This window comes from Musca vetustissima, unplaced genomic scaffold (assembly GCF_032173495.1).
Source record: "Musca vetustissima isolate MV318-11 ecotype Yass unplaced genomic scaffold, APGP_CSIRO_Mvet_v1 utg3081, whole genome shotgun sequence".
NCBI classification, from domain to species: Eukaryota; Metazoa; Arthropoda; class Insecta; order Diptera; family Muscidae; genus Musca; species Musca vetustissima.
The window spans coordinates 354,542-498,720 of record NW_026883736.1 but is presented as its reverse complement, the minus strand read 5'-3'; the positions used below and the strand labels follow the sequence as shown (position 1 = coordinate 498,720).

The 144,179-nt window shown below is 31.6% G+C and overlaps 1 protein-coding gene across 1 annotated transcript; it reads right to left on the bottom strand.

Annotated features, from left to right (window-relative positions):
- Positions 1 to 23,336: 23,336 nt before the first annotated feature.
- On the bottom strand, positions 23,337 to 137,072 carry LOC133330772 (potassium voltage-gated channel protein eag). Its single transcript, XM_061539181.1, has 16 exons — positions 136,954 to 137,072; positions 109,748 to 109,868; positions 91,487 to 91,599; positions 62,132 to 62,263; positions 56,037 to 56,149; positions 55,827 to 55,970; positions 53,371 to 53,467; positions 48,573 to 48,919; positions 48,357 to 48,509; positions 48,144 to 48,216; positions 41,658 to 41,857; positions 34,751 to 35,003; positions 33,825 to 34,208; positions 33,742 to 33,767; positions 27,424 to 27,717; positions 23,337 to 24,467 (listed from the first exon to the last, which is right to left on the bottom strand). Exons 1-16 carry the CDS (start codon positions 137,030 to 137,032, stop codon positions 23,337 to 23,339), a joined length of 3,660 nt encoding a protein of 1,219 aa, XP_061395165.1. The 5' UTR covers positions 137,033 to 137,072.
- Between the last annotated feature and the right edge of the window lie 7,107 nt (positions 137,073 to 144,179).

Below are 144,179 nucleotides of genomic sequence, written 5' to 3'. Positions count from 1 at the left end.
CCGAAATGAATTTATTTTTTTTCAATTCTTGTATTAAAATTTTATTTATTTCGCATGGTTTATTTAATAAATTATTTGCTTCTTCTTTCTCTTTTCAAATTTTACGTGAATTTTCTTTCTTTTTTAATTAAAAAAACTATTTTCTTTAATTTATTTCATTTCATCCGTCTCACACATAAACATCGCGTGTTTCCACTTAAGCGTCACGTTACAAACTAAACATAACAGGCCGCTAATTTCTACCGCTTGACGGCGTAATGTTGTTTATGCTTGCACGGGTTTGTTCTCACAGACAACATGAGATCACTCTCTCTCTCTACACAACAATACAGCACAGAACCCTCAGTTACGGTAGCGTATATGGGTAAGCATGCCTGCAATACAGCAAGCACTGCTGTGAGAGCAGTGCTAATGTTGTTTGTTGTTGGTGCCTAAGCAGGCAGGTCTTCCTTTTGAACACACAAACACACACTTGTGTATGCCAGTGCTGTGTGTGCGTTCTTGTTTTGGTATGCCCAACGGCGTCGGCATGTTGTGCGTTAATGGTATTTGCTCCACGAAAACAAGGGCACAGTGGTGCGATAACAGAATATTAACAAAAATTAATTAAAAAAACTCAAAAAAAAAATAAATTAAATAAATAAAAATCCATGCCCATGTTGAGTTGCTAAAAATATTTTTAAGAAATGGACACCCTAAAAATATATTTAAATCAGTAAAGAAAGTAGTCAAGTCGGACGGAGCCGACTACAAGATACCCTTCACCACTTTGGGTATATTCAACAGATGAATCCTAACAGACGTCGAATTTTTAAAGTAGCAGTAAAATGAAATTGGAACCATAAACATGACATTCTGCAACCGATACTAAGTTTTTCATTTGGTCAGATATAGAAGCTATATCTAAAACTGAACCGATTTTCAGGAAACTTAACACACATCATTCTAGACCTAATTCATTACGCTGTGCCAAATTTCGTGCAAATCGAAGAATATTAATGGACTTTGTTACACCATTTACCTTAAATCGGACGAAACTATATATGGGAGCTATATCTAAATCTGAACCGATTTTCTCGAAACTTGGCACACTTCATTCTGTACCTAATTTAGTACGCTGTGCCAAATTTCGTGTAAATCGAAAGATATATAGGGACTTTGGTGCACCATTTACATTAAATCGGATGAAAATATATATGGGAGATATATCTAAATCTGAACCGATTTCAACGATATTCAGGAAACTTAACACACATCATTCTAGGACTAATTCATTACGCTGTGCCAAATTTCGTGCAAATCGAGAGATATATAGGGACTTTGGTGCACCATTTACCTTAAGTCGGACGAAAATATATAAGGGGAGCTATATCTAAATCTGAATCGATTTTCAGGAAACTTAACACACATCATTCTAGGCCTAATTCATTACGCTGTGACAAATTTCGTGCAAATCGGAAGGTATATAGGGACATTGGTGCATCATTTATCTTAAATCGGATGAAAAAATATATGGGAGCTATATCTAAATCTGAACCGATTTTCAGGAAACTTAACACACCTCATTCTAGGCCTAATTCATTACGCTGTGCCAAATTTCTTGCAAATCGAAAGATATCTAGGGACTTTGGTGGACCATTTACCTTAAATCGGACGAAAATATATATGGGAGCTATATCCAAATCTGAACCGATTTTCCCCAATTTTAATAGGATTCGCCCTTGGGCCAAATAAGTGACTTATGCCAAATTTCATCCAAATTGGATCATAAATGCGACCTGTACTTTGTTTACATTTTATCATCAACAGACGGACGGACTGACGGACATGCATAAATCGACTCAGAAAGTGATTCTATGCATATTCTCAAAAGGAACCATGTGTCTATCTCGTTTCATTTTGTTGGGTAGCTAAAAAATATTTTTAAACCAGTGAGCGGAGCAGGATAATCGGAGGGCCGACCATACGATACCCTACACAACTACCACGGAACTCTAACTTTCTACCGATGTTTATTCTGAGCCTGGGTAATATTTCGTGATATTTGCAGCCTCTTTCCCGATTAGAGGTCAACAGCATTTTCTTACACTGATATATTTTCCAAATATTACTTATATTCAGTACAGCCCTTCTAATTACATATACAGATTCCCTTCACCGTGGGTTGTGTTGTCCGGCTTATAATTGTCGACTCGAAGAAACAAAAAAACATATTAAGTTTCCGGTCCACTTTATCCCAAAATTTTTATCTGATCATTACCGAAAATTATAGGCGTTGTCCTTGACCTTACCTGGAACATCATGGAAAATATCAATGCGATCGGTGCTATATATCCGCCCTCTAGTGTGGTAATGGGTTACTAAATAATATCTGAATACGTAAGCACCTGTAAATATTTATGTGTAACTCCCACATCTGAGTACATACGACCATATAATTGGTATCAATTTAAAGGTCAACCACTCCTCTTGGACATACTATTAACTTCTAGAGTCTATGTCCTTTAGGAGCGAATATATACGCCATAGAATACAAATTTTGTCATTTTTCGCACAAAAGTCAGGGTCAATTTGACCCGCTAAATATTGACCGGTCTTTATCAAAAGAGGCATGCTTATTCTTTGCTCCAATTCCCTTCTCCATGTAAAAATTCGCGATGATTGGATCATACTTGAGCCGCAAAATCAGACAAAGATAAAGTTTTTGGTCTATTTCATTTCCTAAATATTAACCGATAATTACCGAAAACAATAGGGGTCTTCATTGGCCAGAACCCATCCTACATGCAAAATATCGTGAAGATTGATCCATTACTGTGGCCTGTATTGTGTTTACAAATTATAATGGACAGACGTGCGGACACACATGTCTAGATCGACTCAGCTGGTCAAGATAAGACGATCGGTATACTTAAAGATGGGTCTAGGCTACAATAAAACCAAATTACAAAGAATTTGGTCGAAAAACGCGTTCAAGAACCCCAAAATACCGAAAATTTGGGGGTACCCTTATATGGAACCCATATTTATAATTTTTAGTGAAGAGATTTGCTACCCAAAAAGAACTCGAAGTACTAAATTACAGCCAATTCGGTGGAAAAAAACGATCAAAACCCCCAAAATACTGAAAAATTGGAAGAACCGTTATATGGGGACTACCAGAAAAGGTGGGCATATATTTATAATTTTTTGTGGAAACATTTTGTATCCAATAAGAACCCAATGCACCAAATTGCAGCGTATTCGGTTGAAAAATGCGATCATAACCTCCAAGGATACCGCAAAATTGGGTGCACCCTTATATGGAGGCTATACGAAAAAATTGACCTATATTTATAATTTTTAGTGAATAGATTTGCTACCCAATAAGAACTCAAAGTACCAAATTTCAGCGAAATCGGTCGAAAAATGCGACCAAAACCCCAAGAATACCGCAAAATTTTGGGTACACTTATATGGGGGCTATCCGAAAAAATGGACCCATATTTATAATTTTTAGTAGAGAGATTTGCTACCCAATAAGAACTCAAAATACCAAATTTCAGCGAATTCAGTCGAAAAATGCGATCATAACCCGCAAAATTGGTGGTACCCTTATATGGGGACTATCCCAAAAAATGGACCTATATTTATAATTTTTAGTGAATAGATTTGCTACCCAAAAAGAACCCAAAGTACCAAATTTCAGCGAATTCAGTCGAAAAATGCGATCATAACCCGCAATATTGGGGGTACCCTTATATGGGGGCTATCCGAAAAAATTGACCTATATTTATAATTTTTAGTAGAGAGATTTGCTACCCCATAAGAACTCAAAGTACCAAATTTCAGCGAATTCAGTTGAAAAGCGCGCTCAAGAACCTCAAAATACCGAAAATTAAGGGGGTACCCTTATATGGAAGCAATGCCTAAACGAGGACCAATGTAGACCATCTTCTAACTTGAACTGCCTGCAGACAAAAGACGACTCTATGCTAAATTTTGGTGATCTATCTCAATTCGTTTAGGCGCTAGAGTGATTACAATAGATATATATATATATATATATGGGCAATATTGCCAATTTTTTAATATTCCATTTTCAAAAAATCAGCTTTTTTGTTTTTGTGGCACATCAATGATTTTTGGTACACATATAGAGAAAAATGTTCTGACTCCGAAACCGTTCGCGATCAAATTTTTGGTTGATGCGCGCAAAAGTTATCGAGGTTTTAATTTTTTTAATAATAAAAATATAGGAGATTACGTCAATATTTTCATTATATTAAAGACATACACACACCTAAAAATTAATTTAAAAATATCTACATAATCCAAACACCATGGTGAATCAAATGATATCAAAATCACATAAGTCCGTGTAGCGGTTTGTAAATCACAGCGACAACAAAACAAGATATTGTTGAAAAATATTTGTTTTTGGTTGGAAAAAATAATGTCATCATATTTATTTTTTTAATTTTTTATACAAGAAAATTCAGAAAAAAAATTTGGGGTTATTCTGCCTTTTTACTCGAATTTCGCCGAAAAATTGGCATATATATTAATAATCACTTTTTGTGTGTAAGTATACGCCTTGCGGATTATATCAAGACCCTTCCGATAAATCTTAGAATTCTATAAATAGGAATAAATCTTAAAATAAAATAATATTATGAAATATACATTTTAAATTGCGTGTAAATCGCGTAATTCTCAAAATCATTTGATGCACATGCGGTTTCCAGGAAGTACTGAAGTTTATCTTCCAATCCATATATATTTTGCGAAATTTCATTTGACGGCTAAGATGTGCAACACGTTACATTGAAGTACCCAAAAAATCGTAAAACGCGAATAATTTCCGAAAACTCCATATGCCATTAATGCGCATCCGATTTCGGTGTGCACCCTAAAAAAATACATCGATCTATACCGATTTCAATGTAGTCCATTAAGAAACATGGATGTGCCAGCTCACACTATTTTTGAGATAAATTGCGTCTAAATCGCGTAATTCTCAAAATCATTTGATGCGCATGCGGTTTCCAGGAAGTACTGAAGTTTATCTTCCAATCCATATATATTTTGCGAAATTTCATTTGACGGCTAAGATGTGCCGCAAGTTACATTGAAGTACCCAAAAAACCGTAAAACGCGAATAATTTCCGAAAACTCCATATGCCATTAACGCGCATCCGATTTCGGTGTGCACCCTAAAAAAATACATCGATCTATACCGATTTCAATGTGGTCCATTAAGAACCATGGATGTGCCAGCACAATCTATTTTTGAGATAAATTGCGTACATCTCTCTTTCGGCTGAAGGTTTTAAAGTTCTCTTTTCGAAAAAGATCAAAATCCGTATGAGGTCATTTATTGAAGCGGAAATGATACACAGAAAACGCAAATAAATCCGCGATATTTTCAAAAACATTTTTTGCCAAATTTCGTGTTTTTGGAAGGTCAGTTCCCGCCGTTCTAGTAGATGGATTTTCACGAAAAAGATTTAATATCATCCGAAACGTAAAAAACCTTATTGATCGCGGGTACCCATATCATTCAGTTGACAGATCTAAAAATTTGGCCCGAAAAATAGGTTTTTTAGAAATTTGATCGCACAAAATTCGCACCTTCGGATGAATATTACTCTGAAGCTGTGCATACTACATACACAAAATACATATCAAATTACGCAGATTCGCGAGTACAATAATCTTATAATCGATTTTTAGAAAATCCTGTTTGCGTATTAAAGCTAGAAGTAAAATTAGAAAAACACTCAAAATCGAGCTTCAAAATGTCAGCATCATTTAAAGGTAGATGCAGTTAAAATTTTGAAAAATGATTCATAAGGGGCGTAGTCCCCATTTTGTTGGCTTCTAGTTTTATTTTGACACGAAGACCGTGCAATGAGTGGCTTAGTCACAAATCGATAGAGAACATAAAAAAACTGGTTCGCCTCAACCTGTTTTTACACATTTGTTTACATTAAAGTAGACACAGCTTCCACCAAAATAAAGTTTGTAGGTCAATATCATGAACAGTTTGCAACGACAGATCAATTAACCCAAAACTATTCACTTTTTTTCATATACTTAAGTAGTTCCCGAGTTATAAAGGGGTGAACCTCCGCTTCAGCTATGTTAAAAAATTGGCAATATTGCCCATATATATATACTTTATAGGGTCAGAAATGAATATTTCGATGAGTTACAAGCGGAATGACAAAATTAATATACCCTCCATACTATGGTGGAGGGTATTCCCTGCAGAGTGACCAATACCACGCCTAATATAGATCCTCAAAAAAATATTTTGTAAAAAATCCACACCTATCTTGAGACACTGTGCCTTAGCTGCTCCTCTCTTGTCAACATTCCCCATATAAAAAATCCTCTCTTTGCTTGGCGTCTTGAAACAATACTCACCGCATTCTTGCTCTCTTCCTTTGCCAAACATATTCCTTATGCAAAAGCAACAACAACAGTCATAACTGGTTTGTTGCAATTTTGTCGTTGTTGTTCTTCTTCTTGTTCTACATAGAGTTGCCAATGAAATTTTAAAAAGGGAATGAATTAGGGGAAACTTTTTCCTTTCTGTATTTTTTTTTTTGAGAAATTAAAAATTTCCCCAGCCCTTTTGTGATCCACCCTAATATATAAAATAATAAAACAATTTATTTTTTTATATTTAGAAAACAGTTTTCCTTGTTGTTTTTTTTATTTCATATTTTTTTCTCATTTCAGTTTTTTTTTCAAATTTTTGTTTTGTGTTTTTGTTGTTGTTATTTTTTCAATAATTATTTTTTTTTAATTAATATTATTCATAAAGTGTAGTGGTGTGTGTTTTGTTTTTAATATTAATAATTTACAATATGCTTGTTGTTGTATAACTAAATTTATTTTAATTTTTTATTTTCATTATAGCATAATTTTTTGTGATTATTTTTTTTTATTTTTATTTATTTTTTTTTTAATATTTTTTTTGCGGGAGAAAATTTTGAAGGTCTTAAAAATTATTTTTTTTTAATGTGATGAAGGATATTTTTTGTTGGGTGATTTCAAATAGGCGGGAGTATAGTAATAGAAGAGCAGTGATATATATATTTTTTTAATTTTTTTTTTTCGAATTTAACAAAGGCTTTTTTGAGTTTTTTTTCGGTTTTGCAAAAAGGCAGGCAAATAGGTTATGTTGAATATTAAACATTTTTTGTTGGTATACTAGGTTTAAGGTTTCTTTCTTAGAGGGAAAGAAATGAAAATTAAAACAAATCGATTTCTAAATTTTTGGAATTTTTTTGTGTGTGTTTTTTTTTAAATTTTTTAAATATTTTTTTAATTATTTTTTTAATTATTTTTAGTTATTTATGGTTGGTGTTCTGAAAAACTAGTGATGTTTTTTTTTGTTATTTATTTTTATTTTTTATTATTTATTTTATTTATTTTTATTGTTATTCTGTTATATTTTGAGTTTTTTTCTATTTCATGGCTTTTTTATAAAATATTTTTTTTAAGTTCGGATTTTGTTTTTTTTTAATTTTTTTTAAATGGTGTTTTAGATGCTTTGGTTCTTTTGTTGTTGTAGTAAGTTAGTTTGTAGTTATTGTTATTTGTATGTACTGTGAAGTAGAGATGTTGAATATTTGTATGTATATTTGTTTTTTTATAAATTAAAACTAAAATTATTAAAAAAAAATATTTAAAATTTTTTTTAAATTTTTAAATAAAAAAAAATAATTGAAAAAAAATCTAATAAGAAAATATAAGAGATTAATGAAAATAAAAATAGAAAAGATTTAAAAAAGTATCAAAAATTCCGCAAAGTTCGAAATATTGAGGGCTGACCTTATATGGGACCTAGCGTAAAAAGTGGTCCAATTTTAATAATTTTTGGTAGGGAGATTTATTACCTCATAAAAATCCAAAATGCCAAATTACAGGCAATTCGGTTGAAATTTTTCACCAAAATCCGTAAAATATCGAAAATCGGAAGGTACCGTTATATGGGGAGTACCCATATAAGTGGAGCAATATTGATAATTTTTGGTAGAGAGATTACATACTCCATGGGAATCCAAAATACCGAATTGCAGGCAATTCGGTTGAAAATCCTACCCAAGACCCCGAAAATATCGAAAATTAAGGGGTAACCTTATATGGGGACTATACGAAAACCTGGAGCGATATTGATAATTTTTGGTGGGGAGATTTGTGGCCCAATGAGAACCCAAAATACCAAATTACAGGCAATTCGGTTGAAAAACCTACCCAAGATCACCAAAATATCGAATAATAAGGAGTAACCTTATATGGGGACTATACGAAAACCAGGAGCGATATTGATAATTTTTGATGGGGAGAGTTGTTACCTAATGAGAACCCATAATATCTAATCACAGCCAATTCGGTTGAAAAATGTCCCCAAAATCCCTAAAATATCGAAAATCGGAAGGTTCCATTATTTGGGGGTACCCTTAAAAGTGGAGCAATATTGATCATTTTTGTTGGGGATATTTGTGACCCATTGAGAACCCAAAATACCAAATTACAGGTAATTCGGTTCAAAAATGTAAACAAACTCCCTAAAATATCGAAAATCGGAAGGCACGTTTTAGGGTAGCCCCCTAAAACGTGGACCAATCTTAATAATTTTTGATGAGAATATTTTGTAGCCAATGAGAACCCATAATACCAAATTACAGCCAATTCGGTTAGAAAATAATGCCCAAGACCCCTAAAATATCGAATATTGAGGAGTACCCTTGTATGGGAGCTACCCTGGAACTTGGACCAATATTGATAATTTTTGATACGGATATTTATGACCTAATGAGAACCCAGAATAACAAATTACAGCCAATTCGGTTAGAAAAATGTGCCCAAAATATGCAAAATACCGAATATTGGAGGGTAGCCTTGTATGGGTGCTTCCCTGACACTTGGACCAATATCGATAAGTTTTGATGGGGAGATTTGTGACCTAATGAGAACCCATAATACCGAATTACAGCCAATTCGGTTGAAAAAATTTAACCAAAAACCCTAAAATACCGAATATAGGAGGGTAGCCTTGTATGGGAGCTACCCTGGAGCTTGGACCAATATTGATAATTTTTGATACGGATATTTATGACCTAATGAGAACCCATAATGCCAAATTACAGCCATTTCGGTTTGAAAAGCGTGCCCAAAATATGCAAAATACCGAATATTGAAGGGTAGCCTTGTATGGGAGCTACCCTGAATCTTGGACCAATATTAATAAGTTTTGGTGGGGAGATTTTCTACCCCATGAGAACCCAAAATACCAAATTACAGCCAACTCGGTTGAAAAAATGTGCCTAAAATAACCACAATACCGAATATTGGAGGGTAGCCTTATATGGGAGATACCCTGAAACTTGGGTCAATATTGATAAATTTTGGTGTCGAGATTTTCTACCCCATGAGAACCCATAATAACAAATTACAGCCAATTCGGTTGAAAAAATGTAACCAAAATCCCTAAAATACCGAATATTGGAGGGTAGCCTTGTATGGGAGCTGCCCTGAAACTTGGACCAATACTGATAATTTTTGGTAGGGCGATTTTCTAACCCATATGAATGAAAATTATCCAATTGCAGTAAAATTCGATAGAAAAAATGTGGCCAAAACAATGCCAATACCCAATATTGAAGGGTGCCCTTTATACGGGGAGTACCCGGAACCTAGGTCAATAGTGATAATTATTGGTAGGGAGATTTGTGAGATAGCAAAATATCAAATTACAAACATTTCGGTTAAAATAAAAAAAAAATGAAAAATAAAATTTTTATTAAATAATATTATATTTTTTTTAAATTTTTTAAATTAAATTTTTTTTAAAGAATTTTGTTCAATTTTTTTAATACTTTTTCCAAAAAAAAAATAAATATTTATTTCCAAAAATTTTGTTTTCAAAAAAAAAAAAAAAAAAAATCAAAAAAAAAATATTAAAAAAATAAAAAAATTATTTTTTAATAATTTTTTTGAAATTTTTTTTTTCGAAAAAAAATTTTGGGAAATAAATATTTAATTTTTTTATAAAAAATATTAAAAAAAATATTTATTTTTTAATAATTTTTTTGATTTTTTTTTTTTGAAAACAAAATTTTTGGAAATAGATATTTAATTTTTTTTTGGAAAAAAGATTTTATAAAAATTGAAAAAAAAATTTTTTTTAAAAATATTTTTTAATTTTATTAAAATAAAATTATATATATAATTAACAAATAATTTTAGTTTTAATTGAAATGAGTTCGATACAGTGAATATTTGTGTGTCTAATTTTTTTCCTGTTATTTTTTTGTTTATTTTTATATTTATATTTATTTTTACTGTTGTTAATTTTTTATTGTTTCCATTTCTGTTATAGAATAAAATTTTTTCCATATTGATTTGTATTTGTATTACAGCATATAAAAGCTTTATTTCTTAATTTTTCTTGTTATTGTTGTTGTGTTTTTTTTTAAATATTTTTTGCATTTTAGTTAAAAAGACAGTTAACTTGTGGTAATTTTTTTGTTAATTATAATTATTTTTTATTTATAATTTTTTTTATATATAATTTTTTTTTATATATAATTTTTTTATATATAATTATTATTAGTATTAAGTATTACGCGCTTTTTAAGCATTTGTAGGCGTGTTGTTGTAGTGGTTTTTTGTTTTTTTTTTTTTTTTGGTTTTACATTTTTTGTTTTTAGTGACTTATATAACTAATAATAATAATAACTAATTTAATTTATATTTATAATTTATTTACAATGTTTTTATTTATTTTTATTTTAATTTTTTTAATTTTAATTTAGCTATTTTTTTTAATTATTTTAATATTAGTGTTAGTTGTATTTTTTCTATATTTAATTTTTGTTTTTTTTTTTAATTTAACAATTCCTATAGTTTTTTTTATTTATTTGTATTGGTTTGTGTTTGTGTTTGTTTTTTTATTTTTTTTTTTAATTTTCATAACAATTCGTTTTTATAATTGCACTAAATTTATTTATTTTTTTTATTTGTTGTTGTTGTTTTTGTTTTGTTGTTTTTTCTCTCATTTTTTTTAAGTTAATTTTTTTAAGGCTTTCTTGTGAAAATTTTTGTTGGATTTTTTAATATAGTTTTTTGTTTTCAATTATTTTAATTAATATTAATTTTGTTTTTTTTTTTTTTGTTAATTATAAATTAAATGCAAATTAATTGTTTATATGCAGTGTAGTGTTTTGTTGTTTTTACAATAAAAAAAAAATAAATAAAAACCAAAAATGATTGTGTGGAAAAAAAATCTAGAAAATCAATGGAAATCTAATTTCGAAATAATTAAAAAAAATATTTATAAAAATATATAAAAAAATTTAAAAAAAAATAATTAATATTTAAAAATTCTAAAAAATATATTTGTAGAAAAATATATATATAAAATATTAAAAAAAAAATAATTAATTAATAATTTTTGGTAGGAATATTTATTTGCTACCCAATGAGAGCCCAAAATATTAAATTACAGCATTAATTAAAAAATAATAAAAAAAATATTTATAAAAATATATAAAAAATATTAAAAAAAATAATTAATATTTAAAAATTCTAAAAAATATATTTGTAGAAAAAAATATATATAAAATATAAAAAAGAATAATTAATAATTTTTGGTAGGAATATTTATTTGCTGCCCAATGAGAACCCAAAATATTAAATTACAGCCAATTCGATTTGAAAACACGTGACCAAAATCGTCACAATATCGAATATTGAAGGGTATCCTTATGTGGAGGATATACTATTTTCATATGTGGAGGATATACTATTTTTATATTAAATAAAAAAATCATTTTGTAATTTTTTCCCACCTTTCGATTACCAATAAATTTAAAATATTCGAGCTTGAGGCTTATTTATTAAATATAATATATTAATTTTTTATTAAACATAAAAAAATTCATTATTTTAATGATTAATTCATTAAAAATCAATTTCCTTCTAGTGCTTCTTAATCACCTCATTGCGTTTAATCACGAAAACGCCTGAAAGTATGCTTTAAAACATAAACGGTTATCAACAATGGCCATTTCATTGGTGGAAGATGGCTACACCATTCTAATTGGGTTTTTACGGCTAGTAACGAAAGCCAATTGGGATAACTGTAGGAATGGCAATTGAATATACAGTAACGCCTGAAAGTATGCTTTATATTTTGAAGAGAGTAGAAATAAAAGTAATGCCAATTCAGCGTGTTTTTGGTGGTGGTAATTAATAAAAAGGTTCATTAGATGCATTAAAGAAATTAAATAAGAAAGAATTAAAAAAAGAACAAAATTATATAAACATTTAAAAAGAAAAAAAAAACAATTAAACTAATTTATAAAAATTATAAAATTTACGAAAAATTATTAAAAAAAAATATTATTTAATGTATTATTATTGTTTTCAGAAAAAAAAAGAAGCAAAGACCAAAGAAACCTGAGCGTGAGCAAATCGAGATGTACAGGAGTCCGGAATGAAGTCCGGAAATTTTACCAACGAAGTAAAACACCAAACCGATTGGTTTGGTGCAGGCACATCCTCCTGTATAGAAGAAGAAGAAGGAAACTTGGTGACAAACCGAAGGCTTTGGTGCAGGCACATCCTCCTGTAGAGATGAAGAAGGCAACCTGGTGACCATATACAGACAGCGTGTTGAGGATCTGGAAGGAGCATTTTGAATAGCTTCTGGTATCAAATAGTGGCGGTGAAGAGGATACCCCAGAACCAATTAAAGATGATGGTATAGTGTGTATACCACCTAGCCAAGATGAGGTCAGAATAGCAATTAAACGGCTCAAGAACAATAAAGCAGCAGTAGCCTATGGGCCAGGGACGTACGCAGGGGGGCGGCCCGGGGGCCCGGGCCCCCCCCGAAATGAAAATTTTTCACAGTAAATTTATGTTTGCAATAGCGAATTTTTTCATTTTGTACTACCGGGCCACCCCCGAAATGAAATCCTGTGTACGTTGCTGCTATGGGCTACCAGTCAAACTATTCAAGACTGGTGGTCAGGAGCATGCACCAGCTGATTAGTACAATTTGGCTAGAGGACTGCATGCCCAATGATGATTGGAACCTCAGCATCCTGTGTCACGTGCACACAAAAAAAGAGACAAGACGATATGTGCCAACTATAGAGGAAAAAGTCTTCTTCCCATCGCATATAAAGTGCTATCCAGTGTGCTGTGTAAACGATTGAAGCCAATGGTCAATGACATCAGTGGACCATACCAATGCGGCTTCAGACCTGACCAATACACCATTGACCAGATTTTCACTCTGCTCCAAATCTTGAAAAAAAAACCCCAAGAAAAACACATCGACACATACCAACTATTCGTCGACTATAAAGTCGCATTTGATAGCCCTCTCCGTTCAGAGGTGTTTAAAGCGGCTATGCAGGATAACTTTAAGTGGCCCGAGGTCAGCAGTTAAAGTCGGAAAGGACCTATCGGAGCCCTTCAATACCGGAAGACGATTCAGACAAGGTGACAAGACGATATGTGCCAACTATAGATGAATAAGTCTCCATCCCATTGTGCTGTGTAAACGATTGAAGCCAATGGTCAATGACATCAGTGGACCATACCAATGCGGCTTCAGACCTGACCAATACACCATTGACCAGATTTTCACTCTGCGCCAAATCCTGGAAAAACCCACAAAAACACATCGACACATACAATTTGTCGACGATAAAGCCGCAGTCGACAGCCCTATCCGTTCAGAGATGTTTAAAGCCATGTCTGCTATGCAGGATAACTTTAAGTGGCCCGAGGTCAGCAGTTAAAGTCAGAAAGGGACCGAACGAGGATTCAGACAAGGTGATAGTTGTGATCTTTTTAACATCCTGCTGGAAAAGGTCATTGGAGAGGCAAAAGTGAACAGAAATGACACTCTGTACACCAAACAACACATGTTACTCGCCTACGCCGATGACATCGATCGATAATGAATCGAATATTGCGAGAGGTAACAGCCACAAATTGAGAAGGAGTCTGCCAAAGTGGGTCTGGCAGTAAATGGCGAGAAGACCATGCTGATGGTATCAACGCGCAAGACGTCCAGTAGACTCGGACCAACTGTGGAACTTGAGAACTACAGCTTCGAGGTAGTTAAAGATTTTATATCAGGGCGCAAGGAATGATTAAAATACAATCTTTCTCACGAATACTCACGGCCATAAATTCATTCCTAAAATGAGCACAAAACGAAAAGAATGTATTTTAATTAATTCGCGAGCGAATTTTTGCGCGCCCTGGTAACAAATAAATATTTTTTCAAAAAATTAGAAAAAAAATTAAAATAATAATAACAAAATAAGATATAAATATATATTGCAATATTTTCAAAAATAAAAAAATATTTTAATAAAATTCTTTAGTTTTCCATTGATTTTCTAGTTTTTTAAATTGAGTGAGTTTCTTAATTATTTTTTTTTTAATTATTTCTTTTTTATAATTTACATATATTTACATATTTTATATATAATAGTTTTTTTTTTTAATTTAATTTTCTTTTAACTTAATAGTATAATTTTTTACATAATAGAGATTTTTTTAGAAATTATTTTCATATATTTTTTTAAATTAATTATAGCATTTGTTGTAGATTTATTTGTAATATCGTTTCTGTACCCTCGTCATATTTATTTGTATTTTTTGTTTTGTTTTTGGTTTAGTGTAATACCGCTAGTCATTGCTTTCTTTATATTTATTTCTTTTAATTAATTTTTAGTTTTTTTTTTATAGGAAAGTAATAGATGATTCCTTTAAAAATTATAATACAATTAAAACTATAATAAAAGGCAAATTATCTAAAGCTTTTTGAGTTATAGGGAAGTTTGAAAATATATTAGAGATATTTTTAAAGAAGAAATGTCCCCAGTTCTGTAGACAAAAAATGTTTCACTGAGGTCTTCGATTTTTTTTCTATTGAAAAAATTCCACAAAAAGGCCTAAACGTATTATTTCTACAGAAAAAATCACTAACTGAGGCCTGCGATTTTTTTCTATATTAAAAATGCTTCATTGAGGCCTCGATTTTTTTTCCTACAGAAAAAAATCACTCACTGAGGCCTGCTAATTTTTTTTCTACAGAGAAAAATGCTTAGAAGAGACTTGAATGCTCACTTAGGCCAGTGATGTATTCCCTATGAAAAAAAATTTTTTTTCTATTGAAAAAATGCCACACAAAGGCCTTCGATTTTTTCCTAAAGAAAAAACAAAAACACTCACTGAGTCCTGCGATTTTGTTTTTCTAAAAAAAAAAATTCCTTCACTGAGCCCTGCGAATTTTTTCTATATCAAAAATGATTCACTGAGGCCTGGTAATTTTTTTCTAAAGAGAGAAAAATGCTTATATGATGCTTGAATGCTCACTGAGGCCTCTGATTTATTTTCTATAAAAAATGTTTCTCTAAGGTCTTCGAATTTTTTTCTACTGAAAAAAGTTACTCGCTGTGCCCTGCGATTTTTTTTTTTGTACATCAAAAATGTTTCACTAAGGCCTGCTATTTTTTTTCTGCAGTGAAGAATGCTTAGAAGAGGGTTGAATGCTTACTGAGGACTGTGATTTATTTCCTATGAAAAAAATGTTCCGCTGAGGTCTTGAAATTTTTTCTTTTGAATAAATGCCTCACAAAGGCCTACGATTTTTCTCTACAGAAAAAAATGTCGATTTTTTTCTACAGAAAAAAATGTCGATTTTTTTCTACGAAAAAAATGCCTCACTGAGACCACAATTTTTTTCTACAGAGAAAAATTCTTATTTAAGGCTTGAATGCTGACTGAGGCCTCTGATTTATTTTCTATGAAAAAAATATATTTTGGTTAGGTCTTCGATTTTTTTCTATTGAAAAAATGCCACACAAATGCCTGCGAATTTTGTTTCTACAAAAAAAATCACTCACCGAGCCCTGCCAGCTTCACAGTGGACGGCGACATTTTTTATAGAATTTGTTATAGTAAAAATGCCTCACTAAGACCTGCGAAATTTTTTTGTGTTAAAAAAAATGTTTCGCTGAGACCTTTGATTTTATTCTGCAGGAAAAACGCTTCACGTAGGCTTGTGATTTTTTTCTGTGGAAAAATGCCTCACAAAGTCTTGCGAATTTTTTTCTGCAGAAAAAAAATGCCTCACTGAGGCTTGTGTTTTTTTCTATGGAAAAATGCCTCACAGAGTCTTGCGAATTTTTTTCTGCAGAAAAAAATGCCTCACTGAGGCTTGTGTTTTTTTCTATAGCAAAAATACCTCACTGAAGCTTGCGAATTTGCCCTCCAAAAAAAAAAAAAAAAAATCATCGATTATCAGTTTTTCATTTTTTTCTTCAGAAAATATTACTACTTTTTCCAATAGAAAAATTCTCCGAAACTTCAGTGTCTATTTTTCTATAGAAACAAATATATGTAATCAGTTCCGATTTTTGTTTACGGAACAAGTCCCATTTACTCCTATCTCAGCTTCCCATTTCCTCCTACATCAGATTTCCATATTACTCCTATCTTCAGTAGCGTAATTTTTTATCGACAAATGATCGGTTTAATCGACAGTGTAGCAAACCGATCTTATTGTCGACAAAAATGTTTACAACATAGACGATAAACACGTGTTTGAATTTGGTCGATAATTGGTGTTTGAAAAGTTGTCGATAAAAATAGTTATTAAATAGTCGATAAGGGCGCTCGTGATGACGCTACTGAAAGTAGGAATAACATGGGACTCTGAGATAAGAGTAAATTGAACTTGTTCTATAGAAAAAATAGTAGTCTGAGTTTGCAGAGATTTTTCTATAGAAAAATAGGACCCTGAAGGTCCATAATGGGAATTTAAAAAGTCGCCGGTAATAATTACAATAAAATGATCGATAACGACTTTTATAATGACCCTACTGGAAGTAGGAATAAAATGAGACTCTGAGACAAGAGTGAATGGGACTGAGTTTGTAGGGATTTTTCTCTATTAAAATAAGACCGTGAAGTTCGATAATAGGTGTTTGAAAAGTTGCCCATAAAAATTACAATAAAATGGTCGATAAAGGCGTTCGTGATGACGCTACTGCAGTAGGGATAAAATGGGACTCTGAGATAGGAGTAAATAGGAGTTGTTCTGTAGGAAAAAAATAGCTGGCAGAGTTTGCAGAGAATTTCTTATAGAAAAATAGGACCATGAAGGTCGGTAATAAGTATTTGAAAAGTCGTCGGTAATTCGTGATGAATCGACTGAAGTAGGGATAAAATGGGATTGGTCGATAATGGTTATTTGAAAAGTCGTCGGTAAAAATTATAATAAAATGGTCGATAAAGGCGTTTCTGATGACGCTACTGAAGTAGGGATAAAAGGGGACTCTGAGATAGGAGTAAATGGGAGTTGCTGTGTAGCAAAAACATAGCAGCCTGAGTTTGCAGAGATTTTTTTATAAAAAATAGGACCATTAAGGTCGATAATAGGTATTTGAAAAGTTATCGGTAATAATTACAATAAAATTGTCGATAAGCGCGTTCATAATGACGCTACTGGAGTAGGGATAAAATGGGCATCCGAAATAGGAGTAGATGGGACTTATTTGTAGAAGAAATAGCAGCCTAAGTTTGCAGAAAATTATTTTATAGAAAAATAGGACCATGAAGGTCGATAATGGTATTTGAAAAGTCGTCGGTAATAACTAAAGTAAAATTGTCGAAAAAGGTGTTAGTTGTGACAATACTGGAGTAGGGATATAATGAGACTCTATTGAATTTGGTCGATAATAGGTATTTGAATAGTCGTCGGTAATGATTACAATAAAATGGTCGATAAGGGCGTTCATGATGACGCTACTGGAAGTAGGAATAACATGGGACTCTGAGATAGGAGTAAATGGGAGTTGCTGTGTAGAAAAAACATTGCAGCCTAAGTTTCCAGAGATTTTCTTATAGAAAAATAGGATCATGAGGGTTGGTAATAGGTATTTGAAAAGTTGTCGGTATTAATTACAGTAAAATTGACGAAAAAGGTATTAGTTGTGACAATACTGGAGTAGGGATAAAATGGGACTCTGAGATTGGAGTAAATGAAGGTCGACAATATTTATTTGAAAAATCGTCGGTAATAATTACAACTCTACTGGAGTAGGGATAAAATGGGGCTCTGTTGATTTTGGTCGATAATAGGTGTTTAAAAAGTTGTAAAATGGTCTATAAGGTCGTCCTTTCGACGCTACTGTAGTAGGGGTAAAATGGGACTGTGAGGTAAGAGTTAATGGGACTTGTTGTGTAGAAAAAAATAGCAGCCTGAGTTTGCAAGGATATTTCTATGAAAAAAAATGTGACCATTAAGGTCGATAATGGGTATTTCAAAAGTCGTCGGTAATAAGTTCAATAAAATTGACGATAAAGGCGTTCGTGATGACGCTACTAGAGTAGGTATAAAATGGGACTCTGAGATAAGGGTAAATGGGAGAAATGTGTAGGAAAAAATAGGGATCTAAAATTACAGAGATTTTTCTATAGAAAAAATAGGACCTTGAAGGTTCAGTGGATTTTTTTCCATATGTATTTTTTGGAAACAAAGGCTCAGCAATTTTTTTCAAATAAAAAAATAAGAGCCTCTTAAACATTTTACATAGAGGATAGAAATTTGAAATCTATTTTTTGTAGATATTTTTGTGTATAAAATTACACTGTGAAAAATTAAATTAGGATAAGTGCGCTGCTAATCTTAAATCTGCTTAATTATAATGAAACCTTTTTTTAGTGTTTTTTTTTTTTGCATTTTACATAATCTATTTTTTGCTAATATGCTATTAAATAATATTTTTTTACAAAAAAAAAAATAAATAAATAAATAAAATAAATAAATAAAATAAAAATAAATTAAAAAAAAAATAATTATTTTGCCTTTATAGAAGTTAAAAAGAAATATTTATTTTATAAATAAAAATTTTTATATTATAACTAAAAATATTTATATAATAAATATTTTAAAATTAAGCTCCAACCTAGGGCTGCCTAATTTTTTTAAATAATTTTTTTTTAATAATTTTTTAAAATATTTTGTTTGTGTTAATAAAAATAAATTGAAATTAATTAATTTATTTATTTTTTTAATTTTCTAAACTTAATTTAACTATTTTGAAAAAAAGTCAACTAAGCTAAATTAATTTATTTTTGCAAAACTAAATAGAGTATTTTTTGTTGTTGTTGCAGTATTTTTTTTTTTTTTTTTGTTTTGTAATTTTCTTTGCTAAGTGAATTTCAACACACGATTGTCATTTCATTATGGATGTTTGTTGTGGGGGGGTTAAAGGGTTTGGTTGCTATTGTAAAATAGTTGTTGTTATTGTTGTTCTTGTTTAAGGTCTATTTTTGTTTGTGTTTGAGTTTTTTTCCCAACATAACAATAATATTTTTTTTTAAATAAATATTTTTTTAAACTTAATTACTTAAATTATTTTTTGTTTTTTTTTTCAATTTTAATTTAATGTTATTAGGTATTTATATTGCTTGTTGTTGTTTATTTTTTTGTATTCAATTTATTTTTATTAATGTGGTTTTTTTATTATTTGGTTGCTTTTTTTGTAATGAAAAAAAGGACGGGCCGCAAACAAAAGTTTTTATTTTCTGTGTAATATTTTTTTTTTGAAAGATAGTTTTTTGTATTTTTTTCTAATTTTTTTTCAAATATTTATTTTGAAATTATATTTTTTTTCTTTCAATGGCAGTTTATTATTATTTTTTTATATATTTCTTTTTTTCTTTTGACAAAAATATTTTTAGCAAAAAGTGTTGTTGTTGGTTTTTTGTTTTTAAATATGACAAAAAAATTCCCATATTTTTTTTTATATATATATGCTTATTCAGGGCCTGGTCTATAGACAGTAGTTTAGTTTTTTTTCTTTTGATTTTATGCAAGTTTTTTATTATTTTTATTATTATTTATTTATTTTTTTATATATAGAGAAGGGAGGGCGGAGTTTGTAGTTTGTTTATTTGGTTATTATTTAAACTTTTGTAAGCCGTCCTACAAAAACAAAGCATTTGTCTTGAAATAAAAAAAATAATAAAAAAAATATTTTTTTTAATTATTTATATTTATATCACACATAATTTTTTTGAGGGGAATAAATAAAATAAAAATAATTTTTTAACTTAATTATTTTTTTTAAATAAAATAAATAAAAAAATTATTTTTTTTTTAAATTAAAAAAATATTTTTTTTAAATTAAAAAAATAGTTTTTTTTTAAATTAAAAAAATATATTAAAAAAATTATTTTTTTAAATTAAAAAATATTTTTTTTTAATCAAAAAAATATTATATTTTTTAAATAAAAAATATTTAAAATTATTTTTATTAAAAATATATTTTTTTAAATAAAAAAAATAATTTTTAATAAAAAAAATAATTTTTTTAAATAAAAAATATATTTGTTTTAATTAATTTTTTTAAATAAAAATATTTAAAATTATTTTTTCTAATTTTTGTTTTAATTTTTCTGCACTTAAGGCTAGGAATTGTTTTTTTTTAATTTGGATATTTTTTGTTGTTGTAATATTTGCAAATTTCATAGGGCGGGTTTGTTGTGTATTTTATTTATTAATTTTTCATATACTAAATTATTAGCAAAAATTCATAAGCAATATGCTTTGTTTGTAATTTTAATTTTATTAAAAAAATATTTTTTTGTAAAAAAAATTATTTTTTTTTTTTTCTAAATAAAATTTTATATGTTTTTTTTTCCAAAGGCCTTGGAGCATTAAAGGTGAGGAGGAAAGAATCCGCAATGCAAATTTTATGATTTAGAAAAGAGAACTGTCATCTAAGCAAACAATTTAGAATAACATTTACATACCATATGCGTCCTATTCACAGACCCTCAGTGTCCTATTTTTCTCTATAAGAAAAAAAATCACAGACCCTTGGCATTCTATTTCTGATAAAAAAAACCTCTCTAAGACCTTCGATTTTTTTCCATAGACAAAAAATGCCTCACTGAGGCCTACGAATTTTAATCTTTAGGAAGTAAGAGAGCCTGAGGGTCTGCGGATTTTTTTCTACAGCAGAATCTATTTTTTACTAAAAAACTCATTCACGATTTTTTTTGCTGCAGCAAAAAATTCTTCACTGAGGCTTCCGATTTTTTTAAGCCTCACTGAGGTCTCGGGAAAAAGGTATCACTGAGGCATCCAATTTTTTTTCTGTAAGAAAAAGGGCTCTCCGAGGATTCTGTGGATTCTTATCTACAGAAGAAACTATTTTTTTTACTATAAGATCCTCATGATCCTAGTTAATATAGACAAAAGCCTTATGGAGGCTTCCATGAGGTCTCCGTTTCTTAATGACGCTACTGGAGTAGGCATAAAATTGGACTCTGTTGAATTTGGTCGATAATAGGTATTTGAAAAATCGTCGGTAATAATTACAATAAAATGGTCGATAAAGGTGTTCGTGATGACGCTACTGGAGTAGGGATAAAATGGGACTCTGAGATAGGAGTAAATGACAGTTGTTCTGTAGGAAAAAAATAGCAGGCTGAGTTTGCAGAGTTTTTTTTTTATGAAAAAATAGGACCATGAAGGTCGATAATTTTTGAGTTCTCGGAATTTTTTCAGTAGGGAAAAAAGGTATCACTATATTTTTCTATAGAAAAAACTATTGTTCACTCTTAGAAAAAATTCACGGAACCTCAGGATCCCATTTCATAAAGGAAAAAGTCGCACGAAGGCTTCCAATTTTCTATTTTTGCTGTAGCAAAAATATACCTCACTGAGGCTTGGCATGAGGTCTCCGTATTTTTTCTGAAGATTTTTTTTTATTTTCTATTGATCAAAAGCCTCACAAGTGACTCCTAACTTTTTTCAGAGGCCTCAGATTTGTTTTTCTATAGAAAAAATGCCTCCGATATTTTTCTATAAGAAAAGTCCTCACTGAGGCTTCCGAATTTTTTCATAGATGAAACTATTTTTTTCTCTAACAAAAAATTCACAAACCCTTAGGATCCTATTTAATATAGAAAAAGTCTCATGGAGGCTTCCAAATTGCTGTAGCAAAAAAAAAAAAACCCGTGAAGCTCCGCATTTTTTATGAAAAAAATGCTTCACTGAGGCCTTCGATTTCTAATTTTATTTTGAACCTCAGGCGACTCCTAATTTTTTCTATAGAAAGAATACCATACCGAGGCCTCATATTTTTTTTCTTCTATAAAAAAGCCTCACTGAGGCCTCCGAATTTTTTATTTAGGAAAAAAAACTTTTTTACTCGAGGAAAAAAATTCACAGAACCTCAAGATCCTATTTAATATAGAAAAAAGTCTCACGGAGGCTTCCATATTGCAGTAGCAAAAAAGTACCTCAGTGAGGCTTGTGATGAGGTCTCCGTATTTTTTCTATTGAATAAAAGCCTCCTCTGAAGCTTGCGATGGAGGAAAAATGTCTCACTGAGGCCTCTGAATTTTTTTCTTATAGAAAAAAGCATTTCTAAATCCTCTGATTTTTTTCTAGAGAGAAAACTTCCTCAATGAGGCCTTCGATTTATTTCTCAATAAAAAAGGCCTCAATGAGGCCTCGGATTTTTTTCTATAGAAAAAAAACCTTACTGGACCAAAGTATTTTTTATATAAAAAAAATGTTTCACTTAGACATACGTTTTTTTTTATTGAAAAAAGACCTCACTGAGCTCTCCGAATTTTTTTCTATCAAAAAAGGCGTTTCCGAGTCCTGTAATTTTTTTCTATAGAGAAAATGCTTTGCTGAGGCCTCCGATTTTTTTCCTATAGAAAACAATGATTAACTGTCGATTAAACCGATTTTTATTGTCGATAAAAGCCGTTTCATTTTTTGAGATAAAAACGTTTTTAAATAGGTCGATAATACCGGTTGGTAAAAGTTGTAGGTAAGAATGATATGGATATGGTCGATAAGGATGTTCCTAATGACGCTTTTGGGAATTCCGAAAAATATTTTTTTATTTAATTTGGGATCCTTTCACTCTGATGCCCCCTCCTCTAATGCCTTGAGACCTAATAAACCATTTTTTAATTTCTTTAAATTTAAAAACATAGATTTTTACAATTTTTTTCTTCCGAACCAAAACTTAAAATTTTGTTTTAAGATCTATAGCACGCCAACAGCTTTAAAGCTAGTTTAGAAATATTGTTTTTGTTTGTTTTAGATATAGAAAAAAAGCTTTTTGATTAAGTCTATACTCATTGCATTTTGAGATTGAATCCCGCAGCTTCTTTTAGGGGATTCATTTTTCTTCGACTTACTTTGCGATGTTTTATTATTATTGCTCGAAACTGCTGTTATCCGACTGATGGCGTACTAAAATCTTGGGCTAGAGAAATTCACGTTTCGAACGGCCACCAACACCTGCTGAGCCGCTGGCTGGGCCACCACCGGTTGTGGTGGTGGCTGTAGTTGTCCCAGCTTGGCCGGCACTGCCTGAGGCTGTGGCGACAACAGTGGTGGCCACCGTTGATGGAGCCACCGGCTGCTGCTGCATTGTGGGCAACTCCTCTTCGAGTAATCGCTGCTGTTCAGGACTCTGGACAACGGCACTAGCGGCAGCGGCTTGCGAATGGGTCTGCTTGGGAGGCGCCGGTGCTTTTCTGCTCTTCGAACGCCGCTTTTTAAGCATCAAAGGTCCGAGACCATTGCCACCCGTTGTGGTAACCATTTGTACCGGCTGCAGCAGGTTGGATGAGCTAGTTGCTGCAACGGTAGTTGGCATCACTACTGTTGCAGCTGCACCTGCTGTTGTCGAAGCGGAGGGGGCGCCCGCAACCACCAATCCACTACCGGCAACGATGCCAGCCGCACCGATGATGCCCGTTGCGGTGGACGACGAAGACGGCGGCGGCGGAACTGTGGATATTGTTATGACCGTATCGGCGGCTGGCGTTGTGGCGGTGGAATGTGTCGCCCCACCTTCAGGGCGTCTACCAACTAAGCCCCCTGAGCTGCTGCCACTGGCCGCTGTGGTTGCCGTCGAACTACCGCATACACACACGTTATCATCAGCAGGCGTTGTCTGGCCGGAGGAATCATGCTGTTGCAAACGTTTCACCAATTCCCCCAGCATGTCCTCAATGCGACCAATACGCTGTTGCATGCGCTGTAATTCGAGGCGTACATCAACTTTCAGATCCAAAACGGTGGCAATCAGATCACGTTGCGCCAACGTGGGAGGCTGTTCTCGCAGACCTGTATCATAGGTATCCGAGGTGGTGGCACGCGATGAAGCCATTTCGATTTGTCGTTCACGTTCCAACGCCAGATTGCGGTCTTTAGCCGTGATAGCGGCCAGGCTGAGTGTTGTTGTGGTGGTGGGAGCGCTGCTGCCCTCGATGACGACGCGACTGTCACGGCTGGGCGGTGATGAGTCGACTTCGCCGCCCTCATCGATGGTGTCCTGGCGGGCCAATGTGGCTTGGCTTGCCTGCAGTTTGGGTGCCTTAGGGAATACCTGGAAATGAGATGCAAAAAGAGAGAGAGCAAAGAAGGCGGAAAATGGACACCAAGGAGAAGTGTTCCAGGAAGAAGAGAGGAAGAGATAAGTGAAAAAAATATATGGAGCAAGGGGAAGAGATTAAGAGAGGAGTATAAAATAATACAAATATGAGAAAATTAAAAAGAGAGTGTAAGTAAAATTAGAGGTTGTTCAAGAGAGATAAAGATAGTTAGAGACAGAAAGAGAGTTACACAGTTGAGAGATATAGAAATGGAGAGAGAGAGAGAGTTAGACAGAGACAGCCACAGAGTTGCATTTGTTTTTTTATTTCATTGTTGTTGTTTTTCCACACGTTCACATTCATTTAGAGTTGTGGTGGTAATGATTCATGTTGAGGGTTTTTGAGTTTCAGAATTGCCGTAGATTTGCGTTCAAAAGGCATTCACACACAGAGTTGTTGTTGTTTGATGTGTAGTGTGATTTCAAACCATTTTTTGCGCATTCATTCAAGTGTCATTCCAGAGTTTTTTTTGTACAATTTTTTACAGCAGTTTATAAACATTTTTTTAAATAGAATTATTATTTTTTTTTAGTGAGTTGAGGCAGAAAAAAATCCAATTTGTGCGTAGGGCAGGCAGGGAAAAGAAGTAACAAGGAAAATATTTTAAAAAATGTGTTTGATTTATTTTTTTCTTTTTGCGGAGATAAATGTTAGGTTATGTAGTATTGAAAAATATTGAAAAAATTATATTTTAATCGATTGATATTAAACAAATATAAAAAAAACATAAATTTAGCTTAAAAAATAATATTTAAAATTATTAAAAAAAATATTTTACGTTGGGCGCCATTTCGAATATCTTATTAAAAAAAAATAAGAAATAAATCCAAGAAATTATTTTCCAATCCGAAAAAAGAGAAAATAGGGGTTCGTAAATTTTTTTCTAGAGAAAGGAAATTAACTATTGCTCCGATAGCCTCGAAGTGGGCTCGAATAGAATTTTTGCTATAAAAAAAAATAAAAAATAATTAAAATTAATTAAATTAAAATTAAACAATTAAATTTTTTGTCGTTAAGACGCTGTTATTGAAGTCGATAAATGCAGTTTCGAACAGGTCGATACATGCAGTTAAGATCAAGTCGATAAAGACAAGTTCGTATTAGCCGATAAAAGTGTTTTCACAATCGTCGATAACAACGATATTAAGGTTGTCGATAACGAGGAATGTAATGACGCTGATTTTAGAGGCTTTTCAGATTTTTTCTATAAAAAAAATGAGACCTGGGGACTTGAGAATTTTTTTTCTATAGAATTTTTGTTGCTGAGAATTTTTTCTATAGCAAAATAGTGAGATCTCAAGCCTTGAGAACTTTCTTCTACAGCAAAATAGTGAGCCATGGGTTCTTGCGATTTTTTTCTATAGAAAAAAATTGAGACCTGGTGGTCTTGCGAATTTTTTTTTCTATAGAAAAAAATTGAGACCTGGTGGTCTTGCGAATTTTTTTTTCTATAGAAAAAAATTGAGACCTGGGGTCTTGCGAATTTTTTTCTATAGAAAAAAATTGAGACCTGGGGTCTTGCGAATTTTTTTCTATAGAAAAAAATTGAGACCTGGGGTCTTGCGAATTTTTTTCTATAGAAAAAAATTGAGACCTGGGGTCTTGCAAATTTTTTTCTATAGAAAAAAATTGAGACCTGGGGTCTCACGAATTTTTTTCTATAGAAAAAAATTGAGACCTGGGGTCTCACGAATTTTTTTCTATAGAAAAAAATTGAGACCTGGGGTCTTGCGAATTTTTTTCTATAGAAAAAAATTGAGACCTGGGGTCTTGCGAATTTTTTTCTATAGAAAAAAATTGAGACCTGGGGTCTTGCGAATTTTTTTCTATAGAAAAAAATTGAGACCTGGGGTCTTGCGAATTTTTTTCTATAGAAAAAAACGAATTTTTTTCTTGAGACCAGGGGTCTTGCGAATTTTTTTCTATAGAAAAAAATTGAGACCTGGGGTCTTGCGAATTTTTTTCTATAGAAAAAAATTGAGACCTGGGGTCTTGCGAATTTTTTTCTATAGAAAAAAATTGAGACCTGGGGTCTTGCGAATTTTTTTCTATAGAAAAAAATTGAGACCTGGGGTCTTGCGAATTTTTTTCTTTAGAAAAAAATTGAGACCTGGGGTCTTGCGAATTTTTTTCTATAGAAAAAAATTGAGACCTGGGGTCTTGCGAATTTTTTTCTATAGAAAAAAATTGAGACCTGGGGTCTTGCGAATTTTTTTCTATAGAAAAAAATTGAGACCTGGGGTCTTGCGAATTTTTTTCTATAGAAAAAAATTGAGACCTGGGGTCTTGCGAATTTTTTTCTATAGAAAAAAATTGAGACCTGGGGTCTTGCGAATTTTTTTCTATAGAAAAAAATTGAGACCTGAGGTCTCACGAATTTTTTTCTAAAGGAAAAAATTGAGACCTGAGGTCTCATGAATTTTTTTTCTATAGAAAAAAAATCGTGAGACCACAGGTCTCATTTTTTTCAGTAGAAAAAAATTCTCAAGATATCAGGTCTAATTTTTTCTATAGTCTTGAAGTCTTGAGATTTTTTTCTATTGAAGTCGGTGAATGCAACTTCAAACAACTTCGATAAATGCCGTTTCGAACAGGCCGATAAATGCAGTTTCGATCATGTAGATAAAGACGAGTTCGAAATAGCCGATAAGGATGTTTCCACAAGCGTCGATAAGAATATCATGGTAGTCGATAACAAGGAACCTAATGACGCTTTTGAGGTAATCAATGAAATTTTTGGAGGCTTTTCAGATTTTTTTTATAGAAAAAATGAGGCCTCGAGCGTTGATATTTTTTTATATATAAAGAAATAATTCTAAACTAAAATTTAATGCAACAAAAAATTCCGAACTTAAAAAAATGAATAAAGAAAAAACTTATTTTATTGTTGTTGTAGTTTTGGTCAATTACTTTATTGCCTTGTCCACCATTGCTACTCGAAGTACTACTCTGCCTCGCCTGAGCGGCAGTGCTTTCACGCAGACTTTCGCGGGCACTCAAACTTCTCGAAACTGCTACCTTGGCGCTGGTATCGCTAGCCGAATCGACACTTGAACTACCCAAAAGGCGACCCCATTTGCTAGCACGGGTACTACGTGCAGATGGTGGACCCGATGATGGTGATGGGGAGGGCGAGGGTGTGGGTGCGGCAGCGGTGGTTGTTAATACACGGGAATCCTCGGTTAATGTTAATTTGGCAGGTAACTTCTTTGGGGTGTTGCCACACACACACACAGGTATTAACATAGGGTTGCCAATTGGTTGGAGGGGAATGTTGATGATTCGGGGTGAAAGGGAGATGATAGATTTTTTATTTATAAAAAATTTGGGATTTTTTGATTTTTAGCAATAGACAAACACACACGCATACACATATACACACACATATAGCAAATACGTGTATATATTTGTTGTTATTGTAATTTTGTTGAGTTTTTGTTGTGTGTGTGTGTTTTTTTTTTCATTGGCGTTTTATTTTGTAGGTTGTTGTTGTTGTTGTTTTGTGTGAATAAAAGACATAAAAAAGAGAGACAAGACAACGAGCATAAGTATTTGTGTTCTTCTTCTTATTATTATTTTCAAATTATTTAACAAGAAACATTTTTTTAAATTTATAAAATATTTTATATATTAAAAAAACAATAAGGAGGGGGTTTAAGGATAATAACACAAATTTTGGCGTATTTGCATTTAAAGTTATTCTTTCGAAGCCAAGTCCAGGCTTATCTTGGTCCCTCTGTCATCTCAATTGTGGACACTGACCTCCCCGTGGTACCACCTGGGGTAGCGATTTTCATCACCCGATGAAATAGTGAGCAAATATGTGCCGCCAGTTCACCCATAAGAACTATAAAAAATGGGTTGAGGCGTCGGATTATTTGTGCACTCTCGGAAAACCCCTCCGACTATGAAAAAGCCACGAAAAATAAAACCAAACGTATAAAGGACCACGATCTGCGAATCTGCACTTGCAATGTGCGCACGTTATACAGAACAGGCGCAGTGTTCGCTTTGGCGAATGTACTCAAGAAATTCAAAGCCTAAATTATTGCCATACAGGAAATGCGATGGAAAGGGACAGGCGTAAGTAAATCAGATGATTACGCCCTGTATTATAGCTACCATGAAACGAGACGTGAATTTGGCTGCGGATTTATGGTTAATAGGAGAATGAAAGACCTCGTCTCCAGATTCACTCCAGTAGATGAGCGAATTGCTTTAATCCGTATAAAAGCGAAGTTCTTCTACAACAGTCTTATTTGCGCCCATGCTCCAGCGGAAGACAAATATGAACAGACCAAAGATATTTTTTACGATCGCCTAGAAACTGCATATGACCACTGCCCTGGCCATGACATAAAAAATTCAGCGTGGAGAGATTTAAATGAAAAAAATCGGTAGGGAAAATATTTTGGTCCCACTGTCGGACAATTCAGCCTGCACGAAGACGCTGTTATTGAAGTCGATAAATGCAGTCTCGAACAGGTCGATATATGCAGTTTCGAATAGGTCGATACATGAAGTTTCGAACAGGTCGATACATGCAGTTTCGATCATGTTCATAATATCCGATAATGGTGTTTTCACAATGTCGATAACAAGGAATCTAATGACGCTGTTTTTTGACTCTTTTCAGATTTTTTTCTATGGCATAATAGTAAGACCTGAGGTCATGAGAATTTTTTTCTACAGAAAAAAATGAGACCTGAAAGGAACTGGCGTAAGTAAATCAGAAGATTACGCCCTGTATAAAAGCTGCCATGAAACGAGACAAGAATTTGGCTGCGGATTATGGTTAATAGGAGAATAAACTGCATATGACCGCTGCCCTGGCATGGTCATATGCCCGCTGCCCCAAGGCGTTTTCACAATGTCGATAACAACGAGAATAATGTAGTCGATAACGAGGAATCTAATGACGCTGTTTTTTTTTTGAGGCTTTTCAGATTTTTTCTATGGCAAAATAATGAGACCTGGGGTCTTCAGAATTTTTTTTCAATTGGAAGAAAATTGAGACCTGGGATTTTGAGAATTTTTTTTTTTTTTGGGAGAAAAAAATTGAGACCTGAGGTTTTGAGAATTTTTTTTTCTAGAGAAAAAAATTGAAACCTGGGGTTTTGAGATTTTTTTCTAGAGAAAAAAATTGAGACCTGGGGTCTTGAGAATTTTTTTTTTATTTTTCTCATGACCCCAGGTTTCAATTTTTTCTATAGAAAAAATGAGACCTGGAGCATTGAGATTTTTTTCTATAGAAAAACAAAAGATCTGGGGTCTTGAGAATTTTTTCTATAGAAAAAAAATTGTGACCTGGGGTCTTGAGAATTTTTTCTATAGAACAAAATTGTGACCTGGGGCCTTGAGAATTTTTTTCTATAGAAAAAAATTAGACCTGGGATCTTGAGGATTTTTTTCTATAGAAAAAAATGAGACCTGGAGCATTGAAAATTTTTTTCTATAGAAAAAAATTGATACCTGGGGTCTTGAGAACTTTTTTCTATAGAAAAAAATTAGACCTTGGGTCTTGAGAACTTTTTTCTATAGAAAAAAATTAGACCTGGGGTCTTGAGAATTTTTTTCTGTAGAATAAAAGAAGATCTGGTGTCTTGAGAATTTTTTTCTATAGAAAAAGAGGATCTGGGGTCTTGAGAATTTTTTTCTATAAAAAAAAAGAAGAACTGGGGTCTTGAGAATTTTTTTCTATAGAAAAAAATTGACACCTGATGTCATGAGAATTTTTTTCCATAGAAAAAAATTAGACCTGAAGCATTGAGAATTTTTTTCTATAGAAAAAAGGAAGATCTGGGGTCTTGAGAATTTTTTCTATAGAAAAAAATTGAGACCTGGGGTCTTGAGAATTTTTTTCTATAGAAAAAAAATTAGTCCTGGGGTATTGAGACCTGGAGCATTGAGAATTTTTTTTCTATAGAAACAATTTGAGATCAGGGGTCATGAGAATTTTTTTTCTATAGAAATAAATTGAGACCTGGGGTCATGAGAATTTTTTCTATAGAAAAAAATTGAGACCTGGGGTCATGAGAATTTTTTTTCTATAGAAAAAAATTGAGACCTGGGGTCATGAGAATTTTTTTTCTATAGAAAAAAATTGAGACCTGGGGTCATGAGAATTTTTTTCTATAGAAATAAATGAGACCTGGGGAAAATTCAGCCTCCACGAAGAAACATCCGACAACGGCATGAGGTTGATTAACTTGGCGGCAACAAAAAACATGGTAGTTAGCAGCACCAGATTCAAGCATCTCGATATACATAAGGCCACTTGGATTTCTCCCGATCGAACGACGAGAAATCAAATCGATCATGTTGTGATAGACGGAAGGCATTCACCCAGTGTTTTAGACGTTTGATCGAATATCGATTCGAACCATTACCTTGTGGCAGTCAAGGTACGCATCCGTCTTAATGCAGCAGCAAAGGTGCGATCTAATGTAACACGGAAACTCGACGTCGAAAAGCTGTAAACACAACAAGTAGCCGAGGCCTACTCCGCTAAACTTACCCACCTGCTTGACGAAAGCACTTTTTGTTCCGATAATAATATAGAAGCACAATGGCAAAGATTTGCCCAATCCCTACAAACTGCAGCAAAAGCAAAACTTGGGTACCAAAAACCACCATCAAGAAATCCATGGTACGATCAGAAGTGTCGCAATGCTACTGATATGAAAAACGCAGCGTATAGGGCAACCCTGCAGATAGTAGCAACACGTAATGTGATGGAGAATTATCGGGAGAGATAGGAGAGAGGAGAAACGTGTTTTCAGAAAAAAGAAGCAAAGAACAAGAAAAACGTGAGCGTGAGCAAATCGAGATGTACAGGAGTCCGGAAAGAAGTCCGGAAATTTTACCAACGAGTAAAACATCAAACCGAAGGTTTTGGTGCAGGCACATCCTCCTGTAGAGATGAAGAAGGCAAACTGGTGACAGATACAGACACCGTGTTGAGGATTTGGAAGGAGCATTTTGAAAAGCTTCTGGTATCAAATAGTGGCGGTGAAGAGGATACCCCAGAACCAATAAGAGATGTTGGTATAGAGTGTATACCACCTAGCCAAGATGAGGTCAGAATCGCAATCAATAGCATGAAGAACAATAAAGCAGCAGGAGCCGATGGTTTACAAACCGAACTATTCAAGACTGGTGGTCAGTTGCTGGTCAAGAGCATGCACCAGCTGATTAGTACAATTTGGTTAGAGGAATGCATGCCCAATGATTGGAACGAACCTCAGCATCCTGTGTCCCGTGCACAAAAAAGGAGACAAGACGATTTTTGCCAACTATAGAGGAATTAGTATTCTTCCCATCGCATATAAAGTGCTATCCAGTGTGCTGTGTGAACTATTGAAGCCAATGGTCAATGTCATTATTTGACCGAACCAAAGCGGCTTTAGACCAGACAAATCCACCATTTACCAGATTTTCATTCTGCGCCAAATCCTGAAAAAGACCCACGAAAAACACATCGACACATACCAACTATTTGTCGACGATAAAGCCGCATTCGACAGCCCTATCCGTTCAGAGGTGTTTAAAGCGGCTATGCAGGATAACTTTACGGCTATGCAGGATAACTTTAAGTGGCACAAGGTCAGCAGTTAAAATCGGAAAGGACCTATCGGAGCCCTTCAATACCGAATGAGGATTTAGACATCGAGGATTTGACAGCCCTATCCATTCAGAGGTGTTTAAAGCCATGTCTACGTTCGGCATTCCTGCAAAAGTAATACGGCTATGCAGGATAACTTTAAGTGGCCCGAGGTCAGCAGTTAAAGTCGGAAAGGACCTATCGGAGCCCTTCAATACCAAACGAGGATTCAGACAAGGTGATAGTTTGTCCTGTGATCTTTTTAACATCCTGCTGATAAAGGCCATACGAGACACAAAGGTGAACAGAAATTGCACTCCAGTGTGCAACTTGCCATTTCGTACTGTTGAGATATTTTCAAAATTCGGAGTCTTTTATTTCGAATATAGATACGAAGCCCACATTCTCTCATTGGTGAAATTAGAGTTTCCAGATTTTGGTGATATATGTATTAGGGATAAGTTATTATTAACAAAATTAGATTTTCAAATTTCAATATTTTTCAATACTCGCCCACGCCGATGACATCGATATAATGGGTCGAACATTTGCGAGCGGTAACAGCCACCTTTGAACAAATTGAGAAGGAGTATGCCAAAGTGGGCGAGAAGACCATGCTGATGGTATCAACGCGCAAGACGTCCACTAGACTCGGACCAACTGTAGAACTTGAGAACTACAACTTCGAGGTAGTTAAAGATTTTATATACCTTGTTACGTAAGACGTCCACTAGACTCGGACCAACTGTGGAACTTGAGAACTACAGCTTCGAGGTAGTTAAAGATTTTATATACCTTGGTACGGCCATAAATAAAACGAATGACATCAGTTTTGAAATTCGGAAAAGGATTGTGATGGCCAAAAGATGCTCTACTATGGTCTAAGTAAGCAGTACAGAATCAAGGCCACCTCCCGCCAGACTAAACTCACACTTTACAAGGCGCTGATACTACCCGTGCTGTTATATGGATCTGAAGCATGGGTACTTGCGTAAGCAGATGAGGCAGCTCTTGGAGTGTTTGAAAGAAAATTTCTCCGAAAGATCTATGGGCCGATCTACGTTGACGGTGAATATCGCCGTCGAATGAACCATGAGCTGTACCAACTATTCTCGGACATCGCCATTGTTAGACGTATTGAGCTGCAGCGACTACGATGGCTAGGCCATGTTGTGAAAATGGATGAAAATGCCCCAGCCCAGAAAGCATATAAAAGCGAACCAGCTGATGGTTCCCGTAGAAGGGGAAGGCCACTAGTTAGATGGAAAGACCAAGTAGATCTTCCAAATTGTAGGATATGCGCCCAAGACCGAGTCCTTATTTTTATGATTATTTATCCTTAAACCCCATTTTATTTATTTAAAAAATTAAATCGACTACAAATAAAAAATATAAACATTTAATATTTATCAAACCTTTGGCACCTTAGGGCCTTGACTTGGCTGGTAAAATATTTAAAGACATTTATTTAAGTTTCGATTTTTTTTTTTCAATACAACAAAAAATAGAATTTTTTTAAATCTACCAAAAATTAACACACATATACATGTACACACATACACATATAAAAAACCACATTCCATAGAACAAAAACAAAAAAAAATGATCGTCGAACCCTCACTCACCTTATTACGATCAGTATCGGCAGTATCTGAGGTACCACCTCCACTACTGCCACCTCCTCCGCCGCCAATGCCTCCGCCTCCACCTTTTTCCACATCACTTTGCCCGGAGACGGCCTCTTTTGAGCCGGTTTGGACCTGTGGCGTCCGCCGGAACTTCGAAAAGATCTTGCGCACCAAGTGGTCCTGATTCTGAGGCAATTGTGGCTCGTTTTTTCGCCTTTCGGCCAATTCTTTTTCGCGTTTCACATCGGCCACCTTGCGAAAAATCAAACGATGTCTCAGATTGTAGGTGAGTACCAGATTGCGAGCAAAGCTATTTGCGAAAGCTGAATAGAAATCGAGGACTTCGAGTAATTTATCACGTTTGATGGCATGCAAATCACAGTAGGTAAGGGCACGGACATTGGCCGCACTCTGGCCAACGGCAGAATCCTTCCAGAATTGGTCGCCAAAGACGTCACCTTTACCTGGGGGGATCAGAGGAGATATGATGTGAATTTATTTTCTTGGGAGCAAAAAAGTTCGGAACTAGGGTTCCGCAAATTTTTTGTCTATAGAAAAAAAGGTTCGGAACTAGGGTTCCGCAAATTTTTTTGTCTACAGAAAAAAATTTCGGATCTAGGATTCCGCAAATTTTTTTTGTCTATAGAAAAAAAAGTTCGGAACTAGGGTTCCGCAAATTTTTTGTCTAACTAGGGTTCCGCAAATTTTTTGTCTATAGAAAAAAAGTTCGGAACTAGGGTTCCGCAAATTTTTTGTCTATAGAAAAAAAGTTCGGAACTAGGGTTCCGCAAATTTTTTGTCTATAGAAAAACAAATTCGGAACTAGGGTTCCGCAAATTTTTTGTCTATAGAAAAACAAATTCGGAACTAGGGCTCCGCAAATTTTTTGTCCATAGAAAAAACAGTTCGGAATTAGGTTTTCGCAAATTTTTTGTCTATAGAAAAAAAAATTCGGAACTAGGGTTCCGCAATTTTTTGTCTATAGAGGCTCTATCCTCAGACTTACCCAATATAGCCACAACTTCATCGTCCTGTATAACCTCCAGCGAACCGGTCACAATAAAACACAAACTATCTATGCTCTCGCCCGTGTGATAGAGCAGATCGCCCGGTGCCGAATGCGACATCATAAAATGCATGGCCAGGGCCCGAAGACAACCATCCGAGGCAAGACGAAATGCTGGATGCTCGTTAAATACTTTGCGATTTAGATGAACACAAATATCAGCCTTCATATCTTTCGGACAATAGTTTAGTACCTGTGAAATGAATTTGGTTGTTGTTGGTGTCGGAATCTTTAATTTTTTGAGAGGGGTTTTGAACACAGAATTTTTGTTAAGAGAGAAAGGGGAAGGTCTTTTGAGTTTTTATTGTTGTTGTTGTTCTAAGTTTGTTTTCTTGTTTTAGTTTTGTTTCTATGCGCATCTATCCTCAAATTGAAATGCGAAATTAAAAGAAAAACTGAAGGAGGAGGAAATAAAATCGGAAATCGAAAATCGAAAGGAGAGGTCCCTAAAAATTATAGAAATGTTTTTCTATCGAAAAATGGAACTAGGGTTCCTTGAATTTTTTCTATAAAAAAGTTCGGAACCCTAAAGTTCGGAACTAGGGTTCGTTGAATTTTTTTCTATAGAAAAAAGTTCGGAACTAGGGTTCCTTGAATTTTTTTCTATAGAAAAAAATGTTCGGAACTAGGGTTCCTTGAATTTTTTTCTATAGAAAAAAATGTTCGGAACTAGGATTCCTTGAATTTTTTTCTATAGAAAAAAATGTTCGGAACAAGGGTTCCTTGAATTTTTTTCTATAGAAAAAAGTTCGGAACTAGGGTCCCTTAAATTTTTTTCTATAGAAAAAAGTTCGGAACTAGCGTTCCGCAATTTTTTTTTTCTATAGAAAAAAATGTTCGGAACTAGGGTTCCTTTAATTTTTTTCTATAGAAAAAAAACGTTCGGAACTAGGGTCCCTCGAACTTTTTTCTATAGAAAAAAAAAACGTTCGGAACTAGGGTCCCTCGAATTTTTTTCTATAGAAAAAAAAAAAAGTTCGGAACTAGGGTTCCTTGAATTTTTTTTCTATAGAAAAAAGTTCGGAACTAGGGTCCCAGAATTTTTTTCTATAGAAAAAAGTTCGGAACTAGGGTTCCTTGAATTTTTTTCTATAGAAAAAAAAAAACGTTCGGAACTAGGGTTCCTTTAATTTTTTTCTATAGAAAAAAAAAACGTTCGGAACTAGGGTCCCTCGAATTTTTTTCTATAGAAAAAAGTTCGGAACTAGGGTCCCTCGAATTTTTTTCTATAGAAAAAAGTTCGGAACTAGGGACCCTCGAATTTTTTTCTATAGAAAAAAACGTTCGGAACTAAGGTTCCGCAAAAAATTGCGGAACTAGAGTTCCTTGAATTTTTTTCTATAGAAAAAAATTGCGGAACTAGAGTTCCTTGAATTTTTTTCTATAGAAAAAAATTGCGGAACTAGGGTTCCTTGAATTTTTTTCTATAGAAAAAAATTGCGGAACTAGGGTTCCTTGAATTTTTTTCTATCGAAAAAAAGTTCGGAACTAGGGTTCCGCAAATTTTTTCTATTATTATTTCCTACATTTCAAAAAAAAAAAAACAAATATTTTTTTCAAATTCACAGTGTTACGAAATCAAAACTTAATTGGTTGAGAAAAAATTAAAAAAAGGTTCGGGTCACATAAATTCAATTTCGTAACACTGTCCAGTTGACTGGTTTGGCCCGGAGGCCAAACAATTTTCTTCAACTATTTTAAGAAGGCACAAACTATAGTCATCGAAAATGGTATAAAGGCAGTGTTGTCCTGTTTTGGGTCTTCTGAAAGAGAACTTTTTTTTTGAACTAACACATTTTTGCGATATAATTTTCAAAAAAATTTAAACCGAATTTCAATATTTTTTTAGCAATTCAATTTTTTCTTTGGTTTTTGATTCGGTTTAAAGCTATCATCTAATGGCAAATATTTGACGGACGCTTTTCGTATTGACACGGATCAAAAGCTGTTAGCTTTAAGCTGGTAACACACACACATAGACACACAGACTCTCTAGCTTTCTACCTAAAAGTTTTGTTAGTTTGCATTTTTTGGCGATTTCTCTGAGTTTACCTTTAGGGAGAGAGAGAGAGAAAGAAAAAGAGAGAGATACACACACAGACAAATTAAATCAAAATAAAAAAATAATGGAAAAAATTGAACAAATAAAATATTGAAAATATTAGTGGGTGTAAATAAAGGTGTTGAAAGAAAAGCAGTGGAAAGGTGGAAGAAAAAAATTATAAGCCGAGTGGAAGTAGTAGAAATAATTGTGCAAAAGGTGTTTGAGAAAAAAGGCAGAGTAAGCTTTTTATGAGAATAAAAAACGACAAAAAAATTTGGGTCAAAATTTTGGTAGAAAAATAAATAAAAATTGTATTTAAAAAAATTTGGCCCAAAATTGTTGTAGAAATATTTTTTTTAAATCAAAAATTGTATTTTAAAATCCTACCAAAAATTTGGGTCTATATTTTTGGTAGAAACATTTTTGGTCGGAAACATTTAAGATACAAAAAAATATATTGCTATAAAACAACCTATAAAAATTGTATTAAAAAAAACGACCAAAAAATTTGGCCCAAAAATTTTGGTAGAAAATTTTTTGGTCAACAAAAATTATCCAAAAAATTTCAATTAAAAAAAATCAACAAAAAAGAAATTTTACTAACATTTTGGTAAAACAACATATAAAATTTGTATTTAAAAAATCCGACCAAAAAAATTTGACCCAAAATTTTTGTAGAAAAATTGTTGGTCGAAAAAAAAAATAATCCATAAAAATATTAATTAAAAAAAAAATCGACAAAAAATAAATTGGGGCAACATTTTGGAAAAACAATCCTATAAAAAATTGCATTTAAAAAAATTCGACCAAAAAATTTGGCATAACATATTGGTAGAAAAATTGTTGGTCGAAAAAAATAATCCATAAAAATTTTTATTAAAAAAATCAAAAAAAAAAAAATGAATTTGGGCCAACATTTTGGTGGAAATATTTTAAAAAAAAAATTAAAAAATTAAAAAAAATATTTCTATAAAAATTGTATTTCACAATACAATCTGGCCCACAATTTTTGGTTTAAACACTTTATTTCCAAAATCTATTTAAAAAAAAAATCCGACCAAAAAAAATTTGGATCTAAATTTTGGTCGAAAAAAACTAATTGCTATAAAACAATCTTTAAAAAATTGTACTTAAAAAAAATCCGACCAAAAAAATTTGGCCCAAATTTTTGGTAGAAAAATGTTTTGTGGAAAAAAATAATCCATAAAAATTTTAATTAAAAAAAATCGACAAAAAAGTAATTGGGTCAACATTTTGGTAGAAATGTTTTATAAAGAAATTATATATGTATAAGATTATTTAATTAAAAAATTGGGTCAAATTTTTTGGTAGAAACATTTCTATAAAAATTGTATTTCACAATACAATCTGGCCCACAATTTTTGTTAGAAATACTTTTTTATTTCCAAAATCTGTTTAAAAAAATTAAAATAAAATCCGACAAAAAAAATGGGTCTAAATTATGGTAAAAAAATTTTTGGTCGAAAAAAAATAATTGCTGTAAACCAATCTATAAAAAAATATATTTAAAAAAATTCTACCAAAAAAAATTGGCCCAACATTTTGGCAGAAATATTTTTTTCATTTTCAAAATTTATAAACAATTTTAGGCCAAATATTTTGGTAGAAATATTTCTATAAAAAAATGTATTTCAAATTGGCCCAAAATGTTGGTAGACATACTTTTAATTATTTCGAAAATTGTATTGTAAATTCGGTATTGGTACAAAAAAAATTTTCTGATATCAAAAAATTGGGTCAAAATGTTGGTATAAATAGTTTTGGTCGAAAAAAAAAAAATTGTATAAAAAAATCCAATCTATAAAACATTTTGTATTTAAAAAAAAAATTGTATTCAAAACTGGGACAAAAAAATATGTTAGAAATATTTTTTTTAATTCCAAAATCTATAAAAAATTTGATTAAAAAAGAATGTGTCTAAATTTTTGTACGAAAATATTTAATATAACAAATTTTGGTCGATTTTTTTTACCCAAAAAAAATAAAATAAAATAAAATCGACCAATTTTATCGACACAAAAATGTTTGGTCGAGAAACAATTATAGAATTTTATTTGGTCCGAAAAAAATTTGGTCCAATATTTTTGGGACAGCAAAATTTGGTCGAATTTCTTTTTAGCCCAAAATTTTTGACAATTTTTGTACTAAAAATTATGTTGGACCAAATAAAATTAAAAAAAAAATCGACCAATTTTTTTGGTCAAAATATTGTTCTATCAAAAAAATGTATTGGTCAAAATTAGGTATTTTTTTTGTTTTGTCACAAATTTTGATTTCCATGAAAAATATTTTTTTCATCCAAATAATGTTCTCTAAAAACTTTTTTTGGAAGAAAATTTCGATCAAAAAATTTTGGTAGAATTTTTTTTTGACATTTTTCACTATTAAGTCACAAACAATTTTTTTGTGGCACAAAATTTGGTGTGATAATTTTTTTTCGACCAAAAAAAAAATTTCACCAAAAATTTTGGTAGAAAAGTTTTTCGACCAATTTTGTTTTCTATAAATTTTAGGTTTTTTTCACTCTTTATAAAGTCTGAAAAAATTCGTGTGAGAAAAATTTTTGATCAAAGAATTTTGGTAGAATTATTTTTCAACCAATTGTTATTCTATACATCTCTCTCAACTCTCAAAAATTGTTTTAAAACAATATTTGGTGTAAAAAGTGTTTCGTCAAAAAATATTGACCCAAAAATGTTGGTAGAATTTTTTTTCGACCAATTTTTTTTTGTATATATTTTAAATTATTAAGTCTTTGAAATTTCTAAAAATAAATTTTAAACAAAATTTGGTGTGAAAAAATTTTCGACCAAAAATTTTTCTCCCAAAAATGTTGGTAGAATTTTGAAATTTGAGATTTTTTTTAATTTGTCACCCTTTAAAAATTCTGATTTTTTGTTTTTTGAAAATTAATTCGGTGTAAAAATTTTTCGACCAAAAATTTTGGTAGAATTTATTTAAATTTATTTTAGATTTTCTCACTTTTAAAAATTTGGTGTGAAAACTTTTTCGACCAAAAATGTTGTTAAAAATCTTTTTCAACATATTTGGTCATTTGTTTATGTTGTTCCAAAAAATTTGTTTGAGACTTTTTAAAGGGTGAAAAAAATTGTAAATAATTTGTTAAAAAAATTCTACCAAAATGTTTTTGTATCTATTTTTTTCGACCAAAATTATAATATGGCAAAAAATCCTTTAAAATTTTAGATTTTTTAGAAAAAAATTTGCATTAAAAAAATTTTCGACCAAAAAAATTTTGACCCAAAAATTTTGCATTCAATTTTTTTCGACAAATTTTTTTGCTAAAAACTATTGGTCTGAATCGGAAAAATTCGTTTTTTCTTTCTTCCTTTAGCATATAGAGCTTCGTGGCTCTGACCTCTTTTTTTTTGTTTTCAAAATTGTGGTAAGTGAAAAAAAATGTTAAGAATAGCCAAAAATAGTGTTGAAAGCTTACGAAATATTTAAAGCTAAAGAAGTAAAAGACAAAAAGTAAAAAATAAAAAAATAGAAGAAAACGGAAAAAAATTTTCAATTAAAGCTGGCGTGAAAATAATACAGAAAAAGCTTTGAAAAAGAGTTGAGAGAATAAGAGAGAAAGGGTGGAACAAGCGTTTCAAATGCAACTATGTTATGAGAGAGAAGGGGGGAGGCATTTTATATTGTCATCTAATCATTGCTGAGGTTTTGATTTTTGCCTACAGCTATGCTATGGTCAACGCAACTAGATTTGAATTTCAATTTTTTTTTTAATTAAAACAAGAAAACAAGGCTTGAATATTTTTGATTTTTTTTGAAATTTTTTGTTGTGTTTTTTTTCAGTGTATTTACAACTGCGTGTTATTATGAAAAGATTTTGTAATTTTTTTCAAAAAGTGTTCTATGATGATTTTGTGACTGAGTAGGTGTTCTCGGGTGCTTTTAAATTATTTTTTTTTGAAAAAAAAATTTTAATGATGTTTTTTCCAATTTTTTTTCAAATAAGGTTTAAAATATTTTCAAATTTTTTTCAGAAAATTTTCAATTTTTTTTATAATTTTTTACAAATTTTTTAAAAATTTAATTTTTTTTTGTAAATTAAATTTTTCAAAATTATTTTCAAAGAAAAAATTTTTTATTTAAATTTTTTGTTTCAGAAAATTTTAAATTTTTTTTCTAAAAATTTTTAATATATTTTTTTAAAATTTTCAATATTTTTTTAAATTATTTTTTTTTAAATTTGGAAATATAAAAAAAAAAATCAAAAAAAATTTTTTTTTCAAAAAAATTTTCAATTTTTTTCAAAAAAAAAAAAAAAAATTCAATTTTTTATCTTTCAAAATTTTCAATTTTTATCAAAATAATTTTCAATTAATTATCAAAAAAATTTAAATTTTTTATCAAAAAATTTTCAAAATAATTTTCAATTTTTTTTATTTATTTCAATTTTTTGTTTCAGAAAATTTTGAATTTTTTTTCTAAAAATTTTTAATTATTTTTTTTTTTAATTTTCAAAACATTTTTTTTTTAATTTCAATATATTTGTTTAAATTTTCAATATTTTTTTCAAAAAAAATTTAAATCTCTCGAAATGTTTCGAAAAAAATTTCATAAATTTTTAAAAATAAATTTTGAAAATTTTTTGAAAAAAATTTCCAATTTTTTTTTCAAAAAAAATTTCAATTTTTTTATGAGGCGTTTGTGTTCATTTTTTAACTTTCTATTCGTTGTTATATTACTATACAGGAAATTTGAAAAAAATATGCAAGTAAATGAAATAAAGTGAACCACATCCTGAAATACCTTTTCCGTATCTAAACCCTTGGTCATGGCCCACGTGGATACCACATAATCCATGACACGTTCACTTAAGGCCTTTGGCACCTCGTGCAGCTTCATAAACTCTCGGACATTGTTCAGCATGTCGTGATACTTAGCCGTGGCCGAGGTCATCTGTTGGATGATGGTGGTGACATGACCAAAAATGGTGGCATAAAGTAGAGCTAAAGGGGGAAGCGAGAGAAAAAAAAATTATTAATTATTTTTATAATAATTAAAAAAAAAAATAATTTTTGTTAGTATTGGTGTACATCGATGTGTTATTTTTTCGCTGAGTGTATTAGCTTACGTTTTTGTTGCTACTTTCATTTCTAAAAATATATATTAATTTTTTTTATAGATGTGGCATCTCTGTTGTTTGTGTAGGGGTATCAGAATTCAACGCTAACGCTAGAACAGTAATAAATTTTGTTGTTGCTGTTGGAGGGGAGAAGGGAAAATATAATTGCTTAAATTTTTTTAAAAATGTTTTTATGTGAATCTTCTTCATTCAAAAACTTTGTTTTTGGTAAAAAAATCTGCGTAAAAATTCACATGAAATCATTTTTTAGGCAAAAAATTTAAATTTTAAAAATATTTAAAAAAATTAAAAAAATAAAAAAAATTATACCAAAATTTTTTTGGTCGAAAAATTTTTTATACCAAATTTTTTTGGCCCAAAATATGTTTATACCTTTAATTTTTTTTAAAGAAAATTAGGTAGGCAAAATTTTTTTTGGTTTAATTATACCAAATTATTTTTTTAGGTCGAAAAATGTTTTATACCAACTTTTTTTTTTGGTCGAAATTTTTATTCGAAACTAAATTTTTAAAGAATATTATACAAGCTATTTTTTTGAGGGTAAAAAAAATTGTACCAAACTATTTTTTGGTCGAAAAAAATTTTAATACGAAAATTTTTTTCTTCGAAAAATATTTTGTACCACCTTCTTTTTTTGGTCGAATAAAAATATACCAAAAATTTTTTGGTCGAAAAAAAATTTATACCAGAAATTTTTGTTCGGTCGAAAAACTTTGTTTTGTTCGAATTTTTTTCTAAGAAGTAAAATAAAAAGATATTTGGTCGTAAAAAATAATTATACCAAATTATTTTTTTAGGTCGAAAAATGTTTTATACCAACTTTTTTTTGGTCGAAATTTTTTTTCGAAACTAAATTTTTTTAAAATTTTATGTAATACCAATTTTTTTTGTTAAACACTTTTTAATGTCAAATTTTTTTTGTTGATATTTTATACCAAAAAAGTTTTTTGGTCGAAAAAAAATTTATACCTAACATTGTTTTAAAGAAAATTATGTAGGCAAAAAAAAAAAAAATGTTGGGCGTAAAAAACAAAAATTATACCAAATAAGTTTTTTTGGTCGGAAACGTTTTATACCATTTTCTTTTTTTTTTTGGTCGAAAAATTTACGAAACTAAATATTTTTAAAGAATATTATTCAAGCAAAATTTTTCTGAGCGTAAAAAAATTGTAACAAATTATTTTTTGGTCGAAAAAAATTTTAATACCAAATTTTTTTTCTTCGAAAAACTTTATATACTATTATTTTTTTGGTCGAAAAAATATTTTTCCAAATTATTTTTTGGTCGAAAAAAAAAATTTAACCAAATTATTTTTTGGTGAAAAAAATTTCATACCAAAAATTTTTGTTGGTCGAAAAAGTTTTTATACCAATATTTTTTAAAGAAAATTACGTAGGCAAAAAAATTAGTTATGCGTAAAAAATAATAATACCAAATTATTTTTTTGGTCGAAAACTTTTTTATACCAACATTTTTTTGGTCGAAAAAAATTTCGAAACTAAATATTTTTAAAAATAGTATGCAAGCGAAATTTTTTTGAGTGTAAACAATTTGTACCAAATTAATTTTTTGGTCGAAAAAAATTTTATATTTATATTTATTATTTTTAAAAAGTAATTATATACACAAGAAATGGGCGTAAAAAATGTATACCAAATTATTTTTTGGTCGAATAAATTTATACACCAATTTTTTTCGGTTGAAAAAAATTTAATACCAATTTTTTTGTTAAAAACTTTTTAATATCAAGTTTTTTTTTGGTCGAAAAAAATTTATACCAAAAATTTTTTTGGTCGAAATATTTTTTTTAAGATATTACTATTTTTTAAAAAGATATTACTATATACACAAAGAAATTTTTTGGTCGAAAAAAATTTCTACCAAATTAGTTTTGTTCGAATAAATTTATATACCAATTTTTTTTGGTTGAAAAAAAATTAATACCATTTTTCTTGTTAAACACTTTTTAATGTCAAATTTTTTTGTTGATATATTACACCAAAAAGTTTTTTTTGGTCGAAAAAAAATTTATACGAAAAAGTTTTTTTGATATTTTTAAAAAGTAATTATTTACACAAAAAATTTATTTGGGCGTAAAAATGTGTAACAAATTATTTTTTGGTCGAATACATTTTTGTATCATTTTTTTTTTCTTTTTTTTTTTTTGGTTGAAAATAATTTAATAGCAATTTTTTTTGTTAAACGTTTTTTAATGTCTAATTTTTTGTTGATATTTTATATCAAAAAGTTTTGTTTGGTCGGAAAAAATTTTATTCCAAGAAAAAAATTCACCTAACCTGAGTATTTTTAAAAATTTATATACACAAAAAGTTTTTTGTTGAAAAAAAATTAGTACCAATTTTTCTTGTTAAACACTTTTTAGTGTCAAATTTTTTTGTTGGTATTTTATACCAAAAAGTATTTTTTGGTCGTAAAAAATGTTATACTAAAAAGTTTTTTGGTCGAAAAGGAAGGAATACATTTTTTGGGCGTAAAAAATGTGTACCAAATTATTTTTTGGTCGAATAATTTTTTATACCAATTTTTTTGGTTGAAAAAAATTTAATACCAATTTTTTTTGTTAAACTTTTTAATATCAAAAAATTTTTTTGGGCGAAAAAAAATTATGCCAAGTTTTTTTTTTTGGTCGAAAAAAATTTTAATTCCAAAATTTCTTTTTGGTCGAAAAATGTTTCTAAACTAAACATTTTTACAGATAATTATATAGGCAACATTTTTTTGGGCGTAAAAAATAATTATACCAAATAATTTTTTTGGTCGAAAAATCGACATTTATTTTGGGTAAAATAAAAATAAACCAAAAATTTTTTTGTTCGAAAAAAAAAATGTATTCCAAAAAAATTTTTTTAGTCGAAAATTTTTTTCTAACATGAATATTTTTAAAAAGGAATTATATACACCAAAAATTATTTTGGACGTAAAAAATGTGTACCAAATTATTTTTTGGTCGAATACATTTTTGTATCATTTTTTTTTTGGTTGAAAAAAATTTAAAAATTTAATTTTTTTTTAAATTTTTAAAATCAACATTTTTTTTTTGATCGAATAAAAATGAATACCAACATTTTTTTTTTTTTTGTCGAAAAAAAATTTAATACCAATTATTCTTTTTGGTCGAAAAATGTTTCTAAACTAAATATATTTAAAGAAAATTATATAGAAAAATTTTTTTCAAGCGAAAAACAATTATAAAAAATTATTTTTTTTTGGTCGAAAAAAATATTAATTTTTTTTTGATTGAAAAATTTTTAATAGCTAAATATTTTTTTTCGTCTAAAAATTTTTTATATTATTTTTTGTTTGGAAAAAAATTTTTATACCAAGATTTTTTTTGGTTGAAAAATTTTCCAAACTTTATATTTTTAGTGAAAATTATATAAAATTTTACAGCAACATTTTTTATAAAAAAATCCTACCAAAATTTTAAAAAAAAATATATACCCAAAAAAATTGGTAAAAATTTTTTTTCTAACTTAAATAATGTTTCAAGACAATTTCCGGTATAAAAAAATTTTTTCTACCAATTTTTTTTTGGTCGAAACATTTTTTATTCCAATTCGGTCGGAATCATTTTTTATACCAAAAATTTTTTTGGTCGAAAAAAATTTTAAATTTTTTTGTCCAAAATATTTTCATATCAAATTTTTTCGTCAAAATTTATTGGCCCTTTCACACATACACACATAATCAACTAAATACCAACACATATAAAACTTAATAAAGGGTTAGGGAGAAGGATCGGGGTCGGGGAAACTACAACAACAATAGGTTAACATTTATTAGTTCTAGCGGCGTAACATAATGAAATGTGCGCTTCAATTTATCCCAACAATTAATTTGTGGATTTTTTAAAGATTTTCCCCTGAATTTGTAACTGTTATACTGCATTGTGAAACTGTTATACTGGCTAATATGATGATAAAAATTATCACTTTAGATTTAATTTATGAAAGTGTTTTTTAAAATATAGAATTTTAAAGATTTCCCCTTTATTATAAACTGTTATACTGCATTAAGAAACTATTATAGTGGCTAATATGATGATAAAAATCATAATTTTAGTCTTATACGAAATATAGAATTATTAAAGTTTTTCTCGATGTTTATAACTGTTATACGGCATTACGAAACTGTTATACTGGCAAATTTTATAATAGAAATTATTATTTTAACCTTCATGTATAAAATTTATTCGAAATATGGAATTTTAAATGAGTTTCTCCGAATTCGTAACTGTTATACTGCACTGTTATACTGGCTCATATGATGATAAAAATGACCAGTTCAGCCTTTATTTATGAAAGTTAGCCCAAAATATGGTGTTTTGTATGACATTCCCTATATTTATAACTGTTATACTGCATTACGAAACTGTTATACTGGCTAATATGATGATTAAAATTATTATTTTAACCTTAATTTATAAAATTCATCCGTAAATTTGAGTTTTTAAAGAATTTTCCCTAAATAAAAAACTGTTATACGGCATTACCAAACTGTTATACTGACAAATTTTATTATAAAAATTATTATTGTAGATTTAAATTGTACAATTTTCCAAAATAAACGATATTTTAAAAATTTTTTCCATAATTTATAACTGTTATACAGTTGTCCATAACTGTTATACTGCGATTTTTTCGCATCAAATTATCTATTTTGTGTTTGTAATTTATTAAAGATTAATAAATAACGATTTGTTATAAGATTTTTTAGAAATATATAACTGTTATACTGGATTTAGGAACTGTTATACTGGGCAAAAATTATTATTTTAGCTCTGAATTGTGAAATTTTTTCAATATATGAAACTTTTAAAGATTTTTTTCATAATTTATAACTGTTATACTGCTGCCTAAATCTGTTATACTGCGATTTTTCGCACAAATTGCCGATTTTTGTGTGTAAATTTAATTAAGATTCAAAAAATTATTATTTTAGCTCTAAATTGTGAAAATTTTTTCAATATATGAAACTTTTAAAGATTTTTTTCCATAATTTATAACTGTTATACTGCTACCTAAAACTGTTATACTGCGATTTTCCGCATAAAATTGCCGATTTTTGTGTGCACATTTAATTAAGATTCAAAAATAAAGAATTTTTATACGATTTTCTAGAAATTTATAACTGTTATACTCCATTGCGAAACTGTTATACATGCAAATTTGATTATAAAAATTCTTATTTTGGCTTTAATTCATAATTTTTTTCAATATATGAAAATTTTTAAAGTTTTTTTTTCGATATTTTATAACTGTTATACTGTTATCAAAAACTGTTATACTGCGATTTTTTCGCATAAAATAACAAATTTTGTAATTTAATTAAATTAAGATTAATAAATAACAAATTTTTATAAGATTTTCTAGAAATTTATAACTGTTATACTCCATTACGAAACTGTTATACTGGAGAAAAAATAATTATTTCAGCTTTAAATTGTGAAAAATTTCCAATATAGAAAATTTTTAAAGTTTTTTTCGATAATTTATAACTGTTATACTGTTATCAAAAACTGTTATACTGCAATTTTTTCGCATAAAATGACAAATTTTGTAGTTTAATTAAATTATGATTAATAAATAACAAATTTTTATAAGATTTCCTAGAAATTTATAACTGTTATACTCCATTGCGAAACTGTTATACTGAAGAAAAATTATTATTTCAGCTTAAAATTGTGAAATTTTTCCAATATATGAAATGTTTAAAGATTTTTTCGATAATTTATAACTGTTATACTGTTATCAAAAACTGTTATACTGCTATTTTTTCGCATAAAATTGAATGTTTTGTGTTCTAATTAATAAATAACGATTTTTATAAGATTTTCTAGAAATTTATAACTGTTATACTGCAAAAGAAAACTGTTATACTCAAGATTTTTTTGCAAAAAATTTCAAATTTTTTTCTAATATAGTTGAAAACTATTTTTACATATACTAGGTTCTAATTTTTCCCACTTCTAAAAACTGTTATACTGCAATTTTGTTGAGCGCACATTTCATTTATGTTATTCTGTATTTTTTTAACTACCAAAGCCGTTATTTATTTTTTATGAAAAATTATTCTATTTAATAGCAATAGAATGACGTGGCAACGGAACGTGTTAAAAACACTGCACCTGCAATTATCATCATGCAGATGGTGAACACCTTCTCGTTGTCCGTCTCGGCGGCGACATTGCCAAATCCCACCTGGAAAAAAATTATTTGGAAAAAATAGAAAAAAGAAATTTTTTATTAAAAATTTATTCATGGGGTCTTGAAAAGAAAAAGAAATATTTTTTTTTTTTGGCGCTTCAAGGGTTAATGTTCCCCCAAAAAAATCGACTTACCGATGTCATACAAGTCATGGTAAAATACAAGGCCGTTACATACATACTCTTACGCGAGGGACCATTTATCAGTTCTGTGGAATCATTATTATAGATATACGAATAGGGGGATTGGGTGACATTGGCCAGCTTCCACAGCCAACTATATTGGATCTGAAATAAAAATTGGATATTTTTAAATTTTTTCTTTGACAAAATCGGGCGCTTGATTCCTACTCCATTATCAGCATCCGTTCGACCTATCGAATACCATATACATGCCAGCCAATGGGCCACCAGCATATAAAAACACAACAGCAGTATCAACATGGCCGCACCATATTCCAAATAACGATCCAATTTTCGTACAACTCTGCCCAGCCGCAATAGGCGTACCACCTTTAGCGCACTAAATAGCGAACCAATGCCATCTTCATCCCTGTCGAAGGCATTGAAGACATCATATGGCAGGCAGCTGAGCAAATCGATAATGAACCATGATTTAAGATAATTCATACGGATCACCTTGGGGTCGCTGACCACTTCGCCGCCAGGACCCACAAAGGTTGTATGAAAATTTAAAACTGCAAAGGAAGAAAAAGAAGAAGAACAAATCGGAAAATTATTATGAGTAGCAATTTTTGATATCTAGGAGTGGAGGGAGGTAGTGAGGGGGATTGGTGGCAATATTTGTCTTATATTTTTGTGCATGTCGCAACACGTTTTCACTGCATTCTCTTTCGTTCGTTCGCTCGCTCTATTGTGTTGTGCAGGGCATACCAAAATTGATTTGAATTTATTCATGACCCGTCCCAAGTGAGGTTATGTTTGAGGCAGTGGTGCATGACTGTAATGCTTAAATAGGGCCAATATGGGGTGATAGAAAATTTAAACTGACAGAAAAAATTGCTAAAAATTAAAAAAAAAATATATATTTTTTCACATTTTTTTGAAACTGTTATACTGAGAAAAATGGTCTGAAAGAACAGGAAATGTGTGGATATGGTCTAAAAAGTTGTAAAAATAAAATTTCTGATGATTTTTGCAGAATTTCGAAACTGTTATAAACTGTTATACTGGAGAAAAATGGTCTGAAAGAACAGGAAATGTGTGGATATGGTCTAAAATGTTATAAAAATAACATTTCTGATGATTTTTGGCAAAATTTCGAAACTGTTATACTGAAGAAAAATCGTCTGAATGAACAGGAAATTGATAGATATGGTCTAAAAAGTTATGAAATATAAAATTTTTGATGAATTTTGGCAATTTTTCGAAACAGTTATAAACTGTTATACTACCCAAAAGTGAATTTATGCAGAGAAAATTTAATGGATATGGTCAAAAAAGTTATAAAAATCAAATTTTTAATGATTTTTGGCAAAATTTCGAAACTGTTATAAACTGTTATACTGAGGAAAAATGGTCTGAAAGAACTGGAAATTGATGGATATGGCCTAATAAATTATTCAAATAACATTACTGATTATTTTTGGCTAAATAATATTGTTATACTGATGATTTTTGGCTAAAAAATTTTTGATGAACTGTTATAAACTGTTATACTAACAAAAAACGGGTTGATATATTTAAAAATTGAAGGATATGATAGAAAATTTAAAATGGCAAACTAATTACTTAAAAATTGAAAAAATTTGTTCGTTATAAAGAAATCGATAGTGTCCAAAAACTTATAAAAATCCAATTTTTGATGAATTTGGGCAAATTTTCGAAACTGTTATAAACTGTTATACTAACAAAAAATGATTTGAAAGATGAGAAAATTAAAGGATATGTTCTAAAAACTTATAAAAACAAAATTTCTGATGAGTTTTGTAAATTTTCGTAACTGTTATACTAAACAAAAATGATCTGAAATAATTGAAATTTGATGGATATGGTCTAAAATGTTATAAAAATTAAGTTTCTGATGAGTTATGCAATTTTTTGAAGCTGTTATAAACTGTTATACTGAACAAAAATGGTCTGGTATAATGAAAAAATTATCGAAATTGAGGAAAAAACGAATTAGACAATTAATAGAAATTTTAGTTGGAGAAAAAAAATTAACAATAAACAAAATTTTTTATATCTTTTCAAAATTTTATAACTGTTATACTAAGAAAAATTTTCGAAAAAAAAATAATAAAATGTTGGATTGCGCCGAAAAAGTGATAAAAATAAAATTTCTGGCGAGTTTTGGACATTTTCGTAACTGTTATAAACTGTTATACTGAGGAAAAACTGTCTAAAAGAAACTTATTTTGAGTGATAGAGTTTAAAAAGTTATATGAATAAAATTTAATGATAAAAAATCCCAAATTTAAATGACTTTTTATGATTTACGAAACTGTTATAAACTGTTATACTCCCATATTTTTTTTTGGAAAAATTGCTAAAAATATTTAAAAAGTTCACAAAATTAAAGTAGCTTAGAAATCTGCCAGAAATATTTGATTTTTTATAATTTACAAAACTGTTATAAACTGTTATACTCGTATATTTTTTCGTCAAATTGTTGAAAAATCTTAAGGAAATGCAAGAAATTGAAAATAATTTAGAAATCTGACAAAATTATCTGATTTTTTAGTTATTCGCGAAACTGTTATAAACTGTTATACTTCCATTTTTTGGTAAATTTTTTAAAAAATGTTATGGGAGTGCAAGAAATTGGAAATGATCTAGAAATCTGCCAAAATTTGTTGATTTTTTTGCCATTTTCGAAACTGTTATAAACTGTTATACTCCCAATTTTTTGGTCAAATTGCTAAAAGTAAACTAAAGAAAATACTAAAATTTGATAATAACCAAGAAATATGACAACATTAAATGATTCACGAAACTGTTATAAACTGTTATACTATCAAAAAATTGGCAAACTTACGAAAATGTTTCAGAAAACATGAGAAATTGAAAAATCAATTAGAAAAATGTTAAAATGAATTGTTTTTTAGTAATGTTTGAAACTGTTATAAACTGTCATACTTCCAATTTTTTGGTCAAATTGCTAAAAATATCTAAAGAAAATCTGAAAAATTGAAAATAACCTAAAATTCTAAAACAAATGACTGATTTTTTAGCATTCACGAAACTGTTATAAACTGTTATACTAACATTTTTGGAAAATTTTTCTAAAAATTTCCAATAAAAATGCAAGAAATTGAAAATAATCTAGAAATCTGCCCAAATAATTAATTTTTAATCATTCACAAAACTGTTATAAACTGTTATACTGCCATTTTTGGCCAAATTTTTAATAAAAAAATGTTACGAAATTGCCAGAAATTGAAAATGATCCAGAATTCTGACAGAAATAATTGATTTTTAGCCATTCACGAAACTGTTATAAACTGTTATACTCCCATTTGTTGGTCAAATTGCTAAACATTTCTAAAGAAAATGAAAAAAATCGAAAATAACCTAAAATTCTAAAACAAATGACTGATTTTTTAGCATTCACGAAACTGTTATAAACTGTTATACTAACGTTTTTTTGTTGCTAAATTGCTAAAAAAAGAAATTGAAAATAATCGGAAATTGCCAGAAATTGAAAATAAAACTGTTATAAACTGTTAAATTTTTTTGGTCAAAATGTTAATTGACAGAAATTTTATAATCCAGAAATTATAATTAATTTTTTGCTATTCACGAAACTGTTATAAACTGTTATACTCCCATTTGTTGGTCAAATTGCTAAAAATTTCTAACGAAATGAAAAAAATCGAAAATAACCTAAAATTCTAAAACAAATGACTGATTTTTTAGCATTCACGAAACTGTTATAAACTGTTATACTCACATTTTTTTAGTCAAATTGCTAAAAATATCTAAAAAATCCGAGAAATTGATAATAACCCAAAAATCTAACACAAATGACTCATTTTTTAGCCATTCACGAAACTGTTATAAACTGTTATACTCCCATTTTTTTGGTCAAAATGTTAAGGAATTGACAGAAATTTAATATAATCCAGAAATCTGCCAAAAATAATTAATTTTTTGCTATTCACGAAACTGTTATAAACTGTTATACTCACATTTTTTGATCAATTTACATAAAAATAATTGTGAATTTGGTCGAATTTAATTAGAATAAAGAAATGACTTGATATAAGAAACTTTTTTCAAACTGTTATACTGATGAATATAGGTGAATTAATTAAATTTAAATAACTTAAGATGTAATATAACCTCCATATAACCCCTTTAAATTAGCAATTGGGTCGTGTAGGAGAATTTTTGAGATATTAATATTCTTATTTTATTTAAAAACTCTCATCATTCCAATTTTGTACACCCTTTTCACCTTTATAAATATTTCACTTCATTGTGATTTAATATGTACAACAATTTGTTCGGAATTTGTAGTCTCTGGCTTCCTGAGAGACAGAAGTAGACACAAATACCATTGAGAAAAGAGAAAATGGAGGGGGAGAGGAAAAGAGTAGGGGAGGGGGAAATCTTCCCAGACAACAAAAATCTAGAAATGAATTCAATTCAAGAAGTCTGAGCTATTGACAAAAAGGAAATTGCTGATGTCGACGATGTGGGTTCATAGAATTATAACTAGAAGTCTGCGAATTTTTTTCTATGAAAACTACCGAAATTAACGAAGACTGCAAAATAACTTCCTTCCTTGGCAAATTCTGGGTGTGGCTAAGACGACTGACGATGACAACATCCATTTCCGTTTGCCAATATGAATTCATAATCATGAAGCTTCGTTCCTCCCCAACCCAATTTCCCCCTACTTGTGTCAGGTAACTTAAATCGCATATGTGAATCCTCCTCATCATAAGAGAGCTTTACTGTTTCCGCTACATTTATAAAAGTATGAAAGTCTGTCATGATGCATCATGCATGCGGGTAGAATAATGCCGCAAATGTATGTCGAGTGGTTATGTTAATAGCCTCTCCGACATGTGTCGCTGGCATATTTGTCTCTGCTTTCTACAAAAATTATATGACATATTGCCACACCCAAGATGAGAGGTTGGAAGGCGGATCGGAGAGGTTACAACATGTTTATACTTACCAATATCAATAAAGAAAATAACATCTACAATTGAATCAACAACGAGTAATGAAACATCTTCTGAGGTTTTATTTTTAAAAGCGACATTATATGGCACCTGTGGAAAGAAGAAGAAAATAGTAAAAAGTAAGGAGAAAAAAATTACAATCAACAATATGGCATAGTAATAGATTAGGTTATGACTTAAAGACCTTTTAAGAGGTGTACTCAAATAGAAAAAGAAAAATACAACACTAGACATAGGCTAAGTATAAACACTTGGCCCTTGAGAGATAAATAACACCATACATCCATCCTACCGCACATGACACATAGGCTATGGAAATTTATTGCCGACCCCCCTCGAAGGCAAACACTGTAAATTATACCCTGCCAAAAACCCCTACTTAGAGATTATCACTTAATTATTCAAGTATTTGTACTTGGACTGTTTGGTTGGTCTGTAGAAGCAAAGATAATGTTGGGGAATGTGTTTGCTAATTTTGATGGGGGGAGGGCATTTTTAGGTGTTACAACCCTGGTGTCACATAAATCTGAAGGCAAATGATGGACACTGAGATCATAAATTTGTTCAAAGTTCATCTGCAAATCATTAAAGCAATAGAGAATTCTGAATGTTAAAATTCTCAAAGGAAAAATAATTTTGTGAAATAAATTTCCAAAATTTTCAAATTTTTTCCAAAACTTTTGAAAGTGAACCTTTCAATATAATAATTTTGTATTATGGAGCGATATGTTCTCTTAATCTTGGGCGAAAAAAGTACATCAATTCCTTTACAAATAAAAAATTTATGTAGGAAATACTAAAAATATCCAATAATTAATATAAATCATACGCACTGGAGTAACACCCTTAAAAATGTCCTCTAGGAAAATCAACGGGTTTATATATTATTTAGCAAAGGAAACCTTTAAAGCGAGTAATAATTAAAAATTTGAAAATTGCCAACGAAGAAATAATTTTGTGAAATAAATTTCCAAAGTTTTTAAATTTTTTCAAATTTTTTGAAAGTGAAACCTTCATTATAATAATTTTGTATTATGGGGCAATATCTTCTCTTAATTTTAGGCGAAAAAATTACATAAATCCCTTAACAAAAAATAAAGTTATGAAGGAAATACTGAAAGTATCCAATAATTAATATAAATCATACGCACTAGAGTAACACCCTTAAAAATAGCCTCTAGGGCTATAATTTGCAGGAAAATCAATGGATTTGAAAATTCGTAAGCAAGAGGAACCTTTAAAGCGTGTAAAAAATTCAAGTTTTAAAATTCCCAGCGGAAAAATAATTTTGTGAAATAAATTTCCATTTTTTTAATTTTTTCAAAAATTTCTGAAAGTGAAATCTTCATAATAATAATTTTGTATTATGGGCCTATATGTCCCCTTAGTTTTGGCCGAAAGAATTACATCAATTCCTTTACAACTAAAAAAGTTATGAAGAAAATACTAAAAATACCCAATAATTAATATAAATCATACGCACTAGAGTAACACCTTTAAAAAAGGCCTCTAGGGCTATAATTTCTAGAAAAATCAATGGATTTAAAAATTCGTAAGCAAAAGGAACTTTTAAAGCGAGTAAAAATTTTAAATTTGAAAATTCCCACCCGAAAAATATTTTTGTGAAATAAATTTCCAAAGTTTTCTATTTTTTTTCAAAATTTCTCAAATAGAACCCTTCATTATAATAATTTTGTATTATGTGGCGATATGTTCTCTTAATTTTGGCAGAAAAATTTACATCAATTCTTTGAAAAATAAAAAAGTTATGAAGAAAATACTAAAAATACCCAATAATTAATATAAATCATACGCACTAGAGTAACACCTTAAAAAATGCCTCTAGAGGGAAAAAATCAAGGAAAATCGATTTGTTTTAATATTCTGAAGTAATAGAAATGTAATACGCAGCAAAAAATCCATCCAAAATTAAATTAATAAAAAATTTAAAAAAAATAGAGAAAAAATATTTAAATTTTATTTCTAATTAAAAATTTTATAAAAATTATTTACAGATTAGTATTTTTTTAGAATTTTGTATTTTTCTACGATATGTTGACTATATATTGGCGAAAGAATTTCGCAAATTGCTTCACAACTTAAAAAGTTATGGCGGAAATACAAAATAAATCTATAATTAATATAAATCATACGCACTAGAGTACATTAACTAAAAATGCTTTTAGAGCCGTAATTTTTACAAAAGACGAATATTTAAAATATTTGCAACGATATGGAATAAAATTCCAGCAAAACGGGTGCTTAAAAAATCTAAGAAAAGCGAATTTTTCAATCGGAATCTTGGATTCTTCAATTTTTATCTCGGACCTTAACCTTGGATTTTTTATAAAGTAAGAATATTTTAAAATAAATTTAATTTTATCAATTTTTTTAGGTTCTCCTTGGATCTTTAAGTCATATTTCCTATTCAATTTTTACAAAAACTTACCATAATTGCTGTATAAAATGTTAAACACAATATAACCCAATCCCATATGGCTTTAAATGCACAATAATGCAATAATATGTGAGGTGGTGTTTTAGGCGCTTCCTGTCTATATTGCGGCATAATATCCGCACTAAGGGACATCATCTGGAAAATTTGAAAAGATAATTATTATGAAAATATCACAAAAGAAAATTAAATTTTCCCACTTACATGTGCCAAATTTGATTGTTTCGTTGGATCCTTTAACGTTGGCAAATGTGCGCTGAATTGACGACTTCTCGTTACCGAACGGGCCAATTTTGCAAATTTCGATAGACCTAAAACTGGAAAGTTGAAAAATCAATTTGTCAAAACACAAACACACACACACAGAAAGAGATAGGACATTAAGCAGACAGAGAGAGTGACAACATCGAAAGAAAGAAGTTTAGATTGTAGATTATTTTATTTATATAGACGGGTTTAAGATATCTATATATTTATTGAGTATAGTGGAGCTAGAGAGAAGAAAGTTATTGTATAGAGTAAAAATTGGTTTATACATATAAAAAATAATAATTGCAAAAACAGTTCGGGAACGTCAAGACCCAAACTTTATCCGTTCAAAAATAAAATTAATAAAAAATTATTTTGAGAAAAAAAATTTTAATTTTTATTAGTGTATAAGATTGTTTTTTTTCTATTATTTGAAAATTTTGTATTTTTGCGGGGAATGTTTTCTATAGATGGGCAACAAAATCAACAAAATTCCATGGTAAATAAAAAAGTTATGAAGAAAATACCTAAAATACCCATAATTAAAATAAATCATACGCACTCGGGTACTTTATTTAAAATTGGCACTACAGCCCAAATAATGTACAAATTATAACAGTGCGGAACTTCTTATTCAAAAAATTTATTGGACGGAATTAATAAGTGTATTTAACTTCTAATAAATATGAGAATAAATATTAAATTAATGAATCTATCATCAAAATATTAATTTTTAATATTTTATGAAATGCTTTCTCTCTTATTTTATAATTTTGTATTTTGGTGGTGAATGTTTCCTTTAGATGGGCACCAAAATCATCCAAATTGCATGATAAATAAAAAAGTCATGAAGAAAATACAAAAAATACCCATAATTAAAATTAATCATACGCACTCAAGTACTTTGTTTAAAATTGGCGCTAGAGCCCAAATAATGGACAAATTGGAATGGGAAGGATCTGCTTAATCAAAAACGTTTTTGAATTGAGTCAATATGTGGATTTGAACAGTAAAAGTAGAATAAACTAGATATCCCAGAATGGCAAGATTGCCAAAAAAGAAGAAATAATGAAAATATATTTTTTAAATATTTGTATATACTTTTTCTGGAGTATCTAAGAATTTTGTATTTTTGTGGTGAATGTTGTCTTTAGATGGGCACCAAAATCATCAAAATTCCATGATAAATAAAAAAGTTATGAAGAAAATACCAAAAATACCCATAATTAATATAAATCATACGCACTATGGTACGCGGCTTAAAAGTACCGCTAGAGCCCAAATGATGGACAAATTATAACAGTGGGGAACTTCTTATTCAAAATATTTATTGACCAGAATTAATAAGTGGGTTTAACTTCTTAAATGGTATCGAGGTATCAAAAATTTAAAAAAAAAAATATTTTTTATGAAGTTGTTTTTTAATTCATCCAATGGCTTCCCGTATACTAAATAATTTAGTATTTTTTGCGAAAATGTTTACTTCATTTTGTCACAGAAATAACTAAAATAGCTTGAGAAATGAAATAGTTATGCAGAAAATACCAAAGATACCCATAATTAAAATAAATCATACGCACTGGAGTACTTTGTTTAAAATTGCCGCTAGAGCCAAAATAGTGGACAAATTGTAGAGGTAGGAATTTTCTTAATGAAAATACTTATTTAATATAGTCAATAAGTGGATTAAATTCTACTTAACAGTAGAATAAACCAAATATCCCAGAATGGCAAGATTGCCAAAAAAGAAAAAATAATGAAAATATATATTTTTAAATATATGTATATAATTTTTCTGGAGTATCTAAGAATTTTGTATTTTTGTGGTGAATGTTTCCATTCGATGGGCACGAAAATCATAAAAATTGCATGATAAATAAAAAATATATGAAGAAAATACCAAAAATATCCATAATTAATATAAATCATACGCACTCGGGTACTTTGCTTAAAATTTAATTTAGAGCCCAAATAATGGACAAATTATAACAGTGGAGATCTTCCTATTCAAAATATGTTTTTAACTGAAGTAATAAGTAGATTTGACATCTAATAATTATGAGAACTAATAATAAATATGTCAATCATCAGCATTTTAATTTTTGATTTTTTTTTTTAATTTAATGAAATTGTTTCTCTCATATTTTATAATTTTGTATCTTTGTGGTGAATGTTTTCTTTCGATGGACACCAAAATCAATAAAATTCCATGACAAATAAAAAAGTTTTGAAGAAAATACCAAAAATATCCAGAATTAAAATAAATCATACGCACTCGGGTACTTTGTTTAAAATTGCCGCTAGAGCCAAAATAGTGGACAAATTGTAGAGGTAGGGATTTTCTTAATGAAAATTGTTATTAAATGCCCTAAATAAGTGGATTTATCATCTACTAAATAGTAGAATAAACTAGATACCCATAAACTTTATATGACAATATGGCCAAAACTAAATATATAATAAAAATATATAATTTAAAAGCTATCACATAATTTTTCTGGTGTATCTAAGAATTTTGTATTTTTGTGGCGAATGTTTTCTTTAGATGGACACCAAAATGAACAAAATTACATGGTAAATAAAAAAGTTATGAAGAAAATACCAAAAATACCCATAATTAATATAAATCATACGCACTATGGTACGAGGCTTAAAAGTGCCGCTAGAGCCCAAATAATGGACAAATTATAACATTGGGGAACTTCTTATTCAAAATATTTATTGACCTGAATTAATAAGTGGGTTTAACTTCTTAAATGGTATCGAGGTATCAAAAATTAAAAAAAAAAAAATATTTTTTATGAAGTTGTTTTTTAATTCATCCAATGACTTCTAGTATACTAAATAATTTTGTATTTTTTGCGAAAATGTTTACTTCATTTTGTCACAGAAATAACTAAAATAGCTTGAGAAATGAAATAGTTATGTAGAAAATACCAAAGATACCCATAATTAATATAAATCATACGCACTATGGTACGAGGCTTAAAAGTGCCTCTAGAGCCGAAAGAATGGATAAAAAGGTAAATATTTCTTAAATAATAAAAAATAAATTTTGAATAGTGGAAATCTATACCCCCGGATTTCCTCTATTCCAAATGCATCTGCTAATAATTAATATTGAGGAAATGTTTCCTTAATTTGCATCAAAAAAAAAAAAAAATAAAAAAAAATAAAAAATAAATAAATTGGTAAATAAATAAAATCATAAATAAATAAAATTTATTTACTGATAATCTTTATATCACAATCAGAGTTTAAATATCTCAATTTAATTGAACCATGGAAGTCAATTTGTTTTCTATTTTTTTTCATGTTTCGATAGCTGTAGGGGTTATTAAAAATTCTGTGTTTGAATATATTTATTTCATTTTTAATTGCTTAATATATTTTATATAAAGAATGAAAAATCTAAAGTCTAATTCGATAGAAGTTGTGAAAGGTGTTGCTGTAGTATGTACATATGTATTTATATATTTTTCCTTAGAACACACACTCATGCATTGTTTTAAAGACACATCAGTTTTGCTGAAGATTATTTAATTAAGAATAGTAAGAAAATGAGAAAAAAGTCGGACACAACCGATTTCATGATACCCAACACCACTTCGAGTATTCGTACAGGAAGTTCTCTCTCTCTCTCTCAAAAAAGGATGTCTATGATTGACAAAAAATATACATGTCCTAGAAAAAATTCAAGTTCTGCCAATTTTTTTCTGTAATAAAATAATTTTATTTTTTATGATTCCAATAATCTTTTCCATTTGATAATTTTGTATTTTTTGTGCGAATGTTTTCTTTCAATTGCCGTAAAAACCAACGAAATTCCTTAACAAATAAAAAAGTTATGAAGAAAATACAAAAAATACCCATAATTAAAATAAATCATACGCACTATGGTACAGGTCGTAAAATTCGATTTGTATCCAAAATAATGGACAAACTTAAATCTTAACATATACCTTAAACTAAATAAATTACAAATGGAGTTCTAAGTTCTACTATATATACAAAATATATAAGAAATTGCCCACTAACAAAATCATAAAACAGATTCTTGTAAATTTTAATAATTTTATAATCTCTTATAAACATATGTTGTTTATTTAATAATTTTGTATTTTAGGGGCGAATGTTCTCGTTCAATGCCATAAAAACCAACTCAATTGATTAACAATTAACGAAGTTATGAAGAAAATACAAAATATACCCATAATTAATATAAATCATAGACACTATGATACTTGGCTGAAAATCGAGCTTTTACCAAAAATTGTAATGAAAACGTGTCTATGAAGACCTCCTTAATAAAATTAAGATTTAAAGGGTGGTTATAGAGTCTCCCTAAAATAGAAAAAATATTCAGAAGTATACATCTAAAAAATCATAAAAAAATTCCTATTAATTGTAATTATTTTAAAATTTTATATAATTATGTATTGCGTATTTAATTTAATTTTGTATTTTTGGTGCGAATGTTGCCTTTCAATTGCCATAAAATCCAGCTCATTTGATTAAAAATTGACGAAGTTATGAAGAAAATACAAAAAATACCCATAATTAAAATAAATCATACGCACTATGGTACTATGCTTAAAATTGATATTTTACCAAAAATAATAATCAAAAAGTATCGCTTAAGGTCTCCTTATGTCAAATAATTTTAAAATGAGCCATACAATCTCCGGAATATGGAAAAAATATTTCAACTATTTCAAATAACTAAAAAAATCATAAAAAATTCCTATAAAATTTATTCTTTTTTAATTCTACATACTTATATATTGTGTATTAAGTAATTTTGTATTTTAGGCTCAAATTTTGTCTTTCAATTGCCATAAAAACCAATTAAATTGCTTAACAATTAACGAAGTTATGAAGAAAATATGGAAAATACCCATAATTAAAATAAATCATACGCACTATGGTACTATGCTTAAAATTGGGATTTTACCAAAAATAATAATTAAAACGTATCGCTAAAGATCTCCTTATAACAAATAATTTTAAAATGAGTCATAGAATCTTCTGAATATAGAAAAGAAAATAAAATCAAATCTACAACCTAAAAAATAGTAAACAAATTCTGTAAACTTTAATTATTTTAAAATTCCATACGAATTTGTATTGTGTTTAATAATTTTATATTTTTTTTGAGAATGTTTTCTTTAGATTGACCCAAAAATAATTTGAATTGTTTAACAATTGACGAAGTTATGAAGAAAATACAAAAACTACCCATAATTTAAATTAATCATACGCACTATGGTACTACGCTTAAAATTCCGACTTTATCAAAAATAACAAACAAATCGTATCTCCAAAAATCTTCTTAAGTCAAATAATTTCAAAATGAGCAATAGAACCTTCGGAATGTGGAAAAGAAGATAAAATATCTACAACTTAAAAAAAAAAAATAATAAAAAATCTATAAATTTTAATTATTTTTGGACACCATATAAATTTATATTATGTATTTATTAATTTTGTATTTTTGGTGCGAATGTTTTCTTTAGATTGACCCAAAAATAATTTGAATTGCTTAACAATTGACGAAGTTATGATGAAAATACAAAAATTCCCATAATTAAAATAAATCATACGCACTATAGTTTGTAGATAAAAATAAAGAAAATCAGACAAAGCATTGGAGCTAGGGACTTCGATTTTTTTCAATATCAAAGTCTATCATTGAGGGCTTACACAGTGGTGTTGGGTATATAGATATATATGTGAGTTCTTTGTACATAATATTTTTGTTATATACACTTTTTTTCTAGACACAATGGAACCACTTGAGAGGGGTGGGATAGGATACCAAAAACCCATTACTCTTAAAGTTTTTTTTTGGTTTTCCATAGGAGAGTTTTTTCCTTGCAAGAGGTTCCAATGTCTTTTTTATTTATTATTTATTTTTTTGCTAAGTAAATCTGTAAAATATAGACTTTAAAATAACAAACACACGCACGCACATAGAGAAGAATTATATTTACAAGAAGAAACATGAAAAGGTAGACGATTTTATAGGTTTTTGTTTATGTTTTACTTACCACCTTTGGTATCTTCGCTGTCGATCGGTTGTTTGAGGGCGGTAATATCGCGAAATGTTAACAGGAACAATACAACCAAATCCCGTTCGTTGCGTATCGGTGCAACCTGTAATAGCAGCCATAGTGGTGTTTCTAGAAGGGAAAAAAAACAAAATAAAAATTAAAAACATACAAAGACCGGGGTAGGTATGGAAGTTTAAAATAATATTTAAATAAAATTTAAAGATATATTTCAAAGGTCCTTTATCCGACAAAGGCTCCAAAAATGCTTCTCATGACAAAAGTAGAAAAATGACTAGGGCCTTAATTAAACAAATCTAGATTTTTGTAATTTCCAAGGGTTTGGAAACCTTTGGAGTGTCTCCATTTAATCTCATAGAACTATTCTCTATAGAACTGTTGTCTATACCATTAAAAAAATGCATAAAGATCGATAACAGCATTTTTATGGTTCACAAAATAAACAAAAAGGCATGACTGCCACCAGCCAAAATGGACAAAATAAAAATTAAAAAAAAAATAATTTTTCTTTTAAATTTCACATTTTTATTGCGTATTTGATAATTTTGTATTTTTTCTAGGAATGTTTTCTTTAATTTGTCACCAGAAAAATTGAATTGGCTTTACAAATAAAAGAGTTATGAGGAAAATGCCAAATATACCCCAAAGTTAAAATAAATCATACGCACTATGGTATCGAGCTTTAAATAGCTCCAGGAACTAAAATAATTGACATATTGTGAATGTAAACCCCTTCAGAAGTAAAATAAATTTTAATATAGTCCATCAGGGAGTTGAATCCTTAGCTATCGCAATAATAGAAAAATTTTAAATAAGAAAAACAGATTTTGAAATTTTTAATTTTTTTATGTATTCAAAAAACGTTTATAGGGGTTTCAATAATTTTGTATTTTTCCTAGGAATGTTTTCTTTAATTTGCCGCCAGAAAAATAGAATTTGCTTTGTAAATAAAAAAGTTATGAGGAAAATATCAAAAATACCCATAATTAAAATAAATCATACGCCGTATGGTACCAAACTTAAAATATTTCCCAAATCTATAATAATTGACATATTGTAATCCCTCCAACAGTAAACTAATTTTTATAGATCCCATCCGACAGTTTCAACCTCATCTATGGAAAAAATAAAAATATTTATAAATGTAAAAATATATTTTTTTAATTTATAAATTTTTTATGTATCCAAAAAAAATTTAATGGGGGTTTCAATAATTTTGTATTTTTTCTGGGAATGTTTTCTTTAATTTGTCTCCAGAAAAATAAAATTTGCTTTACAAATAACGAAGTTATGAGGAAACTAACAAATCTACCCATAATTAAAATAAATCATACGCACTATGGTACCGGACATTAAATAGCTTCTACAGCTTAAATTATTTACATATTTTGATAGTAAAACCCTTCTCAAGTAAAATAAATTTTCATAGGGTCCATCAGGGTGTTTCAACTTCATCTAACGAATTAGTTAAAAAATTTATATTTGTGAAAATAACTTTTTTTTGAAAACTTGTATTTTTTATATTTCTAATCAATTTTTATTGTATATTCAATAATTTTGTATTTTTTCTGGGAATGTTTTCTTCAATTTGCCACAAGAAAAATTGAATTTGCTTTACAAATAACGAAGTTATGGGGAAAATAACAAAACTACCCATAATTAAAATAAATCATACGCACTATAGTCCGAAATTGAAAAATAGAAAAAACAGACATTTTAACAACTTTTGTAAACAATTGTAATCAGCAATTTTTGGAGGGCATCAAACACCAAACAAGGACACCTTTCTGGCTCTCATTCTCCCCAAACTTAGAGTTGGTTTCCAACATTCCTTCCCCCCTACAACCTATCTAAATTTTTTCCATTATTTTTCCTTCACAGGACCTTGCCAATATGAAATATTCAGCAGAAAAAAAATCGACTACATCATGTAGGTATGCATGCATGTTCATGCATTTTTTTCTGCAAACATCCTGTATGTTACGGTCATTGCAAACAAAACCATAAAATGTCATGCAATTCTGGGGGTAACCCCCCCAAAAATTGACTCAGTTGTATTGCATTGCCACAAATAAATCGTTTCCAATAACATGGCCGAATTGAAATGCACAAGGTTTGGAAGAAGTCATAAAAGGACCCCATGTCCTGGCTGGCATGTCATTCAACAAGCGACTGGTGGCATGTAAGATTGTGGTTCGTTCTTATTTCTTCGGAATTCAATAACAAGGTGTGGATGATGACGACGATGATGAAAATTAAGGGCCTACAACAGATGGAGCCATGTCCTTTGGAACTTGACATGACGTAAACACCACGTTAATTAAATTTTGTGTATTTTTTCCAAGGAGGCCAATAAAAATTTCGCTACAAGGTCGAAATTAAGGAGGATTTTTGCAAAGAAAAGGATACAAATCATCAGAGGACAAATAAAGAGGTTCTCAGGTCTATAGCAAACATTCTGGGCAGCAGGACACATTTTTTTTCTATAAAAAAAATTCTGAGGCCCACAGAACTCACATTTTTTCTATAGAAAAAAATTCTGAGGTCCTCTTTTTTGTATAGAAAAAATTCTGAGTCCCTCGGGACTCGAGTTTTTTTTTATAGAAACAATTTTGAGTCCCAAGAGAAAAATTTCTGAGGCCCTCAGGACTCGTCTTTTTTCTATGGAAAAAAATCTGAGGCCCTCGGGACTCGTCTTTTTTCTATAGAAAAAAATCTGAGGCCCTCGGGACCCGGTTTTTTGTTTATAGAAAAAATTCTGAAGCCCTTGAGGGGCTCAGAGGACCTCGGCAGTCGACTTTTTTTATAGAAAAAAAATCTGAGGCCCTCGGGACTCGTCTTTTTTCTATAGAAAAAATTCTGAGGCCCTCGGGACTCGTCTTTTTTCTATAGAAAAAATTCTGAGGCCCTCGGGACTCGACATTTTTTCTATAGAAAAAATTCTGAGGCCCTCGGGACTCGACTTTTTTCTATAGAAAAAATTCTGAGGCCCTCGGGACTCGTCTTTTTTCTATAGAAAAAATTCTGAGGCCCTCGGGACTCACATTTTTTCTATAGAAAAAATTCTGTGGCACTCGGGCCTCGTCTTTTTTCTATAGAAAAAATTCGGAGGCCCTCGGGACTCCACTTTTTTCTAAAGAAAAAATTCTGAGGCCCTCAGGACTCGTCTTTTTTCTATAGAAAAAATTCTGAGGCCCTCGGGACTCGTCATTTTTTCTATAGAAAAAATTCTGAGGCCCTCGGGACTCGTCATTTTTTCTATAGAAAAAATTCTGAGGCCCTCGGGACTCATCATTTTTCTATAGAAAAAATTCTGAGGCCCTCGGGATTCGTCATTTTTCCTATAGAAAAAATTCTGAGACCCTCGGGTCTCGTCTTTTTTCTATAGAAAAATTCTGAGGCCCTCAAGACTCGTCTTTTTTCTATAGAAAAATTCTGAGGCCCCCGGGACTCGTCTTTTTTCTATAGAAAAAATTCTGAGGCCCTCAGGACTCGTCTTTTTTCTATAGAAAAAATTCTGAGGCCCTCAGGACTCGTCTTTTTTCTATAGAAAAAATTCTGAGGCCCTCAGGACTCGTCTTTTTTCTATAGAAAAAATTCTGAGGCCCTCAGGACTCGTCTTTTTTCTATAGAAAAAATTCTGAGGCCCTCAGGACTCGTCTTTTTTGAGTTTTTTGACCTCGGGATTTGAGTTTTTTTAATAGAAAAAATTCTGAGGCCCTCGGGACTCGTATTTATACCCTACACAACTATGTTGTCAGGGTATTATAGCTTTGTGCAGCCCCACAAGTTTGTAACGCTGCGAAATATTGGTCCTAGACCCACCTTTAAGTATACCGATCGTCATATCTCGACTAGCTGAGTCGATCTAGACATGTGTGTCCGTCCGTCCGTCCGTCCGTCCGTCTGTCCATTATAATTTGTAAACACGATACAGGCCACAGTTATGGACCAATCTTCACGAAATTTTGCATGTAGGATGGGTTCTGGCCAATGAAGACCCCTATTGTTTTTGGGAAAGATCGGTTAATATTTAGGGGATGAAATGGACCAAATACTTAATTTTTATCGGTTTTTCTGGTCGCTCCAGAGGCCGCAACAATGGTCCGAACATCGTGAAATTTTGCATGGAGAAGCGGAACGGGCCAAAGAAAAAGCATGCCTGTTTGGAGAAAGATCGGTCAATATTTAGCGGGTCAAATGGACCCTGACTTTTGTGTGAAAAATGACAAAATTTGTATTCTATGGCGTATATATTTACCCCTGAAGGACATATACCCGAGAAGTTGATATTATATCCAAGAGGAGTGGTTGACCTTTAAATTAAGACCAATTATATTGTTGTATGTGCTCGGATGTGGGAGTTACACCCAAATATTTACAGGTATCTCCATATTCGTATATTATTTAGTAACCCATTATCACTCTGGAGAGCGGAACTATAGCGCTGATCGCTTTGAAATGTTCCATGAGGTTCCAGTTATGGTCAAGGACAACGCCTATAATTTTCGGTGCTGATCAGTTAATAATTTTGGAATGAAGTGGACCGAAAACTTAATTTTTTGTGTTATTTTCGAGTCGATCTATAGACCTCAAATGAAAGCCGAACATCACAACACAACTCACGGTGAAGGGAATCTGGACAATAGATGTACTGAATACTGGTAATATTCGGAAAATATGTCAATGTGAGGAAGAAGGGGCAAATATCACGAAATATTGCCCAGTCTCGGAATAAACATCCGCAGAAAATTTGAGTTCCGTGGTAGTTGTGTAGGGTATCGTATGGTCGGCCCCGTCCGACTATACTGCTCCGCTCACTGGTTTTTCTATAGAAAAATTCTGAGGCCCTCTGGACTCGTCTTTTTTCTATAGAAAAAATTCTGAGGCTCTCAGGACTAGTCTTTTTTCTATAGAAAAAATTCTGAGGACCTCGGGACTCGTCTTTTTTCTATAGAAAAAACTCAAATCCCGAGGGCCTCAGAATTTTTTCTATAGAAAAAATTCTGAGACCCTCGGGACTCGTCTTTTTTTCTATAGAAAAAATTCTGAGGCCCTCGGAACTGGAGTTTTTTCTATAGAAAAAATTCTGAGGCCCTCGGGACTCGTCATTTTTTCTATAGAAAAATTCTGAGGACCTCGGGACTCGACTTTTTTTTCTATAAAAAAAAACTAAGGCCATGACTTGAAGTAAATGACCAAGCATGAATGAGCCGGATATTTCACACCATTGAACTCACACAAACCATGATAATAAGCCACGAACAAATTGCTGAACAGTATCGAAATATTCAGTCATGTGGAGTAATATTAGGGTGGAACGTTAAAAGGGATTTTCAACTGTCCTGAAATACAAGAACGAATACAAAATTTTGTCCAAAGACCTTGGAAGACCTAACAAATTTTTTTTTGTATTTCAAAATCTGCCCTCCTTTGCCCTTCGACCCACCCTATTAAAGCCTAATTGCAAAATTCAATAAAAAATTAAAAGCCAGCCATTGAATGGAGCTCGAGAAGCCCACAAACGCATGGCTAGAATGGAGAGGCAGCCATACATTGGTCAATTGGTTTTATAGTGCCATGAAATGGAATGGGAGGAGAGGAGGGTGGGTTGGGGAGAACGAGACATAAAAATAACCCCCTCCAAACAATTAAGGTGTGAAAATGATAATGTACTCCATTTGAGCCTCGTCTATAAAAATAAAAATTTATTGGAAAATTTTTGAACCCGCGAACCAACCAACCCACCGATCGACCACCCTGACACCTCCAACACCTTTGCTTCCATTCACCGAATATTTTTGTTGATTGATAGCTGGGTAGCTGGGTTATATTTACCCTGATTGTGTTTACCAGTTGCTGGTTGAATTTGGTGGGGGAAAGTGTCGGTGTAGAGAGGGAGGTTGGGTGGCGGAAAAATCGAAAATTGCATTAATGTTTTGTAGAGTGTATATATGTATGTGAGAATGTGTGTGTGTGTTTGTATTACATGTACATGTATACATTTCATTTCAATTTCCTTCCCCCCAAAAAGGAAATCACATGTTATTTGCCAACAAAACAAAGGAAAGGATATTGGACAGCCGAAGGGGGTATTTGGAGGTTAGGTGAGGAATTTCGATGATATTCAATTTTAAATAGTTGGGAAATTTTAAATAGCTTCTAGAGATTAAATTATTGACATATTTTGATAGTAAAGCCCTCCTCAAGTAAAATAATTTTCTATATGGTCCATCAGGATGTTTCAATTTCATCTAACGAATTAGTTATAAAATTGATAATTGTGAAAATAATTTTTTTTGAAAATTTGTATTTTTTTATATTTTTAATCAATTCTTATTGTGTATTTAATAATTTTGTATTTTTTCAGGGAATGTTTTCTTCACTTTGCCACCAGAAAAATAGAATTTGCGTCATAAATAACGAAGTTATGAGGAAAATATCAAAAATACCCATAATTAAAATAAATCATACGCACTATGGTACCGGGCTTTAAATAGCTTCTAGAGCTTAAATTATTGACATATTTTGATAGTAAAGCCCTTCAAAAGTAAAAATAATTTTTTATAGAGTTCATCCGAAAGTTTCAACCTCATCTAAGGAAATAATTAGCAAATTTATAATTGTGAAAATATTTTTTTAGAAATTGTTATATTTCTTATATAACAATTTAAATTTAAAGGGGTTTCAATAATTTTGAATTTTTGCTGGGAATGTTTTCTTTACTTTGCCTCCAAAAAAATTTAATTTGCTTTACAAATAACGAAGTTATGGGGAAAACAACAAAACTACCCATAATTAAAATAAATCATACGCACTATCGTTCGAAGTTGAAAAATTGAATAAATAGGCCTTTAAGCAATGATTTTAGAAATTGTAATCAGCAATTTTTTTGGAGGGCATCAAACATTTAACAAGGACAGTATGCCGCCTCCCATCCTTCCCAACAAAATGTTGGTTTCCAACATTCCTGCCACCTTGCAACCTATCTAAGTGTTTTCCATTTTTTGTCAATACAATATTCAAGATTTCCTTTACCGTGGGTGGTGTTGGGATGTTCAATTGTGGCCTTCATCTAAAAACACAATTAAGTTATAAAATTTATAATTGTGTGTGGTAAATAAATTATATATGAAAACATTAGCACCTGTAAATATATAAGTGTAGCTCCTACATCCGAGTACATACGACAATATAATTTGTATCAATTTAAAGGTCATGGATATAATAATTTTGTATGTTTTTCTATACGCTATAGATTTACTTTTTTTACACAAAAGTCTGGGTTCATTTGACCCGCTAAATATTGTCCTATGTGTATGATAGCAGGCATGCTTATTCTTTGGCCCGATTCCCTTCTCCATGTAAAATTAATTGCAGCCTCTGGAGCGATCAAAAAAAACCAACAAAAATAAAGTTTGTGGTCCATTTCATACCCTAAATATTAACCGATTTTTACCAATAACAATAGGGGTCTTCATTGGCCAGGACCCATCCTACATGCAAAATTTCGTGAAGAAGCACGGACACACATGTGTAGATCGACTCAGCTAGTCGAGATATGACGATCGGTATACTTAAAGGTGGGTATAGGACCAATATTTCGCGGCGTTACAAACTCTTGGGGCTGCACAAAGCTATAATAATAAAATAACCCATACTAAATTTTTTATTTGGTCACATATAGAAGCTATATCTAAATCTGAATCGATTTTCACGAAACTTGGCACACATCATTCTAGGCCTAAGTCATTACGCTGTGTCAAATTTCGTGCAAATCGAAAGTTGTAAAGGGACTTCGGTGCACCATTTACCTTAAATCGGGCGAAAATATATATGGGAGCTATATCTAAATCTGCACCGATTTTCAGGAAACTTAACACAAATCATTCTAGACCTAATTCATTACGCTATGCCAAATTTCGTGCAAATCGAAAGATATTAAGGGACTTTGGTACATCATTTACCTTAAATCGGACGAAAATATATATGGGAGCTATATCTAAATCTGAACCGATTTTCACGAAACTTGGCACACATCATTCAAGGCTTTATTCAGTACACTGTGCCAAATTTCGTGCAAATCGAAAGATATTTGGAGACTTTGGTGCACCATTTACCTTAAATCGGACGGAAATATATATGGGAGCTATATCGAAATCTGAACCGATTTTCACGAAACTTGGCATACATCATTCTAGTCCTAATTAATTACGCTGTGCCAAATCTCATGCAAATCGAAAAATATTAATCGACTTTGGTGCACCATTTACATAAAATCGGACGAAAATATATATAGGAGCTATATCTAAATCTGAACCGATTTTCACGAAACTTAACACACATCATTCTAGACCTAATTCATTACGCTGTGACAAATTTCGTGCAAATCGAATGATATATAGGGACTTTTGTGCACCTTTCACCTTAAATCGGACGATAATATATATGGGAGCTATATCTAAATCTGAACCGATTTTCAGGAAACTTAACACAAATCATTCTAGACTTAATTCATTACGTTGTGCCGAATTTCGTTCAAATCGAAAGATATTAAGGGACTTTGGTGCACCATTTACCTTAAATCGGGCGAAAATATATATGGGAGCTATATCTAAATCTGAACCGATTTTCACGAAACTTAACACACATCATTCTAAACCTAATTCATTACGCTGTGTCAAATTTCGTGCAAATCGAAAGATATATAGGGACTTTGGTGCACCATTTACCTAAAATCGGGCGAAAATATATATGGGAGCTATATCTAAATCTGAACCGATTTTCACGAAACATGGCACACATTATTTTAGACTTAATTTAGTACGCTATGCCAAATTTCGTGCAAATCGAATGATAAATAGGGACCTTTTGCACATTTTACTTTAGATCGGACGAAAATATATATGGGAGCTATATCTAAATCTGCATCGATTTTCACGAAACTTAACACACATCATTCTACACCTAATTCATTACGCTGTGCCAAATTTCGTGCACATCGAATAATAAATAGGGACTTTAGTGCATCATTTACCTTAAATCGGACGAAGATATATATGGGAGCTATAACTAAATCTGAACCGATTTTCACGAAACTTAACACAAATCATTCTAGACCTAATTCATTACACTGCGCCAAATTTCGTGCACCACACCACCACAGTGTGGTGCAGGTTATAAAAATCCACGCCTGATGATAGACTTTAGAAAAATATTTTTTTAAAAAATCCGCACCTATTATAGGTCTTTGTTTATATCCTTTGCCCCCCAATGTATATTTTTCCACTTTATAATCCTTTCATGTATGACCTTTTGTGTGTACCTAGTATTTTCTTTCGGCTAATGAAAGCGGCTGTTGTTGTTGCTCCCAACCACTGGCCTGCTTTGTGATGTGGGGAAAAAAACAAAGACATAAAATAGCCTCAGGACGAATTACCTTTATTTAGTTACCCCACAAATAACCATCTTGATTGGATGTTAGAGAACCACAAAAAAACACACATAAGAAGAAGAAGCAGAATGCCAATGACAAAAAACCTATGGCGGCAGATGGCTTTGTTTCCGAACTTGTCACCCATAACAAAATATTTTTCCACCAAACCAAGCTGAAGAGAGAGGCAGAAAAAAAAAGAATGGCGAACAACGCCATCGAGTTAGGCGAATTGAAAAACAACAGAAAATGACACAAAAATAACACCAATTGACCTCAATTTGTTTGTGTCAATTTATTGTTGCTCATTCAGTCATTCATTCATTCAGTCATATCGTGAGTCAGTCGGCCCATTTGCTGGCTGGATGGTGTAGGGCCTGTCCTTTGAATGGCTGGCTGGTTGGTTGGCTGTTTGGTTGGTTGCTTTGAAAATGTCATTGCAAAAAAAAAGGGGCAATAAAAACCACACCACAGCCCCTAGTCAGGACAGCCATAACATATGTACATATGTAAAATAAAGTTATTTTTGTTCTCACCCTCCTCTCCTGCCCCCACCTCGGTCCAACAACACCACTGTCGAACACTTTAACAACACCCCAGCAATAACAATATTCTCACCTTTGGCATCTTTTTCTGAAATTCATTTGATTGTGTTGGGGTTGTTGTTGTTGTTTTTGTACAGAATATAAAAACAAATAAAGCCTTACAACAATACATAAAAATATTAAAAAACAAAAACAACAATAGAAGGATATTGCGACATACCTACATATGGACATGCCAATAAATAACAAATCACAAGAAAAAAAATAAAAACAAACAAAAATATTCAGTGGTGAGATTTCTTTTTTTGAAGACAATAGAGGGTACCCTGCAGCCTGAGAGTTCAAATTTTTAAAAATATTTTTTCAAGGACCTGCAACAAGGTGTGGATTTATTACAAATATTTTTTGAGGACCTACAATAGGGGGGATTTATAAAAAAATATATTTTCAAGTACACAAGTACCGATCATAGGCCCTTACAAAATATTGTATGAGGGCCTATGATCGCCCTGGATATGTTAAAATATTTTTTTGAGGACCTATAACAGGCGTGGATTTTTTCAAATAGGCGTCGATTTTTTTAAAAAATATTATTTTCAAATACTCAAAATAGGTGGAGTTTTTTTCAAAAACAGCTGTCGATTGGCATGTATTTACAAAAATAGGCGTCGATTTTTTAAAAATATTTTTTTCAATTACCCAAAATTCGCGTAGTTTCTTAAAATATTTGTCTGGTACCTAAACGTGGATTTTTTTAAAATATTATCAGGGACCTATAATGGGCTTGGATTATTTAAAAATACTTTTTTAGGGACATAGAATTGGAGAGGATTTTTATACCCTACACAGCTGTGTTGTCAGGTCCCCTAACTCACGGGCGATTTCTTGCTGGTGCTCCAGACAGTTCCTTGCCTGCTCGTAGTTGCCCAGGGCACAATGAATGTTGCCGAGGTCTCCATATGCCACAGCCTTCACTTCAGCCGCGCTACCCAATTCGTGTGCCACGACCAAACGCTTCTCCAAACATACCAATGCCTCTTGCAGGTTGCCCAGGGCTCGGTGGCTGTGTCCCATGCCCCTGTAAGCCTTCTCTTGATCTCGCAAGCTTTGCAGCGATGTGGCCAGTTGTAGATGACGCTCATAGCATTTATGGCTTCTTCGTAGTCTCCTAAGGCATCGTAGCAATCGCCCAAATGACCCAGGGCTCTCGCTCTGTCGTGCTGAGTTGTTGGTTGATTCACTCGTTCTAAAGTGCCCAATTGCTACTCTAAATAGCCGATGGCGTCCTCGTAGTGGCCCATGTTTAATTAGGCTATGCCTAGGTTTCCGAACGTTTGAGCTTCTATGGCCGAGTCGTGCAGTTCTTGAGACCTCGTCAGCTGATCCTGGTAGCACTTCACGGCCAAGTGTCCATGAGCTTTGCATTCTCCTTTCAGGTCTGACATTTGCTGGCGCAGCGACAGCTCCTGTGTATGATATCCCAGAGCTTTGTCGTATTTTTAATGAGCCTGTGTGCCAAGCCTAGGGCTCCGCAGGCTGCCGCCTCCATTGACCTCTTTCGCGCATGACGGGCCAAGGTCAGTTGACGTTGATACATTCTCGCACCCTCTTCGACGTCCCCAGTACGCACCAGGATGTCGCCGATGTTGCCGAGTGCCCGAAATTTTCCCGACAGGTGATTCGTCATGTGTGCAACCGCCAGGAAATACTTTTGACACTCCAGTGCTGCTTGCGTATTGCCCAATGCCAGATGTGCCAGACCCAAGTTGCAGTAGGCCCTGCCCATGTTCACCTTGTCCTGCAAATCTTTGGCCAGAGCCAGGTCCTGATCGTAGTAGCGCACCGCCTCGCGATAGTTGCCAAGGCAATAGTGAACGTAGCCCAGAAAGTGGCAGGCTTTGCCTTCGGCAGCCACATCCCCCAATTCCTGGGACAACATCAAATACTGGCGTCGAAAAAAATAGGCGACGATTTTTTTTTTAAATATTTTTTTCAATTACCCAAAATTAGCGTAGTTTCTTTAAATATTTGTCTGGTACCTAAACGTGGATTTTTTTTAAATATTATCAGGAACCTATAATGGACTTTGATTGTTAAAAACTATTTTTTATGGACATAGAATTGGAGAGGATTTTTATACCCTACACAGCTATGTTGTCAGGTTTGTAACGCCGCGAAATATTGTTCCTAGACCCACCTTTTAGTATACCGGTCATATCTCGACTAGCTGAGTCGATCTAGACATGTGTGTCCGTCTGTCCATAGTAATTTGTAAACACGATACAAGCCACAATTATGGACCAATCTTTTAAGGACCTTTAACAAGGCGTGGATTATTTTAAGGACCCTTAACAAAGCGTGGATTCTTTGAAGGACCTTTAACAAGGCGTGGAATCTTTTACGGACTTTTAACAAGGCGTGGAATCCTTTAAGGACCTTTAACAAGGCGTGAATTCTTTTAAGGACCTATAACAAGGCGTGGATTATTTTAAGGACCCTTAACAAGGCGTGGATTCTTTGAAGGACCTTTAACAAGGCGTGGAATCTTTTAAGGACCTTTAACAAGGCGTGGAACCTTTTAAGGACCTTTAACAAGGCGTGAATTCTTTTAAGGGCCTTTAACAAGACGTGGATTATTTTAAGGACCTTTAACAAGGCGTGAATTCTTTTAAGGACCTTTAACAAGGCGTCGATTATTTTAAGGACCCTTAACAAGGCGTGAATTCTTTTAAGGACCTTTAACAAGGGGATTTTTACAAATATTTTTAAGGACCTACAACAAAGCATGGAACCTACCTTCTACACAACTATGTTGTCAGGGTATTATAGCTTTGTGCAGCCCCAAACCTTTAAGTATACCGATAGACATATCTCGACTAGCTGAGTCGATCTAGACATGTGTGTCCGTCCGCCCGTTTATCCATTATATTTTGCAAACACGATACAGACCACAGTTATGGACCAATCTTCACCAAAATTTTGCATGTAGGATAGGTTCTGGTCAATGAAAACCCCTATTGTTTTTGGTAAAGATCGGTTAATATTTAGGGGATGAAATAGACCAAAAACTTTATTTTTGGCGGTTTTTCTCATCGCTCCAGAGGCCGCAATTATGGCCCAAACATAGCGAATTTTTAAATGGAGAAGGTGATCGGTCCAAAATATAAGCATGCCTGTTTTTATAAAGATCAGTCAATATTTAGCGGGTCAAATGAACCCTGATTTTTGTGTGAAAAATTACAAAATGTGTAGTCTATGGCTTATACATTTATCCCTGATGGACATAGACCCGAGTAGTTGATAGCCTATCCAAGGGGAGTGGTTGACCTTTAAATTGATACCAATGATATGGTCGTATGTACTCAGATGTGGGAGTTACACTTAAATATTTACAGATGCTTACGTACTCAGATATTATTTGGTAACCCATTACCACACTAGAGGGCGGAAATATAGCGCTGATCGCTTGGAAATTTTCCATGAGAATTCAGGTATGGTCAAGGACAACGCCTATAATTTTCGGTGATGATCAGATAATAATATTGGGATGAAGTGGACCGAAAACTTAATTTTGTGTGTTTTTTCGAGTCGACCTATAGGCCACAATTATAAGGCGAACATCACAACACAACCCACAGTGAAGGGAATCTGGACAATAAATTAGAAGTACTGTACTGAATATTAGTAATATTTGTTGACCTCTAGTCGATCAAGTGGGTGCAAATATCGCGAAATATTGTCCATGGTCAGAATATAGAACCCTAGAAAGTTAGATTTTCGTAGAAATTGTGTAGGGTATCATATAGTCGGCCCCATACGATATTTCATGGCGTGGATTTTTGAATAAATATTTTCATGACCTATCCTTTGTCTATCCTTAGGTGTGGATTTTTTAAATATAATTTTTCATGGCCTATCTTTGATATTTTTTTGACCAATTTTTTTCGGTAGTCTATCCTTAGGCGTTGATTTTTATACCCTTCACCACACTGTGGTACAGGGTATTATGTCTTTGTGCATATGTTTATAACAGGCAAAAGGAAACGAGATAGAAACATGGTTCCTTTTGAGAATATGCATAGAATCACTTTCTAAGTCGATTTATGCATGTCCGTCCGTCTGTCTGTCCATGTTAAATTATTAAATATATTTTCGTCGGATATTATGAAAATCATGTGCTAAAGTCCCTACACAACTTTCAATTTGCACGAAATTTGGCATAGCGTACTGAATTAAATCTAGACAGATGTGTGCTAAGTTTCGTGAATATCGGTTCAGATTTAGATATAGCTCCCATATATATTTTCGTCCAATCTAAAGTAAAAGGTGCAAAAAGGTCCTTATTTATCATTCGATTTGCACGAACTTTGGCATAGCGTACTAAATTAATTCTAAAATGTTGTGTGCTAAGTTTCGAGCTCCTATATATATATATATATATATATATATATATTTGTTCGATTTAAGGGAAATGGTGCACCGAAGTCCCTATACAACTGTCGATTTGCACGAAATTTGGCTTAGCATACTGGATTGAGTCAGGAATGATTTGTGATAAGTTTCGAGAAAATCGGTTTAAATTTCGATATAGCTCTCATATATATTTTCGTCCGATTTAAGGTAACTGGTACACCAAAGTCCTATTTATCCTTCGATTTCCACGAAATTTGGCTTAGCATACTGAATTAAGCCTAGAATTATGTGTGCCAAGTTTCTTGAAAATCGGTTCAGATTTAGATAATATATATGAGAGATATATATTATCGTCCGATTTTAGGTAAATGGTGCACCAAAGTCCCAAAAGATCTTTCGATTTGCACGAAATTTGGCACAGCGTACTGAATTGAGTCAGGAATGATGTGTGGTAAATTTCGGGAAAATCGGTTCAGATTTATATATAGCTCTCAAACATATTTTCGTCCGATTTTATGTAAATGGTCCAGCAAAGTCCCTATATATCCTTCGATTTGCACGAAATTTGACATAGCTTATTGAATTGTGTCAGGAATGATGTGTGCTAAGTTTCGTGAAAATCGGTTCAGATTTAGATATAGCTCCCATATATAGTTTCGCCCGATTTTAGGTAAATGGTGCACCAAAGTCCCTATACAACTTTCGATTTGCACGAAATTTGGAACAGCGTACTGCATTAAGCCTAGAATGATGTGTACCGAGTTTCGTGAAAATCGGTTCAGATTTAGATATAGCTCCCATATATATTTTCCTCCGAATTAAGGTAAATGGTGCACCAAAGTCCCTATACAACAACTTTCTTTTTGGCTTAGCGTACTGAATTAAGCCTAGAATGATTTGTGCTAAGATTCGTGAAAATCGGTTCAGATTTAGATATAGCTCCCGAACATACTTTCCTCCGATTTTATGCAAATGGTGCACCAAAGTTTCTATATATCTTTCGATTTGCACGAAATTTGGCACAGCGTACTGAACTAGGCCTAGCATGGTGTGTGCTAAGTTTCGTGAACATCGGTTCAGATTTATATATAGCTCATATATATATTTTCGTCCGATTTTATGTAAATTGTGCGGCAAAGCCCCTATATATCTTTCGATTTGAACGAAATTTGAAAAGTTGCCCTGAAATCGGTTCAGATATAGATATATAACAAAAACGCGACGTCTGTTGGGATACATATGTAGAATATACCCAAACTGGTGAAGGGTATCATATAGTCCGCCTAGTCCGACTTTACTACTTTCCTTATTGTTTTTTTTTTTTAATATTTAATTTTTCGCGGAATTTTTAAAAAATGTTTTTAAGGACCTTTAGGGTCTATCCTTAGGCGTGGATTTTTAAATAAATATTTTCCAAGGCCTATCCTTAGGCGTGGATTTTTGAAATGAATATTTTCATGGCCTATCCTTAGGCGTGGATTTTTTAAATAAATATTTTTTCATGGTCAATCCTTAGGCGTGGATATTTTAAATACATATTTTCCAAGGCCTATCCTTAGGCGTGAATTTTTTAAAAAAATATTTTCCAATGCCTATCCTTAGGCGTGGATTTTTTAAATTAATATTTTCATGGCCTATCCTTAGGCGTGGATTTTTTAAATTAATATTTTCATGGCCTATCCTTAGGCGTGGATTTTTTAAATTAATATTTTCATGGCCTATCCTTAGGCGTGGATTTTTTAAATTAATATTTTCATGGCCTATCCTTAGGCGTGGATTTTTTAAATTAATATTTTCATGGCCTATCCTTAGGCGTGGATTTTTTAAATTAATATTTTCATGGCCTATCCTTAGGCGTGGATTTTTTAAATTAATATTTTCATGGCCTATCCTTAGGCGTGGATTTTTTAAATTAATATTTTCATGGCCTATCCTTAGGCGTGGATTTTTTAAATTAATATTTTCATGGCCTATCCTTAGGCGTGGATTTTTTAAATTAATATTTTCATGGCCTATCCTTAGGCGTGGATTTTTTAAATTAATATTTTCATGGCCTATCCTTAGGCGTGGATTTTTTAAATTAATATTTTCATGGCCTATCCTTAGGCGTGGATTTTTTTTAAGTATTTTTCATGGCCTATCCTTATGCGTGGATTTTTGTAAGTATTTTTCATGGCCTATCCTTAGGCGTGGATTTTTTAATAGTTTTTCGTGGCCTATCATTAGACGTGGATTTTTTAAGTGAATATTTTTATGGCCTATCCTTAGGCGTGGATTTTTTAAATATATAATTTTTCATGGCCTACCCTTAGGCGTGGATTTTTTAAAGAAATATTATCATGACCTAACCTTAGGCGTGAATTTTTTTAAATATATAATTTTTCATGGCCTACCCTTAGGCGTGGATTTTTTAAATAAATATTTACATTGCCTATCCTTAGTGGTGGATTTTTTACATTAATATTTTCATGGCCTATCCTTAGGCGTGGATTTTTTAAATTAATATTTTCATGGCCTATCCTTAGGCGTGGATTTTTTAAATTAATATTTTCATGGCCTATCCTTAGGCGTGGATTTTTTAAATTAATATTTTCATAGCCTATCCTTAGGCGTGGATTTTTTAAATTAATATTTTCATGGCCTATCCTTAGGCGTGGATTTTTTAAAAAATATTTTTAAGGACCTTTAGTGTCTATCCTTAGGCGTGGATTTTTTTAAAAATATTTTTAAGCCCCAAAACAGATCCATAGCGTGGATTTTTTAAAAATATTTTTAAGCCCCAAAACAGATCCATAGGCGTGGATTTTTTAAAAATATTTTTAAGCCCCAAAACAGATCCATAGGCGTGGATTTTTAAAGAATATTTTTAAGGACCTTTATTGTCCATCCTTAGGCGTGGATTTTTTAAATAAATATTTTTTCATTGCCTATCCTTAGGCGTGTGTGTTTTATTGTTTTGAATGTGATTTTTTTTTCTGTTTATTTCCAATTGCCAATTGAGTTGTGATTGCAAATCCCCCATCAACATCGATAATTGAACGATTAGAAGAGATTTTGCAGGAGAATAAATATTTTGCCCAAATAAATAAAATTCTAATTGACATTTATTGCATTTTTTTGTGTTTGGAGAATAATTTTTTTAAAAAAAAAATAATAAATTAAATTCAAATAAATAAAAAAATATTTAGAAATAAATTCTCTACCTGGTGAGACTTTTCCGAATTGTGTTAAAGCACAGCCACATTGTAAATCTGTAAAAATTTTGTTTTGTGTTTTTTGGGAAATTTTCAATTAAATTTTCAAAGTTCAATTTCAATTTTTTTTTTGGTTTTGGATTTCAGCGGAAATATGTGTAGCGTTTACAGGAAGGAGCTGTAGGTAGTTGAAGGGGGGGAAATATCTATGTTAGCACAATATTGGTTATACAGAGATCACCATATGTAGAGGACGGAAAGAGCAAGTGAGAGAGACATGGAGGGTAAGAGAGCAAGTAATACACACACACATTGAACAACAATTTTAGTTTCAAATTCAATTAAAGTCGATATTTTATTGGTTTAATGGCCGCACACACACACTCGAACACACACTAAGAACTACACTGACACGTAGGAAAATACACAATTATGTTAGTGGAAAAAAAGAGCAATAGAGAGAGGGAGAGAGAGAGCGAGAGGGAGGGGTAGATACTGTGGCTAGAGAACAAGGTTTTCAGTTGTTAAATAACCGCAGCAGCAGCCGCAGTTTAGCTGATTATCGCAGAGATGTGTTGACCCAAATTGTTGTTTACAGTTTTAGTTTTGTAGCATACTTTCGGGCAAAGCCAGCACCAGACGTCATCACTACTACAACAACTACTACAATAGTATAATAATAATGAAGGGAGAAAAAACATAGCAACAACAACAAAAACAACGGCGGCATGGACATCATCATCATCATCGGCAAGGACTATAACCACCGAGGAACCACTGGGTCCACAGCCACAAGTTGTTAACGCTTCCGTTTCAACGAACATTTAATACTACTTCAATTATGTTGTTGCTGTTGTTGTTGCTGTCGTTGGCTATTATACATTACATCTACAATTACACAATACTTAAATACATACACACACAAACAAATATACACGCTTATAATAAACATTAATGGATTGCTTAGTTGGTTGGTTGGAGGTGGGGATAGGTAGTTGGAATTGAATGGCCATTTAAATATATTGATACAGTGGGGCAATATGGAACTAAGAGGGTCTATCCTTAAAAAAAATATTTTATAGGGTCTATCCTTAGGCATGGATTTTAAAAAAAAAATATTTTTAAGGACCTTTGGGGTCTATCCTTAGGCGTGGATTTTTTTAAAAAAATATTTTTAAGGATCTTTAGGGTCCATCCTTGGCGTGGACTTAAAAAAAAAACAAATATTTTTAAGGACCTTTAGGGTCCATCCTTGGCGTGGACTTTAAAAAAAAAAAATATTTTTAAGGACCTTTAGGGTCTATCGTTAGGCGCGGATTTTTTCAAAAATGTTTTTAAGGACCTTTAGGGTCTATCCTTAGGCGAGGATTTTCAAAAAAATATTTTTATGGTCTATCCTTAGGCGTGGATTTTTTAAAAAACATATTTATAAGGACCTTTAGGGTCTATCCATAGGCGTGGATTTTTTAAAAAAATATTTTTTTAAAAAAATATTTTTTTTTTTAAAAAAATATTTTTAAGGACCTATCCTTTAGCGTGGATTAAAAAAATCCATGGTCTAACTTTAGGCGTGGATTTAAAAAAAAGTCATGGGTTAACCTTAGGCGTGGATTTTAAAAAAAATCATGGTCCTAAGCGTGGATTTTTAAAAAAAAATATTTTTAAGGACCTTTAAGGTCTATCCTTTGGCGTGGATTTTTAAAAAAATCATGGTCTAACCTTAGGCGTGGATTTTTTTTAAAAATATGTTTAAAAACCTTTAGGGTCTATCCTTAGGCGTGGATTTTTAAAAAAAAAAATATGTTTAAGGACCTTTAGCGTCTCCTTAGGCGTGGATTTTATAAAAAAAATTGTTTAAGGGCATTTAGGGTCAAACCTTATCCTTAGGCATGGTTTAAAAAAAAATTAAGGGCCTTTAGGGTCTATCCTTTGGCGTGGATTTTATAAAAAATTGTTTTAGGACTTTTAGGGTCCATCCTTAGGCGTGGATTTAAAAAAAATATATTTTAAGGACCTTTAGGGTCTAATCTTAGGCGCGGATTTAAAAAAAATAGTTTTAAGAACCTTTAGGGTCTATTTATAAATAATGGATTTTATAAAGAATATTTTTCATGGCCTACTTTTAGGCGTGGATTTTTAAAACAAATAGTTTTCATGGCCTACCCTTAGGCGTGGATTTTTCAAAAAAAAAATTTTTTTTCATGGCCTACCCTTAGGCGTGGATTTTTTAAACAAATATTTTTCATGGCCTATCCTTAGGCGTGGATTTTGTAAAGAATATTTTTCATGACCTATCCTTTCCCAAAACCCCAATTTACCCATTGTCCAAAATATGTTCTTAATTAACCTTCACATTTGATTACCGAGAAAAAAAAATTTTTCAAAACTAATTAATATTTGCATATTAAATTGATTTGTATTGAATGCTTTAATAACCCATGTTTTACGAATATACATAACATGTAATTGTTCTTGTTGTTGTTGCTGTTTTTGTTATTGCTGCATACATCTCTACATAAAATTTACAAACGAAAACATGGTAAATATTTTAACATTTGGCAATTACTTGTTAATTAGTATCGTAAAAATGCATTACAACAACGTTTATTAACCACTGGAGCAAAACAATTTTTGGAAATTGAATATGGCACAAAAACAAAAAAAGAATTTAAATTGAATTGAATATTGGAATTTTAAAATAATATGAAATTTAATTGGAATTTTTAAATAATTTTTATTTAGCTTAAATATTTTACCCTTTCACTCACGTTTGAGAGTGGTGATGTCTATGGAGAAAATATTCTACACAAAATTTCACTATAAGTTTCCAAACTAAATATTTGTCTATCTATAACAGGTATCTTCAAAAAATCGCCCTCAAAAGAGTTGAATAATATCCCATTATTTTATTGATGATTTGTTTGTCTATTTTTCAATGTGAAGCCAGTTTTACCCCTACCCTACCTTTTAAGTGGAGAGATGTCAATGGAGCAAAATTTTCTATACAAAATTATAACATAAGTCTCCTCACAAGATAAATCAGTAAGGGCTACGTACCTTGGTCAAATATCGGTCCAAAGTTGGTAAGAAAAAATCCCACTTTTTTGGAAATTGAAAATTTTGGCTCAATTTTTGATTTTGGGCCAAATTTGCCGCAAAGACTTTATTTCAGCGGGAGGATACTAATGAAAAAAAATCTACACAAAATTCCAGCCTAAGTCTCCAAAGAAAATATACTTCTATCTATTACGGGTATCTCCAAAAATCGCCTTCAAAAAAGTAGAATAATTCCCCTATTTTTGATTTTTATTGGCAATTTCCAATGGGAAGTCAATTTTACCCCCTCCCCTATCTTTTGAGGGATGGATGTCAAAGGAGAAACTATTCTACACAACATTTTAACATAAGTCTCCTCACAAGACAAATCTGTGCCGATCCCATACCTTGGTCGAATATTGGTCCAATGTTGGTAAGAAAAAAAATCAACGTTTTGGAATGTGAACAATTTTGCTCAATTGTTGATTTTGGGACAAATTTGCAGCATAGACTTCATATTAGCGGGATGGTGCCAATGAAAGAAATATTCTACACAAAATTTCACTGTGGGTCTCCAAATACTATATTTTTCTACCTCTATTATGTACCTATAAAAAATCACCCTGAAAGAGGGGTACAATGAGGTAATATTTAATTGGTGGTTTTTATTGGTTAATTTTCAATGGGAAGACAAATGTACCCCTTACCGTCACTTTTGGGGGGTGGGATGCCAATGGGAAATTATTCCACACAACATTTTAAGATAATTCTTCCCACAAAACAAATCTGTACCGACCAAGTATTTTGGACAAATATCGGTCCCAAGTTGGCCATTGAGAGGCAATAATTTGGAATTTGAAACATTTTTGGCTGATTTTTGATTTTGTTCCAATTTTGATACCAAAACTGGATTTTAAGGGGATAATGCCAATGAAGGAAATATTCTACACAAAATTTCACATGGGGTCTCCAAAGAAAATATATTTCTACCTCTAATGTGTACCTATAAAAAATCGCCCTGAAAGAGTGTTATAATGACTTGATATATTATTTTTGGCTTTGATTGGCAAATTTCCAATGGGAAACCAAATTTATCACACACCCTCAGTTTAAGTGGATTAATGTTAACGTAGAAAATATTCTACATAACATTTTAGCATAAGTCTCCTCACAAGAGAAATCTCTACCGACCATGTACTTCGGTCAAATATCGGTCCCAATTTGGCTATTGAAAGGCAATATTTTGGAATTTGAACAATTTTGCTCAATTGTTTATTTTGGGACAAATTTGCATCGTAGGCTTCATTTCAGCGGGATGATACCAATGGAAAAAAATTTCTCTACAATATTTCGCTATAAGTCTCCAAAGAAAAATTTTTCTAACTATAACGGGTATCTTCAAAAATCGCTTTCAAAAAAGTAGATTGTTCTCCCATATTTTATTGTTGATATTTATTGGCAATTTCCAATGGGAAGCCAATTTTACCCCCTCCCCTACCTTTTGAGGGGTGGATGTCAATGAAGAAAATATTCTACACAAAATAATTTTAATATAAGTCTCCTCACAAGACAAATCAGTATGGGCCACGTACCTTGGTCATATATTGGACCTAGTTGGCTATTTAAAGGCAATATTTTGGAATTTGAACATTTTTGACAATTTTTGATATCGAGCCAAATTAGCCTCAAATCCTTGATTTTAGCGGGATTATGCAAATGAAAAAAATATTCTACACAAAATTTCACTATGGGTCTCCAAAGAAATTATATTTTTAGCTATAACGTGTATCTCCGAAAATTGCCTTTAAAAGAGTAGAATAATACCCCAATATGTTATTGTTGATTTTTTGTTTATTTTTCAGTAGGAAGCCAATTTTACCGCCTTCCCTACCTTTTGAGAGGAGGGATGGCATTGGAGAAAATATTCTAAACAACATTTTAACATAAGTCTCTTCACAAGACAAATCTATATGGACCACGTACGATGATCAAATAGTCCTAAGTTGGTTATAAAAAATCCATTTGGAATCATTTTGGAATATGAAAATTTTTACTCAATTTTTGATATCGAGCCAAATTAGCCACAAAGACTTCATTATAGTGGGATGATGCCAATGAAAAAAATATTCTACACAAAATTTCACTATGGGTCTCCAAAGAAAATATATTTCTATCCATAAAGTGTATCTCCAAAAACCGCCTTCAAATGTGTAGAAAAATACCCCAATATTTTATAGGTGATTTCCTTTTCTAATTCCCAATTGGAAGCCAAATTTACCCTTACCCTCACATTTGAGGGGATGGATGTCAATGGAGAAAATATTCTACACAAAATTTTAACATAAGTCTCCTCACAAGACAAATCAGTATGGGCCACGTACCTTGGTCAAATATCGGACCTAAGTTGGCTATTTAAAGGCAATATTTTGGAATTTGAAACATTTTTGGTCAATTTTTGATTTCGAGCCAAATTTGATAACAAAACTTCATTCTAGCTGGATGATGCCAATGAAGGAAATACTCTACACAAAATTTCACAAGGGGTCTCCAAAGAAAATATATATCCAGCTGTCACATGTATCTATTAAAAATTGCTATTGAAATGCTATAATACCCAACTATTTTATTCGTGTCATTTTTTTGGTCTAATTTCCAATTGGAAGCCAAATTTACCCCTTATCCTCCCTTTAGAGGGGGGAGATTCTACAAAAAATATTCTACACAAAATTTTAACATAAGTCTCCTCACAAGAAAAATCTGTAGCGACCACATACCTTTGTCGAATATCGGTCCTAAGTTGATAAGAAGAAATCAACGTTTTGGAATTTGAACATTTTTGCTCCATTGTTGATTTTAAGCCAAATTTGATAACAAAACATCATTCTAGCTGGCCGATGTCAATGAAAAAAATATTCTACACAAAATTTCACTATGGGTCTCCAAAGAAAATATGTTTCCATCCATAACGTGTATCTCCAATAATCGCCTTCAAATGTGTAGAAAAATACCCCAATATTTTATAGGTGATTTTATTTTCTAATTCCCAATTGGAAACCAATTTTACCCCTTATCTTCCCTTTTGTGGGGGGAGGTGTCAATGAAAAAAATATTCTACACGAAATTTCACCATAAGTCTCCAAACAAAGAAAAGCTCTAACGGCAATCGATAACCCCATATTGGTGACTGCAAATAAGGAATATAAAACCTCTTGTTCGGCTGTTTTTATTCCAACCCCCAATATTTATTATTTTATTAATTTTTATAAACTATTTGTGATTTCAATTTCTATATCAGATAATAAAACATACTTTTAGGAGCTATCATAATTTTCCCTTCAATTTAATCCTAATTCAAAATCCCACTTTTTTCATTTCCATCTCTTTGTAGAAAAAAATCCCTTCATCTATGGTGTGTTAAACAATGTCAAAAGTGATAGCATACTTTAAGGCGCTGTATTGTGTGTGTCTCTCTGTCTGCTCTTATATTCAATTCATTAATTCGTTTTAAATTCTAACCCGTTTTTTTTGGTATTCTTTTTGTTTTTCTTTGTATTCTGGCGTTGGTGTTCTGTGTCAATTCTTGTGTGCTTGTTCTTATTTCACTTCGTTACATTGTTAACAAAGAAAAAAAGTCCTTTTGTTTTGTTTGAGTTTTTTTGTTTTGTTTTTTTAAGTTCCAACAAATCTTTTGAGTTGTTTTCTTGGTGCAAAGGCGCTTGAGGGTGAGTGGGGCGCACAGGAGGTTTGGTTTGCAATTTCTTCTGTTGCATATGTGCCCAAGTATAGTTAAAGAATGACGTTTGACGTCATCGCATGGTTAGAAAGGGAAAACAGAGAACAAAATAAAATAAAAATTTTAAGGACTGCCATGAGTTCGGATAGGGCCAGGGGAAACAATTTTCTAAAGGGGTTTTTTTCTGAAGACCTTAAAATTTTGAACACTTGTATTAGGGTAACCAATATTTCTATCATTTGAAAATAAGTCAACATAAGGCATTTTGAAAATATTTGTTTTCCAAATTTTTGTTAGTTAGTCCCTTTTGCATTGTAGCATAACTCAAACATATTTTTTCCTCTTAAACTAGTTTTCACCATTTTCCCCATTGTTTTAAATTTAGTTATCGTTTTTTTTTTTATTTTCCCATAAACTTTTCATTCTCCATTTTGTGTGTGTGTGTCTTTTTTGCTTCATCACTCTTAAGTTCTCAAGTTTCATTGGCATTTTGTTTTGTTCTACACTTCGTGTTTTTTTACTTCTTTTGTGGATTTGTTTTTTTTTGTTCATTGGTTGGTGTTGTTTTTTTTTTTTTTGGAATTTGTTAGTTGATATGTTTTTTTAAGTTGGTCGGGATATGTTGATGTTTCGAGTTTTAATACACTGCGGCGTTGGGTAAAAGGGTTATCATGAAAAGTGTTATCGATAACGGTTATAAAATAACAAATATTTATCGATAATTTGGGTTCTAAAACAAATTATCGACAATTCGCACACGATATATGGTGTTATCGATCAATTTGGTATAGAGAAAATATGTTATCGATATTTTTTCTATATAAAAAAATCAAAATCAGAAATTTTTTATAAAGAAAAGTTATAATTGACAATTTCCATACAGAAAATTTATTATCAATAATTTTTCTTTGCAGAGTAGTTCTTATCGACAATTATTTTATACAAAACAGTTAGTATCGATAACCTTTCTCTAGGGAAAGTATATTATCGATAACTTTTCTATAAAGAAACTTCATTATCGAAAACTTTTCTAAAGAGAAAAGTTATAACCTATAACTTTTCTATGCGGAAAAAATATTATCGATAACTTTTCTATAGAAAAAAGTTCTTATAGATTTTTCTATGCAAAAAAGTTATTATCGATAATTTTTTTATATAGAAAATTAATTATCGATAACTTTTCTATAGTGAAAATTTTTTATCGATAATTTTTCTATAGAAAAAAATTATCGATAAATTTTCTATAGAGAAAAATTATCGATAAATTTTCTATGAGAAAAATTATTGATAAATTTTCTATAGAGAAAAATTATTATCGATAACTTTTCTATAAAGAAAAGTTATTTTCGATAAATTTTCGATTACTTTATTTAATTATAGATAACTTTACTATAAGGAAATAATAATTTTTAATTTTTTATTTTTAATTAATAATTTTTCTATGCAAAGAAACTATTTGCTATAACTTTTCTATGAAAAGAACTACTATCGATAACTTCTCTATAGAGAAATGTTATAATCGATAAAATTTGTATACAAAAATGTAATAATCGATAACTTTTCTATAGAGAAAATTTATTTTCGATAACTTTTCCATGCAAAAAAGTTATTATCGATAACATTTCTGTGCAGAAACGTTATTATCGATAAATTTTCTATAGATATAACTTGTCTATGCAGAAATGTTATTATCGATCATTTTTCTATAGAGAAAAGTTAATATCGATAACTTTTCTATTGAGAAAAGTCATTATCGATAATTTTTCTATCATTAAATAGTGTTGTCGATAATTTTTTGTTGGAGTAAACAGTTTGCAAAAACTTTTGTGTGCAGGAAATTTATTATCGAAAATTTTTCATACAAAATTTTTATTATCGATAAATTTTCTTGAGGAAAAATGTGTTATCGATAATTTGTCTATCCTGAAACTATTTAACTTTAACAGTTTTATAGCCGTTCTTTATAATAAACATTTTATCGATATTTATTATGTACAAAATAATTGTTATCGATTACTTTTCTGCTCAATAATTGTGTTACGATCACTTTTCTATACAAAAATTGTGTTATCGATAACTTTTCTATATGGAAATTGTGTTGTCGATCATTTTTCGTCACAGCAATTGTGTTATCGATAACTATTCTTTATAAAAAATATGTTATCGACAATTTAAATATTTTTATCGATAACATTTTGGCCCTATATAATTGTTGTCCATATTTTTTCTTTACATTCAATGTATTATCGATAACTTTTCTGAGCTGAAATTGTGTTATCGATAATTTCTCATCACAAAATTTTGGTTATCGATAATTTTTTTTTGCAATGATAATATGATCATAATGATAGATAATTTCAATATTTTTATCGATCATTTTTAAAACAAGCAATGAGTTATCGATAGCTTTTCGTAACAGTATTTGTGCTGTTGATATTTTTTCCTTATCGAAATTGTGTTATTGGTAATATATATTTACAGAAAATATTTTATAGACACATTCAATATTGTTATCGACATTTTTCGGAGCAAAATATTGAGTTATCGATAATTTTTCTTTAAAAACTATGTTATCGATGATTTTTCTTCTCAAAAATTATATTATCGTTAATATTTTTGTAAAAGAAAAGTGTTATCGAAACTTTTGTCATTGTTATCGAAATTTTTTGAAACAAAACAATGAGTTATCGATAATTTTTCTTTACAGAAATTATGTTATTGATATTTATTCTTCGCGGAAATTACGTTATCGATAACTTTTCTTTAAAAGGATTATGTTGTCGACACTTCTAGTATGTTATTGACATTTTTTTGGAAACTGTGTTATCGGCCACTTTTCTTTTAAAAATTGTGTTATCAATAACTTTTCTTTAAAAGGAAATATGTAATCGACACTTACAGTATTCTTATCGATACTTACATCATTGTTATCGACACTTACAGTATTGTTGGTAACACAACACTGTGATTTATCGATATATTTTCTTTGCGGAAACTGTGTTATCGAGATTTTTCTTCTCAAAAATTGTGTTATCGATAACATTTCTTTAAAAGTAATAAGTTATCGACACTTCTAGCATTGTAATCGAATTTTTTTTGGAACAATACACTTAGTTATCGATAAGTTTTCTTCACAGAAACTGAGTTATCGATCATTTTTCTTCTCAGAAATTGTGTTATCGATAAATTTTCCTTAAAATAAATGTGTTACTGTCACTTCTAGTATTGTTATCGAAATTTTGGGGACGAACACATTGAGTTATCGATCATTTTTCTTCACAGAAACTGAGTTATCGATCATTTTTCTTCTCAGAAATTGTGTTATCGATAATTATTCTTCCAAAAAATATGTTATCGATACTATAAGCATTGTTATCGATATGTTTTCGGAACAAACCCGTGAGTTATCGGTAATTTTTCTTTACAGAAATCATGTTATCGGAAAATTTGTCTTCATGGAAATTAGGTTATCGATAAATTTTCTTTAAAATAAATGTGTTATCGGCAATTTTAATTATGTTATCGAAAGATTTTCGATAATTTTTCTTCGGAAAAATTGAGTTATCGATAATTTTTCTTCGGAAAAATTGTGTTATCGATAATTTTTCTTCGGAAAAATTGTGTTATCGATAATTTTTCTTTGCGGAAATTGCATTATCGAGCAGTTTTCTGTAAAAACTAAATTTTACCGACAATTTTAGTATTATCGATCGATAATTTTTTTTTTTAAAAAAAGTTGATTAATGATCAATTTTTTCTACAAAAAGTTTATTATCGAAAATTTTTTCCACGTTTCATTTTTCCACCGTATTGCTTTTGTTTTCATGTAAAATGTGCCAGTGTTAGTTGGAGATCTGAATAACCATAAAAATAAATTGCTTGTGCACATTTTTATGTTATGCTGCAATTTTACAAAATCCACATGAGCACATTCACACATACATACATATTTTAAGGAATATATAAAGATACACAAAGACACACACACAAACACACACATTCAGACAAATAGAGTTATACTGTTGACTGAGTTAAGACTTGAGCACATTTGGTGGGAATGTGTGCTGGCATTAATGTTTTCGAAACAGTGGGACAGTGGGGAGGGCAGATTTTAGGGGAGAAAGAGAGAGGGGAGTAATTTTTGAAATTCTTTGGAGGAGAAAATTTTGTGGACTTGGAAGGAAAATCTTGATTTGACTTCGAGAACTTAGTTGAAATTTTTGTAATTTTTAAATATTTTTTAAAGAGAAATTTCATCTTTTTTAGCCCACTGTGCTTCAACTACTTTATGCACTGCAACATTTTGCTGTTGCATATTCAAGTATTTGCACAAACAATTTATAAGCCAACCCCGACCACCAAAGGCTCCATTTGCAAAATACACCCTTTTGCTTTTACACTGCCTTTGATGGCTTTAATATGTCCCATATGGCCGGGTGGGAATGCTAAATGTGGGGACTTTTAAAATCCCCCCATAACCTTCAGTGGCAGTTGCAGCAGCAGCACCAGGAGAGCCGAACGTCGCTCCAAATCCCCTTGTCAAAGTAGTGTAAAGCAGTTGGAATACATTAGATATTTGTTGAGCATTTTACAATCCTTCCCATGGTCTCAGGTGTTTGGCAGAGATTAGCGCAGAGAGAGAGAGAGAGATGGAGAGAGGTACTGGCAAATTATGACGAAGGACGGAGGGTAAGCCGTGGTGGAAAAGCCACTAAAAGTAGGTTTATGGACAAAGCATTTACTAGGATTTATACAGAGGGTCCAAGCCTTTTATGTGTAACAAATTGTTTCGCCCAACAAAGCTGATAAATTATGTTCCAACCAGAGGCAAGAGAGAGAGAGGGAGTAATATATATATCCTACTGGATTTTAATATTTAAAAAAATAATTTTTAGAGGGTCATTTTTTCTTAGCAGAATTACCAAACCAAAATTAGGGACTTAATAAAAAAGGGTTTTACAAAATTATGCCATAACTTACTATTCTTCTTGTAGAGCAATATTTCAAATTGATCCTGTTGCTGGTTTTCCAGTGTGTACTCCAAGCGGGCCACTGTTTCCTTGTCTGTCAGCTCGCCATACATAAAGCCGCATCTGTAAATGACAATGAAGAGAACAATAACAGCAAACAATAAATCAATAAAAATTACTCGGGAGCTCATTAAAATTTTTTTAATTACATGCACAGTTCCAGAACAAAAAAACCAGTAAGAAGAGTAGTAAGGTCGGACTGGGCCGACTATATGATACCCTTCACCACTTTGGGTATAATCTTCATTATAGACTTTTTATAGATTTTTCATCATTATAGACTCAATTTAAGACGCTATGCCAAATTTAGGGACTTTGGCGCAGAATTTATCTTAAATCGGACGAAAATATATATGGGAGCTATATCTAAATCTGGATTTAGATATAGATCCGATTTTCACGAAACTCAGCACACACCATTCTAGACCTAATTCCTTAAGCTATACCAAATTTCGTGCAAATCGAAAGATATATAGGGACATCGGTGCACAATTTACATAAAATCGGACGTAACTATATATGGGAGCTATATCTAAATCTGAACCGATTTTCAAGAAACTTGGCAGACATCATTACAGACTCAATTTAGTAAGATATGCCAAATTTCGTGCAAATCGAAAGATCTTTTGGGACTTTGGTCCGCCATTTACCTCAAATCGGACGAAAATATATATGGGAGCTATATCTAAATCTGAACCGATTTTCACGAAACTCAGCACACACCACTCTAGACCTAATTCATTAAGCTGTGTCAAATTTCGTGCAAATCGAGAGATATTTAGAGATTTTGGCGCACCATTTACCTTAAATCGGACGAAACTATATATGGGAGCTATATCTAAATTTGAACCGATTTTCATGAAACTTGGTATACATCATTCTAGGCTCAAATCAGTGCGCTGTGCCAAATTTCGTGCAAATCGGGAGATATATAGGAAGTTTTATGCCCCGTTTACCTTAAATCGGACGAAAATATATATGGGAGCTATATCTAAATCTGAACCGATTTTCACGAAACTCAGCAAACATCATTAAAGACTTAATTTATTACGCTATGCTAAATTTCGTGCAAATCAAAAGATATATAGGGGCTCTGGCGCACTATTTACCTTTAATCGGACGAATATATATATATATATATATATATATATATATATGGGAGCTATATCGAAATTTGAATCGATTTTCACGAAACTCAGCACACATCATTATAGACTCAATTGAGTACGCTATGCCAAATTTCATGCAAATTGAGAGATGTATAGGGACATTGGTGCACCATTTACCTTAAATCGGACGAAAATATATATGAGAGCTATAGCTAAATCTGAACAGATTTTCACGAAACTTAGCACACATCATTAAAGACTTAATTTAGTACGCTATGCTAAATTTCGTGCAAATCGAAAGATATTTTGGGACATTGGTGCAACATTTACCTAAAATCTGACAAAACTATATATGGGAGCTATATCTAAATCTGAACCGATTTTCACGAAACTCAGCACACATCATTATAGACTTCATTTAGTATGCTATGCCAAATGGTAAATGGTGCACTTTCGTGCACCATTTACATTAAATCAGACGAAAATATATATGGGAGCTATATATAAATCTGACCCGATTTTCTTGAAACTTGATACACGTCATTGTAGAGTCAATTCAGTACACTATGCTAAATTTCGTGCGAATCGAAAGATATATAGGGACTTTGGTGTCCCATTTACCTTAAATCGGACGAAATTCACGCGCGGATTTTTTAAAAATATTTTTATAGACTTAGGTGTGGATTTTCTAAAAGGTCCTTTAATAAGGCGTGGGTTTTTAAAAAGGTCAAGGTTTTAAAAAGGACAATGCGTGGATTTTTTAAAAGGTCCTTTAACAATGCGTGGATTTTTTAAAAGGTCCTTAAACAAGGCGTGGATTTTTTAAAAGGTCCTTTAACAAGGCGTGGATTTTTTAAAAGGTCCTTTAACAAGGCGTGGATTTTTTAAAAGGTCCTTTAACAAGGCGTGGATTTTTTAAAAGGACCTTTAACAAGGTGTGGATTTTTTAAAAAGTCCTTTAACAAGGCGTGGATTTTTTAAAAGGTCCTTAAACAAGGCGTGGATTTTTTAAAAGGTCCTTTAACAAAGCGTGGATTCTTTTAAGGACCTTTAACAGGGCTTGGATTCTTTTAAGGACCTTTAACAAGGCGTGGATTCTTTTAAGGACCTTTAACAAGGTTTGCAACGCCGCGAAATATTGGTTTTAGACCCACCTTTTTCAAGGCGTAACCTCAAAAAAATATATATATTTTCTTCAAAATTAAAAAAAAAAACAACTGCTAGTCATGCAAAACAAAAATCGCAAAAAGCATCACGAAACCTAACGAACAATGCAATAAAATGTCTACCTATAATAAATAATAAAAAAAACACCAAAAAAAAGAAACAATGACAATTTAGTCTTGTACGACAAGGTCTTAAACTAATGCCATGAAAAAATATACATACATACAAAAACAACACAATAAATAAATAAAAAAACAAAAACACAAAACATGGTTGACTGACATGATGCCAGGCCATTTGTTTATTTGCCTTAGTTTATTTGAACTTTGGAAAAATTACAAAAAAAACATGGCACGCGATTTCAGTGTTGGCGTGTGGGTGTTGGTAATACAAATTCATTGGTTGTTGTTACATTTTCTGTCTTCTTCTTCTTCATTCAGGTAACACTTTTCGGTTAGTTCTGTGAAGGTTATAGGGCTATTAACCTATAATCGTAATATTTCGTTTGGATTATTGGGGTCATAAAAGGAGCTACGTTACGAATGAAAAAAAATAATAAAAAATATTTGGTTTGGAATTTAGAAAAAATATATTTTTTAGGACTGTGGATTCTTTACAATTTTTTAAAAAAAAATTTTAGAAATTTTAATAGCAAACTGAAAAATTGAAATTCGTCCACGAGGCGTATTAGTTATTTTATTTAATTCCACAAGGTTCACTGATGCGTATACTTTTTATCATTTACCAAAAAGGCAAATAAACGTACTCATACGCCACCATGTCGGATTCGTTTTCTCTCTCTCTCTGGAAAATAAAAATACTCATACGCCACCATGTCGGATTCTTGTTCTTAATTCCTTTAAATTAAATTTAAATTTTTAACGCCCACAAAAAAAAAACAGAAAAAATTAAATTAACCCACTACTGCCTCACAGCTGATAGCCTAAATGAACTGTAAATATTATTTCCCACTTGAGCTGGATCCAAAAATTAAACCAAAAAACCCAAGCCCATGAAATAAATCCACTCCATCACAATAGCAAGTTGCCGAAAACTACTGATGTTGTTATTGATGTTGTTGTTGGTAGCTGGTCATTTGTCCACTTTACATTGTTATTGATATTTCATTTTAATTATGGCCATTGTAGTCAATAATAATAAAAACAAAAACAATGAAAAAACAGCCAACAACAACGAACACCCAGCCAACAACAATTGAGAGTGTAATGGCTGAATATCCATCCAACCATTTGCTGGCATCAATAACAACATCAACAAATTATTCATTTCCGTTTTTTGTTAAATTTTATATGGCGGAACTATTGCTGGCCTGACAACAACAGCAACAATTTGGCAAACAACATGGCAACAACATCCGCGCCTTTTTAAGGTTCTTAAAATTTTTTTTAAACCAGTGAGTGGAGCAGTATGGTCGGACGGGGCAGACCATACGATACCCTAGACAACTACCATGGAACTCTAACTCTCTGCGGATGTTTATTCCGAGCCTGCGAGATATTTCGTGATATTTGCTCCCTCTAGGCCGATTAGAGGTCAACAGCACCTCTTCCTTACACTGACATATTTTCGAATATTACTGTTCATATTGAGTACTGCCCTTCTAACTAATTGTGCAGATTCACTTCACTTTGTTATTATTGGCATCGACTCGAAAAAAACACGAAAAATTATGTATTCGGTCCACTTCATTCCATAATTATAATCTGATCATCACCGAAAATTATAGGTGTTGTCCTTGACTATAACTGGAACCTCACGGAAAATTTCCAAGCGATCAGCTCTATATTTCCGGACGGACGGACACACATGACTAGATCGACTCAGCTAGTTGAGATATGACGAACGGTATACTGAAAGGTTGGTCTAGGACCAATATTTCGTCAGCGTATTATAGTTATGAGGCCTGCACAAAACTATAATACCCTGACAATATGGTTGTGTAGAGTATAAAAATCGTATAATTATTTTTATACCCTTCACCACTCTGTGGTACAGGGTATTATATCTTCGTGCATATGTTTGTAACAGGCAAAAAGAAACGAGATAGACACATGGTTCCTTTTGAGAATATGCATAGAATCACTTTCTGAGTCGATTTATGCGTGTCCGTCCGTCCGTCCGTCTATAGATGTAAAATTGTAAATAAAGTACAGGTCCCATTTATGATCCGATGAAATATGGCACAGGTCATTTATTTGGCCCAAGGACGAACTCTATTGAAATTGGTGCTAAGTTTCGTGAAAATCGGTTCAGACTTAGATATAGTTCTCATATATATTTTCGTCGGATTTAAGGAAAATGGTGTACCAAAGTTCCTATATATCTTTCGATTTCCACTAAATTTGGCACAGCGTACTGAATTAAGCCTAGAATGATGTATGCTAAGTTTCATGACAATCGGTTCAGTTTTACATATAGCTCCCATATATATTTGCGTCCGATTTAATGCAAATGGTTCACCAAAGTCCCTAAATATCTTTCGATTGCCATGAAATTTGGCATAACGTATTGAATTGAGTCTAGAATGATGTGTGTAAAATTTCTTGAAAATCGGTTCAGATTTAAATATAGATCCCATATATATTTTCGACCGATTTTACGTAAATGGTGCACTAAAATCCCTAAATATCTTTCGATTTGCATGGAACTTGGCATAGTGTACTGAATTGTGTCTATAATGATGTGTGGTGAGTTTCGGGAAAATCGGTTCAGAATTCGATATAGCTCCCAAATATGTTTTCGATTTGCGCGAAATTTGGCATAGTGTACTGAAATAGGTTTGGAATGATGTGTGTAAAATTTCTTGAAAATCGGTTTAGATTTAGATATAGCTCTTATATATATATTTTCGTCCGATATAAGGTAAATGGTGCGCTAAATCCCTACATATATCTCGATTTGCACGAAATTTGGCACAACGTACTGATTTGAGCCTAGAAAGATGTGTGGGATATTTCGTGAATATCGGTTCAGATTAAAATATAGCTCACATATATAGTTTCGTCCGATTTTGGGAAAAAGTGCATTAAAGTCCTTTATATTCTTCGATTTGCACGAAATTTGCCAGAGCGTACTGATTTGAGTCTATAAAGATGTGTGCTAAGTTTCGTGAAAATCGATTCAGAATATGGATATTGCTCTCATATATATTTTCGTCCAATTTTACATAAATGGTGTACCAAACTCCTAATGTTTGTCCGATTGACACAAAATTGTGCACAACGTATCAAATTGAGACGTGAATGACGTTTTTGGGTTTTTTTGAAATTGGTGCAGACCCAGCCATAGCTTCTATATGTATTTCGAACAGTGTGTCTGATTGAAATTAAATTTTGAAATTAAAGAGTGCGGCGTACCGAATAGCTTGTATCAATTATGCTATAAATCGTTTTCCATAAATTTATCCCATGGTACGCAGGTGACCCTAAATCTGCCCGAATGAAATTAAATTTTTCATAGGTTGGAGAAAGACATGAGTGTGTTCCTTCGAGGGAACATTGACATAGAATTGTAAGGAACGTATGTAGAATATACCCAAATGGTGAAGGGTATCGTATAGTCGCCCAGTCCGACTTTACTACTTTCCTTACTTGGTGTTTAATAAATTATTGAAAATATATATTTTTTTATTTTTTCCGATTAACCTGGCTACAATGAAAATCTTCCTAACGCTATTAATCTTAGATTTGATTAATTATCACTAAATTCTTTAAGGATCAAGGTACCATTATGCCAAGGAGGCATTAATTTCCCCCTCAAATTGTTCCTGCATATTTTCATCGTTTGATCGGGTGGCACCATTATGATCAAACATTATTTATGTTTTGTTTCGACAATTTATGTTCTGTCAACTTAACCTCAAATTAATTGCTAAGTAAATTTGAAAACAAAAGGACCCAAATATTTTGTATTATATATACAATAATTTGCTGGTCTGTTCCCTTTTCCCTTAACTTTCTTAAATCGAAAATCTCCTCCTTCCAATATTTCAAATATTGCAAATGTCTTTCCAAATAATAAAATATTGAACTAGCAATAAATAAATACGGTGCTCGTAAATTAGTTTCTTTCGAATAGTTTTAATTGTTGGCAATAAATCTTCGATACAAATGGAGAGAATTTTTGGAAGACTTGCAAAGGAAATTAAATTCAAAGATAGAACGTCTGAAGAATTGAATTAATACAACAATATGTTGAGTTGGCTATGATGGCGTATAAGTGCCGGCAATAGTCATACGCTCCAGAGTACTGGTTTTGAATGTGGATTTTTGAAAACGCTCAAAAAAAGAGGATTTAAACCTTCAGGACCTTCTACAAGGCGTAGATTTTTTAAAAATATTTAAAATATTATAGGACCTACAATAAGGCGTGAATTTTTTAAGGACCTACCTTAAGGCGACGATTTTTTAAAAATATTTTTTCTCCACCACCATCAAAACCTATGCCCTGCATTTGCTAACAATGGCAGTGTTTGTTTGAGTGCAAAGTGCATTTTGGGATTTTTTTTCATTTCCCGTATGGTGTTTTGAGTTTCTGTTTTCATCGCTTCACTTTCTGAAGGCAAAAATATAATGGTGGCAACCAGAACCAACAGAAAATAGTGAACAAAAATGCAGAACTTTATTTCATCCCCACATAAGAGAGTATAACAATTTCAGTTCCCATATTTTTTTCCTTTATTTTTTATTAGACAAAAAAAAATAAATAAAACATATGAAACTACTCTAACCCAACAACAACACATGGGAACCAAACATTCCCCAACTCAGTTATTTGTTGTTGTATATATATTTTTTTGTTACAACAAAGCAGGTAATGGCTTTGCAAAAAAAAAAAAAGAAAAATTTTAAATGGGTCAGCTGTCTTTGAGCTAACATGTGTGCTTGTATAGGTGGGAAGCGGAGAAGTGGGTAGAAGGGAATTGGGTTACAAATATTTCCACTAGAAGCGGAATTTTATTTTCTATTTTCTCTGTTTTTTTTATACAACACATTTGGGTGTAGATATAAATACAAGACAAACATAAAAACAAATGAAATTAAGCTCCCAACAAAGCAGCAAAAAAAAAACCAGTAAAGAAAGTAGTAAAGTCGGACGGGGCCGACTATATGATACCCTTCACCACTATGGGTATATTAAACAGGACTATAGGGCGGAATATATATGGAAGCTCTATCCAAATATTAAGCGATTTCAAACACAATTTGTCACAGGTTAGGTTATACTAATTTCAGAACGTTTTGTTCCTATCAGCCTATTGATTCCTTGGTGCGGCAATTACTTAAAATCAATCTATAATAAAAGGGAGCTATATCTAAACTGGACCGATTTTCACGAAACAAGGCAGACATCTCTCTGGGCTCAATTCAGTACGTTATGCCAAATTTCGTGCAAATCGAAGGATATATTGGGACATTGGGGCACCATTTACCTAAAACCGGACGAAACTATATATGGGAGCTATATCTAAATCTGGACCGATTTTCACGAAACTTGGCACACATCATTCTAAGCTCAAATCAGTACGCTGTGCCAAATTTCATGCAAATCGAAAGATATTTAGGGACTTTGGTGCACTATTTTCCTAAAATCGGACGAAAATATATATGGGAGCTATATCGAAATCTAAACTGATTTTCACGAAACTTAGCACACATCTTTCTAGACCCAATTTATTACGCTATGCCAAATTTCATACAAATCGAAAGATATAAAGAGACTTTGGTGCGCCATTTACCTTAAATCGGACGAAAATATATATGGGAGCTACATCGACTGATTTTCCCAAAACTTAGCACACATTTTTCTAGGCTCAATTCAGTACGCTATGTAAAATTTCATACAAATCGAACGATATTCAGGGACGTTGGTGCACTATTTACCTCAAATCGGACGAAAATATATATGGGAGTTATATCTAAATCTGAAGCGATTTTCATGAAACTTGGCACACACCATTCTAGACATAATTCATTACGCTATGCTATATTTCGTGCAAATCGAGAGATATATATGGACTTTGGTCCACCATTTACCTTAAATCGGACAAAAATGTATATGGGAGCTATATCTAAATCTGAACCGATTTTCACCAAACTTAGCAAACATCATTCTAGGCTCAAATCAGTACGCTGTGCCAAATTTCGTGCAAATCGAAAGCTATTTAGGGACTTTGGTGAACCATTTACCTTAAATCGGACGAAAATTTATATGGGAGCTATATATAAATCTGAACCGATTTTTATGAAACTTAGCACACATCATGCTAGACCTAATTCATTACGCTATGTAAAATATCGTTCAAATCAAAGAATATATATCGACTTTGGTGCATCATTTACCTTAAATCGGACGAAAATATATATGGGAGCTATATCGAAATCTGAACCGATTTTTCCCAATTTCAATAGGGTGAAAAAAAAATGAGCTCTGCCAAAGTCATCCAAATCGGATCATAAATGCGACCTGTACTTTGTTTACAATTTAACATAGACAGACGGACGGATGGACAGATGGACAGGCATAAATCGACTCAGAAAGTGATTCTATGCATATTCTCAAAATAAACCATGTTTCTATCTCGTTTCCTTTTACCTGTTACAAACATATGCACAAATACATAATTCTCTGTACCACAGTGTGGTGAAGGGTATGAAAATCCTCGCTTAATAGTAGTATAGTCGGACGAGGCCGACCATACGATACCCTACACAACCACCATGGAACTCTAACTCTCTGCGGATGTTTATTCCAAGCCTGGGCTATATTTCGTGATATTTGCACCCTCTTGCCCGATTAGAAGTCAACAGTACCTATTCCTTACACTGATATATTTATCGAATATTACTAATATTCAGTACAACCCTTCTAATGACTTCTCCAGATTCCCTTTACTGTGCGTTGTGTTGTGATGTTCCGCTTAGTATTGTGGCCTATAAATCGACTCGAAAAAAAAACCAACAAATTTAGTTTTCGGTCCACTCCATCCCAAAATTATTATCTGATCATCACCGAAAATTATAGGCGTTGTCCTTGACCACAACTAGAATCTCATGGAAAATTTCAAAGCGATTAGCGCTATATTTCCGCCTTCCAGCGTGGTAATGGTTTACTAAATAATATCTGAATATGTTAGCACCTGTAAATATTTAAGTATAAATCCCACATCCGAGTATATACGACAATATAATTGGTATCAATTTAAAGATCAACCACTAGTCTTGGATAGGCTATCAACTTTTCGGATGTATGTCCTTCAGGAGTAAATATATACGCTATAGAATACAAATTTTGTCATTTTTCACACAAAGTCGGGGTGCCGCTATATATTGGCCGATCTTTATCAAAACAGGCATGCTAATTCTTTGGCGATGTTTGGGCTATAATTGCGGCGGCTGGAACGACCAGAAAATCAAACAAAAATATAGTTATTGGTCCATTTCACCCTCTAAATATTAACCGATCTTTACCAAAATTTAATAGGCATCTTCATTGGCCAGAACCCATCCTATATGCAAAATTTCGTGAAGTTTGTTCCACAATTGTGGCCTGTATCGTCTTTATAAATTATAATGGACAGACGGACACACATGTCCAGATCGACTCAGCTGGTCGAGATATGACGATTGGTATACATAAAGGTGGGTTTAGGACCAATATTTCGTGGCGTTACAAACTAGTGGGGGCTGCACAAAGCTATAATACCCTGACAACATAGTTGTGTAGGGTATAAAAATCCAAGCCTTGTCGGAGGTCCTTAAAAATATTTTTAAAAATCCTGCTCAGCCACCCCTTTCAAATAAATATTCAATAATGACATAATTAAATTTGTTGTTTTTCCGATCTCCCTCTCTCTTTCTATTGCCTTTTTTGTAACAAATAATTGCTTGAACATAGTTTGGTTTTGTTCGGGATGTCTTGGTCCAAATGTGACAGATAAGGCTGGGTTTTTGGAAATTTGTACTAGAACGGCACGAAAAGTACTAAATGTGATACCATTTGTATTTGGCGAACCGGTGGAGCAGAACTCTGAAATTTGGATTGTCAGTCGTTGATGGAGTGTAGGATAGATGTACCAAAGGGTTTTTGGAAATTCGAACTATAAATATTCGAAAAGTTCGAAAATGTACTAAATTTGGTACAATTCGAACTATAAATATCCGAAGAGTTCGAAAATGTACTAAATTTGGTACAATTTCGTAGCATGTGAACGGATTGCGCTAAAAACTTGAAATTTAGATTGTGAATTAAAGTTGAGAAGTAGGTTCCATTTAAGCAGGTGGTTTTGAAAGCGTGTGCTCATGTGTACGAAAAGTACTATATGGTACTATATTTGGTGAAAATTTATTTTGGAGGTACAAATCGAGCTGGAATCCTACAATTTGAAATTAACATTACCGTCGAAGTGTAGGATTGGGATATGAACGTAGTTTTGGAAATCTATTACTTATGTGTACGAAAAGTACTAAATCGTACTATAATCGGTACAGTTTTGATTTGGGTGATCCTATAGAGGATTACTGTCGGGGTGTGTGATTGGGGTCAGGATTCAGTTTAAGAAAATAATACTTATGGGTACTAAATGGTACTAAATTTGGTACAATTTGAATTTTAGGTGAACCAGTAGGGCTAGAATCATGAAATTTGGAGTCAGGATCACTGTTGAGGTGTAAGATTGAGATATGTAGGATGTTTTAGAAATGTGTACTAATGTGTACTAAATTTGGTACAATTTGAATTGTGAGTGAACCGATAGAGTTGGAATCCTGAAACTTGGATTTGGGATCACTGTGGGGGTGTAGGGTTGGGGTATGTAGGAAGTTTTCGAAATTTGTACTAAGTGTACTAAATTTCGTACAATTTAAATTGTGGGTGAAGCGATAGAGTTAGAATCCTGAAATGTTGATTTACGATCACTGTGGAGGTGTAGGATTGGGGTATGTAGGAGGGTTTGGAAATTGATACAACTATGTACAAAATTTAGTACGATTTGATTTTTGGCTGAACCGAAAGAGTTGGAATCCTGAAATTTTGATTTATGAATACTGTGGAGGTGAAGGATTGGGGTATGTAGGAAGATTTACTAAATTTAGAACAATTTTAATTATGGGTGAACCGATAGAATTGGAATCCTAAAACTTGAATTTAGTATCAGTGTGGGCGTGTAGGATTGGGGTATGTTGGAAGTTTTGGAAATTGTACTTCTGTGTACTAAATTTGGTACAATTTAAATTGCGGGTGAACTGATAGAGTTGGAATCCTGAAATTTTGATTTACGATCACTGTGGAGGTGTAGAATTGGGGTATGTAGGAAGTTTAGTTAGATGGTTGAGGAGGGTTCTTATGGAAATAATGTATGCTAAATGGAAAATTTGGTAAAATTTGGATTTGGGTGAACCTTTAGAGCTCGAATCATGGAATTTTGTAGTAAATGGTAGTCAAATTTAATTTATGGTTGATATTAATGTGTGGATTGTTATTTTTTTTCTGACATATGTAGTTTTCTCTGAAAATAAAATAATATGTTAATACATTTTAAAATATTTCCTACATTCGCTAACGAAGTTGCGGGCATATGCTAGTTGAAAATATTTTTTTAACTTGGCAACCATGAAAATCTTCCTACAGCTATTAATCTTAGATGTGATTAATTATCAGTAAATCCTTTAAGGATCAAGGTACCATTATCGTTCACATTTTAACTTCTTTCGACGACAGTCGACAGTTAATGATGACAAAACGAAAGAGGAATTAATTTCCTCCTCAAATTTTTCCTGGATTTTTTTTTATCGATTGGTTGACACCATAATGATGAAAAATTATTTATGTTTTGCTTCGAAAATGTATGTTCCGTCAACATAACCTCAAATTAATTGCTACGAAAATTTGAAGATAAAATTTTGCTGGTCTGTTAACTTTTCTCTCAACTTTCTGAAATTGAAACTCTCCTCCTTCCAATATTTCAAATATTGCAAATGTCTTTCCAAATAATAAAATATTGAACTAGCAATAAATAAATACGGTGCTCGTAAATTAGTTTCTTTCGAATTGTTTTAATTGTTGGCAATAAATCTATCGATACAACTGAAGAGAAAAAATTTTTGGGAAACTTGCAAAGGAAATTAAATTCAAAGATAGAACTTAACAATATGTTGAGTTGGCTATGGAGGCGTATAAGTTCTGTCAGTAGTCATACGCCCCAGAGTACTGGTTTTAAAAATTCCTTTTTAAAAACGATTGAAGGTGAGGTTTAAAAATATATTTTTTTGAGTACCTAAAGAACCTGATGTAAACAAAAATTTAAGGACCCACTAAAAGGCATGGATTTTTTTAAATATTTTTCCTCTACCAACACCTAGAACTATGCTATGCATTTGCTAACAATGACAGAGTTTGTTTGAGTGCAAAGTGTATTTTGGGATTTTTTCATTTCCCGTATGGTGTTCTGAGTTTCTGTTTTCATCGCTCCACTTTCTGAAGGCAAAAATATAATGGTGGCAACCAGAACAAACAGAAAATAGTGCACAAAAATGCAGAACTTTATTTCACCCCCACATAAGAGAGTATAACAATTTCAGTTCCCATATTTTTTTTCCTTTATTTTTATTAAAAAAAAAAATAATAATAATAATAAAACATATGAAACTACTCTAATCCAACAACAACACATGGGAACCAAACATTCCCCAACTCAGTTGTTTGTTGTTGTAAATATAGTTTTTGTTACAACAAAGCAGGTAATGGCTTTGCAAAAACAAAAAAAAATTGAAAATTTTTAAATGGGTCAGCTGTCTTTGAGCCAACATGTGTGCTTGTATACGTAGGAAGCGGAGAAGTGGGTAGAAGGGAATTGGGTTACAAATATTTCCACTAGAAGCGGAATTTTATTTTCTAGTTTCTCTGTTTTTTTATACAACACATTTGGGTGTAGAAAAATAAAAAAAAATAGAAAATAAAATAAGAACCAATGAAATTAATCTCCTAACAAAGTAGCAAAAAATATATTTTTTTTAAATAAAAAATTAGTTTGAAAATAAATTTAGAAATTTATAATTTTTTAGAATGTTCATTAAGGTCTATTGGATATCTGAATTATTCATAGCATAAAACGCTTTATTCGATATTAAATAGAAAATACACTGGGGGCGTATAACTACTGACAGCAGTTATACGTCACCATGTTCAATAAAACAAGTGAAAAAGCGATAAGTTCGGCCGGGCCGAACTTTGGATACCCTCCACCATAGATATATTGACAGGTACTAGAAATGAAAATATAGGGAACATACCAAAAAGTGGACCTATACCGACATTTCTAAAAACGGATTATGTAAACCATAATACAAATTTTAGAAATTTTTAAAGGATAATTATACCCTCAGCCTTATGGCTAATGAGGGTGTATACACTTTAACACGGTGAAAATGTGCCTCATCGAAATATTGGTTCTAGACCCCACGTTTCTTTGGACCAAATCCGTTTCGGAAAATTTCAGATTTCATCCGAACTTTGCCCATCTTATTATTTCTTCCAAGCTTAGTTCAAATTCTGGAACTTCCAATCAGGGGTTAGGTCTAAATGCGGCTATAGTTCATTATCGAACCTTACGTTCTAATTGTTTATCTCTCTATGCTCCGCAGGTGAAATGTTTACAAAAGAGTCTTAGAACCAAACTCAAAACGCGGAACTAATCAGATGACTATTTTAATATAACAAGGGGGTTATATGGGAACTACCCCAAAATAGGGGGCGAATATTAATAATTTTTGGTAGGGAGATTTGTCACCATATACGACTACAAATTACCAAATTGCAGCAAATTCGGTTGAAAAATGCGCTCAAGAACCCCCAAATACAAAAAAATTGGGGGTACCCTTATATGGGGGCTATACGATGAAAATGGACCTATATTCATAATTTTTGGTGGAGAGATTTGTCACCATATACGACTACAAATTACCAAATTGCAGCAAATTCGGTCAAAAAATGCGCTCAAGAACCCCCGAATACCGAAAATTGGGGGTACCCTTATATGGGGGCTATCCGAAAAAATTTACCTATATTCATGATTTTTGGTAGAGAGATTTGGAACTTATTAAGAACCCAATGTACCAAATTTCAGCGAATTCGGTTGAAAAACGCGCTCAAGAACCCCAAAATAACGAAAATTGGGAGGTACCCTTATATGGGGGCTATCCGAAAAAATTGACCTATATTTATAATTTTTTGTGGAGATATTTAGTACCTTTTAAGAACAGCCAATCCGGTGGGAAATACGATCCAAACCGCCAAAATACTGAAAATTAGGAGATACCGTATATGGGGGTTACCAGAAAAAGTGGACCTATATTTATAATTTTTTGTGGAGACATTTAGTACCCAATAAGAACTCAATGTACGAAATTTCAGGGTATTAGGTTGAAAAATGCGCTTAAGAACCCCAAAATGCCGAAAATTGGGGGGGGGTACTATCATATGGGAGCTATGCCTAAACGTGGACCGATATATCCCATCTTCGAATTTGACCTGCCTGCAGACAAAAGTCAAACCTATGCAAAATTTCAGCACCCTATCTCAATTCCTTCAGAAGATAGCGTGATTACAACAGACGGATGGACATGGCTAGATCGTCTTAGAATTTTACCCTGATCAAGAATATATATACCTTATAGAGTCGGAAATGAATATTTCGATGAGTTACAAACGGAATGACAAAATTAATATACCCTCCATACTATGGTGGAGGGTATAAAAATTTTAATATTCGCATTAATTAATTTTTAGAATCCAAGCCTTATATTAGGTCCTTAAAAAATAATTTTAAAAAATCCACGCCTTATATCAGGTCCATAAAAATATTTTTAAAAAATCAACGTCTTGTTTAAGGCCTCCAAAATTATTCTTAAATTAGTGAGCGAAGCAGTATAGTCGCTACCCTACACAACTACCACGGAACTCTAACTTTCTGCGGATGTTTCTTCCAAGCCTGGGCAATATTTCCATCCTTCTAAAAGTCTTAGAAAAAATATTTTAAAAATCCAGGCCTCTGATAGTCCGCTAGAAAAAAAAAATATTTTAAAAATCCACGTTACTGATAGTCCTAGTCCTGATATTTACACCCTCTTGCCCGATTAGAGGTCAACAGCACCTCTTCCTTACACTGACAGCCCTTCTAATTACTTGTCTAGATTCCCGACTCAAAAAAAATAAGTTTTCGGTCCACTCCATCCCAACATTATTATCTGATCACCACTGAAAATCATAGGCGTTGTCCTTGACCACAACTGGAATCTCATGGAAAATTTCAAAGTGATCAGCGCTATATTTCCGCCCTCTAGTGCGGTAATGGGTTACTAAATTATATATGAAGACGTAAGCACCTGTGAATATTTAAGTATAACCCCATATCCGGGTGCATACGACAACATAATTGGTATCGATTTAAAGGTAAACCACTCCCCTTGGATAGGTTATCAACTTCTCCGGTCTATGTCCTTCAGGAGTAAATATATACGCTATAGAACACACATTTTGTAATTTTTCACACAAAAGTCAGGGTCCATTTGACCCGCTAAATATTGACCGATCTTTATCAAGACTGGCATGCTTATTCTTTGGCCTGATTCCCTTCTCCATGTAAAAATTCGCGATGTTAGGGCCATAATTGCGACGGCTGGAGCGACCAGAAAATCAGACAAAAATAAAGTTTTTGGTCCATTTCATCACCTAAATATTAACCGATCTTTACCACATAATAATAGGGGTCTTTATTATCCCGAACCCATCCTACATGCAAAATTTTGTGAAGATTGGTCCATAAATGTGGCCTGTATCGTCTTTACAAATTATAATGGACAGACGAACGGACGAACACACATGTTCAGATCAACTCAGCTAGTCGAGATATGACGATCGCGACGTTACAAACTCTTGGGGCTGCAGAAAGCTATAATACCCTGTAGGTATTCTTCCTCCTATAGGAGAGCTGCATGTCTTCTTCTTCCCATGGAAAACCTGTGGGTATTGTTTTTCCTATGGAAGACCTGTAGATATTCTTTTTCTTATAGGATCGTCTTCTTCGTCCTAAAGGAGAACTTCTTCCTGTGGAAGAGCTGCAGGTATTCTTCTCCCTATGAAACACTTGAAAGTATTTTTCTTCCTATAGGAGAGCTGCATGTGATTTTTTCCCTATAGGAATGTTGTGGAAGAGCGACAGGTATGCTTCTTCCTGTGGAAGAGCTGCAGGCATTCTTCTTCCTGTGGAAAAGCTGCAGGTATTATTCTTCCTATGAAAGAGCTAGAGGTCTTCTTCTTCTTCCGTTGAAAGAGTTGCAGGGATTCTTCTTCCTGTGGAAGAGCTGCAGGTATTCTACTTCCTATGGAAGAGCTAGAGGTCTTCTTCTTCTGCCGTTGAAAGAGCTGCAGGTATTCTTCTTCCTGTGGAAGAGCTGCAGGCATTCTTCTTCCTGTGGAAGAGCTGCAGGTATTCTACTTCCTATGGAAGAGCTAGAGGTCTTCTTCTTCTTCCGTTGAAAGAGCCGCAGGTATTCTTCTTCCTGTGGAAGAGCTGCAAGTATTCTTCATCCTATGGAAGACTTGGAGGTATTTTTCTTCCTATAGGAGACCTGGAGGTTTTCTCCTTCCTATAGGAGAGCTGCATGTGATTTTTTCCCTATAGGAATGTTGTGGAAGAGCGACAGGTATGCTTCTTCCTGTGGAAGAGCTGCAGGCATTCTTCTTCCTGTGGAAAAGCTGCAGGTATTATTCTTCCTATGAAAGAGCTAGAGGTCTTCTTCTTCTTCCGTTGAAAGAGCTGCAGGTATTCTTCTTCCTGTGGAAGAGCTGCAAGTATTATTCATCTGGTATTTGGTATTCTTCGCCCTATGAAATACTTGCAGGTATTTTTCTTCCTATAGGAGACCTGGAGGTATTCTTCTTCCTATAGGAGAGCTGCGTGTGTTTTTTCCCTATAGGAAAGCTGTGGAAGAGCTGCAGGAGTCTTCTTCCCGTAGAAGAGCTGCAGGTATACTTCCTCCCTGTGGAAGAGCTGCAGGAGTCTTCTTCCCGTAGAAGAGCTGCAGGTATTCTTCTTCCTATAGGAGAGCTGGAGGTCTTCATCTTCCTAGAGGAGAACTGTAGGTCTTCATTTTCCTGTCGAAGAGCTGCAGGTATTCTTCTCCCTTAAGAAGAGCTGGATGTCTTCTTCTTCCTATGGAAGATTTGCTAGTATTCTTCTTCCTATGGAAGACCTGGAGGTATTCTTTTCCTATAGGAGAGCTGCATGTAATTTTCTTCCTATAGGAGAGATGGAGGTATTTTTCGTCCTAGAGGAGAGCTGGAGGTATTCTCCCTCCTATAGCAGAGCTGCATGTATTCTTCTTCCTGTGGAAAAGCTGCAGGCATTCTTCTTCCCGTGGAAGAGCTGCAGGTATTCTTCTTCCTATGGAAGAGCTAGAGGTCTTCTTCTTCCGTTGTAAGAGCTGCAGGTATTCTTCATCCTGTGGAAGAGCTGCAGGTATTCTTCTTCCTGTAGAAGAACTGCAGGTATTCTTCTTCCTGTAGAAGAACTGCAGGTATTCTTCCTCCTAGAGGAGAACTGTAGGTCTTCTTTCATCCACACGGATGGTCTTTATAAAACATTTTTATAAAATCCAAGCCTTTTGGGTCCATAGGAAAATTATGTTTGAAAAAAGTACTTCCACGTATTTTTCTGCCTTGAAAAATATATATTTTCAATTTTGACCCCTGAGTGCGTATGACTGCTGTCAGTAATCATACGCCCCCCCATTGCATTGAAATCGATTCGTTTAGTTTCTGAAGCATACTTTCAGGCTTAATGTCAATTTTCTGTCAATTTTCTTCAAAATCAGTTTTTTTTATTATTTTTCATAAATTAAATTTAAATCGAAACTTACCTGCACGACTTTTGCATAACCTCCGCCCGATTATAGCCACTAATTTTGCAAAACGATTCATTGCAATAGACAATGGGGAAATCCACAATTTGAGCATTGGCCAAAAGGAATGAACTGTCCGCTGGAAAAAAAGGAAGAAAGAAAGTTAAATCGAAGTTTTTGTAATTTTTTTAGTCGGGTTTAAAAAAATTTCTTCCTTAAAAAAATTTAAAAAAAGTTATAAACAAATAGTCTTCTAAAAAAATTATAAATATTTTTGAGGAATTTTTTAGAGCCTGGATTTTTAAAATTAGTCTCCGAAGGAGATACTGTGTCATTCACTAGTTTTTAAATTATTTTTTAATATGAATTTTGTAGGATTTTCCTTTTTTTGAGAAGTTCGCCACGGAGCGTATGACTGCCGACAACACTCATACGCACCTCTAACCTATAAAACAATATTTTTTTATTTTGAAATCTTATTATGCCATCCCTTGGTGGCATTGATTGATTTTTGTTCCGAAAAATTTCCCCAAAAATGTTTTGAAAATTAATTTATCAAATTCTGCCCTGCAATTTTGTCCCAATTACCCAGAAATTTGTTAAACCCAAAAAATCAATAGATCCCGATATTGGCTAACTAACAAGTGTTTCACATCGTATCGATTAACACATAACCCATAGCAGATTCAGACAAATGATGTGCGTATATGACAGATGATAAGGGGGTGGGTGGGATGATAGTAGGACGATGTAATTTATTTCGGATCATCAATCAAATGTTAATAAAAGGAAAGGAAAAAGGACAAGAGAATGTTGCAGAAGTAGCAGGGTCACATGGACTTAAAACATCATCATAAATATGTTATAACCAATGTCCTCTTGTTTGGTAGGACACCTTCAGGATAATTATTTTTTTTTGGTTGCTGGTAATCGTATTTGAATGAAGGATGTTCATGGAAAGGATATATTTGAATCGGAGAGAAAACATAATAATGCAAAAATAAATTAAGGGCTAGAGAAGCGTATGAGTGCTGTCAGCTGTCATACGCTACAACGTTCAGAACTTTAAAATAAACTCAAAAAGGTAATTTTACTTCTAAAAACGGGTTTAAAAAATGCTCCCCGCCTTATAGGAGGTCCTTAAAAATACGTCCTTAATTTTAAAAAAATCCCCACCTTATAATAGGTCCTTAAAATCTTTTAAAAATCCACGCCTTGTCGGAGGTCCGTAAAAATATTTCTTTAAAAAAATCCACACCCTGTCGGAGGTCCTTAAAAATATTTCTTTGAAAAAAATCCACGCCTTGTCGGAAGTCCTTAAAATCTTTTAAAAAATCCACGTCTTGTCGGAGGTCCTTAAAAATATTTCTTTAAAAAAAATCCACGCCTTTTCGGAGGTCCTTAAAAATATTTTTTTAAAAAAATCCACGCCTTGTCGGAGGTCCTTAAAAATATTTCTTTAAAAAAATCCACGCCTTGTCGGAGGTCCTTAAAAATATTTTTTTACAAAAATCCACGCCTTGTCGGAGGTCCTTAAAAATATTTCTTTAAAAAATCCACGCCTTGTCGGAGGTCCTTAAAAATTTTTTTTTTTAAATCCACGCCTTTTCGGAGGTCCTTAAAAATACTTCTTTAAAAAATCCACGCCTTGTCGGAGGTCCTTAAAAATATTTCTTAAAAAAAATCCACACCCTGTCGGAGGTCCTTAAAAATATTTCTTTAAAAATTTTTAAATTCCGCTCCTTCTTCCAGGTCCTTTTTTATTTTCATTTCATTTTCTTTAAGTTCCCTTCCTATAATCGATGAACACACACATCGAGACAAATAAATCTTTATTAGATTAGTTAACACAGGCGCTAAGCTTTGTTCGGATTTACTTTGTCAGTCTGTCGGATTGGTTGTCTGAAAATGTTCTTCCTGCGCGCCTATTTTAATGTTTTCTTCGTTGCGAACACTAATTTGATGCGTAGATACGCCCTCCATTTGTAGAACAGAAAAAAATCCAATTAAAGTTAAAAGGCAAGAAAAATTTCCAAAGAGGGTGTGAAGCTAAGCTAGAGTGGAGGAGGTGCAACTAAGCAAGAGTGGAGGAGAGATAAAGCAGGGCAGAGGCGTGGTATTTGTCGATCATGGAAAATAAATTATTTTTTACTTTCTTTCCCTTAAGAGATTGATGAAAACCTTGAGGCCTTGTTTTAGTTCCCTCTGAAGTATCCCCCTTACTGCCTACGCCCCTGTTCGAAATGCCATCGAACCTGTTTTCTAATCACAATAAAATTCTCCAACATCTGGAACTTCGTTTGTTTTTATTTCCAGACAACAAAATGACATTTCTGTCCGTGGCCTTTGTCCTTGTCATCTGCATCATTCTGATCATCATCCTTTGCCGTCTTCCTTCTCACAGGTCCTCAGCAATGGTAATCAATTATCAAACTTGATTTTATATTCAACAGCGGTTCCAAGTTATTTTTCCTTTGTTTTTGTTCTTTTCGATTTAAAAATGTGTTTGGCAGTTATGAAATTGAGTTGTGTGCGTATGGAAACTGAAATCAGTAATGATTTGAATGGCATTGCTATACCATAAAAAATATATTCTTAAAAATATCCCGCTGTGAACAATTATTTTTTTTTTTTTTTGGAAATAACCTTTAATTAAATGAGTTCCGCATGGGATAGCTTGAGTGGAAAAATTTTTATAATATTGCCTGAAGGGTTCTTCGACACATTCCGCAAGAAATTCGGCAAAATATGCTATGGTAAAAATTTGAGAAATTTATTTCCAAAATAACTCAATAATTAATAATAGTCATACGCAACCAGGTACCATAATTAAATATTTTTTAAAGTGCTGTAAACTGATTTTTTAAAAGATCTGTAAACTGAATTTGTACAAATGTGAAGAACTGAGAAATTTTTTTTGTAATAAGGGACTATATTTTAATAAAATCCAAGACTTATGTCTCCGATAAACCTTCTTAAAAAGCCCTCTGTGAAAAAATATTTTTTTTTCGAAATAGCTTTTAATTAAATAAGTTCCGCATGGGATAGCTTGAGCGGAAAAAATTTTCTAATATTGCCTGAAGGGTTCTTTGACACATTCTGAAAGAAATTTGGAAAAATATGCTATGGTTAAAATTTTAGAAATTTATTTCCAAAATAACTCAATAATTAATAATAGTCATACGCAACCAGGTACCATAATTAAATATTTTTAAAAGTGCTGTAGTGTGAATTTTTTTTTTACAAATGTTGAGAATTAAAAAATTTTCTGTATAATAAGGGACTATATTTTAATAAAATCCAAGACTTATGGATCTGATCTACCTTGTAAAAAATATTCCTAAAAATAGCCCTCTGCGAAAAAAATGTATATTTTTATTTAACCTCAATGAAAGGATTTACCCATTGGTTATATTTAATGCAAAATATTTTGCAATATTACCTGAAGGGTTCTTAGTCAGAATCCGAAAGAAATTCGAACAAATATGCTATGGTAAAAATTTTAGGAATTTATTTCCAAAATAACTCAATAATTAATAGTAGTCATACGCAACCAGGTACCATAATAAAATATTTTTAAAAGTGCTGTAATGTGAATGTTTATACACAAATGTGAGGAATTAAAAGCAGTGTGAATAATAGGGATCTATATTTTAATAATATCCAGGACTTATGACTCTAATCTACCTTGAAAAAAATATTCCAGAAATTAGCCCTCTGCAAAAAAATATTTTTTAACTTTACTTCAATGAAAGGATATGCCCCTTTGTTAGATGTAATGGAAAATATTTTGTAATATAGCTTGAAGGGTTCTTAGTTATATTCTGAAAGAAATTCGGAAAAATATGCTATGATTAAAATTTTAGAAATTTATTTCTAAAATAACTCAATAATTAATAATAGTCATACGCAACCAGGTACCAAAATAAAATATTTTTAAAAGTGCCGTGAAGTCAATTTTTATTAACGAATGTGAAAAATTGAAAATAGTTAGAATAGTAAGGATCTATATTTTAATAAAATCCAAGACTTTTGACTCTGATCTACCTTGAAAAAAATATCCCTACAAATAGCCCTCTGCGAAAAAAATTTTTCTTTTAACTTTACTTCAATGAAAGGATTTACCCATTGGTTGTATTTAATTCAAAATATTTTATAATATTGCTTGAAGGGTTCTTCGACACATTCCGCAAGAAATTCGGAAAAATATGCTATGGTAAAAATTTTAGAAAATGTTTTCCAAAATAACCCAATAATTAATAGTAGTCATACGCAACCGGGTACCATAATTAAATATTTTTAAAAGTGCTGTAGTGTGATTTTTTTTTACAAATGTTGAGAATTAAAAAATTTTCTGTATAATAAGGGACTATATTTTAATAAAATCCAAGACTTATGGATCTGATCTACCTTGTAAAAAATATTCCTAAAAAGGCCCTCTGCGAAAAAAATTTATATTTTTATTTAACCTCAATGAAAGGATTTACCCATTGGTTCTATTTATTGCAAAATATTTTATAATATTGCCTGAAGTGTTCTTCGACACATTCCGAAAAAAAATTCGAAAAAATATGCTATGGTAAAAATTTTAGAAAATTTTTTCCAAAATAACCCAATAATTAATAGTAGTCATACGCAACCAGGTACCATATTTAAATATTTTTAAAAGTGGTGTAAAGCGAACTTTTATTTACAAATGTGAGGAATTAAAAGCAGTGTGAATAATAAGGATCTATATTTTAATAAAATCCAGGACTTATGACTCTGATCTACCATGAAAAAAATATTCTTAAAAGGTCGGCTTATAAAAAAGTTTTTTTTTATTTTGGAACAATGAAAGGATTTACCCATTGGTTATATTTAATTCAAAATATTTTATAATATTGCCTGAAGGGTTCTTCAACATATTCCGCAAGAAATTCGGAAAAACATGCTATGGTAAAAATTTTACAAATTTATTTCCAAACTAACTCAATAATTAATAGTAGTCATACGCAACCAGGTACCAAAATAAAATATTTTTAAAAGTGCTGTAATTTGAATTTTTATACACAAATATGAGGAATTAAAAGCAGTGTGAATAATAGGGATCTAGATTTTAATAAAATCCAAGACTTATGGACCTGATCTACCTTGAAAAAAATATTCTTAAAAATAACCCTCTGCAAAAAAATATTTATTTTATCTTTACTTCAATGAAAGGATTTACCCATTGGTTATGTTTAATGCAAATTATTTTATAATATTACCTGAAGGGTTCTTCAACATATTCCGCAAGAAATTCGGAAAAATATGCTATAGTAAAAATTTTAGAAATTATTTTCCAAAATAACCCAATAATTAATAATAGTCATACGCAACCTGGTACCATTTTTAAATATTTAAAATATGCTTTGATTTTCAACCGCTTTTAATAGAATTTGGATAGCATGCTAAATTGTTTCCTAAATTTGCAAACTGTGCGGAACCAAGGCTATATTAAATTTTTTTCCGGTTCCACACTCCTTGAGTAAGTGGTCCTCCTTTCTACATTTCCTTGTGCATGTTGGTCATTTATAATTCCATTTATTTTAACATTGTATTGCTTAAGTAATTCATTTATATCACCACCATTATCCCTGCAAAAACAAACACGCATTTTCTCGAACACCACTACATCGCCATCGCCATCATCCTGCTAAGTTATGGAAAAACTGGAAATAAATAACAGCAGGAAAAAAACATTGAGCCTTACAAAAAAACTACCCCACCGACCACAAACGGAGAAAAGGCAACAACGTAGCAGCAGATAACTAAACCAAAAATTATATGGCGCCCCAAGGAATATTCCAAAATGACAGCAGAGAAAAGTCAAATGTCAAAAAAATGACAACACACATCAACGGCAGGCAACCAATACAGACACACACACATACAGCTAAGCATAAATAAGCAATTTTCTTTGAGTGTGTGTGTGCAATTCATGATTTTATTTATTTAAGACTGGAAGGAAGGAAAAAAATCACGTTTAGGACAAAAAGTTTCAAAACTTTTCGTTTGTGTATTTACATTTGAATTTTTTTTTTTTTCGGGCAAGAAAAACAAAAAAATTCGGAAAGTGCTTAGAAAACAATTTTTGAGAAGTTAAATAAAAATTAGAATTTAATTTAAATAGCAAGGGGCTGGAATATATTTATTTACAGGCAAATATTGTTCTGCATAGGGAACCAGGGCGTATAAGTGTTGACAACACTCATACGCACCTCATACTTTATTATAGACCCCGAAAAATTGTTCTGCAAAGGGAACCAGGACGTATAAGTGTTGACAACACTCATACGCACTTCATATTTTATTATAGACCCCGAAAATATATATATTTTTTTAACATACAGGGTTGCCCATATTCGACGGACCGATGTTTAAAAAAAAAATCAACGAAAAAAATAAAAATTTGTTAATCATATAATTTGTTCCAAGTAGATTTGTTTACATCAATTTTTGAATATGGTATCTCTCAAATGGCCGCCTCTGGCGTTGATGACGTATCTTGGCCTTTTTTGCTGCATTTTCCATCGTTTTTGCCAACAGCGGCTATTTCTTCACGAATGTTGTCCTTGAGCTCTTCTACGGTCCTTGGCCTGTTAACGTAAACCTTTGACTTCAATATCACCACAAGAAGAAGTCAGGCGGTGTCAAATCGGGCGAACGCCGTGGCCAGTCCAAATCACCACTTTTCGACATGAAACGGGCCCGGAAACAACAATTCTTCAGAAAATCGATTGTTATGCGGCTTGTGCGCGGTGGAGCGCCGTCTTGTTGAAACCAGAACTGCCTCATACGCTTTCGACGAATAATTGGCATCACAAAATTGGTCATCATGTCGCGATAACGCTCCTGATTGATGGTAACAGCATGGTCATTTTCATTTTGGAAGAAAAAACGGCCCAATGACCGTTTTCGCACTAACGCCGCACCAAGCACTTCTAACTTTACTTCAATGAAAGGATTTACCCATTGGTTATATTTAATGCAAAATATTTTCTAATATTACCTGAAGGGTTCTTAGTCAGAATCCGAAAGAAATTCGGAAAAATATGCTATAGTAAAAATATTAGAAATTTCTTTCCAAAATAACCCAATAATTAATAGTAGTCATACGCAACCAGGTACCATTTTTAAATATTTAAAATATTCGTTGATTTTCAACCAATTTTAATAGAATTTGAATAGCAAGCTAAATTGTTTCCAGACTTCTTGAATCTCCTGAGGATTTTCAGTGGCGTAAAAACGGCAAATTTTGCTTATTTACGGACCCATTCAATGCAAAATGGGCTTCATCGGACATGATTATTTTTATTCCAAAATTGCTCGTCATCTTCGGCCATTCGCGATGACTCTTTGGGCCCATTCCAATAGACAAGGCTTGTTCGCAGGCAACATTCTTTGCGTCAATTGAATTTTCTGCGGGAACAAATGCAAATCAATGCAAATAATCCGTTGTAAATTGGACCGAGCCATGCCCAACTGCTGAGAACGGCTTTTTTGGGGATGTTCTTGGGGACCTCTCAACACTGTGTCGTACGGCAGCAATATTCTCGGCCGATCGCCTTGATCGACTTGTATATGGCCTCTTCGGATTAGAAAGAGCCTTACCAATTAAGAACACTTCCAGCTACCCAATAAAACTAAATTTTAAAACTTATTTTCATTTCTAACCTTTTAAGGGATCCAGGGCGTATAAGTGTTGACAACACTCATACGCACTCATATTTTATTATAAACTCCGAAAAATATTTTTTTTTACATTTCTGCCTTATAGTAGGCCCTGAAACATTAATTAAAAAAATCCACGCCTAGTTAAAGGTCCTTAAAAAATATTTTTAAAAAATCCACGCCTAGTTAAAGGTCCTTAAAAAATATTTTTAAAAAATCCACGCCTAGTTAGAGATCCTTAAAAAATATTTTTAAAAAATCCACGCCTAGTTAAAGGTCCTTAAAAAATATTTTAAAAAAATCCACGCCTAGTTAAAGGTCCTTAAAAAATATTTTTAAAAAATCCACGCCTAGTTAAAGGTCCTTAAAAAATATTTTTAAAAAATCCACGCCTAGTTAAAGGTCCTTAAAAAATATTTTTAAAAAATCCACGCCTAGTTAAAGGTCCTTAAAAAATATTTTTAAAAAATCCACGCCTAGTTAAAGGTCCTTAAAAAATATTTTTAAAAAATCCACGCCTAGTTAAAGGTCCTTAAAAAATATTTTTAAAAAATTCTCGCCTAACAGTAGCCCTAATCTCCTTAAAAAATATTTTTAAAAAAATCCACGCCAAAAAAAATATTTTTAAAAAAATCCACGCCTAGTTAAAGGTCCTTAAAAAATATTTTTAAAAAATCCACGCCTAGTTAAAGGTCCTTAAAAAATATTTTTAAAAAATCCACGCCTAGTTAAAGGTCCTTAAAAAATATTTTTAAAAAATCCACGCCTAGTTAAAGGTCCTTAAAAAATATTTTTAAAAAATCCACGCCTAGTTAAAGGTCCTTAAAAAATATTTTTAAAAAATCCACGCCTAGTTAAAGGTCCTTAAAAAATATTTTTAAAAAATCCACGCCTAGTTAAAGGTCCTTAAAAAATATTTTAAAAAAATCCACGCCTTTTGTGGACCTTAAAAAATATTATTAAAAAATCCACGAATTATGGGGATCTTAAAAAATATTTTTAAAAAATCCACGCATATATTTTGTTGAAATATGGTCCCTCTTCCTTAAATTTATAGAAACAATTACAAAATTGTATACAAAAATCAATTTGAGCCCTTTTTTAAAGATATTCATTTTTCGTACCTGGGTGCGTATGACTGTTAATAATTCTGACTAATTTCAGAAAAAAATTCGTAACTAATTTTCCATTGACAATATTCTCAAAATTCTTTCGGGATAGGCTTAAGGACACTTTCAGCTACCCAATAAAATTAGATCTAAAAGAATATTTTCATTTCTAACATTAAAAAAATTTGCCACAAAAATAAAATAAAAAAAATATTTTTTTTTTTTTGGAATTTAAAATTTAAATACAAATTTTAAATTCCTCCTAATTTTTCAAAATAATAAAACACTCACACACACACACTCATCAACAATTATAGGCCGTAGGCGTATAATAACAACATCCATTGTCTTTGTTCTAATTATCATTAGGTCCTCTTTTTGTTTTAATGGCCATCCAACCATCTTGCCCACCAGCCAGCCAACCAAATAAAAATATTGCAGGGCGTTTTTGAAACAAATTTACATAATTAAGTGTCAACATCTTTTATGTTAATTTTATGCATATATGTAAATTATAATTTGTTTTAACTCCCCCATGTGTAGACTTAATACCCACGTTTCCACTTCTTCTCTACCAGATGCTGAATTTTATAATATACATGCCGTATGTCTTTAAAACATGTCCGGAGGTTGTAAATAAAACACACACAGATGTTTTAAATAGCTGGTGGTTAAGGGAGAGAAAATTATCACATAGAAAATTCTATGGCCTTCAGGAGGTCACAAACATTTCTATAGAAAATTTTGTGGCCTCCCTGAAGGCCATGGAATTTTCTATAGAAAATTTTGTGGCCTCCCCATAGGCCATGGAATTTTCTATAGAAAATTTTGTGGCCTCCCCAAAGGCCATGGAATTTTCTATAGAAAATTTTGTGGCCTCCCCAAAGGCCATGGAATTTTCTATAGAAAATTTTGTGGCCTCCCTGAAGGCCATGGAATTTTCTATAGAAAATTTTGTGGCCTCCCTGAAGGCCATGGAATTTTCTATAGAAAATTTTCGGGACTCCCAAAGGCCATACAATTTTCTATACAACATTTGCGGGACTACCAAAGGTCATAGACATTTCTAGATATAATTTGAGGGTCTCCCAAAGGCCTTACAGCAAATTTTGTGGCCTTCGCAAAGCCTTGGAAATTTCTAAAGAATTTTTTTTAGCATCTGAAAAAAATTTGTGGCTTTCTGAAGGGCCGCATAAATTTTTGGATGGTACTTGTGCTCTCCCCAAAATTTTGTATTATTCCCTCAAGTGTCCTCTATTGAATTCCAAAAAAAAATTTGCGAAGTTTCCAAATATTTGGTAAGTTACGACCAAATTACCAAAATAACCCAATAATTGATAACAATCATACGCAACCTTGTACTGTTGTTAAAAATCACAATTATTCAAAGAAATTGAGCGGAAAATGTTGCAAAAAAAATTTAAAAAACCTAAAGAAATGCATCAGATAGTATTATGTGACCTCCCTGAAGGCCATGGAATTTTGTGACGCTCCCAAAGTCCATAGAAGACATATTGTGGCCTTCGCAAAGCCTTGGAAATGTTTATAGAAAAAAATTTTGGCACCTAAAAAATGTTGTGGCTTTCTGAAAATTATGCCGTGTCATAAATTTTTTGAGAAGATTCCAATTATTTGGTAAATTGCTATCTCCAACAATTATGTATTTTTTCTACAAGTGTCCTCTATCGAAATTCAAAAGAAATTTGGGAAAATTCCAAGTATTTTATAAGTTACGACCAAATTATCAAAATAACCCAATAATTAATAACAATTATACGCAACCGTGTACTGGAGTTAAAAATCACATTTATTCATAGAAATTGTAGGGAAAATGCTGCGAAAAAATTTAGAAAGCCTAACGAAATGCATCAGATAGTATTATGCCAACCAAAATTGTAGATCTTTTTCAAAAAAATATATAAATTTTTAATTTTCCAATAAATACTTTTTTTCTAAGTTCGTTGGGCCAAATAGAGTTTTAAAATTGGAAAATTGTCTTGAGCATATTATTTTATTGTTAAATTCTTCTTTTTACTTCAAATTCCCTTCATTTGAAATCGTTTTGGTGCATTTTAAGGCTATTTTGAATTTCGTACCTGGTTGCGTATGATTATTTTTAATTATTGGGTATACTTAGTAATTTATTCATATCTCCTTTGTCGTGAGGAATATTTTCTTGAAATTGGTGGCAAATGATTAAGAACACTTCAGAGTTATTGGGTAAATTTTTGCCGCATCCCACATGTTTTCTAAAGGGGCGATATTGGGGCTAGAAAATAGAAATTGTCTGCTGTAAAAAAAATTATTTAAAATGTTTGGTATTTCTAACGAGATTTTTTTAAAGAAAAGTCATTGATTGGTGAGAATCTTGCTGAGAATATTAAAAGACCCTCATAAACTCTCATTTGTCGTGCTCTTTAATTTTTTTCTTCCTTGTTTTTTTATTAGCTGACCTATAGAATTTTTCTAAATGCAATCAATAATTTGCAAGATAAATCGATTTACAATTTTCATTCCTTCTCTTCGCTTCGCTTCTAAATTCCGAAACATATTCCATGTAGTGTTATAACATATTCCACATTTGATTATAATATAAATGCACAAAAAATATCCTTACCATATCCTTTTCAGGCTTCGAAACAATTCGATATTGTGTTTCATATGCAAGGGAAATCTAATAAAAATTTATATGCAAAGCAACAACAACAACAAAACTACATCGAGTTCATATGTAAATTTTCTTGTATACATATCCGATGTGGATAAGAGCATTTGGAGTACAACGGACACGTATTATCTGGGTGAAAAGAACATGTTTTTCGCTTGTATCCTTTTTTGTTGCACAGCCAAGTGGTATGTAGAGTGTTGGGTGAATGGTGTGTATTCCAAACTTGGGTTCTGGTTGCTTAACCACAACTCAACAAAGTTAGCTGAGAGGAAGCTACAAGAGCAACAACAAAACACCTCCTGGCTCAAGTCAAGTTGTCAGGTTCCTCCACCGGGTCTTGTTGCTTGTCTTCGAAAAGAAAAACTTCTACTCGATGACAAACCATTAAGCACGTCAAAACCAACAACTACCAACAACAAATGGCAATGTCTACAATTATTTTCTTTCTCTCTACTTAACAGAGTTTCAGTATTCTTAGTATTTTTTTGTGTGGTCGTTGTTGTTATAGTTTCTTTTATCAAGGACACAGAGTACGACATTCTCTTTGCGTGCATATGAAATTAAACTTAACCCATATAGCTTGTGTCACCATCATCCATCTATTCACTTACAATGATGGCTGGGAAGCTCTCCTAGACGTTGCCTCGTTTCTTGGAAGACGACTGCAAGGGCGAAATTCAATTGTGGCATGACATGGAAATGGAAATAGGATAGAATTCAAGTTTTATGACTGAGACCATAACTTTAAATTATGGCGAATAAAAATTCTAAACATGAAGTCTGTAGAGAGAGACACGTTTCATCACCAGATATAATTTGTAATCTGCATATTTTTATGGTGAAAAGCAGAGGCAAAGAAATGAGGCTTAGGAGGAAAATAAATTCTCATGTTCTTATGGTGAGAAGCAAAGGGAAAGAAATGAGGCTTAGGAGGAAAATACATTCTCCGTTTCACCAAGATTAATATGCGATCAGAAATATGCCAAGAAACAACCTAATTCGGGCCTAAATGCCAATTTTTCTTCATTGACCTTGGGTGCGTATGATTAGTATTAATTATTGGATTACTTTGGTAAAATGGCCATAGAATTTTTATTTCTATGAATTTTCGGAAATTTCTTTTGGAATTCGATTAGGGAGACCTTAGGTCTTTCAAATCAATAATAAACTAAATATGTTTTCATTCACACTATATAAAGAAAAATTAACCGAAAAGAAGAAAACAAAAAAATATTTTTTGAGCTAAAATTTTTTTTGTAATTTATAGACGCTTGAGTAAGGAAAGTAGAATCCGATAATTTCAGAGATTAATAGGAACCCAAAAATACGCCCATAAAAATCCCAATTTGACCATATATTCAAATTTCTCTTTATTGGCCTGGGGTGCGTATGATTGGTATTAATTATTGGGTAGATTTGGTAAAATGGTATAGAATTTTTATTTGGGCTTATTCGGAAATTTCTTTTGGAATTTTATTAAGGAGACTTAAGGCCTTCCAAATAAATAATAAAATAGATAAGTTTTCATTCAAACTATAGAAAAAATTTAACCAAAGGAAGAAAAAATTAAAAAAAATATTTTTAGCTAAATTTTTTGTTTAAAAAATGTCATAGAAACTTGAGTTAGAAGGGAAGTAGAATCCGATAATTTCAGAGACTAATAGGAGCCCAAAAAATACGTCGAGAAAATTTCTAATTCGGTCATAATTTCAAATTTCTCTTTTATGGCCTTGGATGCGTATGATTATTATTAATTATTGGGTAGATTAAATACGGAATTTTTATTTCTACGAATATTCGTTTCTTTTGGAAATCTATTCAATCAATCATAAAGTAAATAAGTTTTCATTCAAACTATGGAAAAAAATTAACCAAAAAAAAGACAAAATAACAAAAATATTTTTTGAGCTAAGTTTTTTGTTTAAAAACATTTCTAGAAGCTTGCCTGAGAATGAAAGTAGAATCCGATACCTTCAGAGATTAATAGGAACCCAAAAATACGTCGAGAAAATTACTAATTCGGGCATAATTTAAAATTTATTTTTTATGGCCTTGGGTGCGTATGTTTACTTTTAATTAGATAGATTTGGTAAAAATGTCATAGAATTTTTATTTCTACGAATATTCGGAAATTTCTTTTGGAATTCGATTAGGGAGACCTTAGGCCTTATAAATCAATCATAAAATAAATAAGTTTTCATTCAAACTATGGAAAATAAATTAACCAAAAAAGACGAAATAAAAAAAATATTTTTTGAGCTAATTTTTTTGTTTAAAAACATTTATAGAAGCTTGACGTAGAAGGAAAGTGGAACCCGATTTTTTTTCTGAGATTCATATGTGCCCATAATATGCCACGAAAAATCCTTTTTGGGGTATAAATTCAATTTTCCTTTTATTGGCCAAGGGTGCGTATGATTGGTATTAATTATTGGCTTACTTCGGCAAAAATTGCCACAGAATTTTTACTACAGCTAATAATCAGAAAATTCTTTTGGAATTACTTTAAGGAGACTTAAGGCTTTATAAATCAATAATAAAATAAATATCGATTCATTCAAGTCCTCTGAAAAAAATTAAAATACAATAAGTCACAATAAAAACTATTTTTAAGTACCTTTTTTCTACGAAAAAATCCCAAAGAAGCATTACTTTTCTATAGAAAATTTTGTGGCCTCCCTGAAGGCCATGGAATTTTCTATAGAAAAAAATCCAAAGCAAAAAACCTAAGCAAAAATCCACACATTTTCAGAGTTCCATAGGCACCAAAAAATATACCCGAAAATATCCCAATTTGTTCATAATTTTAGATTTTCATTCATTGACCCAGGGTGCGTATGATTTGTTTTAATTATTGGGTTATTTTGGTAAAACAGCCATAGAATTTTTACTACAAGAGATATTTACAAATTTCTTTCGGGATTAGGCTAAGAAGACTTTAGGCTTTATAGGAAAATAATAAACATTAAAAATATTAAAGTCAAACATATGGAAAAAATAAAGAATATCAACAGAAAAAAATATTTCTACCATCGAAAATTTTTTCTTTGAAATATTTTTCTATGACTAATATTTTTATACACACTTTTCATTATTTATTGTTCTTCTTCTTGAAAATAGTTTCAAGTTATTTCATAAAAGACTGCAATACACACAAAAAAATTATTTTTTTCAGCAAAGTACAAAAGAAAAATATTGTACAACAGATTGAGGCATTACACGCAATACAGGAAATATTTTTCTATGGGCTCATAAATATATTTCCTTTTTTTCCAGTTCTCATTCTCATTGTGACTCAAACTACAGGCAAAGTGGCAGTTTTTTTCAATGACAGGAAATACTACTTCCTAATTTGCCATAAGTTTTTTTCTTTTTTGTTTCTCTGACATGCTCTTCGCATGGAACACGGAAGAAAATGAAATGACTGTCCGCAATATCAAGGATCACGTGTAAACTTAATAAAGGACAAACGAACTCACATGGAGGGGCAGAAGGTTCTAATTAAGTTGCACGTGTTCCTAAAATGATTAAAACAAGGTCAAAAGGAAACAAGGAAGCACATGGAAAGGAAAGGTTTTGAAAGAAATGTAATTATCATAGAAAATGGTAGGGAACAATTCTCTAAAGCTTCTATGACTTCTTGGGAAGCCAGGATTTTTTTCTATAGAAAATTCCATGGCCTTCAGGGAGGCCACAAAATTTTCTATAGAAAATTCCATGGCCTTCAGGGAGGCCACAAAATTTTCTATAGAAAATTCCATGGCCTTCAGGGAGGCCACAAAATTTTCTATAGAAAATTCCATGGCCTTTGGGGAGGCCACAAAATTTTCTATAGAAAATTCCATGGCCTTTGGGGAGGCCACAAAATTTTCTATAGAAAATTCCATGGCCTTTGGGGAGGCCACAAAATTTTCTATAGAAAATTCCATGGCCTTTGGGGAGGCCACAAAATTTTCTATAGAAAATTCCATGGCCTTTGGGGAGGCCACAAAATTTTCTATAGAAAATTCCATGGCCTTTGGGGAGGCCACAAAATTTTCTATAGAAAATTCCATGGCCTTTGGGGAGGCCACAAAATTTTCTATAGAAAATTCCATGGCCTTTGGGGAGGCCACAAAATTTTCTATAGAAAATTCCATGGCCTTTGGGGAGGCCACAAAATTTTCTATAGAAAATTCCATGGCCTTTGGGGAGGCCACAAAATTTTCTATAGAAAATTCCATGGCCTTTGGGGAGGCCACAAAATTTTCTATAGAAAATTCCATGGCCTTTGGGGAGGCCACAAAATTTTCTATAGAAAATTCCATGGCCTTTGGGGAGGCCACAAAATTTTCTATAGAAAATTCCATGGCCTTTGGGGAGGCCAAAAAATTTTCTATCGAAAATTCCATGGCCTTTGGGGGAGGCCAAAAAATTTTCTATCGAAAATTCCATGGCCTTTGGGGGAGGCCACAAAATTTTCTATCGAAAATTCCATGGCCTTTGGGGAGGCCACAAAATTTTCTATCGAAAATTCCATGGCCTTTGGGGGAGGCCACAAAATTTTCTATCGAAAATTCCATGGCCTTTGGGGAGGCCACAAAATTTTCTATAGAAAATTCCATGGCCTATGAAGAGGCCATACAAGTCTTAGAAAGTCTGCAAAGAATATTTTAAAGACCTTTTTTTCGAAAGTTGCTTCAAAATTTACGAATATTTTAATGAACTTGTTGATATATTTATTTGACCTAGTATTCCTTGAAGACTTCTTAGCCCTATTCAAAAAGAAATTTGTTAAAATTCATAATAGTTTAGGAGATACGAACACATTTCCAAAATAACCTCATAATTAATAATAATCATACGCAACCATGTACCACCCTTAAATATTGCCAATATTGGGTGAATTGCAATAGAAATGTCATGAAATGAAGGTGTAAGGTCAAAATCTTTCCTCAATAGGATTAAAGATATAATGTAGAGCTCGGAAAAATAGTTTTCTTTAAAAGGTGAAGATTTTTATTTATGTCATGTAAATCTTTACTCCAAAAGCTAAGGTAAAAATCAGTTTTTCTCTAAATGATTATCGTGGGAATGTAGCTGGAAGTGTTCTTGACGAAGTCCATGCAAAATATTATCAATAACTTATGTATTGAAGTTGCTATCTAGGATTTACCAAAATAACCCATGAATTAATAATAGTCATACGCAACCAAGTACCATTTTGAAATACTTCAAATATTGCTTAGAACCCAAACATGGCTAAAGTTGAAATTTATTTTCGTAGCTGAGGCACTCCTTCCGCTCTCTACAATCTCACCCCTGCACAAAACATTTGCCACGCATTTTATTTTCAAACGTTTTGTTTCTTTCTCTTTTTTTGTTGAATTTTTCATGAATAGCTTCGCATAGCTTTGTTCTTCTTCATCGTTGGCGTTTTTAAATATTTAACAAAAGTAGTTTTAAGTCAAGCCAAGCATTTTTGTTAAGTTCAGTAAAACGGATGTGTTTTTGCCTTCTTTGAGTTCATTTATCATGTTTTATGAACTCAGCGGAAAGGAAATAACTTCTTGTGTTTCCACTTAAGGCTGAACTGAACTAAAAAGAACCAAAAAACAAAAACTGGATGATTTGTTAAGTAGTTTTTCAATTGTCAGCGTAAATGATAGTTACAAAAATGTTTGTTGATCATTTTGGAATATTTTTGTTAGTTGTGCTTTACTCGGAAGTGTTGGCAAGGTAAAGCAATTTAAATATTCCAAAATATAGCTTGCAGGATAATGATAGCCTTGAAGTGGAACGATGAAATATTTGAAGTGGGGATTTCGAAATGATTGTGAGTGGTTTTAATTCTAATATTAAAATTCCTTTAAAATTTAAATTTTAAAACACAAGTCATGTTTCACAATTAATGAGACCCTAGAGTTTTTGTTAAACCCCCTTGGCCAAATTTTCATAGCAGAAAATAAAGTCATTATTCATATTGTGGCACATGAGATCTCCAGCCTCATTACACCTTATTAGACATGCATGGCTGTAATTTAGATGAAAATTCTCAAGAGTGTTGCTATTTATACGGTAAACTGCTATTAATATGGCAAATTAGATACTTGAGCATGCATTCAATTACATTTTGAGAATTTAAATTCCAAACATGAGACAATTATTTTTAAGTTTAAATATTTTTTGTCATTTCCAGAAATAAGTTGAAATTAAAATGCAATTTTATCATTAAATTTCAAAATGATATTGGTGTCTAATCAAAATTTAAATATTTGTGCGATTGTCTCCAAGGTGTAGGCTTTCATAAACCATAATTTTTAGGAAAATATTCCTTCAAACCTCGAAGTTATGGGTAAATTACTAAATATACCCAATAATTAAAAATAATCATACGCAACCAGGTCCATATTTAAAATATAGGCAAAATGGATAAAAATCTACGGTTTACAGCAGGAATTGAACCCGGAATGAATTCGGGATCACAGAATACATTATCTGGAAATAATTTTGATAAACATTAGTATCCTGAAGCCTCTCAAAATTGGGATGGCCATTGCAGCCTCCCAGTGGCCATGGATTTTTCTATAGACACCTGTTGTGGCCTCCCATAGGCCATGGAATTTTCTAGTGAAATATTTCGGGACTTGCAAAGACCATGGAATTTTCTGTAGAAAATTTTGTGGCCTCCCCAAAGGCAATGGAATTTTCTATAGAAAATTTTGTGGCCTCCCAAAGGCGCTGGAATTTTCACTATATAATTTTGTGGCCACCCAATGGCCATGGAATTTTGTAAAGAAAATTTTGTGGCCTCCCAGAAACCATTACCCTTTCATTTCTAGCCATTTTCATACAAACTCCCCATTTATTGCCAATATTAAATGTTGGTCCACGATGGCGTATGACTATTATTATTTATGGATTATTTTGGTAATTTGCCCATATCTCCTAAACTACTAAACGTTTTATGAAATTTCTTTTTAAATATGATACAGAACATCCTAGAGAATAATACGAAATGCTATTTTAAAAAATTCCCTTTGAAATATTCAATATTTTATTCATAATTCAGTAGTCAAAATTTTTGCCATTATAGTTCACTTTAAAATCTCTTTTTTATATTTTCAATTAAATCTCGGCATATTTTTCATTGAATATTTGAACTGAATAACTAATGCGTTTATTAAATATTCAGAACTCCTCCCCCTCTTCCCAAAAAAAGCTTTGCAAATTCTCCACCCCAAACTTTTGTTTTTAATTTGTGCGAAGCATTCAAGGGGTTTTTTGTGGCAAATTCTGCTGCTCCGCTGCCAGCGAGCCAATGTAGAGCCTGAAAATTTGCCAATGAATTTTTTTGAATATTTTATGAGACATCTATTTATTACTTGTCTACTCTCTCTCGCCCACTAAAATATAGCAAACTGGGAAATTTATATAGCCATATAGGGGCAAGTTACAATATTAGCCTTGCACAGCAGTTATTGCTTCGGTTCGAATTTGTTTTTTCTGTCATGTAAATAAAATATAGTTTTTTTTTGTTGCCTACATCCAGGCTGCATGCAAAAAAAGTTATTTGTGTGTGTGTGTGTCAGTCTTGCTGCATACTTTCAGGTGCCCTCCAATGCCATTTCGCATTTTCGCCACTGAAGGTTATCTCTTCTCCCATTCAATTTACCTTGGTTAGCAGCTTACTGTTGCTCGTCCGATTCGTTTCGTTCATTCATTTTTATGACCCTTTATAAATAATTTCCGTTTTTCTTTTTTTCATCGTTTGACACGGAAAGTGTTTGTGTGTGCGTTTTTTTTTCAGCGGATACCTTTGAATGACCAACATTTAAAAAATAAAAAAATGTTTTCACTTTTATCGATCTAGTGGTTTAATGGGGTTTTTGGTAATTTTTAAATTGAGAGAAATGGAAAAATAAATTTTTAGAGGAAATTCTGCAGGACGCAAAATAATGTCATGGCCTCCGGGAGGGCACAACATCATATATAGAAAGTCTCGGTACCTACAACTCCCAATACAAATATTCATGGCCTCCGGGTAAGCACAAAGTCATCTATAGAAAGTCTCAGTACCTACAACTCCCTATACAAATTTTATGGCCTCCGGAAGGGCACAAAATCATTTATAGAAAGTCTTGGTACCTACAACTCCCTATACAAATATTCATGGCCTGCGAGTGGGCAAAAAATCATCTATAGAAAGTTTTGGTACCTACAACTCCCTATGAAAATTGCTGAGGCCATTGGGAGGCAACAGAATATTCTATAGAAAATCCTATGGCTAGATGATAGATAACCCATTTTCTTCTATAAAAATGTTTTTGTTATCTGGGAAGCCAGGATTTTTCCAATAATAATCTCTGCACCATCTGAATAGTCACAGGATTTTTTATAGATATTTTTGGTTCTTAGGAAGGCCTGCAATTTTATAATTAACAGGACCAAAAAAACTGAAAAAATGGCCTGGTTGTCAAATATGTTAAAGGAAATTTTATTCAGAAAAAAATTTGTATTATTCCTTGATGTGTTCTCCATTTTATTCAAAAAGAAATTTATCAAAATCTCAAATAGTTTAGGAGTTATGACCAAATTACCAACATAACCCATAATTAATAATAGTCATACGCAACCATGTACCACGATTTAATATTGTCAATAACAGATGAAATTATATATAAATAGGTAGAAATTAAAGCGGAATGGCATTATGAGTCCCTAAGGTATTTTTAAATCAGTTCTCCAGAAAATTTTGCCTCACATAGGCCATGGAAGGTCCAAAAAACTGAAGAGAAATAGTTTGACCAAATTTTCCTCTATTATTTTGGGTAAAATTTTCAAATATGTTAAAGGGAATTATATTCATAGAAAATTTTATATTATTCCCTGATATGTTCTCCATTGTATTCAAAAAGAAATTTATCAAAATCTCAAATAGTTTAGGAGTTATGGCCAAATTACCATAATAACCCATAATTAATAATAGTCATACGCAACCATGTACCACGATTTAATATTGTCAAAATTAGATGAAATTATATATAAATGTGTAAAAATGAAAGCGGAATGGAATTATGAGTCCCTGAGGCATTTTTAAATCATTTCGGCAGAACTTGTTGCCTCACATAGGCCATGGAATTTTCTATAGAAAATTTTGTGGCCTCCCAGAGGCCATGTTCTTTTCTAAAGAAAATGTTGCGGCCTCTCAAAGGCCAAAAATTGTTGTGTATAGCGTTTTGTGGCCTACCAAAGGCCATGGAATTTCCTAGAGCACATTTTCTGGCCTCCTCACGACCATAGAATTTTTAGAGAACATTTTGTGGCCTCCCAAAGCCCATGCGATTTTTATAGAAAATATAGTGACCTACAATGGCAAGGTCTACGGAAAATGCTGTGACCTCCATAAGGCCATAGAATTTTCTGGAGATCCACATAGTAAACCACACTATTAAAAATCCGGTTCCTTTAAAATGTTTTCGTATTCAGAACAAACAATTCGTTGAACAAAAAATCGGATCAATCTTTTTTCGTTTATAAAAAATTCGCAACAAATGTTTTAATAGAAAAGAACTCGTGGCACAATTTCGTTTTTAAATTTTGTCCCTAAATGTTTCGTTTGAAAAATATTGACTCCACATTTTTTTTGTTTTTTTTTTTAATAATATTTTTCCCAAAAAAGTGTCGGAATTTTTTTTTATCTCAAAATTTTCGAAAAAAAAATTCTAGAATAAATTCTGTGTACATTGGTAGTGGAATAATTTTTAAAATATTTAAAATTCCCCTGGAAACTCCTTAAATCCATGATTTTAAATATTTGTCCCAGAGGTCGTATAACTAATATTAATTATGGCTTATTTTGGTAAAAATTCTATAACTCCTACAATTATGGGAATATTCTGACAAAATTGGTGGCGAATAAAAGCTAGGAGTATATAGAATCGTATTGATTTTATGTGCAATACCACAACATGTACTATTCATTAAGATTTTTAAAGAAACTTATGAAAATTATTGGAGACAAATTTTTGTATTTTTTCTATACGAATAAAAATCTAAAAAAATGTATTAAAAAAATCAGAACGCTTTTTTTTGTAATTTAGCAGCCAGCCACGGGAGTGAAAATAATGTTAAAAAATTGAAATTCTCTTGGTAATCGCTTAAAATCCATGATTTCAAATATTTGTCCCATAGGTCGTATAACTAATATTAATTATGGGTTATTTTGGTAAAAAATCTATAACTCCTACAATTATGGGAATATTTTGAGAAACATGGTGGCAAATAAAATCTAGGAGTCTTTAGAATCTTAAGGCTTTTCGGTGAAAACCCGCCAAATGTATTGAACATAAAGATTTTTAAGGAAACTTTTTAAAATTATTGGAGACAAATTTTTGTATTTTTTCTATACGAATAAAAATCTACAAAAAAAATGAATTTAAAAAAATCAGAACGCTTATTTTGTAATTTAGGAGCCCACCTAGGGAATGAAAATAATTTTCAAAAAATTTGAAATTTCCTTGGAAATTCCTTAAAATCCATGATATTAGATATTTGTCCCATAGGTCGTATAACTAATATTAATTATGGGTTATTTTGGTAAAATTTGCATAGCTCCTACAATTATGGGAATATTTTAATGAAAGTGGTGGCAAATAGAGTGCCTAGAGCCCATAGAATCTTATTGTTTCTGGCTGAAATCCCACAAAATGTACCGTTCGTAGAGATTTTGGCAACAACTTTTGAAAAACATTTGGGACACATTTTTTATTTTCTCCTAAAAATTTTTTTTCTTTGAAAAAAAATTGAATTTTTTAAAATAAATTCAGAATGTGTTTCTTGTAATTTAGAGGCAAGTCTAGGGAGTGAAAATAATTATAAAAAATGAAATTTTCTTGGAAAGTCATTATAATCCATGATTTTAAATATTTGTCCCATAGGTCGTATAACTAATATTAATTATGGATTACTTTGGTAAAATTTGTATAGCTCCTACAATTATGGGAATATTTTAATCAAAGTGGTGGCAAATAAGAGCTTAGAGTCCATAGAATCTTATTGTTTCTGGATGAAATCCCACAAAATGTACTGTTCGTAAGGATTTTGGCAAAAACTTTTGAAAAACATTTGGGACACATTTTTTATTTTTTCCTAACAAAAATTTTTTTCTTCGAAAAATTTGAATTTTTTTAAAAATAAATTCAGAAAGTGTTTCTTGTAATTTAGAGGCAAGTATAGGGAGTGAAAATAATTAAAAAAAATTTTAAATTCCCTTGGAAACTCCTTAAAATCCATGATTTTAAATATTTGTCCCATAGGTCGTATAACTAATATTAATTATGGGTTATTTTGGTAAAAATGCTATAACTTCTACAATTATGGGAATATTTAAATGAAAGTAGTGGCAAATAAAAGCTAAGAGTCTACAGAATCTTATTTCTTTTGGATAAAAACCTATAAAATGTACTGTTCATAGAGATTTTTGCGAAAACTTTTGAAAAATATTTTGTGACAAAAATTTTCATTTGACTTTTTTGGAAACAAAATTATTTCTCAAATTTTTTTGAGTAAAAATTACTTTGCCTTTAAATAAAAATTACAAGTAAAATTTATCCTTCAACCCGTATCGTAGTTTTTTATTTTATTTACCAAAAGTAATGTAAACTTTTGCCATCATCATCAACCAAAAAAGTTCACCATTGCGCTTGTGTACCCCATTCATGTGTGTGTGTCATTTTTTTCCATGTGGCATAAACGATTGTTACTTTTTTCGCAAGAACAATAAATATTATTCATAAACCTCATGTGGTTATCCGCAAAAACCATCAACCCAAACCACCAAAGACTTGAACTGCAACACTGTTGATTTATCATCGTCATCAGCATCATCCATTGACAGCCAACTGCAGTGGAGAAGAGTGGAGCGGAACGGACGGTAGGAGAAGGCCATTGTTGCACCTTGTGAGTGCAGGGCATCAATGTCATATAAGTGCAGGGTAGAGGCAGAAAAAAAAATTTGGAACGAAACCCAAAATCAAAATTAAGGCTTCGAATGTTTGAAAAACAGTCACACATACATATATGCATACTCTTGTATATGTATTGTGGTTTACTATGTGGTAGTGCTAGTCATTGTGGTTTATTTTTTTGTTTTTTTTTTTTAAATATGTATATGTGGCATAAATTTATAACCAGCATCAACATGACCACAAAACCGAAATTTTATTTTAAATCTCTTTTGAAAAATTTTATAAAGTTTCATAGAAAATGCAATATCAAATTTAAAGCTACTCTCTCGGTCGCTTCAGTTTCAAATCCTGCCTTTTGCCCATTAGCCTGCTTTTAAGAAATTCCCCCTGGAATTTTTTGCTGGGCTATAATGGCGATAAATTTTTACAATCCCATTTGGCATTGAACGAAAGCCATTTTCTGCCTTTTAGCCACAATTGGCCACACAAATATTCACACTCACACACCAATACACATTCACACACACATAGACATATATATCTCTAGATTGCCATGAATTAACCTAGTATTGAGTGATTTTCAATGGCTGGCCTGCTGATAACAGCAACAACATCAAAGTCCTTTTGAAGTCCTCATCTCCGCTCCACCTCCTCCTCCTATTATTAGCATTCGAACACCACACGACAGCATTAAATGAAAACATTTTTGTGGCCAGCTTTGAGATGGGGGAAAAAAACATAAAAATCTGGGGGCCACCAAACATCACGACAAAAGACAACAAATTCCAAAGGCTTTAACACACTTTCGTAGAAATTGATTTCACGGCAATGTCCTTTCCCACCATGCCCATGTCCTGTGAAGAACATGTAGAGAGGTGTTTGACCACAAAAACCCGTCATTTATTATGACAACAAAAACGAAGAGAAAAAATTTAGATAAGCAAATTGTTTAACAAGAAAAATATTGAGATTTATCTGGGTCCCAACATAAATCATGCCAGAGCAGAACAACAAGCTGAGAGGACCACCAGCAGCAGCAGCTGCTACATAAGGATAACAAGAAATTGTGGTTTTTCTATTTAGAAAGGAAGCAAATGGAGCAATTAATTCGTTCTAGAAGGGTAACGGAAGCACCACAAAAATTTTTCCAACAGAAAAATATTTGTCTCTTTTTTTTAGGAAATTTTTTTGTCCCGCAGTTTTTCTTTACGAAGAAAATTTGTCCTGCAATTTTTTTTTCTTGGGGAAAAATTTAAAACATAACTTTTTTAATTTAGCAGTTAAGCTAGGGAGTGGAAATGAATTTCAAAAAATTTAAAATTCCCTTGGAAAATAATGAAAATCCATAATTTTAAATATTTGCCCCATAGGTCGTATAACTAATATTAATTATGGGTTACTTTGGTAAAATTTGTATAGCTCCTACAATAATGGGAATATTTAAATTAAAGAGGTGGCAAATAAAAGGTAAAAGTCCGTAGAATCTTAGTGCTTCTGGGTAAAATACCACGAAATGTACCGTTCGTATAGATTTTTAAAGAAACTTTTGGGACACATATTTAATTTTTTTTTCTATAAAAAAAAATCTATACCATTTTTAAATCTATACCAAGCTAGGGAGTTGAAATAAAATTAAAAATATGTAAAAATCCCTTGGAAACCCAAGAAAATATAATATTTTAAATATTTGGCCCATAAGTCGTATAACTGATATTAATTATGGGTTAATTTGGGAAAAATTGTATAGCTCCTATAATTATTGGAATATTTTACTAAATGTAATGACAGCTAAAAGCTAAGAGTCCATAGAACCTTACTGCTTCTGAGTGAAACCCAACGAAACGTACTGTCCATAAAGATTTTTACAGAAACTTTTGAAAATTATTTGGGAAACATTTTTTATTGTGTCTATACGAAAAAAAATAATCAATAAATACATTTCATTATTGAAAAAGAAATTCCGAACGTATTTTTGCTAATCTAGGAAGTGAAAATAATATTTAAAAAAATTTTAAATTCCGACGGGAAATGATTAAAATCCATAATTTTAAATATTTGGCCCAGAGGTCGTATAACTAATATTAATTATGGGTTACTTTGGTAAAAATTGTATAACTCCTAGAATTATAGGAATATTTTCATTAAAGTGGTGGCAAATAAGAGCTAAGAGTCCATACAATCATTATGCTTTCGGGTGAAATCCCATGAAATGTACCGTTCATACAGAATTTTAAAGAAACATTTTAAGACCATTTGGGACACATTTTATTCTTTTTTCTATAAAAAACAATCCATAAAATATTTGAATTAAAAAAAATCTGAAAGTATTTGTTATAATTTAGCAGTCAACCTAGGGAGTTGAAATAAATTTCAAAAAATTTAAAATTCCCTTGGAAACCCAAGAAAATATAATATTTTAAATATTTGTCCCACAGGTCGTATAACTAATTTTAATTACGGGTTACTTTGGTAAAATTTGTGTAGCTCCTACAATTATTTGAATATTTTCATTAAAGTGGTGGCAAATAAGTGCTTAGAGTCCATAGTTTCTTATTGTTATTGGATGAAGTCCCACAAAATGAACTGTTCGTAAAGATTTTTGCCAAATTTTTTGAAAAACATTTGGGACACATTTGTTATTTTTTCTATAAGAAAAAAATATAAAAAATTTTAATTTTTGAAAACGTGATTCAGAACATATTTCTTGCAATATAGCAGCCAACGTAGGGCCTGAAAATAAATATAAAAAAAATTTTAAATTCCCTTGGGAAATCATTAAAATCCATTATTTTAAATTGTTGTCCCATAGGCCGTATAACTAATATTAATTATGGGTTACTTTGGTAAAAATTGTATAACTCCTAGAATTATTGGAATATTTTAATAAAAGTAAGGGCAAATAAAAGCTAAGAGTCTATTGAATCATTATGCTCTCGGGTGAAATCCGAAGAAATGTACCTTTCATACATATTTTTAAAGAAACATTTGAAAAATATTTGGGACACAATTTATTATTTTCTTCATTAACAAAAAAAATTATTAAAAATTGGAAAAAATTAAAACATAATCTTTGTTATTTAGCAGCCAAGCTAGGGAGTGAAAATAAATTTGAAAAAAATGTATATTTCCTTGGAAAAGCAATAAAATTTTATGATTTTAAATATATGGCCCATAGGTCGTATAACTAATATTAATTATGGGTTATTTTGGTAAAAATCATATAACTCATATAATTATTGGAATATCGTTGTAAAATTGGTGGCAAATAAAAGCTAGGAGTCCATAGAATAATACTTCTTCTCGGCAAAAACAATCGAAATGTACCGTTCATAAAGATTTTTGAGATAACTTTTGAAAAACATTTGAAACACATTTTTTTCTATACGAAAAAAAATTTTTCAAAAAAAAATCCATTTTTTTAAAAAAAAAATCCAGAATTTTTTTGCAATTTAGCAGCCAAACTAGAGAGTTAAAATAAATTTGAAATTTTTTAAAATTCCCTTGGAAAATAATGAAAATTCATAATTTTAAATATTTGGCCCATGGGTCGTATAACTACTATTAATTAGGGGTTATTTTGGTAAAAATTCAATAACTCCTACAGTTATAAAAATATTTGAATAAAATTAGTGGCAAATAAAAGCTAGGAGTCTATACAATCATATTGTTTTTAACTAATATCCTGCTAAATGTACTGGTCATAAAGATTTTTAAAGAAACATTTGAAAATTATTTTGCTTTTAAATATTTATATAAAATAATTTTATTTCATTTTTGAAAAAAACATTGCAATTTTCTACTTACGTTGTGAGTTGGAACGTCGTATAATATTCTCCAGGAATGTGTTTTGTGGAGCCACTAAACCTCTTCGACCACCCGGCATTTTGATAGGTTTGTCAGGATGTTTCTAGTTATTTTTTGTTTTGTTTCTTGTTTTAATTTACAGCTAATTATTATTTGTAATTCCTTTTGTTTTTTTTTAATATTATCCTTTATTCCAAATTTAGGATATGCTTTGTTTTTTATTTTTTATTTAAATTATTTAAATTTTATTTCTAGTTTTTTGTTTTGCGTTTCTCTCTCAGCGATGCGTGAGCTTCATTTACTTGCTGCCACTATGGCAATTTGGGAAAAATTGCATGGCAACATTGCAGCTTGAAATTGTGTAGCAACATTTGACGCGGCAACATTGTTTCGATTATTTAAATTATTATTATTATTATCATCAGTCTTTATTATTAAATCATAAGTATACATGTTGTTGTTGGTGTTCTTTCTACTCGAGAGATTATAAACATTAATTTTAATCCAGCTACCAGTTAGTGTTCATAGTATGCAGCATATTGATTTAAGGCTGTAGATTCAAAGCGTATGTATAAACTGTAAAGAGAAAAATAATAAAAAAAAAATATTTTATTATTTCAAAATAAATATATATATATATATATAAGAATATATATAAGAAATTTAAGAATTTTTTTCTTTTAAGAATTTTGTATTTTAGCAGAGATCGTAAATTATAGGAATACATTTTAAAATGATTAATTTTTTATTAAGAAAGTGGTAAAATAAAGGATTTTTAATATTTGGCCCAGGGGGCGTATAACTAATATTAATTATGGGTTATTTTAGTAAAAATTCGATAACTCCTACAAATATTGGAATATTTTTATGAACTTGATGGCAAATGAAAGCTAAGACTCTGCGGTATCGTACTGCTTCGGGGTGAAAATGCGAGAACTTTACAATTCAATAAGATTTTTGAAGAAACTTTCGAAAAATATTTTATTTCGAAAAATATATCAATGAAAAATATTTTTCACCATCAGAGGATTTTTTTTCTCTTTTAAGAATTTTGTATTTTAGCTACGATCATAAGGTATAGGAATAAGTTTTATAAAAATGCAATTTTCCATAGGAAAGTAGTAAAATAAGGGATTTTGAATTTTTTTTAACCCAGGTGGCGTATAACTAATATTAATTATGGGTTATTTTAGTAAATACGACATAACTTCTACAATTATTGGAATATTTTTATGAAATCAATAGCAAATGAAAGCTAAGACTCTGTGGTATCGTATTGCTTCGGGATGAAAATGCGATAAATTTACAGTTCAATGAGATTTTTTAAGAAACTTTGGAAAAATATTTTATTTCGAAATATAAATCAATGAAAAATATTTTTCACCATCAGAAGAATCTTTTCTCCTCTTTTAAGAATTTTGTATTTTAGCTACGATCATAAAGTATAGGAATATGTTTTATAAAAATTCAATTTTCCTTGGGAAAGTGGTAAAATAAGGGATTTTGAATATTTAGCCCAGGTCGTATAACTAATATTAATTATGGGTTATTTTGGTAAAAAGGGTATAACTCCTACAATTATTGGAATATTTTTTTTGAAATCAATGGCAAATGAAAGCTAAGACTTTGTGGTATTGTACTGCTTCGGGGTGAAAATACGATAAATTTACAGTTCAATGAGATTTTTGAAGAAACTTTGGAAAAATATTTTATTTCAAAATGGAAATCAATGAAAACTACTTTAAACCATCAGAAGAACTTTTTTTTCTCGTTTAAGAATTTTGTATTTTAGCTATGATCATTAAGTATAGGAAGAAGTTTTATAAAAATACAATTTTCCATAGGAAAGCAGTAAAATAAGGATTTTTTAATATCTGGCCCAGGGGGCGTATAACTAATATTAATTATGTGTTATTTTAGTAAAACCGACATAACTCCTACAACTATTGGAATATTTTTAAAAAGTAGGTGGGAAATGAGAGCCAAGATTCCATAGAAGCATTTACTCCCTGTTACAATTCCCTAAAAAATATAAAAAAAAATCCATCCCCAAATCCAGACTCTAAAAATGTTTTTTAAGAAAATATTTTGCGATAAATTTAAATTGAGGAAATATTCCATGAAAAATATAAAAATTTTTCAAATTATGAATTTTGTATTTTACCTCTATTCGCAAAGTACAGAAAAGCATTTTAAAAATTTCAATTATTCAAAAAAATCACTAAGAAATTACATTTTTAAAAAATGGTACCCCGTTGCGTATAACTAATATTAATTATTGGGTATTTTTGCTAAATGCCACATAACTTCCCCAATTTTTGGAATATTTCCTAAAACTATACGGCAAATGAAAGCTAAGAGAACAGGCTATCACCTTGCTTTTAACTATAATTAATTAAAATAATTGCATCACATAGATTTCCAAGCTAACTTTTAATTGAACTACAAACTATAATTTCATAAACCAATTAGTATTGACAAATTTCTCCACCCTGATGATGATGGTGATTTTGAAAATCTTCCCCAAACTACATAATTATAGGCTTTTGAAATTCATTACCATATAATCTTGTAATTATCTTTGAGGCATTGCTCATTTATCGGAATATTATGTGTGAGTGAGGCTGTGTGTGAGAGTTTTGTAAACAAATAGGTTAATTAATTGCAAATAATCTTGACACTAGCTAACAAAACCCCAACAACCGGAGTCTCAATTTTAATTACCCAATTCAAATATTCTGGTTATGTTGTGCCTGACAAACACACAAAAATACGATACGATATAATGAAAATCTAAAGTGCCTTGTTAAATCTATGGCAAATCTGTAGTCTATCTGGTGTGGCACAAACAAATTTTCGGGCAAATAGAAACTCAAACACATAAATGGGGGCCCGGGAGATTTAGTTGGACGGGTGAATGGAGAATCTCTTATAATTGAAACTAAGAAGATAACGAAATAATTCATTTCAAACATATAAAATAGACCAAGAGCATAGAAATGGACAAAATGCAGGGCAAAATGAAAGGAAATTAATTTTGCCTGGACAGAACACATGTCCATTTGCACACACACACACATATGTATAAATTTTTGTATATATGTGTTTGTGTGTGAGAGTAAACATTTGCTGATGACAAGACAAACTTCCTGCTTCTCCGGCATGGCATAAAGCACATCCTGTGGGATCAAATAGACATGATGATGGAAAAGAATTAAATTAGTTTGTTTTTTTTCTGCTCTTCTTTTGCTCTTCATTTTCTTCTCGAAATGAGGAGAGATGTTGAAGACAAAATTATATTTACCAACACATTAATACAAAATTGAAATGAGTGGCCAATATTTTTATTTGCAAATCTTGCTTTCGGCCATTAGCCTAAGGGGGATAATTCTGGGATAACAGATTAATGTGAAAATGTGTGGAAAATTGGGTTTATCAAAGATCTGAAAATATCCTTGGGTTATTTTTTTAAAGAATTGGTCATGAAGCATTTAAAAATAATTCTAAAAATTTTTAAATTCCATTGGAAAATCATGAAAATATGAAATATTCATTATATGGCCTAGAGGGCGTATGACTAATATTAATTATGGGAATTTTTGGTAAAAATTGTATAACTCTTATAATTGTGGGAATATTTTAGTAAATCGAGTGGCAAATGAGAGCCAAGACTTCCCAAAAACAATCCTCTTTTAGCTACCAATACGATAATTACATGCTTCATAAAGATTTTTGAAGAAACTTTTGAAAAATATTTTTTTCTCAAAATAAAAATATATGAATTTTGAGCATTCAATTTAAAATGTTTTAAAAACTTCATGACTTGTTGTGGGACCTTAAAAAGATTTTTAAAAAATTCATGACTTCTTGTTGTACCCTAAAAATATTTTTGAAAAATGTATGACTTGTAGTGGGACCCTAAAAATACTGTTAAAAAATTAATGACTTGTTGTAAGGCCTTAAGCAGATTTTTAATAAATCTACGCCTTATTATAGGCCTTTTAAAACTATTTTTAAAAAATCCACACCTTTTATAAATCCTAAAAATTATTTTTAAAATCTCATTCTGTTGGAAAATCATGAAAATATGCCATTTTCATTATATGGCCCAGAGGGCGTATAACTAATATTAATTATGGGAAGTTTTGGTAAAAATCGCATAACTCTTATAATTGTGGGAATATTTTAACAAATTTTGTGGCAAATGAAAGCCAAGGCTTTCCGGTAACATTCCTCTATTAGATTCAAATACGATAATTAAATGCTTCGTAATGATTTTTAAAGAAACTTTTAAAAAATATATTTTCTCACCATAGAAATCTATGAATTTTGAATTTTCAATTTAAAATATTTTTAAAAAATTTATGACTTGTTGTAGGGCATTAAAAATATTTTTTTAAAAAATCAATACTGTACTGTAGGGTCGTTGTAGGATCTTAAAAATATTTTTTAATAAATCTAAGCCTAGTTATTGGTGTTTAAAAAATCCTAGCCTTGTTATAAGCCCTTAAAAATATTTTTTAAAAAATCCACACGTTATATAGATCCTAAAAATTATTTTTAAAATCATTAAAATCACATCCTTCTACTCCCATTTGTCATTGAAAATTGTACAGTTATCCTGGTTTCATTTTGCATGTTGTTACATTTAATGAGTTTAAGATTTCCTTAATTAGAAAAAAGTGCGCTTTTATACATCTATAATTACCATATATGCATGACAGAGTGAGTGAGGAGTGACAGAGCAAACGACATATAGAGACAATTCGATTTGTTCAATATTTCCAATGTCCTGTCATTTAAACAAGGTTAGTTTCAAATGGACGTATGTATGTGTGTGTATCTGTGTGACTTGGATTTCTAATGCAATTCTCATAAATTTCAATATTGTGGACAGTTTTCCAATGGTAGATTCCAGAAATGGGGGGTAAATGAAGTGCAGAAGGGAGGGAGGTAGAGAGAGAGTGAGTTCGGAGGAATATGAGTATGTGATTGCATGATTGGTTATATCGTTGGCTGATTTCATGGTCGAAATGAATTAAAAAGGTGCAATCAATATTTTTATATTTAATAAAAATGGAGAGATTTTAATTTTAAATAAGATTGAAAGAATTCGTATTGAAATATAAGAAATATTTAACAATTACAATTTTGTATTTTGAGGCTATGTGCGAAAAATAAAAAAAGTTTTTAGAATTTTAATTTATTTCGTTAGAAACCATTAAAAAAATAAATTATTAAAATTGGTACCCGGTTGCGTATAACTAATATTAATTATTGGGTAGTTTTGCTAAATGCCACAAAACTTCTAGGATTTTTGGAATATTTCTAAAAACCATGTGGCAAATGAAAGCTAAAAGAAGAGACTATGATTTTGTTTTTAATTATGAATAATAAATATATTTAATTCCCATAGATTTTTAAGCAAACTTTCAACATTTCACAATAAACTTCAATTTCATAAAGCAAATATGATTACCAAATGCTTTCTCATTGGTTATGATTTTTCTCTCAGTAGTTTGCATTTTAGGGGTATACTATTAAGAGAGAAAATATTCTGCAGAAAATTTCACTTGAGATTCCGTCGCACAGAAATTGTTATATATAACATAGATCCAGCAAATATCGCTTACAAAATTGCTTTTAAAAATATGTGTGTTACTTTTAAGTTCATTCCATTCAGCACCAAATTAACATCGAAATTTTGGTTTTAAAGGGTTGTTGTGAAGGACAAAAATATTCACCATAAAATTTCACTATAAGTCTCTAAATATAAGAAATCGGTATATATAATATATATACACAAAATATTTTGATATTAAAAAAGTTTGAGTTAATTTAAAACTCTTTCAATTAAGCACAAAATTAAAATTCCAATATTGGCTTTAGGGGTATGATGTAAAGGACAAAAATATTCACCATAAAATTTCACTATAAGTCTCTAAATACAAGAAATCGGTGTATATAATATATATCCACAAAATATCGGTTACAAAATTGATTTTAAAAAAGTCTGTATTAATTTGAAGGTATCTCCATTCAACACCAAATTACCCCTTATGTTTTAATTTTAGGGGGTTACTGTAAAGGACGAAAATGTTCATCATCAAATTTTATTATAGGTCTCTGATCACTAAAAATCGGCTTCTGTAATATATAACCATGTTATGGCGATAGCAATTCCGGGAATAATGAAAGAAACTGTTTTTTTGTAGTTTTTTATAGTTATATCAATAATTGACCATTTTTTCGTTTCAATCTTTACTCTAGGGAGTTGATATCAAAACGCAAAATATTCTCCATAAAATTTCACTATAAGTCACCGAACACAAAAAATCGGTCTCTGTAATATATATCCAGATTATGCGGGTAGCAATATGCGGTTTCTTTGAAGAAAATGTTTTTTGGTCGGTTTTTGTACTTATTTTAAAAAATTTCAAATTTTACCCCCAAAACTTTATCCCAAGGAGGTGATGTTAAAGAGTAAAATATTCTCCATAAAATTTCACTATAGGTCACTGAACATCACAAATCGGTATCGGTAACATATATCCATGTTATGTGGGCAGAATTTCTGGTTTCTGTAAAAATGTTTTTGTTTCATTGAGTTTTTGGCTCAATTTAATAATTGCCAAAAGTCTATCTTAATATTCCGCTCTAGAAGGGTGCTGTGAGGGAGTAAAATAATCTCCAAAAAATTTTACTCTAAGTCACGGAACAAAAGAAATCGGTAATCTGTAAGGTTATGGTGGAAGCAATATGGGGTTCCTTTGAAGGAAATTTTTTGGTCGGTTTTGGTACTTATTTCATTAATTGTCGATCGATTAATTTCTATCTTAATATTCCGCTCTAGAAGGGTGCTGCAAGGGAGTAAAATATTCTCCATAAAATTCCACTATAAGTCACCGAACACACGAAATCGATATCTGTAATATATATCTATGTTATGTCGGTAGAAATGTGGAGTTCCTTTGAAGAAATTCTTTTTGGTCGGTTTTTGTACTTATTTTAATAATTTTCCAATTATCCCACAAAACTTTATCGTAGGGAGGCGACGTTAAAGAGAGAAATATTCTCCACAAAATTTCATTAAAAATCACGGAACACCAGAAATCGGTATCTTTAATATGTATCCATGTTATGAGGGTAGCAATATTGGGTTCCTTGGAAAAAATATTTTTTGTTCGGTTTTTGTACTTATTTCATTAATCGTCGATTTTTTTCTT

Excerpts from the sequence above, each read along its gene's own strand:
- LOC133330772 (XM_061539181.1), bottom strand. The coding sequence starts at position 137,032 with ATGCCGGGTGGTCGAAGAGGTTTAGTGGCTCCACAAAACACATTCCTG. Across the intron at positions 55,971-56,036 it reads AACAATCAAATTTGGCACAT|ATGATGTCCCTTAGTGCGGA; the intron begins GTAAGTGGGAAA and ends CAAATTTTCCAG. Across the intron at positions 27,718-33,741 it reads CCGATACTGATCGTAATAAG|TTACCTGCCAAATTAACATT; the intron begins GTGAGTGAGGGT and ends ACCCCAAAGAAG.